The sequence below is a fragment of the Rattus norvegicus genome, chromosome 18 (genome assembly GCF_036323735.1).
Source record: "Rattus norvegicus strain BN/NHsdMcwi chromosome 18, GRCr8, whole genome shotgun sequence".
Taxonomy (NCBI): Eukaryota; Metazoa; Chordata; class Mammalia; order Rodentia; family Muridae; genus Rattus; species Rattus norvegicus.
In genome coordinates, this window is record NC_086036.1 from 45491220 (window position 1) to 45635398 (window position 144179).

General features: G+C 41.8%; 1 protein-coding gene and 1 long non-coding RNA gene across 3 annotated transcripts; one reads left to right on the forward strand and one right to left on the reverse strand.

Annotated features, from left to right (window-relative positions):
• The first annotated feature begins 24207 nt into the window (after window positions 1–24207).
• Window positions 24208–113248, forward strand: Hsd17b4 (hydroxysteroid (17-beta) dehydrogenase 4). Its single transcript, NM_024392.2, has 24 exons — window positions 24208–24314; window positions 26113–26166; window positions 36971–37078; window positions 46352–46411; window positions 48332–48353; window positions 48457–48503; window positions 50314–50398; window positions 51901–52088; window positions 60242–60333; window positions 63426–63450; window positions 65200–65328; window positions 67040–67140; window positions 69033–69269; window positions 71370–71421; window positions 82493–82564; window positions 83786–83889; window positions 85179–85244; window positions 88527–88596; window positions 89665–89771; window positions 90907–90993; window positions 93709–93795; window positions 94993–95131; window positions 106618–106745; window positions 112832–113248. The coding sequence occupies exons 1-24, from the start codon at window positions 24257–24259 to the stop codon at window positions 112919–112921; spliced, it is 2208 nt and encodes a 735-aa protein (NP_077368.2). The 5' UTR covers window positions 24208–24256; the 3' UTR covers window positions 112922–113248.
• LOC120098292 (uncharacterized) lies at window positions 95571–97068 on the reverse strand. Of its 2 annotated transcripts, none has more exons than XR_005496465.2 (3): window positions 96989–97068; window positions 96013–96096; window positions 95571–95887 (listed from the first exon to the last, which is right to left on the reverse strand). It is a non-coding gene; the product is annotated as an uncharacterized LOC120098292 (long non-coding RNA). The 2 variants fall into 2 exon arrangements; XR_005496466.2 differs by having other exon boundaries at window positions 96816–97056.
• Window positions 113249–144179: the final 30931 nt, after the last annotated feature.

A 144179-nucleotide genomic window follows, 5' to 3' on the forward strand; every position in this document is an offset into this window, starting at 1 on the left:
CTAATGCTTGACCCTTTGACACAGTTCCTCATATTGTGGTGACCCCCAGCCATAAAATTATTTTCGTTGCTACTCCATAACCGAAATTTTGCTACTGTTATGAATTGTAAATATCTGATATGCAGGATACCTGATATGTGACCCCCCCCAAGGGGGTCACGATGCAAAATTGAGAACCACTGAGCTAAATGCACTTGTAGCCAAGCCTGAAGGCCTGTGTTTGGACCCTGGAAGCTACATGATAAAAGGAGGAACTGACTCTCACAAGTTGTTCTCTGACCCCCAGAAAATACGTGCACACGAACAATTTTTTTTAGTTTAATATCTGATTTTTTAGGTGTTTTGATTCACAAAGACAACTAAGACAATAAATTTCTCTGGACTTTGACTCTTCCATTTAAAAGCTTTCGGACAGCTAGGTCTGCCGATGACAGCTAAGTCATCTAAGCCTGTGGCACCTGAACGTGAGGCAGGGAAGTAAGGGGGAAATGTCTTTATTGTCACATCACAGGGATAATTGATAGTTTACAAGACGTGCTACTCTGATTATCTAGAAACAGGCTTTTTATCCACTCAGTCGGCACTGCCACTTCTCTATGCTGAAGGGCAGCCTCCTTGCCTGCTGCTGTCTTCTAAGACCACTTGTTTTCTGAAGGATAAATTCTCTCAGATCCCTGGGTAGAAATCACTGCCTCACTGCATTTACCTAACCGGGGACCCCACTTTCACAACCAGGCAGTGACACCTTTACCTCGCTAAAACATTTGCTGAAGAACAGACCCTGAAACTCAAGGGTAGACACAGCCATGGTGTTTTCAAAGAGTGTGTCAGGACTTCGGCATCTCTTCCTCCCGGGAAGGCACTGGAGGGCGACCAGGTAGAACCTGTCAGGGAACAGAGCGCATACGCTGAGGCCAACAGCAAACATTTCCTGCTCCTGGCGTGCCAGGGAGCTTTCTCCCTATGCCTCTAGAGCTCGTATAGACTCAACTATTTCATATTTTCATTTGGAAGATAAAATCAAACACAGAGGGCTCTGAGAGCAGAGAACTGTTCCTTTGTGGGAGCTGTAGAGCTGTTGGCCTCCTGCCATTTCCCAAGAAGCAGTGCGAATAAGCCTGAACCTAAAGGGAATTCAGCTACAGGCTTCAACAGATCCAGAGAACCCCATCCAATTCAGGGCCCCCCTTTAAAAATTGGCTTTTGCTTTCAATTTAGGAAAATTGTTTTCAGTTGAGTTGTGAAAAATCCTGCCTGGTTGTTATTTGAGAATGACCTCTTAACCATTACATTCTACATTTCTGTAAATTGCTTGATCATTTCTGCCGGCATTAGTCACTTATTGCTATATCTCAGGCAATAGATCGTGTGTTTGTGTGTGTGTGTGTGTGTGTGTGTGTGTGTGTGTGTGTGTGTTTAACCAAAAACATTTAGCTGTCTCTCATGATTCCTAGAGTTACGTAGGCTCAACCAGACCGTCCCCTGTTTAGATTTGGGACTGGGAATTGACCTCAGGACCTCATGCATGTTCATGCTGAGTACATGCTACATACCCTGTACTTTTGGCATTTCTCTTCCCTCATGGCTCAATATGACTATAATGAGACAGAAGATTAGCCTGGGACTCTGGGGTGACTGGACCTCTTGATCTCCTCCAGCACTTTCTACCTCCGTCTCCTTAGAGTACCACAAACCCAAAAGCAGAAGTTTGCAGGTCTTTGAATACCTCACACTAAGACCCAACATCACTTCTCCTCCCTGTATCTGTCAAAGTACAGTACACCAAGACTCTTCTGAGAGTCCTCAATTGTACCCTTGGGGTTGATGGTTCTCTAGGAGAGGTTGAGGGACTCCAGGAAAGAGTTATACTCAGAGTAATGGTTCATTACACCCCAAGGATACAGTCAGCAGAGGAAAAAGAGACCAATTTGAATGTTTCCAGGGGGCCTCCTCCAGTAGAATTTTACAGACCACTTAATTTTTCCAGACGCAATGTGAGACAGCATATGCAAAATATTACGAACCACCAAGAAAGTTCCTCTGACTCATGGGATCCATGGTGTTCACTGAGGCATGCAGCTTCCACTCGGCTGATTCTTATCCCTGAGACTCCAGCTCCTCCAATAGCAAAGGAGCACAAACTGACTCGGGAGCCCCCGGGTGAGTTTTATAATAGATATCCAGTACCAACGACATCGTCAGCACAAACTGTTTGGCAAGGTTTCTGGTTCCTGGGTACATGAACAAATTTTGGTCAAGCAAGGTACTCCAAAGCATAGATATGATCTTCTGGAGTGTGGTGAGGGTCTGTGTTTTCTTTGGAATGTGCACACACGTGCAACCTGGAGGAACTATGTCAGAGCATGAACTCTAGAATGAGTAGTTCTTTGAAGTTGTCTTTACAAAGACAGTACTATGTCATTATTTTTCTTTTCTCTCCTGGCTCCAGTAAAGACACCAACACTTTGGGGAACTAGAGTTCCTGGGGGAAATGTTTTCAACTGGAAACAAATAGAAGAAATAATGGTAGACTAACCTGTTCTTAGTTACATCCTTGTCCATGTGAAAGGTGAGTCCCCAGCCGTGCCTGACAGATTAATTTAACTATGGACTATGCAAGAACACCTGGGTGCTATTCCTAGAGTTTACTGACCGATGCACAGCCATCAGTTAATCTAGTTCTAACTTTGGCTTCCCAGAATGCTGAGGACATACTTCCTGATGTGAAGATTTTCCTACCAGTTTGGGGTTAAAACTGACAGTTTTAAAGCAATAGACTCAAAGCAGTGGCAGATTCCTTTAAAATATCAAATGTATGTGAGCGTCTGTGTATGTGGATGAGCATGCTTGCCTGTGTACGTTCACGCCTGTATGAGGGACAGTACACATGGAAGAAGCATAACACGCATATGGGTCTTTTGTTTTTATTCAAACCAAAAGTAGTTACAGATGAGTCCATGACAAGATGTGGATTACAAACTCTGGTAAGTGAAAGAATGAATTTGGAAACAAGGAACAGTTTCAGCAAGAGTTAACGTTTAACTCATATTTAAAGTTTCACAAATATCTGGGTGATAGCAACAAAGGGGAACTTGTTTGACTTGGTTTTTGGAAAAAGGATCTCAGTTACAGCCCAGGCTGACATAGTACTCACAACCTTCCCGTCATCCATTCCCTTCCTGAGTACTGGATAATGTGATACCTACTTTAAAACCTTCTGTTTCACATCATTAACTTGAAGAGTAGACTTCTTCACACCTCATGAAGCTAGACAAATTCTGAGTTGACAGCCTGTGATCATGTGCCCCCTAAGCCCTGGGGTGGAGACCCAGGAGTGTACATCAGCATGGATCTGAAGAGAGTTGCTTCTCTTGCAGCCATATTTGTGGACTATTTTGCCATTGACCCAGGAGTCGATGAATTTTCCCCAGCATTTGCCCACACATCACTAGCACTGTCCTGAGGAAAAGCACTAACAAAATGTCCTGTTCTCTTATCAGCAGAGGATTAGAGAGCAAACTTAGGACAGACCCCTGAGCATTGAGCCCAAGGTGGGAGTTAGACTGTCACTGAGATTCAGCCCCAGTGGCTAGAAAAGACAGGGCCCTTCTTCACCCTGAGTTCCATCTAGAGAGCTGTTCCAGATCCCTTATAGACAAATCACAACATATTTCCTGACTCAGGAAAGAAATTTTTATTTTTCATAATTATAAAAAGATGTGGTTTAACTTATTTTTAAAATATGGAACTGGAAAGATGGTTTAGTTGATAGAGAACTTATCATGCAAGCATGAGGACCAAGTTCAGATCTTTGGCACCCTTATCAAACAAACAAACAAATAAAAAGAGTATGGGCGGGCTGGAGAGATGGCTCAGAGGTTAAGAGCACTGACTGCTCTTCCAGAGGTTCTGAGTTCAATTCCCAGCAACCAAATGATGGCTCACAACCATCTGTAATGGGATCTGGTGCCCTCTTCTGGCCTGCAGGTGTACATGTAAGCAATAATAAATAAATCTAAAAAAAAAAAAAAAAAAAAAAGCACTGACTGCTCTTCCAGAGGTCCTGAATTCAATTCCAAGCAACCACATGGTAGCTTACAACCATCTGTAATGGGATCTGATGTCTTCTGCTGGTGTGTCTGAAGACAGATACAGTGTACTCATAAAATAAATAAGTAAATAAAGATATATTTTTAAAAATAGAGAGAGAGAGTATGGGGAATGGGAAAGTGGAGACAGGAGGATTCCTCTGCTGTCTGACCAGCTACCTAACCAAATCTAAGCTCTAATATAGTGAAAGAACATGTCTCAAAAAATAAGTGAAGAAATAAGGGACACACACAGACAGACAGGCAGACAGACACGCATGTCACAGGCACAAACATACCACACAAGGACATATACGAACTTCGATCTATCTCTTAATCATGCCCTCTCATCTGAGAATGACAATGTAAAGATATACATTGCTTATAAACCCCAGTCGACTTAGTTTTCCACAGCAGGCCAAGAAAGACATCTCTCTAATGTCTTACAGGTGGCCTTTGTCATACTTCCCTCCTCAACCCCAGGCTTTTAAAGGAAACAAGACATGGCTCACCACTTCCTTCAGCTTAAGGGAAGGGAAAAATCACCATTTTTAAAAATCTACTGTATGTTGTGTGTGTGTGGTTAGAGATGGTTATAAGCTACTGTGCAGGTTCTGGGACCAAACTGTGTAAGAACAGTGCTCTCTATGTGAGTGTTCTTAATGCTGAAACTTCACTCCAGGTCCATGAAAGTCACCATCTTGTGACTTCCTGGCTGCTGTCATTGTGAACTGAATTTGGAATGTAAAACAAACTAAGTCTTTCAGTAATCAATTTCAACACAAGAGGGGTTCCCTAGATAGTGTACCTCCAAGTCCTCAGCTTACTTTTCGTAATAGACAAGAAAATCTCCCTGCACACAATGAAGGCTCCAGTTCTTGGAAGCCAGCTCTGAGTTGATGTGATACTCCTCATGCAGACTATCACACGCTCAAGGAGAAAGACAGATGAGGCTGGACGTCTTAGAAGCACAGGGCATTTGCTCCTTCCTTACCAAGGGCAAGTACTCTCTGTAGATGCCCTTGCATAGTAAGCAGGATGTTCTCAGCCCTAAGCATTAGACCCAAATGGAGAGGAGCTCTGGGTTTCCGGCCCTGTTTGAGGGAACAGCATTTGCGGATATGGACAGAACTAGTTGAACCTAGACAGACCTAAAGATACTTTTCTCTCCAGTGCTAGGAAGAGAGATGCAGGACCCTACACCAGGCCTTTTCACATGGGTCCTGAGGATCAGAGCTCGGGTCTCCAGGCTCGTACAGCAAGTGCTTTGTCAACTGCACCTCTCCCCAGTGACTTTAAATTATGCTACTACACATCCTCTCGGGTACTACTTATTGGCCTGTTTTCTTTCTTTATAGATATTGCTTTCAATTTTTGTGTGTTTCCTTTAAAAAACTATTCTATTTCTTTTCTTTTTATTAAAAGAAAAAGTATTATTTTATGTTTATGGGTGTTTGGCCTACATGTATGACTGTGCACCACCTGCATGCCTGGGTACCTGGAGAGATCAGAAGAGGGTATTGGATGCCCTGGAACTGAAGTTACAGACAGTTGTGAGCAACCATGTAGCTGCTGGGACTAGAACCTGGGTCCAATGAAAAAGCAGCCAGTGTTCTTAACTGCTGAGCCGTCTTTCCAGCCTTTCTGTTTCCTCTCTTGTTCTCCTTATCTCCCTCCTTCCCTTCCTCTCTTTATCGTCTCTCCTCTTATAAACATACTAAAGTATAACAGGCATATTGAGAAGTACAGCTCTACAGAACTGAAAGGCGTACTAACCAACCAACACCACCCCAGGACAGCTGAACCCTCTGTACCACACGTACTCGGGGTAACCAATTTATTTCTTATAGAACTGGAGATTAGTTTTGCTTGGTTTTTGACTTGCTATAAATATAGTCATTCAGCACGTACTCTTTTGTAATGGGTTTCTTTTAATCATGAGGTTCCTCAGACATTCCTGAGTTACCTCCAGGCACGATGACTGTCAACTTCATGCAGCAAATTCCATAAGGATATCAACAATCATGATGATGTCAACTGTGAAAGCATCCACAGTCCTGAGGTCCGAGACACCTCATTAGCCAAATAGTATTTGGAGGTGATAACATGTTGATGGTGCGTACCTGAACTGCTCTGTGAAGGATGACCTAACAGCAAGGCAGCTTCTAGGTTGTCCAGGTGACTGTCGAGATGGGACAAGCATGATGCCATCATATTTCTTGGAATCTGGGGACCCATAGACATCACCCCCCCCCACCAAATGGCATTTCTGAGAGCATCTGGGTAAGGATAGAGGTGAATGCCTAGGTTGGCCTGCTCCGTCCTCCCTAAGCAGTAGCTGGCTGCTGCTACTCTAAAATCTGTGTACAAATGAGAGTGAACCCAGGGGAAATCTGATCCAAATTCTCATAGACGATAAAATTATTTGTTCCAGAACAGAGGAAGCAAGGCATCTTGGGTAGTCAAGATTAGTTCTTACAGAGATAAAATGGGTTTTGATCCTTTCCTGTTTTCTTTTAAGTTCTGTCCCCTTTCAGACACTTCTCACATGTTGGTTATCTCTGAATTCAGACTCTTCTACTCTGAGCACGATGCTGTCATAAGAAAATGTTCTCTGTTTGCCAACATGGAGGTGCTCCATGGTCTTTGCCATCCTCCCCCACCAGGACTTATACAGCATCATGCTCTTTTACAGAAGAAGAACTGGCTCCTGGAAGATAACACATCTTCTAGCTCAGTGGTTCTTAACCTTCCTAATGTGTCCATCCTATAATACAGGTCCCCATGTTGTGGTGACCCCCAACCATAAAATTATTTTATTGCTAGTTCATAACTGACATTTTGATGCTGTTATGAATTGCAATATAAATATCTGTGCTTTCCAGTGGTCAGAGGCAACCCTTGTGAAAAGGTTGGTCATCCCCAAAGAATGACCGACCCCAAATGAACTCCAAAGGGACCACTATTCTAGCTAATACAGCTAGTAAGTAGCTTAGCTGACTAGGGTTTGAATCTGCAACCAGTATTAAGGACCCTGTCCTTTGCCACTCACCCTTTGCTCATGCATGGGTGGGTGACTGACATGTGTCTCTGTTCCCAGATATGCATTTGTGCAAGGCTCTGTGGCTTAACGGAAGATGCTGTCAGAACGTACTTCAATCACCTTTGCTCTGTGTTTTCTTCCGTGATGTTTGCTCATGAATATGAAAATCAGAATGCTAACAGTCATTAGATGCAGCAACCAGCTTGCTGCTGAACGTGTGACGACTGAGGTCTCTTCTGTTGTGTCCACAGCTCCGGTGATTATAAAGCTTATGGATGAGGAACCGCTGAGTGGCTGTGATGGCACCCATCACAGTAAGATAGGGCTACTCACTTCTGTTGAACAGAATTGATTGTAGCTGTAACACATAAAGCACATAAGGCATTTGAGTAAAACAACAATAAAAACAAACAAAACAACAACAACAAAACAAAACAGTACCTCACATATTGAAAGTGCTCTACTACTGTTCGTTTTCACCACCTCTACTGACATTGTCACCACTGACACTACCACCACTGACACTATCACCATTGATATTACCATCACTGACATTACCACCACAGACACTATCATCATAGACACTGTCACCACTGACACCATCACCACTAACACTATCATCGCTGACACTACCACCACTGATATTACCATCACTGACACTATCACCATGACACTATCACCATGGCACTATCATCACTGACACTATCACCACGACACTATCATCGCCATCACTGACACTATCACCATGACACTGTCACTGCTGACACTGCCACCACTGACAGGACACGACCATCACTACTTCTAGCTTCACCTGCAGTACCACTGCTGTCACCTACAAGAGGTGGGTGGGATGCGAAGGGGATGACGACTTGCTGAGTGCAGACTGAAGCCAGTATGTGGGTCAAGATTCATCCATAGTAAACAGTTTCTTCTTCTAAAAGAATTCTAGTTGCTAAATTTCAGATTCACACTACACTTCATCTGTCATCCTCGCTGGTTTGTGAAGAGGGGATCTGGTATTGAGTGTATTCAGGAGGCTTGCTTCATTCTGGGAGCTTTTTTAGATTATGGGTTGAATGGCCCTCATGCAAAAGTCTTGGGACCAGAAGTAGTTCAGATTTTGGATGCGGAGTTTTTTTTTAAAATAATAACAACAACAACAATAATAATAATCATAATAATAAACCAAAACCCCAAACACTTGAAAATGTTTCAAAATTCTAACAACCTTTAAAATGTAGCAGTTTATATGTAAGGAAGATTCAGGTTTACAATAAGATGCTAACCTTTATTTTAGGAAATGTATGGTACCTATCACTTTACATTGTGATTTTTACCTTTACAATATAATAACACATTTAACCACCAGTGCCAGTGCTGTGCTCACTGCCATCCAACCAAAACCAAATTCTGACTGTGATCAAGTCTGCTTGTCCCTCTAACAGTGACCCCTCTCAGTCCTCAGTGCTTGGCTGACATCAGGTTCTTGGTACATTCTCACTCCTAGAAAGGTGATCGCTCAGTTTTCTATAAGTCACTCTTGCTCCCGGCCCTGGCTTTAACATGGATTCCATGTGTATAAATGCAATCCGTATGTGTGTCATCTGAAGAGAACCTGCTGTGTCTATGAACTCTTTAAGACACACAAAAACATTCTGTTTGTCCCTCTTGGCTTTCTAAGGTGGCCCTATTATTTAAACTCCTGGAATTTCCAAGGTCCTGACCGACTGGTGTAAGGGGAAGGGGAGGGTTGACTCATGTTATAGTACTCTGCCTTTGTAGGTATTGACCCTGGTTTACAACTATTGGGCTGGAAGTGCTTTCAATTAACTGACTAAATCTACTCTTCCCTAGAACATAGACCTCTTGCCCACATTACAACACAGGTGATCTGGCCTGGATTTTATGACTTGCCTTGGTTTCTGGTGTTGTATTTTACTGCCATTCAGTATGCTGGACATTAATTAAGGATATATGTGCTCAGGCATGTTTTGGGAGTTGATAACCATGGCTGAAGTCCATTCCTTGTTACACTGGAACTTTCCCCTGTTTTTCCTTTAGAAGAATCACCCTGTCTCCAGTTCTCTTCCCCTCTGTGTATCAGCTACACCAGAGAGATGGCTCCACAATTAAAAGCACTTGCTTTGATTTCCTGACAAACCTGGAGGCCACGTAGAAGAAACGAGAGAAAACAGGAGCCGCCTCCGCGAAGTTGTCTTCTGACTGGCATGCCCTCTGTAGCGGGCACACTCAGACTCACGTGCACATACGCGCATGCACACACATCCACACACGCTTGCTCACACAATAGTAATGAAGGTAAAGTTGATAAAACAAACAAAATTCAGTTGGGCATATGATCTTTTCTGGCCCGTCAGAATATTCCATTCCTGTCCAATAATGATTGGTTCAGAACTAAATACATTAATACAGTGATACAATCAACACCGACTTAGCTGTAGGGGTTGGGGGTGCAGTACCCTGGGTCAACACGAACTAGAATGCACAAGTCCCTTACATTTGGAATACTTCCCTGGGGCACAGTGTTGGTGTTCTCTCTAAGCTCCACCCCCACAGCTACCTGGGAACAGCCAGGCATGCTCCGCCCCACAGTTGCCTAGCAACAGCCAGTTGTGGCTGACTAGAAAGGGGGCTGCTTGCGCCATCCTCTCTCTCTTGCTCTGTTCTGGGTTCCTAAACTCCTAAAATAGGCCATAGATCTTCCTAGTAGTTTTTATTTATTTACCTTTTGCTGGTGTTGGGCAGTGAATCCAATGTCTTGAGCTAGGTGAGCACCCTGGGCGATTTGTGCTCCTTCTCTCTTTCTACTTTTGAGACGGGGTCTCACTAGATTGACCAGGCTGGCTTGAAATTACAAAATAGCCCAAGTAAGCTTTGAGCTTCCAATCCTCCTACCTCAGCCTCCTGAGTGCTGCAGTTATAGGCCAGTGATTAAATCTAGTACCAACAGGCTCAGCTCCCTCCAGGATCCCTGCCTGAGATACAGGAGGAAACCATGACAAGAGGCTTCTTGTGGCTTCACATGTGGCTGTGAGTCTGGAGCTTCCTTGAGGAAAAACCCTGAGGAAAAACCAAATCTGTAATGCAAAGCCAACAAAGAAGGAAAAAGCAAACCACTCATGCCATGACCTCGGGCCTAGCTGACATCATCAGCCTGCTTGGGAATTCTGCCAGTTCAAAGCCAATACACCGCAATCACCACCATCATCGCGTTCATCTTAGTCACTGTTCTATGGCCATGAAGAGACACTGCCCTGGCTAGTTTTATGTCAACTTGACACAAGCTAGAGTCATCAGAGAGGAGGGAACCTCACTGAGATAATGCCTCTATAAGATCGGGCTGTACATGAGCCTGGGGGGCATTTTCTTAATTAGTGGTTCACGTGGTTGGACTCAGCCCACGGGCAGCGTGGGGCCACTCCTGGGCTGACAGTCCTGGGTTCCATGGGGAACAAGGCAGTAAGCAGCGAGGTCTGTGGCCTCTGCATCAACTTCTGCTTCCTTCATTTGAGTTCCTGTCCTTACTTCCTTCAATGATCAACAAAGACATGGAAATGTAAGCCAAATAAAAAACTCTTTTCTCTCCAACTTGCTTGGATTCCGGTGTTTTGGCACAGCAATAGTAACCCCAATGGCCCAGGCAACTTTTATAAAGGAGAGGATTTGGTTGAGGGCTTGCTAACAGTTTTAGAGGTGTAGTCGGTGAGCATCATGACGGGAGCATTGGAGCAGTAGCTGAGAGCTACATCCTGATCCATAGGACGGGGCTTGGCCTTTAGAAACGTCAAAGTCTGCCCCCAATCACACACCTCCTCCAACAAAGTCGAATTTCTAGTCCTTTTCATCCTATTGCTTGACAAGTTGCCTTTTCAGATTGACCTGTAGAAAGCCTGTGGGGCAGCGTTCTCAGTCATGCTTGATATGGGAGGGCCCAGCCACTGTGCACAGTACTGTCCCTGGCTGCTCATCCTGGACTGTATAAGCAAGCAAACTGAGCAAGCCATGAAAGCAAGCCCATAAGTATCACCCCTCCATGGCCTCCACTTCAGTTCCTGCCTCTAGGTCTGTGTCCTGATTTGAGTCCCAGCCTTGCCCTCCTTCAGCGATGGCCTTTAAGCTGTCATATGAAATAAACCTTTTCTTCTCCAAGTCACTTTTTACTCACAGTGTTTATCACAGACAGCAAACTAGGACACTGAGTATCAATGAAGAATTGGATATTTGTATTCTTAAGGCTGAAATACATTATCAATGGCAGTCCTCCTGATGGACAAGTTTAGGCTAAACTTTTTCCAGTGGACATTTGGAAAACAAAACAAAATAACTATCACCACCACCACCACCACCACCACCACCACCACCACCACCACCACCACCACCACCACCACCACCACCACCACAAGAAAACCAATCCAACACTAATCAAAAGGCCTAACCCCAGTTCTATGGCTGGCAGTAAAAATGAAAACTTCCTATGTCTGATCTTGTTTCTTTCACAACACCAGGAGGTAGACGCACCATTTCAAAGGTGGGAAAATTTAGAAGAAAGACATTATTGAAGGATTCCCTGTTGCTAAGCTATAAAGGCAGAGTTATAACCCAGGCTGTGTGGGTTCAGAGCTCTTTGTTCAAACTCTGATGCAAACTGCTCACGACCCTCCTCCAGCCCGTGCACATCCAGTCTGGCAGGATTTGCCTCTGTTCTCCAGGTCCTGTGTGTTCTATATCAGGTCTCAGTTCAACAGGAGACTTAGATTCCAGGACTCAGGACACCCTGGGTCATCCACAAGGCTCACTGTGGGTTTTTCCAGTGGCAATTATGGACAATGGGGACAGAAGCCAATCCTTTTGAGGAAGTGGGATGTCTTTCCTGAGAAGAATTGTTATATTCTGTCTGCCTGTCTCTTTATATATTTGAAGAGGTCTTGTTGTGGGAGAACAACCAACCTTTCCTAATGAATCACTTGCAATTCTATTTCATTGCACATAGTTTTACTGCAATGAACTGGATGGCAATGAAAGGTAATAACTTTTATTATTTTATTTTATTGATAATGTTCTAATGGGAAGTAGAGATGACTTGAAACTTTTGATATTTATTCTATGTGAATTTCTTATCGATAACACATTTTTGCTTCACAATGAATTAAGAACAGAACCGGTTCTTCTATGCTCTAGCATCTTCACATTTCCCATGCCGCCTGAAGATTACAATATGCATTCTGTGCTGTTTTCCAATTCTTACCATTGTCTTGGCTTGGACCCCTGGAGATTGTGTGTGTATGTAGGTGACTTGGTGACAACAGAGACCAGTGAAAGCCACAGGCAGAGACTGAAGCAGCACCAGGCAATAGGATAGGAGTGAGGCTCCTGTTTGCCATTCACACCATATGGCTGCTGAGTCAAGGCTGTCACATTGTACTGCACCAAAGGAGAGGACTTGTTTGCACTGCATTTAAAACTCTAGATAGGCTGTAGTGGGTGACGTCTATGGTTTGGATGAGTGTTCCACGAAGTTCCTTATGTTAAAGATTTCTTTTCCATCATGGTAATGTGGATGTGCTGTGGATCCATAGGGGGTAGGACTTAGGATGTTCTTAGATTTTGGAAACATGCCCAGAGTTATTGTGGCACACTTACTCCTCCTCCCTGCTTCCTTTCTAACTTGAGATGGGAACACTTGTACTCATTTGACCATTTATATCCACCGTGAAATGGGACCCTCATCAAAGGCTTAAACAAATCGGCCTATCTAATCGTGGACTTTAACCTTCAGTCAAAATAAGTCTCAACATTACAAGTAGCTTATGAAGTGTGTCATTAGAGTTACATGAGGCTCACTGATACAGAGGGATGAGACTGGTGAGAGACTGAGGGGGCTCGAGTCAATTCTTGACTGATTAGCATTCATTTGCTTTATTTGTGTAGCTTCTGACATTCCAGACAGTCTTTTCTTGTATAGATTGTTCCAGTGAAGCCGATTTCTAGTCTTGATGTAGCTTAAGAACAAGTTTGACCAAATCCCTGTATACCTGGTTTGATTCAGAGCTGGGAAATGACAAGGAACTAGGACTCTACCCTCTTTGCTGAAGCATTTAAGCTAGATCTTGACCTAGAACCTTCTTAGTGCAATTACAAGGCTAGCCTGTGTCTTCCTGAGCCCCACTGTAAGCAGCGTTGGCTTTAGCAGGTCTGGAGCTAGGAAACAGAACTGATAAAAATGTCAGGGATGTAACCTTATGGTGAACTGGAGTCACGTAACCAAGTATTGTGAAAGAGAGACAGCATTAGCAGCAAAAGATCTAAGGATGAGGAGTTCATGACTGCACCAAGAGACTTTCCAAATCTGAAATCTGCTGGAGGAGCCAGAGATTTTGGGTGTGGCAGGTGGGGGAGCAGTAAGCTCTGGAACAATAAGTACAGGGCCTTAGTAACTCGTTCCTTCCTTTAGCCCTCCATATATTCTCTCTCTCTCTCTCTCTCTCTCTCTCTCTCTCTCTCTCTCTCTCTCTTCTTCTTCTTCTTCTTCTTCTCACTTTTCTTTCTCCATTCCTTTCTTTCTTCCTTCTTTTTGTCTTTCTTTCTTTCCTTAAAAAGATTAATTTATTTATTTTCTGTATGTGAGTACACTGTCAAACACACCGGAAGAGGGCACTGGATCCCATTACAGATGGCTGTGAGCCACCGTGGTTGCTGGGAATTGAACTCAGGACCTTTGGAAGAGCAGTCAGTGCTCTTAATTAAGAGCTGTCTATCCAGCCCACTCAGGATATAAGACCTCTTGATTTCAATTTGCTTCTGCTCCTGCCCTTCTCCTCCACTAGGCCTAGGTGGCTTTTTGCCTCCATCAGTGTTCAAATGAAATTCATATTTCCATTCAGCCTGAAGACATGTTCTAGATGAAATCTAGTGGAGGGGAGTGGGGGGAGAAGGGACTGTGTGTTCAGTTATAGGCCTTTAATTCCAAGCATTTAGGATGCTGAGGCAGGAGGATGGTGTATTTGAAGCCAATAAGGTAAGACACTGTCTCACAAAACAAAACAAAAACAGAAAACGAAGTCCCAGGCATTTGATAATAGTATTAGGTTGTATCAGCCAGGACCTAAGGAATCACAGTGGTCAAAGGGACACAGTCACTGTTAATGCACCAGTGTGTTACTCCACCTTCTGTTTTTTGACTGTGATTTCTGCCTGCAGCATTTGACTAATTCTGCAGAGGAGAACCATCCCTTTACTAGGCTACACTGTAATGAAAAACCAAATCCCTAAGCCCCTGTGTGGTGCTGGGGTGGGGGAGGCAATGTTTTACCATTTATTGTAGCTGTTTGTAGGACAACCCTGGGAGCAAAGGACTCAAGACTCACAGGGCACTGTAGTTGAAGATAAGTCCTTACACTGTTCAAGAAAGGGTTCCCTTAGCTCTAAACCTGACCATTTTCTACCTATGGCTTGCTGTTGGCCTTTGAAGGTTATTGCTGGTCTGTATGTTGTCATTTAATTGCTTGACAGGAAACTCAAACTGTTAAACCAGTGATCTGGGTCTGAGAACAGAGACCAGTCCTGAAGGGTGCCTTAGGCTTGGAGACAGGAACCCCCTGCTGTGGAAATTGGAATCAGCTGCATTCCTTTGTAGAGCCCTTCTGGGAACACAGTCACAGATGCCTCTCCACTCTCCTTACCTCTTCTCTGCAGCAGGATTCACAGGTATTGGCTCTATCTTGTGTCAGCTTCTGGATTATTAGGAGAAAGAGGCTAAGAGGAGTTGGAACAGAAGTCAGTATTCTTCAGCATAATGGAGCCTAGCTTGAACACCACTTACTGGCCTGATGTGGTGACTCGTGTCTCTAATCCCAGTGCTGAGAAAGGATGATTGTCATGAGTTCAAAGCCACCTTGAGCTACAGAGTGTGATATACAGATGAGTAAATAAACCAACGCACACAAGTCAATCCACATGCAGTACCAGCTGTTACTGTGGCTCTTTACTCCCTCTGGTGGTGGTGTGTTGCCACTGTCCTCTATAACACACAAACTTGTATATTAGGCTAAATCGCCTTAGTTACCCAACAGCAGAATATAACTGGGGTGGTTATAACAGTCTGATGGGGCAGAAAGAAGAAAGTCTATGCTAAATGTGGATACATTTTTCAGACGGTTCAGGAATTCAGCTCTGGGAAGTTTATAGAAGCATGTAGTATATCGTGTTCTACAAACTTCTTTTTTGGATGGGGATGTGGCTTGATGGTAAAACACCCTCCCAGCTCCTACAAGGTTCTATCCCCAGCACTGCAAGAAAACAAAACAAATCAACACAAACATTTTCTCTACCAAATGCTTGATCAACATGAGGGGTTTAAGAAATCAGCCAAAACAAAAATGCCAAATTTCACCACTCTTTTCCCAGCAGAGGGAAACAGTATAACACAAATGAAATGTGACGTCTTAATTCATATTCATATTCAGTGTCCCCTGTTGCACACAGAGAGGACCAGAAATAATGACACAACTTGAGATGTCCCTCTTTGAAATCCTGAGTGGAATTAACATATCTCAAGAACATATATCAGGAAGAGACTGTTTGCAAAGGAAGACAGACAAACTGGTAGCATGGTTTATATGGTCTATGTTTCTTTAGGGATCTTCCCAACGGGTGGGGTCAAGAACATTTGTTAAGATGAGACCATTTCAGGCCGAGGGTCTATAAGGGCCTTCTTTAATGGTCCTGATGCTGCCATGAGGTCAAGGTGCCTGCTGCATTTGTCTTATCCTTCATGCTGGGAAAATGTAAGTGTCTTCCCCAAGATCCTTCCCTCACACCATTCAGGTCCTGTGTCATTGCAGATGAACCTGATTTACTTTCAGTTCCCAGAATATCACAATAGTAACGGCTATCATTTACAAAAGCTGGCTATGACATGACCATAGTTTGCCAACATTTGGAAGCAACAAATATTCTTCCATTCTGTAGCACATTGAGATACTGGAGTGTTATCCAGCTACCAAAACAGCTGTCAAACACACACACACACACACACACACACACACACACACACACAGAGAGAGAGAGAGAGAGAGAGAGAGAGAGAGCGAGAGAGAGCGCATAAATGCATGCTAAGTGAAAGAGACCCATTTGACTGGGTTATGAGGGTCAGATTCCAGATGACAGGACAGTTGGGAAAAGGCAAACTATGGAGACTGCAATGAGACCTGTAGTTGCAAAGGGGTAGGGGAAGGTGCATGTGAGCAGGGGGCAGGGGATAGGTATGTGCAGTAAAATAAATTTGACATGATAGATACATACCATTGTCCATTTATAAAAATCCAAAAATTAGGGATTTGGATGTGAGGATGTGTGAATATGGGTTCATCCACTGAAGAGATATACCATTCTAGTGGAAGGTGTTGAGTGTGTGTGTGTGTGCGTGCGTGTGTAAGAGAAAGAGAAGGGGAGAAGCATAAAGAATGCTCCATCTCAACTATGATTTTTAAGCTACCTGGGTTTGGGAACAATTTGTTAACTATCAACAGGCAATCAGTATATCTGTTAAGCCAAATGTTCTATCTAAATGTTGACGAGATTATTTATGTATTATGCTGGGGACTGAACTCAGGGTCTACACACATTCTAGGCAAGTGCTTCATCACTGAGTTTCTTTTTGTTTTATTGAGGGTTTCTATTGCTGTGATGAAACATGACCAAGGCAATTTGGGGAGAAGAGAGTTTAGTTTGCTTATGGTTCCATTTCAAAGTTCATCATCCAAACCAGTGAGAACAGGAACTCACATAGAGCAGGAAGTTGAAGGCAGGAACTGATGCAGAGACCATGGAGGAATGCTGCTTACTGGCTTGCTATTCATGCTTGCTTAGCCTGATTTCTTATAGAATCCAGGACCATCAGCCCAGAGGCGGCACCACCCAGAATAGGCTTGGTCCTCCACCATCAATCACTAACTAAGAAAATACCTTACAGGCATGCCTGGTGTTTTCTTAATTGAGGTTCTCTCCTCTCAGGTGACTTCAGCCTGTCACAAATTGATATAAAACTTGCTAACACACTTCCCCAGAACCACAGTTCTTTAAACTGACAATTTATGTGAGTTATTAAACCCATAGTTTACACTATGAACACTATACACAATTAAACATAAATGCAACCAATCACATAGAATGTAAAAATGTACTTATTGTGTTGTTCCATAGTGAACTGTTGATCCCTCTTCATATAGAAAATTACCCTCTACTGAGGAATTAACCAGGAACGTCTTTTAGAAAGAGATTAAAGACTTTCTTCCTAAATCTATATAGTTAAAAAGAGAGGAGGTGCGATTCCACCCTAGGCAGGTAAAAATACCTTTTATTTGTCTTCCAGAATGTTTTCTCACATTCGAATGATTCTGTCCTCTCCTTGTTAGATAACTAGGTCTCCTACCATCAAGGTTAGGTGGGCCATGCCCTTAAGTTTGAGATGTTACAATGATTTTAGTGTTCTCATTTTGTATTGTTTATGAAAATGGTGGTCTATTCCTTTTGAGGAATTCACTATATTTCGGGACTACCTATTTTAGGTCTTGCCCTAAAGCATTAGATCTTGACACCGAATAAGCTCAACAGGAACCTGTTCAACAGCCATTATTTTCTAGTAAAATAATGATCAGAAACAGTTGCCAGATGTTTGAAATCTTGCTAAGCTTCCCATGGTTTTCAGGATGGTGTGGGTATCGTCTAAGTCCTTACTTTCTGTAGAACAGAGAATCAGAGGAGGGCTGCATAAGGCAAAACAATACATAAAATAAAAATGAAATGGAAAGAACAGGATATTGAGAAATAAATCCATGAACAGGAGGATATTTTAGGTATCTCAGAAACTAGGGAACAAGCAGGAAAGATACCAGTGAGACTTTAGACACAGGGAATAATATGAGTCACCAACCTGATCTAATGGCCATGTGTTGAGCTCAGGCCCAAGCAACAGAGCACACATTCTTGTCAAATACATGTGGAATCCTTATTAGTGCTGGCAAGAAGAGTCAGAAGGCCAACCTGATGTACTTCAGAAGATTGAAACCAGCATGTCGTCTTTGATATGAATGTATTCAGTTCCAAATCATCAGCAAGATTATTAGAAAATCCTCCTGTTTGATAGTCAATAAATCTGTAAAAGCTAACATGGGTATGGAGGTGAGGGACTCCAATCTCAGTGCTTGGAAGGCTCAGGTAGACGAACTTCTGTTAAAGCTTAACTTTTATACGTTGGTCAGCACTGAGCGCCATCACTCTATCTTGTGCTTTGAAGCAAGAATTGATGTGATCTCCTCGAACTTCTAAAACAAGATTCACACTCAGCTGCAGTTCTCTCAGGAATCTTATTTTGGCCAAAGGTACATAGTTCACGCCACACTGCAGCTACAGCTGCCTGCTGGCCATATTTAGAAAACACCCGCAGACATTTTTGAAAGTACAAACCACATTGCCAGATTGTTGTACAATGGAGACCTGTGTAGCAGTTGCCAGCGTGGTGATTTAAGACTGTCTAGGGATACAGAAAAGAGAAAAGTTTCCTGTTTGGGCTTTGTTGGATTTCCAGTCTGCTGCTGCTAGCTGACCAGAGTTGGTGAGCCTAAACTCCACTGGGAAATATTTTTATAAGCATATTAGTTCTGCTTCTGTGTGCTGCTTCTGATATCCCACAGGAACCTGAAGCTTTATTGCAGCCGCGTTACAGCTACTGTTTCTACCAGTACAGGTAGTTCAAGGGCATAGGCCATGAACTTTGCTACTCCAAAGGATGCATACGTTTCTTTCCTACAAATAAGTTCCTTTTTCCTCCCGTTCCTCCTCTTATGCATCTACCCGATGCCATCGAGAGCTCAGCTGCTCTCAAAACTCCTTTGTAGCTAAAACTTACAATCCTCCTGTCTCAGAATCTCTTGTACTGAGGTAATGGGCTTTTTACACACATCTTTCTGAAAAAATTTCTTCCTGTAGCTGAATAAGAATATTATTTTTTATGCAAATGAAATAAGATGAAGGAGAAAAACATTTAATCTCAGCACTTGGGAGGTAGATACAGGAGGATCTAGGAGTTCCAGGTCATCCTCAGCTACATAGCAAATTTGAAGCCAACCTGGGCTACCCTGGGCTACATGAGACCCTATCTCAAAACAAACAATCAAACAAATAGACAAACTAAATGAAAAACAAATAACTCCAAACCAAACCCACAATGCTGGCTGGGTATAGTGATGCACACCTTTTATCTCAGGATCTGAGAGCAGAGGCAGTGGATCTCTAAGAGTTTGAAGTCAGCATGGTCTACGTAGCAAGTTCTAGGCGAGCAAGGACTCTATAGTGAGACTCATCAACAAAACAAAACAAAGAACTCAAGAAAACAACATCACTGCAAAAAACAAAACAAAACAAAACAAAACAAAAAAACCAACCAACAAAACAAACAAAGAAACAAACAAAAAGTTATGTTATGTTCATGTTACCAGCTGAGTGTGAGAAGAAAGCAGATCTGAACTTTAGTAAGATACAGCTGCCTGCTGACTGCTGCGTCCCCTAGAGGATTTCTTGTGACCCTCTAAGAATAACATTTCCATTTCTATCCATGACTGAGCATGATTTATGCAGTGTAATTCTTAGCTTGTATTTACCCCAAATGAATCCATTTTTTTTAACTTACCTCTTACCTCAGTAGAGGTCTAGATGGGAGGTGGCCATGTAAAAGCTGTACTGTAGGCAAACCCCGCTGCTACTCAATGAGAATATTGCAACTAGCCAAGAAACACAGTTTTCACCTTGCTTCTTCATATTTTTATTCCAAGAAGGTAGTTTTTATGTGTTACCACATTTGACACCAGTATTTTCAAGGGTTCAGCATGGTTCTCTATTTCACACACCAAGTTCTTCAACTGGAGACGAAACTATGAAGATCCCAGGAAACAGTCATATAGGTGGGGGAAAAAGGACTAAGGTCATCTTACTGCCCAGTGTCAAGTAGATCTAGGCTGCCCCTTCATGGCTTAAGTGATAATCTGGACCAAGCTGTTAAACTAGAAAAAAGGGATGGCTGAGCCTTTGACCAGCTGAGAAACAGTCTTGGCAACCAGTCCACATGTTGCCAGGAAGGAAGAAGCCCTCTGGAGAGATGTAGTGAGTGAGAAAGAAACGGCAGGCCCTTGTTACTGCATTCCCTTCACGATTCTCACCTGTTAGTAAACGTGGCTCATTCAGTGAACATCTAGGCTCTCTTCAATCAGATTGACCCTTCCTCTCTGAGGAGGAATACAAAGTATGTTGGTCTATCAGAGGGTTGAGACATGTCCTCAGTTTACTGTGACCAAGGCCAGAATATGGCTTAGAGCTTACAAGCACTCTACCACTGAGCTAAATCCCCAACCCATATTGTATATTATTGTATATGTATTTTTTGTTAAAATTCTATTTTAAGGGGTTGGGGATTTTAACTCAGTGGCAGAGTACATCTACCTTGTGCAAGACAACTCTAGGCTTTATCCTTTCTACTTTAAAAATAATTTTTATTATAAGAATTTGACTCACGTAGACATTGCTAAAGTAGTACAAAGACTGAGATACATTATAGTACGTTTGAAGACACTGCTGTAAATATGATTTAGATTTGAGCTGGGGCCAAGGGCACGTGGGTTGAGAACCACTGAGGGAGTAAACCAGAAGTTCTATTTGTGGTGGACTGTATCATCCTAGCCTTAAGGAATAGCTCTATCCTACCAAGTTTGTCCTTTATGCTAATGTACGGTTAGAGCAGAAGACAAAAGGAGGAAGAATCTCAAAGTTCATTTATTTGCTCTAAATACACCAGGGTGACTTTTTTTCTTTTCCAGAGTCTGGTCTGACTATGCAGACCTATCTGGCCTGGATCTCTCTGTGTATACCAGACTGGCTTTGAACTCAGAAAGATCTACCTGGCTTTGCCTTCACAGAGCTGGGATTAAAGGCATGTACCACATGACTGGACCAATATGCTTTTAATTAGCAAGAATAAGTCTCTCTCTTTTTTTTTCCTTGTCCAAGTAAGAACAGGACTCCAGGGCAAGACAATTCTATACACGTAGGAATAGATAAAGCCATACTTATGTAGTGAAACTCTTTTGCATATTAAATCAGACAACTCATTCTACTTTGACGGTTGTAATTGCTAAATATGTAGCCATTCATATTCTGAACATATTTGTAGACTTACTTTGTTTGTCACCTGCATTTTCTTATTTCTGTTGGTCGTGGTCAAGGACAAGCTAGAAGTAGCCAGATCTGGTTTTTGAGATTGAGATTGGCAAGTGGAATACCAAAGCTCCCATCCCTGCTCTACCCCGACTCTATAACGGTTCAGTTCTAACAGGTGTGATCCAGATTGTCCCTCTTCACAAGTTCCGTCTGAGTTGATTTTGCATTTCAATTTCTAAAAGCAGGGATAACGCGGTCAGACTCGTTCTTAAAAAAACAGAGAGACAGTTATTGGATAAATCAAGAAAGATTACAAGACGAGGTCAAAACAGATACTTCAATGGTGACTTTGGAACCTGAACTGCTCCAAACACTAATTCATGTAATCACTCCTTTTTTGAGCTAGCTTGAGGAAGTTTGACTCCTCATTGTTGCCACAGTTGTAGAGGCTCCCCGCCCCCCACCCCCCACCCCTCCAGTCTTAAGGGCACAAACCCCACACTGTTACTGAGTGGTCACCGTGGTCACCTTGCTTTTACCGGAGTCAAGTTCCGGATTCCCCACAGCTAGGCTCACTTCTACATTTCAGTTTAAGCTCCTGTTTAAAAATGCTCGCACACTGGGCCGTGTGTGGACAATAAGGAATGCAGAGAACCCAGATAGGAGCCGGCCGATTTACCCTGGGGTCCGTGGTCTGGAGTAGGCTCCACGGGTGAGGTTGGAAGCCATTGCATCAGAGAAAAGGTGCCAAGGTCCTGAGCTGGACAAGCCCTTGGCGTATTGTACCTCCTCCCTGTTTCTCTCGGCAATCACTTTCTGTAGGTGCTGGGCATAAAGCAGAGTCGGGAGCAGAATAGGCAAGTGCTCCTAGCTCCATCCTCAGCCCCACTCCTCCTTTCTTCACTGACTTTGCTTTTTCTATTGGAGAATTGTCATTAAAATAGTGGGTTCACAGTTCCAGTGAAGGAAGTTGGTTTTACCAACAGAGGTTAAGAGAAAAAGAGAAAGACTCGAAAAAAGCAGAGTGGATTGGTAGTTTCAAAATTCTTTTCCTTGAAACAAAAATTATAGGAGTGAGAACGATGGACAAATACCAGGCTAATTGGCATCGTGTTACTTTGTTTTCTGTAGAGTAAGCTGGAGAGAACCCTATTGTCTTTGCAATTGGAAATTTGTTGGAAAATTTGGCTGGTATATGGCTACTTTTTAAAGGGCTTTAATCTTTTGTTTTTAGAATTGTTTTTAAATGTTGAACCCAGGATGTCACTCACCCACCTTTTTTTATCTTGAGTCCTATGTGCTCTCTGAACTCATCTGCCTGGATTTCAGTGAACATGGGAATTCAAGGGTCAAATGTGATAAGCAAATGTGGACGATGGCTTTGAGAACAAAGTGCTGGCTTAGCTTTGAGCTGCCAGTGAAAGGACTTGAACTGTGAAGTTGAAGGTCTGGGTTAGGCAGCAACTCTGCTCCCGCTGGTGTGTCAAACCACATTGGCAGTTCCCAAGACTGAAGTTGTCGGCTAGGTAATTACCCCAGAATCTTCCCTCCCTTGCCCCCTACACAAGTGCCTAAAACTGATGCCATATTCTTGTTCAGGTATAGTTTTTCCAACTCTTTGTTTTGATGAATGACCCACCATAACATTGATTATCAAGTCAGAGTATGCCTTTCTGATGCATGTCCCTCACATCTGACGACCCACAGAGACCTATTCACTCCATTCAAGTTATACTCCAGATTTTCCTCTTCAAGATTTCTTCCTCTGTCCTCTTTGAGCTCTTCCCAGGTCTTTTATATCTTCTCGCCTATCTCTACTCAAAACTCCTTAAAAAAAAAAAAAAAAAACCCAAAGTGTTCTTTCCAGTCAGTAGATGTATTCTAACCATCTTTCGGACTAATCCTGCTCAGAACCATTTTCTGCGCTGAAATATGATCTAGTTAGCTCCGTTTTGCAGCTCCATTCTTTTACTGCCCCAGCCTAGCTAGTATTTCCCCTCCCTTCCCTTATTTCCAGTTGCCCTCTAACTTGCCCAGTCATTACTCAAGCAGCTCTGCTTCACTTCCTTGGGAAAGCCTTTCTTTTTTCCATCTTCTCTCCATGGGTGCATAGTGTTCCTTTCCTTTGCCACCTTCTGTTGGCACACCTGCACACTTTTCTCACAAGCCTTGTCAGGCAGCAATGCTATTGAAAGTTTAAGTGTCACATTATTAATAGCTTCGATAGCCTTTTTGCTCTGGCTGCTCAATATTTGTTGAATAAATGACTGACACTGTATGGGTGTTCCCAACACGTAAATACTACACTCAATTAGCAACACTTTTATTTTGTTTGTTTGTTCAGTTTTGTTTTTATTTTTTGTCCACTGTGTCTAGAGAAGGCAGTCGTAGGGATGCAGGTCCAGGATTCTGCATTTTGACAGTTTCACTGTGACTTTCATATAGTAGATCCAGGGGATACACTCTGAGAAGTCTTGATTGCTGTGAGAGATAACTTTCTTTTTTAGAAGCTTTGTCAAAATGAATGGGAGCCAAGTGCTATTCATCAGTGGCTGAAATCAGAACACGCTGAGTGAATGATGAAGCTGTAGTGGAATATATGAAAGTAGAGTAATAAGTCACTTAGCCACATGGGCCTTGGCAGTGTTCTCTTCTGAAAGAATTTCCGAGGCAATTCTCTTGGACAGATATTTCTCCGCTAAGGAGAATTGTTCTGGACTACATTTCCCATGAGGCCAAGCCAGACCCACGCAGGCGCACTTGGAATCACCAGCGCCAGTTTCCCGAAACCACCAGGTCACTTGTTTGTGTCCCGCCCCTCCTCTCCCCGCCCTCCGTGCCCGTTTCACAGAGCAGTACCCCGGCCACTGCCAGTGTGTGCGTGGTGCAGGATAGACTCATGGCTTCGCCTCTGAGGTTCGACGGGCGTGTGGTCCTGGTCACCGGCGCCGGGGGAGGTGAGTCTGGTGCTGGGCCCATGATCTGGATAGAGGGACTGTGTCGTGCAGCTGCCCGGGTGCTGAGCTGGTGCTGGATCAGGAGGGACCGCGGCGTGGGCCAGGCACGGAGGGGTACTGGGTCAGCAGGTGCTCCGGGTTCCAAGCACGGTGGGAGCTTCTAAGGCCCACGTTTTTCCCAGGGGAGAAGTCAGCAGGGTTGCAGAGTGTACAGCTGAGTAAAGTTCGTCCTCTCTCTAGTCTGTCTATGGACTGTGACTTTTGCTGCCTTTGGACGCTTAGGCCTCTGTTAAGTCACACATGGGTTTAAAAGAATTTCTTGGGCCTGGCATCCCACCCGAGGAGGAGTTGACATGCTAACCCCTTTGAGTGTCGTTGAGTGTTTGTTTTCCTCTGACTCATGATTCAAGTTTTTTGAGAAGTACACACACCAAAGTTCACCAGAATTGTGGCAAAGGTCACAAACTTTTTTTGTGTGTGTGTGAAAGGGCAAGAGATGATACAGGGATAGATAAGATAGGAAGAGAGGAGAACTTGAGAGCAAGGGCATTTCTGAAGCGAGCCACCCAGTGGGAAAACTGCCTGTCTTTTATTTCTGCATGCCTTTTATTTCGAAAGAGGTAATTGTGATTCAAGCAATACTAAGTTTAAAGGACAGGTAGATGTTTCGCAGTGAAATGTCTTCATTAGTTCCACGCCAGTGAGTAACTTCTAACCTCAGTGTGCAGGGTATTGACTTAATCAACCTTTGGTCTCTCACCTTTGTACTTAAAAGGGCTCTCAGTTACCAACTGTTATTACTGAGACAGGGTCTCATCTAGCCGAAGCTGGCTTCAACGCCTGATCTTCCTCCGTCCATTTGTATATTTACTTGTATAAGTGTTAATTTATCTTTTTTTTTTTTTTCCGGAGCTGGGGATGGAACCCAGGGCCTTGTGCTTGCTAGGCAAGCGCTCTACCACTGAGCTAAATCCCCAACCCAAGTGTTAATTTATCTTAAATATAAGATAAATAAGTTTTCTATTAAGCCTCCCCATTTAGCAATGAAATGCATTAACTAAAAATCGAAAAAAAAAGTTAAGAAAAGTTTAAGCCAGAGAAAAATCTTCTGGAAGCTCTGGCTGTTAACTTTACAGGTCAGTTCCCCAAGATTATTATTATTTGCCAGTCTCATATATTCAGAGTTAAAGTGATTTGTAGTTGACAGTTGCATATTCCAGGTTCAGTACGGGTTATAGAAATCAGACATTTTAGAATAAGAAAGAATTTGGGTTTCAGGCGGGGTTTTGGAAGTCATACCTTTGAGCTGCCATTGGATCTCTGTCATAGTCCAAGAACCATAGATCACTAGGGTCCTGAAGTGAGGGGACTGCCACTTATGGGTTAGGAGACCAGGTTAAGAAGTTGCCTCTTCAGGCACTGTTTTTTAAATATGGAGGGTGTTTGAAGAGAAGCAACTGCTTAAGCAGCAAGTGCCAGAGCCCAGGGAAGGTGGCACCTGTCCCATTTCTGCTTCTTAATTCCCGTAATTGCACCTAGTGGTGGACTCCAGCTCACAGGCAGTGTTCTAGCAGCCAGGGAGAATGCTAGGAAATGGGTGGGAAAACATGGCTTTACCTTGTCTAACTTCTGCAGTCAGGAGAGGGTCTTAGTGGAGAGAATGAAGAGTGTTCCATCCGAGGCACCATCTTCGACTGTGGTAAGGAACTGTTGAGGTATTACTTTAAAATGGAGACCAAGTTTCATGGAATGAAATAACCATGCTAATGTCTTTCAACTTTCCTTTGTTTCTCCTTAGGGTTGGGCAGAGCTTATGCCCTGGCTTTTGCAGAAAGAGGAGCATTAGTTGTTGGTAAGATGTGTTTTTCTTTTAAACTAGTAGCCATTAGCAAAAAAAAAAAAAAAAAAAAATACAGTTTTCACAAGTGTCCTTTGTTCTTCTAGTGCAATTAAGATTTCATTTCATAATTTTTATTTCTGTCAGAGATTTTTTTTTGTTGTCGTTGGTTTTTTTTAGTTTAAGGCTAACTTTCCTTTATAAAGGTTGGCTTTTATTTATTTTTTTTAAGGCAGAATCTTATTTATTTAGCCCTGGGTTGTTGAGATTATAGGTATTCGCCACCATGCCTGGCTTAAGTCACTTTCTGAAGTAATCTAGTTTTATATAGACTTTTTTGTTTAAAAGAATTGATAAGGAGGTATAAATATTCATTGTATAGATGGAAATTCTTGGCTTTAGTTTTGTGGGTTGTTATTTTTTGAGGTATACACTCATCTGCCGACATGAGATATTAAATGAGAAGCCCCTGATAAGTACCTTAGCATCCTGTGTTTGGGAATTGGTGTGGGTACAGGAACCACTTTGTCCACAGTTGGGAATGAATGGGAGGCAGAGCAGGGATGTATGCAGGGCAGATGCTCAGGCCTGATGATAGTTTATAGTATATTCTGAGGTTAAAACTGTTGGCTCACAGTGGCCTCCTAAGGGTTGACCCTATAATATTTAGCAAGGCTGCATATTACTTATTGTCAGGTCTACTTGAAGAAACTTCGTGTGCAGGTCTGAAGACACACACCATTACTGTTTTCTCTTTCTTCATGTGCTATTAAGTTCTTAGTATTTCACCCTTAGCCCCTTTGTAATGTAAATTCTACTCTCTTTTTGAGTCTTCACAGAACTTGTTCAATCTTTCCTAACTCCTAAAGGACTCTAGAATATTTCCTTTTGCAAAGAGGGCATTTTGTTCATTGCTGACATGTTCTTGTTGCTGTTGCTTTTTGGTTTTTGTTTGTTTTTTTGGAGGAAGGGCTGTACGATATTTTTTTCTTTTCTTTTAAACTAAGACATGAACATAGTGTATAAACTTATTTTAAGCCAGGGGTCATGGGGATTTTTGTAATCCTAGCACTTAGGACACAGAGACAGGAGGATCAAAAGTTCAAGGCCAGCCTTGGCCATACCCAGTGAGTTCAGAGCAAGCCTAAGCTACAGGAGAATGTCACTTAAAAACCAAACCAAAGCAAACAAGCGAACAGTCCCTCCACCACCTCCTGGAACCAAACAAAACCTCCAGAACAACAAACCAACCAAACAGCCTTGCGTAGACACCTCCCACCCACCTCCAGTCTCAACTCTTTCTTCATAAATGATTTCAGAGCAGGGAAGCGTGAACTCTTCCTCGGAGTACAAAAGACAAAGCACTACAGTGACATACACGCGTCTGCTCATGCTACTGTTCCACTTCTCATTGGCCCAGCAAAGGCAGCCGTTCCTGGGATTGAGCAGGGGTTATGGGAGACCCATTTATTCACAGTTTATTCTGTTTTTAGGTGTGTGTGAGGCGTAAGAATATATATGAGGATTTAACTATCCAAAGTTTATCTCAAAATGGGAAAGGTGCATTGTGTAAGCCTTGTGGGCACTGGTGGGAAGTGATTGAGGCCATTGTCTCAGTGTCTTTGCTTACTCAGACTTTCCGGCAACCTTGGCAGTTTCTACTGGTGGCCCAGTAGAGAGTTGTTTCTTTTTCATACCCATTAGCCCACAGATTCCCCACATGTACTCTAACATGAAGAAGCAGCCCAGTGCTTGCATTTAAAGCATTTATCTTGTATTAATACTTAAAGAAAAAGGCCCACTTTAGGTATCAGTATTCTCTGCAAGTGTAAGCAAATGGTAATCAAGAATGAGCAGTGACGGAGTGAGCGAGTGAAGCTAAGAGAACACGAGGAGAAGGACTAAATCCTGTGTGGATTCCAGCGTATAAGGAACAACTGCATTCGCATTGCTGTCTCCTCTCTAGATGTTTCCATGAGCATCACCCACACAGTTAGGTGAGAAAACCACTGTTACAATGAGTTTCTTACCAGTTAAAAAGCCCAGTTAAAAAAAAATCCTACAAAAGGTAATAAACTTAGCCTCAGGTGGAGCAGTTGTTTACTCTGCAGGTATTTATTGAGTGTCAGTTGTAAAGCACATACACCTCATACAATGCTGGATGGGGCGTCCCAGCAGCATGTGCATAGTACTTAGGCTCCCCACTTTGTCTCTTATTTTTGCTGTGTAGCTCAGGTTGGTCTTGAACTTGCGATCCTGCTGCCTTAGTGTCACTCCTGCTGGGAGTGTAGGCATGTGCGGCGGCTATGCCCTGTGGCTCCTACTGTAGGAAGCTTAGGTTGTAGTGAGAAGGCAGTAGACACACAGTAACAAAAATATAATACATAAAGCTAGATGGTAGAGTGGAAAAACTTAGGGAGATTGGGATAGAAGATGCTAAGCTAAGACTCTTGAGGAGGAACCATCCAGGAGTGGAGTTTGAAGGACTGAGTTTCTGCCAGAGATGTCCTTTGGAGCTGAGGCCCTGAGATGGGGGCAGGTCTGGTGTGTTTTAAAGTTAGTGTGGGGTCAGTGCGTCTGGACTGGTGGAGGTCACTGAAGGGAGTTGAAGCTAGAGATGAGAGCATAGAGTTAGCAGGAGGCTAGAGCACATAGAACGATCAGCTTTGACCTGGTTCAGAGGGTGAAATACTGCAGACTGGGTGGAGGAGCAGCATGGCCTGGTGTAGGGGATTACTGTTTTATTCTGGGTGCTGCCTGAGGCTGTATGCCACAGGTTAGGAGTGGAAAGGAAAGGAAGGAAGGTCAGGAAGCCTGCGGACACAGGTTGGTTGTTTTTGAATATACTTTGTAATCTTTAAAAGTGAAAACAAACAAGAAGGAAAGAGGCCAGCCAGAACCTTTTGTAGTCCTGGGATTTGGTTGTCCTCCATGACTTCATGTGGTAAAATTTAGTGCACACATGCACGCCCGGAAGATGGTGAAGCCTAGTCAGATAGTGGTGTTTTGAGTTGGCACCTCTGGGGGAGATTAGGTTTCAGTCCCCTGTGGCCCCACCCTCACCTCTTAGTTGGATCCTGGTGACTTTAAAGAGAAGAGTCAGGGAGAGGGAGGAACACTGGTTTCACCTCCTGTAGTTCCATGGTGTGCTCTCTCTGCTCTGTCTTTGTCTCTTATCTCGGTCTTTCTCTGTGTGCACATGTCAGAGGCTAACTTCTGGTACCATTTATCAGGAGCTGTCTACACTGTTTTTGAGGCAGGCTTTATTGGCCTAGCGCTCACCAGGCTGGCCAGGCTGGCTAGCAGGCTCCTGTCCTGCTTCCTCAGTCGAGTGTGCTGCTGTTCTCGATGCTCCAATTTGTGTTCTGGGAATCAAGCTCAGGTCTTTCATGCTTTCAAGCCCTTTGCTCTTTCTGCCTCTCTGTTACTGTCACATATAGCCTGGGCTGGCCTAGAATTCAGTCTATGGTCAAGGACAGCCCTCAACCCATTCCTCCTCTGAGTGATCAGTCTCCATTATCTATCTACTCTTGGTCTCTGACAGTTTAGTTCTCAAACAGGACAAGAGGTCTGAGGATCAGTCTTTTGTTTTTTAAGATTTATTTACTTATTTCTTATATGTATAAGTACACTGTTTAGCTGTCTTCACACACACCAGAAGAGGTCTTCGTTACAGATGGTTATGAGCCACCATGTGGTTGCTGGGATTTAAACTCAGGACCTCTGGAAAAGCAGTCAGTGCTCTTAACCACCGAGCCACCTCTCCAGCCCTGAGTCTTAGTCTTTAATTACTTGTTTTCTTCTCCTTTAAGGACATGTTTGCCTCCTTCCTGGTGAGGAAAAGAAAATCAGTTAGATAAGGCTTGGCCGACACTGACTCCCAGCCCTGCCAGGTGTGGCTGTGGAAGAGGATCAAGTCAGAAGGCTCCACCCTCCCCAAGGGGAGCACTATCTAAAGGGGTTAGGGTTGAAGGAGCTTCCCCTCCCTCCACTCCGCGCAGCTACAGGACACCATTACTGAAAGAGAGACCAGTCTTCATCGTGTCATAGTTTTGGGGTCTGGGCATTCTCAACACTAGAGCAGTAAAAGCTAAGTTCTGTTTAGTAATCTCCCAGTCTTAGCCGCACAAGAGGTCAAGACAGACGCTAGTGAGGGCTTTGCTTTCTGAGTGGCTCTTCCCTGAGCCTTTACACATTTAGATACATTTGTAGCCATTCTAGAAAAGATCTTTCTGTACCAAGGCGATTGCTTTGACCAAATGCACTGTGATAGCCAGTCCAGTGTTTCCTTCCTTTCTTAGCAGTCGGGCTGTGTTGCTTAAGAGGAAGCCCCGCAAGGTCCCCCGCTTCCCCGCAAGGCCCTCAGTAACTATTGGCTATGCCCTGTATAAGCTTGTCTTTCTCTAATGTAAGAAAAAAAAATATATATCTATCACACACCTGGTTAATTTTCCTTTTCTCTCTCTTTGGAAACAGGTATTATTGTCAGATAACTTAGCCTGCCTTTGTACCCTGGATCCTCTTGCCTTCACTCCCAAGTTCTGGGATTACAGATATTTTTACATTTAAGTTAAAAAAGAAAAAAAAACAAAACCAAAAACCAAAAACCAAAACAAAACAAAACAAAACCAACCAACCAACCAAACAAACAAAAAACCCAAAATGCTTTGGAGGTCAGTGAGGTCGCTCAGCAGGCTCAGGAGCCTGATGCCCTGCTTTCCTCCCCCAGAAATATGTGGTGGAAGCAGAGAACTGACTCCTTCCTTCTCATTTCCCTTCAGGCCCCATGTGAGCCCACAGCACCCGTGTGGGCCCCAAGTACACACATCTAAAGGTTGTCTTTGGTAGTCATCAGGGAACAAGCATAAACGAGTTAAAACTCCACTGGGACCAAGCTACTGTAAAGTTAGTTAAATGCTTTTTTGGGGTGTGGGAGGTGCTAGGGATGACCATTTTCCTTTTCTGGGAATTGAACTTAGAATTTTATGCATGCTGGGAAAGTGCTTTCTCATTGAGCTATATCCATAGCCCTAAAGTAATTCTTGTAAAAAATATCAGATTACATTTATAATAATAATAATAATAATAATAATAATAATAATAATAATAAATTGTTTGTGGTGTGTGTGTGTGTGTGTGTGTGTGTGTGTGTGTGTGTATAGAGTGGGGTGTGCATGCTATAATGTACCCGTAGAGTTCAAAGGGCAACTTGTAAAAGTTAGATCTTTCCTTCCCCAATGTGAGTCCTGACCCTATGCTGTCAGGCTTGGTAGTAAGTTCCTTTACTGGCTGAGTCACCTCATAGGCTTTCATCTCGACTGTCAATGGAACTGACTATGACTTGGTGACAAATACTTTGAATGCTAAGAACCTGATGTTAAGAATGTGTGTATGTCATGCAGTACTCTTAGTGGGTGGGTGGGGAGTTGGAAGAACTGCTGTATAAGGGATAGTGGAAGAGTGGCCTATGGCTAGCAAAAGCACTGAAGTGAGCCTGCACTATGTGGCACCTTCAGATTGGCCAGTGGATAACAGGAAACCCACTGCAGATCTGAGCAAGGCACCGTGACACCTAACAGTTACTTGGGTACCTGCCTAGGGCAGTGTTGAGGTGTTAGAATCAATGAGGGCAAACGCCCAGGGGGCAGCTGCAGCTATCCAGGCTCAAGTGATACAAAAGGAAGAAAAGGAGAATTGTCCGAAAGTCTGGTGCCTCCCACTGCAGACCTGAAGCTCAGAGCATGAACTGCCTGGCAGGGACGGTAACCGGGAGCTCAGTAAACAGTTGAAGAATTCTCATGAAATTGAAGACAAAAATGAATGATGCGTGGCCTGTGCTTTTCAGAAATGGGAGACGGGCAAGAGTTATGCAGATTAAAAGTGAGCTGGTACTGGACAGATGGCAAAGGTGGTAGAAATGTTGGCTGTGTAAGCAGGAGGGGCTGACTTAGAAGCCACGCAGGGTGTAGCGGCTCAGGCGACTGCAAGGCCAGGACTTGGAAGCGTAGACAAGCGGATGCCTGGGTCTATGGCCAGTTAGCCTAATCGAGTCAGTGAGCTCCAGGCTCAGCAGAGATCCTGTCTCAACCAAGGAAGGTGGATCTTGAGGAACCACATCTGAGGATCATGTCTTACCTCCACACATCTGTGCAGAGTTCACCTGGACACATGTAAATCATGTGCAAAACCATACACAACACAGAAGTGAGCTGTATTTTCATTGTTTCAGCTCTGGCTTAGCATCCAGCCTAGAGAGCAAGACACCAACAGATATTCCCTTCCGCTTCTCCCCTGCTCTCTCTTCCCTTCTCTTCTGTCTGTCCGTCTTTTGAGACAAAATCTTATAGTCCAAGGTGCCCTCATCCTCATCATTGTAGCCCAGGCTGGCCCTGATCTTAGATCTCCTTGTCTCAGCTTTCCGAGTGCTGTGATTACAGATGTCCATTGTCATATACTTACTATTATTAACTGCCTCCAAAGAACCATAAAATGCTAGGGCAAAGGACAGAGAGAAAGAACGAGAAAACCCATTTCCAAGAATCATGGCTTCTACAGCACATAGATTTCTGATTTCCCTCCAAGGTGTACACAAAACACTGAAAAGCAGTGCTATGACCCTCATGAAGCAAATATGCACTCAGGTCGGACCTTTCCCGCTCAACATTTTAATGAAGGGATTTATGATTTGTAATACATATGAAAACGAATTAAAGGCTTTTAAAAATAAAAGTCACTTGAAAATATAACAGAGAAGAGCCGGGCATCGTGGCACACACTTTTAATCCAGCAGAGGCAGGTAGACAGGTGGATGGATCTCGGAGTTTGAGGCCAGCCTGGGCTACAGAGTTCCAGGACAGCCAGAGAAACCAAAAAACCAAACCAAACCATCCCCAACAACAAAACAGCAATAAAAACAACCAACCAAAAATAAATCAAAAAAGGATACCAGAGACACATATGCCAAATGGATAGAGATGACTAATGAGAGTTAAGTGTTAATTCATTAGAGCTCAAAGAAGTGTGCGTTCAAGCAGTGGGCTAAATGTACGCCCAATCTTCAGATTGACAGACAACACTGAGAAAGTGGGGATTCTCTGACAGTGGCTCTGTCTTTAAGATAACTGCAACTGGATAAACTGGATAGCTTGGTTCTCTCTCTCTCTCTCTCTCTCTCTCTCTCTCTCTCTCTCTCTCTCTCTCTCTGTGTGTGTGTGTGTGTGTCTGTGTGAGAGAGAGAGAGAGAGAGAGAGAGAGACAGACAGACAGACAGACAGAGATAGGGTTTCAAGTGCAGTTTAGAATTCTGTGGATCTATGAGTTCCTAAAACAGCTGTTATTTAATGAAACCCTAAGAGTAGATTTTTAGGAGAACTGTTCCCCAACCCAACAAAGAAAACAAAACCTCTACAGCCCTTAATAGACTTCGCAGCCAGCTCACTGATGTATTAAAGTGACAAGAAAAGAGGGAAAAATAACTTGCTTAAGAAACAAACAAAAACCTTCCAGGATGTGAACTGATTTTTTTTTTTTTGAAAGAGGATCTGATGTAGCCCAGGTTGGCCTAGAATTCTCTGTGTCCCTAAGGATGACTTTGAAACTCTCGTTCCTCTTTTCTCTATCCCCACGTGTCAAGATTGCAAGCATGTACCAGGACAACTGTCTTTGAAAAGGACTTGAATGGAGAATTTACAAGTACATCCATCTACATTAGGATTTGTGAGGATCCTGCTGAGAGAACTATGCTTACCATCATGATCTTCCCACAGAGGTCAATCTTCCCACAAATGTCCTTAACCCAAGAGGAGTGCCTGCTTCATCTTTCCTCTGGATCTTCCTCAAGCAAACATGTTTCATTTATTTTTAGTAGAAATGATTGTCCTTTTTTAAGGCTGAGTGCTTGAGTGTGACAGGAACAAAGTGTTCCTAAACTAAAATTTGCAGTTAACATAGTCTGGGCTAAGGTATAAACTGTGTTTTTATCCAGTAGTCATTTCAAAGTCTTAAAAAACTGTGGGTATTAAGCACACCAGTGTATAATTGTTAAAAGCTGGGAACCATACATCAATACAAGCTGTTTGGTTTGTTACGTTTGCGTCTCCAACTTCACCGTGGTGTGTTGGAGTGGTGGCCGTGCTGCATAGTGTGGGTATCTGTGTGTTTTTGAACACAGATAAACTTTTAAATTATTGCTTTTCAAGCCATTCAGTGCTTGAACAGGTGTTTCTAGCCTCATGATTGAAGGAATTTGTTAGTTTACTTCTGTTTAATGATGCATCCTTTCAGCATTAGCAACCTTCAGTGTTTGTGTGTTTTGCTGCATTTTCTAACTTCTCCACTTGGGGGCAGTGTTTCATTACACAGTGAAACCATTCTCTCCACTTAAATGCTCTGGTTTTTTTGGTCTTGGAAGTTCTTGTGTTATTTTACTTTATTTTTGTAAAGAAGGAGGAAAGGGAAGAGAGGAGTGATGTAATTACATTTTAATTTAAATGTAAAATTAATTTAAAAAGAGCCATCAAAACTTTTTTGTGTTAAAATTTTGATAATTTTTAACTAGGTTTTTTTTTTGTCATTTAAATAATTGCATGGGGATGAATAGTTGATAGAATTCGGATTTTGAAGAATCATCTTCCTTCCCATGCCCTGAGGGGTAATGTAAGGCTGTTCATTATTTGTGTCTCCACAGAGTGTTTTAATTTTCAGTGAGACTGGTAATGTTACTTGGTTAGGAAAACATTCCTGCACACATTTAGGAAAATTCATTTATTTAAAAAATAATAAAAGAAAACGACAGGAACTCATCTCTTGTGACTGTTTCTACATGTGGCCAGGTGTGGGTGTTTTCTGCCTGTCATCCCTTTACCCCACAGTCATACACTACACACTGAGCCCTCACTTTGAGGTAAAGGAATGGTTTTCTAAAGAAAAAACCCTAATAACCAATCATCAATATTAATTGTAGTCTGTAACCTGTCACCATTTGTAATTAGTAATTTTTAAGATTATACTCCTCAAAATCAATGACCCATTCACAGTACAAGTCTTTGCCCCAAGTATTTTGCCACATTCTGTTTCTCTAAGTTATATGGCACTGATCTGCAGGTGTCCTTAGTGTCTGCATGCTGTGTCATAAAGCTTGCCCTGCACTGCTGTGCCACTTGAGTTTGTCATCTGTCCCTAGTGTTTGGTGACTTTGGCTTTGCTGTGTACATCTCGTGAACGCCTGACATCACTCACTAACGTTCAGTGAGTTAGAACTGAGGTGGGCGCCCTTCCCATGCGCTGACTCACACTGGAGAGTTCTCTGAGGACAGTCGGTGTATAGTCGGTGCTAGCAGTCGTATAATTGAGTGTATGAGGGTTTCGTGTGTTTACTTGTTAAAAACAATGAAGTCATGCTATAAGCTAGTGACCGAAACATACTAGCTTCATGTGATCTCTTTTAATAGATATTTTCCTGAATTCTAGATAATGACATTGTGTTTTGGGACAAACTACTGTAGTAAGGACACAATGTGTGTGTTAACTTCCATTCTGAGTTTACAGTACACTATTAGGTACTATGTTACACAGTAGGCCTAGGTAAGTATTCATTTTGCATAATTGAAACTTTAGGCCTATTAAAATTCCCCAGGTCCACTTTCTCCCAGTGTGTGGCACCCATCTTTCTCTTCTGTAAGTCTATGACTCTGACTATCCCAAAAAACACATATTAGGGGAACCACCTAGTATTTGCCCTATTCTGGTAGGGTTACTTTCCCTGGCATAGCGTATTAGGATTTACCCTCTGCCCATTGCTGCCCGTGGACGTTGGGGGTTTACCCTCTGCCCATTGCTGCCCGTGGACGTTGGGGGTTTACCCTCTGCCCATTGCTGTCTGTGGACGTTGGGGGTTTACCCTCTGCCCATTGCTGTCTGTGGACATTGGGGGTTTACCCTCTGCCCATTGCTGTCCGTGGACATTGGGGGTTTACCCTCTGCCCATTGCTGTCTGTGGATGGTGGGGGTTTACCCTCTGCCCATTGCTGCCCATGGACATTGGGCTGCTTCTGTTCCTTAGCTGCACTGCTAGCGGCTCCCCAGTATTTGAAGAGAGCTTCTATTGTTTTTTCTTTTGATTTTAGTTCTTTTGGCTAAATGATTTCAAATGGATTTCTGGTAATTTCCTTTTGGTTTTTGATTTTGTTGACTCATTTTAATTGCACATGTTCATGAAGCTCCCCGTGCTCCTTCACGTGTGCACACAGTACGCATCCATCAGTCTGATCTCCATCTTTCTTCACACCTGCTCCCCACCTCCCTTCTCTATCCCTAGGTCATTAGGGCATTTCAAAGCCCACTTCTCTGTTTATTTGTTTTAAAGTTTCCAGAAACCCCTGGATAGTTTTCCTGTATATTTATTCTTGAAGTGAGGTTTCTCACACCTTCACCCCACTCACCCCCTCCTTTTATTTCTCTTACAGAGGCTTAAGTCATCTCCTTTCCCATTCCAAAAGAGGAAAAGCATAGTTCAAAGTAAAAAAATTCATGACTGACCCTTAAGTGTTTTTGCTGTTTGTATCTGTGTTGAAAACTTTATTTTCTCGATGCTGAGATAAATCTGGGCTTGTACGTGTGAGGCACGCGCTCTATAGCAGAACTGCGTCCCAGCAGAGGGACCTGTTTTGATAACAGGTATTTTGCCTTGTGTTTGGTAAGATTGGTAGTAATGTAGGTAGGAAGTGGGCAGGCGATTGAAGAACTACATCAATAATTTGAAGTTTTTATCTAACATACTTGGAAGGTGGGAAAGATTAATTGCTTGTTCTTTTCATTGCAGTGAATGACTTAGGAGGGGACTTCAAAGGCGTTGGGAAAGGCTCTTCTGCCGCAGACAAGGTCGTGGAAGAAATAAGAAGGAGAGGCGGGAAAGCGGTGGCCAATTACGGTACTTGATAACAGACTGGTTACTTCCCTCTGCTAATAAAGCTGCTCGCTTTAGCAATCCTCCAGAAATAACTCGGCACTACACCGAGCCTAACTGAATCTTACTATGAAATTAGATTTTATTCAAGTCTACCAAGCCGTTTGAGGACGTACTTTACATCATATGTGAGAAATTGCTAAGCTTTTGATGTAGATGATTTCACAAACCGTTCCAGATGTGGCTGAGTTCTTCACAGGCATGTTCAAAGTCAAGATCTCACACACCTCCATAGCATCTACTTTAATTCTTCCGTGTTCCGGAAGATTCTCACAGTATGCTGTGCTAAGTGATGAATGGCCCTTTCTGGTGTTGGCTGCCATGTTCTATTGCAGTTGCTACTGTATATCACCTTAACTTTGCAAAAACTTAAGGGTCAAATTAGATGTTAAGTGCATTGTGAGAAAACCCGCAGATACAGAACCTGCAAATACAGCTTTCACGGTTTGGTCTGTTGTGCTAGTGACGTTGGAATAGGTTCCTTGAATAGGTTCACACTTCAAGCTTGTGGCTGCTTACTTTCCCTGGAAGTAGGCTGTGGTAGCTAGGTTTCATTTTGGCAGCTTATAGGGAGGAACTAGGATATGACCCTTGGGGTTTGAGGGAGTGTTAAGATGCTAATGAGATGTTTGCTATCTTCCCCCCATATTGGTGATTTAGAAAAAAGTGTTTCAATTTTTTTCTTTAAACTCTAGAGCAGTGAGTCTCAACCTGTGGGTTACAACCCCTTTGGGGTTCAAATGACCTTTTCACAGGGGTTGCATGTCAGATATCCTGCATATCAGATATTTACATTGTGATTCATAACAGCTTTGAAGAAGCAATTCTTCACAGTTATGAAGAAGCAGGGATAATAATTTTATGGTTGGGAGTCACTACAACATGAATGAGTAACTGTATTAAAAGGTCGAAGCATCAGGAAGGTTGAGAACTACTGTCCTAGAGTCTTAAAAATTTACAAGAATAAAAATCTCAGGCTCCTCGCCTTTGCAGCTCCATTTGCATAGTCTGTCAATCATTAGGGCAACAGGCCCTCCAGGTTTTCCAAGTGATAATGCTTCTCAGGGTTGGACTCTCAGCAGCCATTGGAAGGGCCTGGGCAGGTCAGGCTCAGAAAGCTACCAGAGGCTACTGGAGCTGCTATAGCCCTCATGCGCTCCTGTGTACGGAGCTCACAGCCTTACTCAGGAAGTCTGCATTTTCAGCCATCCAGCACTGATGGTCAGGAAATCTGAAATTCAAGTGCTCCACAGCCTAGAGCTTGTTGAGTGCTGTGTCAGCTATGTGGACATTTCACAGCTGACCTCACCTGACAGTATTCAGTTGCGCAGGCGCAGGTGCACACGAAATTACCTTCAGGTGTGTGTGTAAGGCATCCAGGGCATGTGAAGAAATATTTTGCATAGAGTTGGGGTACAGCTACAAAATAGATCATTATATGTAGGCATATACTCCAAAACTTGTGAAAAAAATGATCAGAAATACTAATGGTTCCAGCATTTTGGAAAATGGCTAAAACACACACACACACACACACACACACACACACACACACACACACAGAGCCAAAACAAGCAACCATCCAAACAAACAAAACAAAACAAAACCCAGGGTTTTGTTGTTCAGTTCAGGCTGGCCTGAGAATCTGAGATACCCTCCTCTCACTCTAACAAACTCTGATCACAGAGGTGTGCTATAGCAACTGGCCAAGGGCAGGATGGATCCCATGGGTCCTGGGATAGATGTGGGTCCTGGGTCTCAGAAGAGCTGACATTTCCTGGGCCCGGGGGAAGGGACTGATGGTGTTTCCTGAGTCCTTTCTTGTGAAGGAGGAGCTTATAGCAGAGGCAGTGGTAATGGACGGCTGCAGGCAGAGCCCACTTTGAGCTTACTAGCTAAACATAAGAAGCCACATCGTTTGCTTTACTTCTTGTAGTTAATAGTGCAGAACTAGCTGCCGCTGCAGAGAGCCCCTGGGCAGCACCCCACGAGCGAACCTGAGCCTCGGGACCACAGGTAAGACCAAATTTTCTGCTGCAAGAAAGCTGCCTGGTGAGCTTGGGACACACGGAAGCAGAATTTCTCTAGGACCGGGCACGTTCTGTGTTTACCGGAAGTCCCTCACCCGCGGATCCCGGCCCGCAGCAGCTCTCTGCTCCCAGACCCGGTGAGAGAGAGACCCAACCGCCTGGTCAGGTGGGCACTCCTGAGGCTGCAGAGCGGAAGAGACCACCAACACTGCTCACCCCTGCCCACATCCCTGGCCCAAGAGGAAACTGTATAAGGCCTCTGGGCTCCCGTGGGGGAGGGCCCAGGAGCGGCAGGACACCTGCCTGAGACACCGCCGGTACCTGAAAGAAACAGACCGGATAAACAGTTCTCTGCACCCAAATCCCGTGGGAGGGAGAGCTAAACCTTCAGAGAGGCAGACAAGCCTGGGAAACCAGAAGAGACTGCTCCCTGCACACACATCTCGGACGCCAGAGGAAAAAGCCAAAGACCATCTGGAACCCTGGTGCACTGAAGCTCCCAGAAGGGGCGGCACAGGTCTTCCTGGTTGCTGCCGCTGCAGAGAGCCCCTGGGCAGCACCCCACGAGCTAACTTGAGCCTCAGGACCACAGGTAAGACCAAATTTTCTGCTGCAAGAAAGCTGCCTGGTGAACTCAAGACACAGGCCCACAGGAACAGCTGAAGACCTGTAGAGAGGAAAAACTACACGCCCGAAAGCAGAACACTCTGTCCCCATAACTGACTGAAAGAGAGGAAAACAGGTCTACAGCACTCCTGACACACAGGCTTATAGGACAGTCTAGCCACTGTCAGAAATAGCAGAACAAAGTAACACTAGAGATAATCTGATGGCCAGAGGCAAGCGCAGGAACCCAAGCAACAGAAACCAAGACTACATGCCATCATCAGAGCCCAATTCTCCCACCAAAACAAACATAGAATATCCAAACACACCAGAAAAGCAAGATCTAGTTTCAAAATCATATTTGATCATGATGCTGGAGGACTTCAAGAAAGACATGAACACACTTAGGGAAACACAGGAAAACATAAATAAACAAGTAGAAGCCTACAGAGAGGAATCGCAAAAATCCCTGAAAGAATTCCAGGAAAACACAATCAAACAGTTGAAGGAATTAAAAATGGAAATAGAAGCAATCAAGAAAGAACACATGGAAACAACCCTGGATATAGAAAACCAAAAGAAGAGACAAGGAGCTGTAGATACAAGCTTCACCAACAGAATACAAGAGATGGAAGAGAGAATCTCAGGAGCAGAAGATTCCATAGAAATCATTGACTCAACTGTCAAAGATAATGTAAAGCGGAAAAAGCTACTGGTCCAAAACATACAGGAAATCCAGGACTCAATGAGAAGATCAAACCTAAGGATAATAGGTATAGAAGAGAGTGAAGACTCCCAGCTCAAAGGACCAGTAAATATCTTCAACAAAATCATAGAAGAAAACTTCCCTAACCTAAAAAAAGAGATACCCATAGACATACAAGAAGCCTACAGAACTCCAAATAGATTGGACCAGAAAAGAAACACCTCCCGTCACATAATTGTCAAAACACCAAACGCACAAAATAAAGAAAGAATATTAAAAGCAGTAAGGGAAAAAGGTCAAGTAACATATAAAGGGAGACCTATCAGAATCACACCAGACTTCTCGCCAGAAACTATGAAGGCCAGAAGATCCTGGACTGATGTCATACAGACCCTAAGAGAACACAAATGCCAGCCCAGGTTACTGTATCCAGCAAAACTCTCAATTAACATTGATGGAGAAACCAAGATATTCCATGACAAAACCAAATTTACACAATATCTTTCTACAAATCCAGCACTACAAAGGATAATAAATGGTAAAGCCCAACATAAGGAGGCAAGCTATACCCTAGAAGAAACAAGAAACTAATCGTCTTGGCAACAAAACAAAGAGAATGAAAGCACACAAACATAACCTCACATCCAAATATGAATATAAAGGGAAACAATAATCACTATTCCTTAATATCTCTCAATATCAATGGCCTCAACTCCCCAATAAAAAGACATAGATTAACAAACTGGATACGCAACGAGGACCCTGCATTCTGCTGCCTACAGGAAACACACCTCAGAGACAAAGACAGACACTACCTCAGAGTGAAAGGCTGGAAAACAACTTTCCAAGCAAATGGTCAGAAGAAGCAAGCTGGAGTAGCCATTCTAATATCAAATAAAATCAATTTCCAACTAAAAGTCATCAAAAAAGATAAGGAAGGACACTTCATATTCATCAAAGAAAAAATCCACCAAGATGAACTCTCAATCCTAAATATCTATGCCCCAAATACAAGGGCACCTACATACGTAAAAGAAACCTTACTAAAGCTCAAAACACACATTGCACCTCACACAATAATAGTGGGAGATTTCAACACCCCACTCTCATCAATGGACAGATCATGGAAACAGAAATTAAACAGTGATGTCGACAGACTAAGAGAAGTCATGAGCCAAATGGACTTAACGGATATTTATAGAACATTCTATCCTAAAGCAAAAGGATATACCTTCTTCTCAGGTCCTCATGGTACTTTCTCCAAAATTGACCATATAATTGGTCAAAAAACGGGCCTCAACAGGTACAGAAAGATAGAAAGAATCCCATGCGTGCTATCGGACCACCACGGCCTAAAACTGGTCTTCAATAACAATAAGGGAAGAATGCCCACATATACGTGGAAATTGAACAATGCTCTACTCAATAATAACCTGGTCAAGGAAGAAATAAAGAAAGAAATTAAAAACTTTTTAGAATTTAATGAAAATGAAGGTACAACATACCCAAACTTATGGGACACAATGAAAGCTGTGCTAAGAGGAAAACTCATAGCGCTGAGTGCCTGCAGAAAGAAACAGGAAAGAGCATATGTCAGCAGCTTGACAGCACACCTAAAAGCTCTAGAACAAAAAGAAGCAAATACACCCAGGAGGAGTAGAAGGCAGGAAATAATCAAACTCAGAGCTGAAATCAAGCAAGTAGAAACAAAAAGGACCATAGAAAGAATCAACAGAACCAAAAGTTGGTTCTTTGAGAAAATCAACAAGATAGATAAACCCTTAGCCAGACTAACGAGAGGACACAGAGAGTGCGTCCAAATTAACAAAATCAGAAATGAAAAGGGAGACATAACTACAGATTCAGAGGAAATTCAAAAAATCATCAGATCTTACTATAAAAACCTATATTCAACAAAATTTGAAAATCTTCAGGAAATGGACAATTTCCTAGACAGATACCAGGTATCGATGTTAAATCAGGAACAGATAAACCAGTTAAACAACCCCATAACTCCTAAGGAAATAGAAGCAGTCATTAAAAGTCTCCCAACCAAAAAGAGTCCAGGTCCAGACGGGTTTAGTGCAGAATTCTATCAAACCTTCATAGAAGACCTCATACCAATATTATCCAAACTATTCCACAAAATTGAAACAGATGGAGCCCTACCGAATTCCTTCTACGAAGCCACAATTACTCTTATACCTAAACCACACAAAGACACAACAAAGAAAGAGAACTTCAGACCAATTTCCCTTATGAATATCGACGCAAAAATACTCAATAAAATTCTGGCAAACCGAATTCAAGAGCACATCAAAACAATCATCCACCATGATCAAGTAGGCTTCATCCCAGGCATGCAGGGGTGGTTTAATATACGGAAAACCATCAACGTGATCCATTATATAAACAAACTGAAAGAACAGAACCACATGATCATTTCATTAGATGCTGAGAGAGCATTTGACAAAATTCAACACCCCTTCATGATAAAAGTCCTGGAAAGAATAGGAATTCAAGGCCCATACCTAAACATAGTAAAAGCCATATACAGCAAATCAGTTGCTAACATTAAGCTAAATGGAGAGAAACTTGAAGCAATCCCACTAAAATCAGGGACTAGACAAGGCTGCCCACTCTCTCCCTACTTATTCAATATAGTTCTTGAAGTTCTAGCCAGAGCAATCAGACAACAAAAGGAGATCAAAGGGATACAGATCGGAAAAGAAGAGGTCAAAATATCACTATTTGCAGATGACATGATAGTATATTTAAGTGATCCCAAAAGTTCCACCAGAGAACTACTAAAGCTGGTAAACAACTTCAGCAAAGTGGCTGGGTATAAAATTAACTCAAATAAATCAGTTGCCTTCCTCTATACAAAAGAGAAACAAGCCGAGAAAGAAATTAGGGAAACGACACCCTTCATAATAGACCCAAATAATATAAAGTACCTCGGTGTGACTTTAACCAAGCAAGTAAAAGATCTGTACAATAAGAACTTCAAGACACTGAGGAAAGAAATTGAAGAAGACCTCAGAAGATGGAAAGATCTCCCATGCTCATGGATTGGCAGGATTAATATAGTAAAAATGGCCATTTTACCAAAAGCAATCTACAGATTCAATGCAATCTCCATCAAAATAGCAATCCAATTCTTCAAAGAGTTAGACAGAACAATTTGCAAATTCATCTGGAATAACAAAAAACCCAGGATAGCTAAAGCTATCCTCAACAATAAAAGGACTTCAGGGGGAATCACTATCCCTGAACTCAAGCAGTATTACAGAGCAATAGTGATAAAAACTGCATGGTATTGGTACAGAGACAGACAGATAGACCAATGGAATAGAATTGAAGACCCAGAAATGAACCCACACACCTATGGTCACTTGATTTTTGACAAAGGAGCCAAAACCATCCAATGGAAAAAAGATAGCATTTTCAGCAAATGGTGCTGGTTCAACTGGAGGGCAACATGTAGAAGAATGCAGATCGATCCATGCTTATCACCCTGTACAAAGCTTAAGTCCAAGTGGATCAAGGACCTCCACATCAAACCAGACACACTCAAACTAATAGAAGAAAAACTAGGGAAGCATCTGGAACACATGGGCACTGGAAAAAATTTCCTGAACAAAACACCAATGGCTTATGCTCCAAGATCAAGAATCGACAAATGGGATCTCATAAAACTGCAAAGCTTCTGTAAGGCAAAGGACACTGTGGTTAGGACAAAACTGCAACCAACAGATTGGGAAAAGATCTTTACCAATCCTACAACAGATAGAGGCCTCATATCCAAAATATACAAAGAACTCAAGAAGTTAGACCGCAGGGAAACAAATAACCCTATTAAAAAATGGGGTTCAGAGCTAAACAAAGAATTCACAGCTGAGGAATGCCGAATGGCTGAGAAACACCTAAAGAAATGTTCAACATCTTTAGTCATAAGGGAAATGCAAATCAAAACAACCCTGAGATTTCACCTCACACCAGTGAGAATGGCTAAGATCAAAAACTCAAGTGACAGCAGATGCTGGCGAGGATGCGGAGAAAGAGGAACACTCCTCCATTGTTGGTGGGATTGCAGACTGGTAAAACCATTCTGGAAATCAGTCTGGAGGTTCCTCAGAAAATTGGACATTGAACTGCCTGAGGATCCAGCTATACCTCTCTTGGGCATATACCCAAAAGATGCCTCAACATATAAAAGAGACACGTGCTCCACTATGTTCATCGCAGCCTTATTTATAATAGCCAGAAAATGGAAAGAACCCAGATGCCCTTCAACAGAGGAATGGATACAGAAAATGTGGTACATCTACACAATGGAATATTACTCAGCTATCAAAAACAACGAGTTTATGAAATTCGTAGGCAAATGGTTGGAACTGGAAAGTATCATCCTGAGTGAGCTAACCCAATCACAGAAAGACATACATGGTATGCACTAATTGATAAGTGGCTATTAGCCCAAATGCTTGAATTACCCTAGATCCCTAGAACAAACGAAACTCAAGACGGATGATCAAAATGTGAATGCTTCACTCCTTCTTTAAATGAGGAAAAAGAATACCCTTGGCAGGGAAGGGAGAGGCAAAGATTAAAACAGAGACTGAAGGAACACCCATTCAGAGCCTGCCCCACATGTGGCCCATACATATACAGCCACCCAATTAGACAAGATGGATGAAGCAAAGAAGTGCAGACCGACAGGAGCCGGATGTAGATCGCTCCTGAGAGACACAGCCAGAATACAGCAAATATAGAGGCGAATGCCAGCAGCAAACCACTGAACTGAGAATAGGTCCCCTATTGAAGGAATCAGAGAAAGAACTGGAAGAGCTTGAAGGGGCTCGAGACCCCAAAAGTACAACAATGCCAAGCAACCAGAGCTTCCAGGGACTAAGCCACTACCTAAAGACTATACATGGACTGACCCTGGACTCTGACCCTATAGGTAGCAATGAATATCCTAGTAAGAGCACCAGTGGAAGGGGAAGCCCTGGGTCCTGCTAAGACTGAACCCCCAGTGAACTAGTCTGTGGGGGGAGGGCGGCAATGGGGGGAGGGTTGGGAGGGGAACACCCATAAGGAAGGGGAGGGGGGAGGGGGATGTTTGCCCGGAAACCGGGAAAGGGAATAACACTCGAAATGTATATAAGAAATACTCAAGTTAATAAAAAAAAAATAGTGCAGAATTAGGCGGCTATATAATGCATATGCTTATATAGACTAAACGTGTACCTCCGTCTCTCCCATCCTCTCAGTTTGCCACTAAGGAACAATGTTTGTGTAGTTGTGTAAAATTAAATAGATTAAATTAAACTTAGTATTTGCTTGCTATGCTGGCCACTCTGTTGAACAGCCTGTACCCACATATTATTATTCGTTTCTATTTGTACAATGGTGGAAACCATTAAACTTCATAGGAAGTTTAAGAGTTTAATTAAGATGTAGTTATTTCACACCCTTCCCTTTCCCATAAGCAGTTTCATTGGGCAGCACTCCTCTAGCTAGTCTTTGTCAGAACTTTTTGTTGTTTTTTTATTTTGAGACAGAGACTCTCTGTGTAGCCCTGGGTGTCCTGAAACTCGATCTGTAGACCAGGCTGGACTTGAACACACAGAGTTCCTTCTGCTTCTGCCTCCCAAGTGCTGGGATTAAAGTCTTTTCTCAGCATTTCTTATTCATTCTATTCTATCCTTATTTTGCTGGTTAATGAATTGTCTGGCATAAAAGTTTCTTTGGGGATACTACACTTTGTTGATTGCTGTGTGCCTCTTTTGAGTTTATTCTGTTGGGTGGTAATATCACTCCTGTGCTCTGAGCCACAGAAGGTGACTGTGAGGAAGGTTATTGACATTGTGTCCTTGTTGCTCTTCTCAGATTCAGTCGAAGCAGGCGAGAAGCTTGTGAAGACAGCACTGGACACATTCGGCAGAATAGGTGATGTTTTCCTGAATTTATAGTGTCTTTAAGTTCCATTTCTGTCTCTGTGATAAAATAACCCCAGGAAAAAACAAGTTAGGGAGAAGGGGATTTCTTTTGGCTTGCAAATCTAGGATACAGTCTGTTATTGTGGGGAAGTTATGACAGGACTTCAGACACCAGTTACATTGTGAAATCAGCAGGACAGAAGTGCATGGGACTTGCTTGTACTCAGCTCCCTTTCTCTGTTCTTACAGTTTAGGGAACCCTGCCCAGGGAATGGTGCCGTCCACAGTGGGCCAGGTCTGCCACATCAGTTTACTTAAGGTAGTCCTCCACAGACGTGCCCATGGGCGAGCTCACTGTAGACAGTCCTCCAGTGAGCCTTTCCTCCCAGCCGAGTGCAGGTTAGCTCAGGTTCACAATGAAAACTATTACATGATACTAACCAGGCGCTTGCTAGATTTCTCATGTAATATTTTTGAGTTGACATTCGTTTAACAAACAAATCTCTTTTTCTAATTAGATTTGTGGTTTTGTTTCATGATTCAAATATTTTATTTAACTGATTTTATTTCATGATGGAATTGAATTGGTGATTTTATTACCATATACATACTTAGGTAATTTTTAAGTTTTTTGCATCTTAAGTGATTAAAAAATTTTGTGAGCATAAGCTCTTTGCCCTTTTAAATGATAATTCATTTAAATCTCAAATACATTTCTGAGATAAATCAGTATTTTGGCAATAACCGACCCAGTGTATATGATCTTTTAAATGATGCTTTGGTGTCTTACAGATTTAGAGAAAATATGTGTGCTAAGTGTCTTAGTTAGGGTTTCTATTGCTATAGTGAAACACCATGACCAAAAAGCAACGTGTGGAGAAAAGGGTTTATTTGGCTTATACTTCCGTAACACTGCTTATCACTGAAGGAAGTCAGGACAGAAACACACAGGGCAGGAACCTGGAGGCAGGAGCTGAGGCAGAGGCCATGGGTGCTGCTTACTGACTTGCTCCTCATGGCTTGCTCAGCCTGCTTTCTTATAGAACCCAGGACCACCAGCCCAGGAAAGGTACCACTCACCATGGGCTGGGCCCTCCCCATCCATCACTAATTAAGAAAATGCCCTACTGTCTTGACTACCACTTGAATGTATGGAAGCCTTTTCTTAATTGAGGTTCTCTCCTCTCAGATGACTTTAGCTTATGTCAGGTTCACATAAAACTATCCAGCACAATAAGACTCTTCATTTTAGAGATGTACTCTTAGTCCTTCCTCTCCAACTCCCTGGTTTAGTCTGAGATGCTGTCATTAAAATTAATGGATTGCAAGAGGGAAACAAGACTGTGTTTCCAGTCTGGACAGCACTACTGTGTGTCAGTTGAGTGTATCCCTTCTTTGTTTAGTCCAGCATACTTGTTCTAGTTTGGTTAGGTTGATTCCTAAGAGCCATGGTCACCGGCCATTAGACAGGGACAGAAACCACAGAGTGTGATGCAGAGGATGGGGATGGCACAGGATTCCAGGGGCTGAATCTTTAAAAACCTCACTTTCTTTGCATGGTGAGATTACAAAGACATATCAAATAGAATATTGGTTTCTGACTTCAGTGGGTTTGTTTTGAATTCCTGGTTTATTTTATTTTATTTTATTTATTTTATTTTTGAGACACGGCTCATGTAGTACAGGTTATCCCACACTTTCTTTCTGTGTAGTTGAGGCTGGCTCTCATCTCCCTCCTCCTGCCCTCCCTTCTCAAGTGACAGGATTGCAGGTCTGAATCCCCATGCTTACTTTAGTGCCTCCTGAATTTGTGATCTTTTTACTGTTGGGGAACAAGGAGAGAACTTTTAACTTTCTGAGTGGATTTTGGCTTATAGTTGATTAATATGCTTACCTTCATTATGTAACTTGGATCTCTTTCATATCGTAGATGTTGTGGTGAACAATGCTGGGTGAGTTTTTCTGTACTTTGATTTGTAGTAGCGTACACACCATTGCGTTTACTGCTGTGCATTTTCCTTTCACTCTGATCATTCTGTATTATCAATATTTTAGGATCCTGAGGGACCGTTCCTTCTCTAGGATAAGTGATGAAGACTGGGGTAAGATGCTTTTCTTGCTTCTTTGGAATGTAACTATTATTTCGTCTTTTAGTATTTAATGAATTTATTACTATTAAGGAAATGCTTTGTACTTGCTACTGTTAATATAAATGAGTTTATTGAAAATGATTTATATATAGTTAGAAGTGTCCTATTTCTTAAACATTTGTTAAAAAATAAGTCATTTGCGGAATTTCCTGAAAACAATTTTGTTTCTTAGTATTAACTTTTTCTAGTAGCCTTTACTCTGTTTTATCTAGATATCTGTGTGTGTGTGTGTGTGTGTGTGTGTGTGTGTGTGTGTGTTTTCCCCATGAGAAGAGCAGGATGCAGAAGAGCCCAGGGAACTACAAATTAAAATCAAAGGTCTTGAGGAGAGGAGAGGAGAGGGCAAAACATGGATGCTAACCTGAAGCTTTCAATAAATAGGAAATATTTTTCATTTTCCTAACCTGTGTTGCAAAGGTTGAGCTTATACAACAGTGAAAGCCCATTTGCATTTATTTTTCTTTTGTTCCTGTTTATGGTCATCAAAAGTCAACAGACCAGTGGCAGAAGGGGTGGCAGGCATAGCCACTGAGGTGGGATAATTACATCATTGCTGAGATGAAGTTCAGCTTCTGTGCCTAGACCTTTTAGAAGAGGCACCATGTCCTGGTGACTGAGAATCAAGCAGCGGAAAGCTTTTCATTCTTCCCTTGGGGAAGCTGGGGTAGGAAGCTGAGAGAGAAGGTCTAAGCGCTGAGACTCCATCCTACCCCATCCTCATGCCTCATCACCCCTTTGTCCTGCCTTAGTTTTGCATTTACTCTGGACTTTCATCTAGCATTTCTATGGAAACTTCTGGCTTTGTTTGTTTTGAATTCCAGAATGAAACCAAATGGGTAAGAATGTTCAGAAATGGGACAGCTCCCAATCCAGGGTTGTTTTGTAAAGTGTTCTTCAGGTGGTCCACTCATTGCACTGCAGTCTTTAAAAGCAGACTGCTTAATTCATTTGAAAATATTGCCAAAAATGGAGATAATAGTATTTTATAGATATTCTCTGATGATGAGCTGTGTGGTCTAACTATGATCTGTTATTCTGAGTATAAGTTCTATATGTCAACTTCATGACTATTCACTTAGAAATTTGCTTTTAATGCGTGTATATCAGTTCATGTGTGTGTGGGATGTGTATGCATATACGTTTACATGCCAGAGACAATTTAGGTCATTGTCCTGAGGAATGCCACCCACCTCCTCTGAGATGGGGCCTCGTCCTGGTCAGGAGCTCAGTAGTAGGGATAGACTTGTTGGGTAACAAAGTCCCAACTAGCTGACCTTGCCTCACCAGCACTGGGATTACACACATTGGCTTCCATGCCTAACGTTTTCACATGGCTTCTGGGTCTCTAACTCAGTTCTTCTGCTTGTGTGGCAAGCACTTTGCTGGGGAAGCTAAATCCCCGTAGATACTTACTTAAGTGGGGGTTGCCAGGTACACATGCAAGTCGAGATGTAAAAAGACTGCATTGTCTCCCTCTTGGGTTCTATCAGCACATTTTTATTTTGAGTAGCATTAATTAAATACAATCATGTTTAGATTAGTGTAAGGGTTAAGAATAATTTTATAAATTATAAGAAAGCTCGTTGGTATGGGTATGACTTGTTGATCGGTAGCATAATTGTAACAAAAACAAAAGTGGCTACCTAAGTGTGACAGTAGATGGTTACGGATGCCCCATATAAAATGAACATGTTTGTGTAAGTTTATTCTAAGACACACCTAACTTGTGACAAACATGTAATGGAAACAATTTCTTTTTCAGATATAATTCAAAGAGTTCATTTGCGGGGCTCCTTCCAAGTGACCCGGGCAGCATGGGATCATATGAAGAAGCAGAATTATGGAAGGTACGGTTGCCTGCAGTCAGCAGAGAGGATGTTTGCATGAAGTGCTCCTCCTGGGGGTGTGGTGCTGGGGCAAGTGCTCCCACACCTGTGCGGGCTTCAGGGTGCACACACTCACCAACTTTGTTCTTTCCTTTCCCCACATGCTTTCCATTATCAATGCATTTCCACGAACCTTTATCACGCTTTTTGTGTGACACTGTTCTTGGGGAGACAAGATGTGAATTGATATCTATTCATCCCAGATGGGGAACCAACAACAAACAACAGTACAAACACCACCAGAGTTCAGCTTAGCAAAACAAAGTAATGAGCTTTCTTGTCATTCGTTATAGGAATGTGGGTGAGGGGCTACTAAAAAGAGCAGCAATGACTCAAAGACAGCTGCATCACCAAAATTAACCCTCAGCATGGATGACAGTGCACAAAAACAACACTGGGAGCTCACTGCACAGCCTACAGGAAGCTCAACTCATTAGAGAGCGTCTTCTTAGGTGTCTCAGTGAATCTGAGCCTTTTCCAGACAACTGGGCTTGACTGAGACTGTCTTTTAGCAGCTGCCCCTACTACTTTTGTACCCTTTGGGAGGGAGATCTAGTGAGTCCTGTCGGTTTTGGGGACTTTCTGAAGTCTTTGAGTAATTTCCTTACTGAGCTTAATGAGCTCCCTCACAGCACATCCCTCTAATCATCCCGTGGCTTTATAACTTCCTCCCAAGATACAAGATTTTAGTTTTATAGAAAGCTGCTACACAGCAACTTTAGAAAGGGGTGTAAGCACTAAGGATTGTTATTTGTCACGCCCAGCAAGCAGGTGGACAGAGAGATGATGGCCATTTCTTCTCATGCTAGCCCACTATGGGCTAGTCTTTGCAGAGTGTTTGGGATCAGTTCTCTACTGCTGCACAAGTGTAATTCATTTACTCGTACATTTGTCCTGTCCTCTGTATGTCAGGTCAGCCCTGCAGTTGGGGCTTCAGACAGTTGTAGAAGCAAATTGTCAGTGATGCTTACTGTTTTGAGACTCCTGTTTTATCTTGAACTTGACAGTTTTGAAAGTAAACAATTTATTGTGTTTTAAGTGGAGTAAGATCGTGTCAGGTTATATGATGGTGTTTAGTATTATCCAGGAATGGAGCAGTGAAGTGATGACCACTGAAGAATTACAACTGCTTGACCTAATATTTCTTGCTAAAATATTAATTTACATGTTGCAGGTTTGTGTTTATAAATATTGTTGTTTTTGGTAGCTAGTACATAAACATTGTTATATTTAAATCTCCGTGGGTCTAACCAGACATTCTTTTATGTACTTAAATCCTATAGTTGAATTTGAAACATCACTGCTCTGTCAACCTTGTTAGATTCACAGCTATGAGAGGTGAAGCAGGCGTAAGACTGGCTTTGGCTCCACAGCATCAGAATAGTCAGGGCTGCAGTGTGGACAGCACAGGGAGAGATGATGTCGGTGTTGTGTTTTTAGAGTCCTTATGACTTCCCTTTTAGAATCATTATGACGGCCTCAGCTTCTGGAATATACGGCAACTTTGGCCAGGCAAATTATAGTGCTGCAAAGCTGGGCCTTCTGGGTCTCGCCAATACTCTCGTGATTGAAGGCAGGAAGAACAACATTCATTGTAACACCATTGCCCCAAACGCTGGGTCACGGATGACAGAGACGGTGATGCCAGAAGGTGAGTGTGCTGGGGTCTGCCACACTGTGTGGAAGGAGCTTCGTAAAAGGATTTGATTTTCTGAATACTTAGAAAATTTCTTTCCAATTTCAAAAGCATTTTCTGTAATTTTTTTTTCTTTTCTTTCTTTCTTTTTTTTTTTCTCGGAGCTGGGGACCGAACCCAGGGCCTTGCGGTTGCTAGGCAAGCGCTCTACCACTGAGCCAAATTCCCAGCCCCGCATTTTGTGTAATTTATGGCTGTTGTTGAAAAACTTAAAAAATACAGTGGAAGCTATAGAAAGTGACCATTAATTTTCCCTCTTGGAAGTAAACTTTAATCCTTTTCCTCTGCATAGCTAGGTATACACACATATATCTGTAGACAGGGTAATAACATTCTTACTGTTTTGTAATAAGTCAACACAGTTACTTATAATAATAGACTACTTATATAGATCATATAAAAACACGAAATGCATAGCATAAACATGGCATGTGACATATGTCATTTCTGGAGCAGTTCTGCTTTATAGGAAAATTGGTCCTAGTGTACAGTTCTCGTGTGTGCCCCTTTCCTGGGTTCCTGTTACCATCTGCTGTCTTGTTATAACTCGTGGACTGATGCTGACCTCTCGTTGCTAACCGAGGCTTGCAGTTGCATCAGGACTCACTCTGTCCTGTACAACTGTGAGACTCCTTACAAGTGCACACCTCATGTCCACTCTTAGAGAATCTCACAGAGCTCACCAGTGCTGCACTCACTCCTTCCTCTCCCTCTGGACGGGTAACGCGTGTGTTGTTGGATGTGGCCCATGGTGTGGGGGATCCATGGTGTGGGGCACCGCTGTTTGCGTATTGACTTACCTATGAGGGCATCTTAGGTGCTGCTTCTTTGTTTGTTTGTTTTATTGTTGTAATAAAGCTATGTACTAGCGAGTTTTTCTGTTAATTTGCACAGGCTAGAGTCATTTGGGAAGAGAAACTCAATTGAGGAAATGCCCCCACCACATTGGCTTGCAGGGCATTTCTTAATTAACGATTGGATTGGTGCTGGTGGGCACATGGCGTGGTGCTGTTCCTGGGCAGGGCGTTCTGGATGGTCTAGGAGAGCATGGTGAACAAGCCACGAGAAACAAGCCAGCAAGCAGTGCTCCTCCGTGGCCTCTCAGCCCCTGCTTCAAGGTTTCTGTCATGTGTTCCTGCCCTGCATATCCTAGAGGATGAAATAAACCCTTTTCTCCCCAAGTCTCTTTTGGTCATGGTACTTCTAGTTCTTGAGAAAATACTAAGAAATGTGATTACTAGATGATTGCAAGACTACTCTATCTGTGTAGGAACCACGGAGTGCAAGACTACTCTATCTGTGTAGGAACCATGGAGTGCAAGACTACTCTATCTGTGTAGGAAACACAGAGTGCAAGACTACTCTATCTGTGTAGGAACCATGAAGTGCAAGACTACTCTATCTGTGTAGGAACCACGGAGTGCAAGACTACTCTATCTGTGTAGGAACCACGGAGTGCAAGACTACTCTATCTGTGTAGGAAACATGGAGTGCAAGACTACTCTATCTGTGTAGGAAACACAGAGTGCAAGACTACTCTATCTGTGTAGGAACCATGAAGTGCAAGACTACTCTATCTGTGTAGGAACCATGGAGTGCAAGACTACTCTATCTGAGTAGGAGCCATGGAGTGCAAGACTACTCTATCTGTGTAGGAAACACAGAGTGCAAGACTACTCTATCTGTGTAGGAAACATGGAGTGCAAGACTACTCTATCTGTGTAGGAACCATGAAGTGCAAGACTACTCTATCTGTGTAGGAACCATGGAGTGCAAGACTACTCTATCTGTGTAGGAAACACGGAGTGCAAGACTACTCTATCTGTGTAGGAACCATGGAGTGCAAGACTACTCTATCTGTGTAGGAAACACAAAGTACAAGTCTACTCTATCTGTGTAGGAGCCATGGGGTGCAAGACTACTCTATATGTGTAGGAACCATGGAGTGCAAGACTACTTTATCTGTGTAGGAAACATGGAGTGGACTTTCACTGTGTCTTTGTCACTTGCATCTCCACCAGTGCTGACCTAGAATATTCCTGTGCCACATCTTACCAGCATTGGGCAAATCAAAATAGAATTTTAGTGTTTTTAATAGTTACCTAGGGGTATGACATTACTATTTTAATTTGAGATCCCTTGATGACACATGATGCTGGGCACTTCGCTATGCTGTTGGACTTATTTCCTTCGCTGAGTTTTTATTGGTTTACTATTTATTTTTATTCTGGGTGTGCCCATGGTGTTTGCATATGGATACATGCTGTGCGATGCATGTGGAGGTCAGAGGTTAACTGTGACATTGGTTTTCTTTTCTTTTTTTCTTTTTTTTTGACATGGTTTTCTTATTCCACCCTTGTCTGGTTCTGTTGATTAAACTAAAGTCACCAGATAGGATCTTGCTTGTAGCCTAAACTGGATTCCCATTTACCATCTTGCCTCCACCTCCTGAATGTCTGCGCCTTCATTCTTGGCCTGAGTTAGTTTCCTTTTTGAGTTTTAAGTGTTTGTGTATTTTGGAAACATCTTTTGCAAATATATTTCCCACTATGTGTGGCTTGCTGCCTACTCTTTTTTTCTTTTTCCTTTTTTTCTTTTTATTTAATCTTCTCTCATACACTACAGTCCAACCATAGTTTTCTCTCACTGCACTTCTCTCAGCTCCCTTTCCCAGCTCTACTGCTCCTCCATTTCCCTTCAGAAAAGATTAGGCCATTCAGTCATATCAACAGAACGTTGTATAACAAGTTTCAGTAACATTAGGCACCAACCCTCATGCCAAGGCTGGATGAGGCAACCCGGTAGGAGGAAAAGAGTCCCAAGAGCAGGCAAGAGTCAGATGCCCCCACTTCTACTGTTAGGTGTCCCACAGAAATCCCAAGCTACACAACCATAAACACAGAGGACATGGGGCAGACCCATGCAGGCTCCATGATTGCTGCTTCAGGCTCTGTGAGCCTCCATGACCCCTGCTTAGTTAATTCTTTAGACCTTGTTCTGGTATCCTCCTCCCTCTGGCTCCTATAATATTTTCTTCCCCTTTCACACAGGTTTCCCTGAGTTGCAGCTAATGTTTAGCTGTGGGTTTCTGCATCTATTTAATCCCATCAGCTGATGACAATTGGTTTAGGCACGGATCTATGAATATACCAGAATATATTTAGGAATCATTCCATTGACTTTTTTTCCCTGGCTGCTTGTGTTTTGGTTCCACTCTAGGTCTCTGAACCATCCAGCTGCTGGTTCCTGCCATCCGGGTAGTGCTGGGGATGGGTTCCCTCTTGTGGAATGGCCTCAAGTTAGACCAGCATTGGTTGGCCATTCCCACAAGTTCTGAGACATTATTTCCCCAGCACATCTTGAACGCAGGACAGGTTATAGATTGAAGGTTGTGTGACTGGGTTGGTTTCCCAGTCCCACCATTGGAAACCTTGCCTGGTTGCAGAAGATGGCCCATTCAGGCTCTGTATCCTCTGTCACCTTCATGGATTCCAGCAAGTTACAACTGCACTAGGTTCCCTTCCCCAAGTCCAGTTGTCCTCATCTCTCCTCATGCTCTATCCCCCATCCCTTTGCCACCTGATCCCTCCTTTTTCCACCCGTCACCACCTGGCCCTATTCACCTGCAGAATCTACTCTATTTCCCCTTCCCAGGGAGATCCATAGCCCCCTCCTGCAGAGCTCTCATGTTGCTTAGACTCTGGGTCTCTGGATTGTAGTGTGATTATCCTTTTCTTAACAGCTAATACTCACTTAAATGAGTACATACCATGTTTGTCTTTCTAGGTCTGGGTTACCTCACTCAGGATGATTTTTTTTCAAGTGCCATCAGTTTCCTACAAATTTCGTGATGTATTTTTTTTAACAGCTGAGTAATATTCCATTGTGTAATGTACCCCATTTTTTTCATCCATTCTTCAGCTGAGGGACATCTATGTTGCTTCCAGTTTCTGGCTATTATGAATAAAGCTGGTACGAACATTGTTGAGCAAGTGTCCTTGTGGTACGGTTGAGCATCCTTGGGTACATGCAGAGGAATGGTATAGTTTGGTATAGTTTCCAATTTCCTGGGAATCTCCATATTGATTTCCATACTGGGCTGTACAAGTTTGGAATTTCAGTCATTTTGATTTGTACTTCCATGATGGCTAAGGATGTTGGATATCTCTTTAAGTGTTTTTCACACACACACACACACACACACACACACACACACACACACACATATGCATATATTACACATATGTACACATACATATATACTACTATATTATACACACACATATATATTCTATGTTATATACACATACATATACACATACACAAATATACACATTTACATACATATATGGATTTATTAGAATGGTTTACAGTCAGTGATCCAGCTAGTTCAACAATGACTGTTTCCTCATGGAAAAGCCAAGGATTCAGAAGTTGTTTAACCCACAAGGCTGCATGTCTCAGCTGGTCTTCAATCTGTGTCATAGTTGTAAAGAAGTGGGTTCTCACGCCAAAGGAGTGCCTCACAGCAGGATAGATGAACTTGCCAGTGAGAGTGAGGTCAAGCAGGCCAAAAGTGAAAGCGTTCTTCTTCCTTGTCCTTTATGTGGGCTGCCAGCAGAAGGTGTGGCCCAGATCCAGGGCAGATCTTTCTGCCTCTGATGTTCCAGATTTAGGGCGGGTCTCCCTATCTCAAATGATCTACTCAAGAAAACCCAACTGCTTGGGTTTAGCTGATTCCAGAATAGTTAGGTTGACTACTGAGATTAACCATTACAAGTCTACCTCTTGTCAACTGGCCACAGTCACATCTCCATATGTCATACTTAATTTCCGGAGTATATATACATACATACACATACATATATATTGTTTGTTTTTCAAGACAGGGTTTCTCCATGTATCCCTAGCTGTCCTGGAACTCTCGAGTAGACCAGGCTGGCCTCAAACTGAGAGATCTGCCTGCCTCTACCTCCTTAGTGCTGGGATTAAGAGCATGTACCATCACCACCTGGCTATACTTAATTTCCAGATGAAAACAATAACAAAGTCATAATTTTGCCTAATAGGATACAACTCTCTAATGTACAACACATATTCATTATGAATTTTAGAATAGGTAGCAATGTCCTGTGACAAACAGTCTTTTAGTGTCTCATGCTTTAATATACCTACTGATGATATTTCACTTGATATTACATTACATGACAAAGAAATAGAGGAACACACTTATCTCTTGATGTATGTGCATATGCAAAAAACATATTCTTAACAAAATACGAAAGAGAGCGGGAAGGTAGGTCCAGGTTGGAGGGAGTAGGTTACTGGGGCATGTGCTTGAAGGGTGCATTTGCCTCTGCCACTTCCTGTCTTTCCTGTGCCTCCTAGCTGTGGTGAGTTGTACAGTTCTGCTCCACTATACGTCCCCAGCATGATGGACAGACACCTGGAAAACCCTGAGCTAGAGCAGTCTTTCTCTGACTAGGTCTCACACGTTTCCTGTTAATCCCTGGGTACCTGCTGTAGTTACTTCCAACACTGCATCACTCCTTTCCCTTACTCTGTTTCTGTCGTACAGGATACACATCTTTGAATTCTTCATAACTCTTACATGTTCTGCTCTGTTTTTTTTTCCCCTTTCTCTCCATTCTGCTTACTGAGACAGGTCTAGCTACAGTGTCTGCTGGCATGGAACTCGCTGTATGGGCCAGTCCAGCCTGGAACTCTCGATCCTACGGCCCCAGCCTCCTGAGTGCTTGTTTACAGGTGGCTTCCTTCCTGTCTTTGCCTTGCAGTTTCAGGAGTTTATGGCACCAGGTCCTCAACTATATCGATTCCTTACTTCCGTTAGAGTGATTTCGATTCCTAGCGTTTTCTTTCTTTGTTTTTCTCCACATATATTAATCATGTAAAACAATTGCTGCCATCACAGTTTCACACTTTACATACTGTACTTTGATTATGTTTACCCCATGGCCTCCTTTGTTAACCTCACGCTCTTGTTATGAACAGCCCCCTCCTTGCTTCATGGAGTTCTTCAGTCTGGATTCTCCATGTGTGAGAGAGAGCATGTGAGCGTCATTTCTTTGTCTGGCTTATTTTCTTTTGCTTCTACAGTTTGCACCTGTGCACCTGGTATCCGTCTGGTCTTATATATTGTTTCTCTTTTATTAGAGCCTGTAATGTACTACTTCGTTGTTCTAATCTCCCGGCTTGGTCTTCCCAGGTCTCTGCTGTGTTTGACCCTGGCTCCGGCTCTTTGTTAGCAGGACTTTGCATTTTTGCTGGATTCTGCTGCTTTGGCAGTAAAACAGGCCTGTTGGGCTTTGCCTGAGCATTTATTCTTATACCTTTGGTGCTGTGTTTATTCTTTGCTTTAGATGTGCGCAACCAGGTCTTCAGTTTCTTTTCAGCTTTTTGTGTTTTGTTGTGTTGTGTCTGTGTCTGTGGGTGTGGGTGTGCACACATGCGTTCTATGTCCTGTGAGGACCTGGGTTGAGTCTCCCTCTCTATCTTACCCATTGAGGCACTGACCCTCAGTCTAATCAAGAGCGTGTCAGTATGGCTAGTCTGCCAAGCTGAGCTGACTTGCTCTGGCGTCTCCTGTCACTGCCTCCTGAGGCTAGAACAGGCAGGGTGCCACACCCAACTGGCATTTGTGTGGGTTTTGGGGATCTAAACCTCACATTTGAGCAACAATGTGAGCCGAGCATTTAGTCCCATGTTCGTTATGGCTGTCTGTAGGTAATGTGTTGCTCTTCTGACGACTCTTGGTTTGAAGTTTACGCTCCCTGCTGTCATGTCAACACTGCCGTCTGTCTAGCTTCTGCTTGCTCGGTGGGTTGACACCCATCGTTTCCTCGTGTCTTTGCCAGTGAAGTGTATTTATTTCATAGAGACAACAAAGGAAGCATCTTGTTTTAAACCCAGTCCATGAAGCTGCGTATTTTAGTTGGAAAGTAAAGAGCATTTATGTTTTGGATTATTATTGAGAGAAGTTTTCTGATTTCTTTATCACTGTTTCTCTGTTTGCTTGGCTCTTGTTCATGTCTTCTCCACTTCTTGTTCTCACCCTCTGCGTCATCAGCAGGGGTTGCTGGTTTAGAGCCCTGGCACCATGGGCTCCTTCTTAGTCCTTAGTCCTCTGGTTTCTGCCATGCAGTTTCTTTCCTGTGCTCTCTTGGTGGAGAATTTCTTCCTTTTCTGTGCTTTGGATTCCTTTAACTGTCTTTTGTACCCTTGATGCTTGAGAAACAAAGTAACAGTTTTTCAGGAGAAAAATAGAATTGCCTAGGCAAAGATTGGTGAGCAAAACTTCATATAACATTCATTTAAATTTATATCAAAATTTTCATGAGAGTATAATTGTATTTGGTTATATCAATTAAACTTTGCATATACACTATCCTTTAGGTACAACTGGAAGGTATTATAAACAAATAAGGTACTGTAGTATATAGTCATCTCTCATTTGCACTTGGAATATCCAAGTACCATAGGTAGGGAAAGTACTTTAAATAATCAGCTTAAAGATCGAGCCATATACTCACATTGCAGTTTGCTGCCCAGCAGAGCCAGGTCTTTGCTTACCTTGAGTAGTTCTTTTCTGCACTAACACAGTGCTCACAGAGTGCAGTGGGAGAGCATTCTTAGTTTGTAATCTCCAGTACAGCAGAACGTTCCAGCCCAGCGATCTCTGCCATTATACTTGCCAAGGACGCTCCTAGTTTCCCAGGTTCTTATTAAACAGCGGGCAGAGAAAAATAACTTTGAGAACGAGTGCTACCTAAGACTGTCAAGTTTTATATTATTCACTCACCAGTCCTTCTCAGGCAGTGCTGGTAATTTTTTTTTTTCAGTGAGTATATGCTACCCATCATTAAAAGGCACACATGATGCCTGTAATTGCAGAAACTTGAGAATATGTTAGATTTTTCTTAGTTGGGATGAAAGTTCTAAACCCCTTTAAGCGTAGATTAGTTATATGTCATTTTGTTCACATTTGTTTTAAACGTCTTTGGTTACTTGTGTAAAATGTTCCACACAGTAGAATGACCCATGGAGCCCGTACGCACACTTGGTTACGTACTCTCTGGTCTTCGTTTCAGACCTCGTTGAAGCCCTGAAGCCAGAGTATGTGGCACCGCTGGTCCTTTGGCTTTGCCATGAGAGCTGTGAGGAAAATGGTGGCTTGTTTGAGGTAATTTGAAACCTTGTTGTTGTCCTAAAGCTTTGCTTTGCTAATTAAATTTAAACAGACTGCATCACTGTGTCCTAAATGCTTACATTTGGAAAGGTGTGTACGGTTGCATCACTTGACTTGTAAATGTTTTGTATATATTATTATGGAGCACGAGTTAAACCGGGGAAGGAGGCATACACTGTCATCCCAGCCCCTGCAGGCTGACAGGACAGAACAGGAGTTTGCTTCTTAGGCTTCAAAGCAGGACCATGTTTTAAACAAATGGAGATCCCTGTCCTTTTTTTTTTTTTTTGTAGAAAGTGACATCATTACAAACTTTTTTATTGGATATTTTTATTTACATTTCAAATGTTATTCCCTTTCCTGGTTTCCCCATCCGTAAGCCCCCATCCCCTCCCCCTCCCCTTCTTCTATGAGGGTGTTTCCCTCCCCCAACCACCCACCCTTTCCGGCCTCCCCTCCCTCACATTCCCCTACACTGGGGAGAGGGGTGGGGGGGTGGTCCAGGCTTGGCAGGACCAAGGGCTTCTCCTACAGACTCTTTTTATTGCTCTCCACTTTTAACATTTTCCCCTAATTACAATGTGGCTGATTTGATGTGTTTAGTAAACTACAGAAAGTCTTACTGATTTAATAAGCTGAGTGATAAAGCAGATGTTTACAGTTAACTGGGCCAGGATTTGAATGTGTGTGTGTGTGTGTGTGTGTGTGTGTGTGTGTGTCCCGTACTTGCTGTCTTGCAGGGTGACTGTGTAAATTAACGCCACCGAGCTTTAGTTTTCTTGGTATCTTTGTGACAACTGCAGATCATTTAAAACATGGGAGCCTGATGTTTCCTTCTTGTAACTTTTAACTATAAATACAGTAGGTATTATGTTAGTGTTTGACAGATTAATAAATAAAACTTTTTTATTTTAAACTCAGCAGTGTTTCTGTTTCTCCTTGTTAGAAGCTTTCAGTGTCTATTGTAAAACAAAAGCTACATACAGTTTTCAACCATTTGTTGGAAGTTTTGGTACACTAGGGATTGAATTTAAGGCCTTGTGCCACCATCTCAGCTAATTTACATATTTTAGTGTATCCATTTGTGTTTGATCTTTTTCTTTTAGCCTAAAGTATTGTATATTAGACTCTACCCCATTTTTGAAATTCTGTCAATAACAAACCTATTGTATGTATACTATAACATTCAAAGTATTCCTCAGTAGCAAAAAAACCCCTCTCTCAGCTTGAAGTAATGTATTATTAGCCAGTTTGATTTGAATTAAAAGCTAATGCATAAATAAAGGGAAAGAGTTCTCTCTATATATGAGCAAAGCTGTGTGCCTCTACTCAGGCCACTGAATGTGAATTATGGAAATCAGACTTAGAAAGAACTTTGCACCCTTAATTTTACAGAATAGAAAAAATGTAATAATATTGAGACACTTAGAGTTTGAAGTTTGGTCTAACCTCTTTTTACCCAGTTAGGAACCAAAATATTACTTATTTCTTTATAGTTATATTATTAACTGCACAAACAAATATATCATCTTTGTGGAAATCTTAAATACACAGGAATGTGGATAGGAGAACATACAACCACACATTACAATCCAGAGAACTCCTATTACTGTCTTTTTAAATGTCTCCTTGTAGCTTATTGTTAGATGTACGTTTCCATAGCTTCTTTCTTTAGATGGACATTTATATACATCCTCATCTCTACCTCCATACAGCTAAGGTCATGCATGCATATAAAGTCTTATGTTCTGTTTTCTTTTATTATCTGTGGACTTTTTTGTTTTTTAATTCAATGTATGAGTGTTCTGCTGCATACACATCCACAGGCCAGAAGAGGGCATCAGATTCCCTTATAGATGGTTGTGAAAATTGAACTCAGAACTTCTGGAAGAGCAGCCATAAGTATGCTGTGCAAAGTTCTGACGGATTTCTGGAGTTGCTGGTGGTTGCACATTAGTCCAGGGGGTGCAGTTGTTTTGGCCCTTGAGAAGAGTTTATAGTTTGTTACTTCACCCATGTGGTTCAAGTTGACGCTGTTAGCAGATTGTTGAAGGAACATCTTGGTCAGGTGATGTGGTCCAAGGTTGGAGATGCTGACCTTTGATCACCTTCCAGAGAACTAATGGGAAACCAGAGGAAAGGCTTGGAAAGATTTTACTGAGATGGAAGTCAGGAAATTAAATACACTTTGCTAGGATAGCAAGTCAGATCAGTTGGAACAAAGGACCAGCTGCTGTGAGAAAGGCCACTCATGGTGTTTGCTGAGGTGGGCAGGGAAACTGTTCTACTCACAATGAGCCTTGGGCAGGAAGAATGCACTGTCTCTTCCAGCTAGCAAAGGAAGAAATAACCGCATTGTATTATGTTGGCTTTGACTTTGTGGTCCCTAATATAGAATGCATGTCTTACTTCGGAGGAAACAGCTAGCCATACTTGCTGCTTAGGTGAGTCAGAGGGGAGGGGAGCCTGTGCTGGTTGGTTTTCACACAGACAGTGACAAGTTCGAGGATTGCTCATCGAAAGGCCAGTGTTAGAAAGTTTTCAGTTGCCTCTCTCCCCAGTCCCCCTTTACCCTTGTTTGTGGACACAACCCCAGCATATTTACCTACCCTAGTTGGATATTTTACAAAGGTGTGAGCACAGTAAAGGCATATGCTGATGAGAAGTCATAGTGTTGGCCTAGTGCCACTAGAGTGTCGGCTGTGGTAAGTTTCTTTTGTTATGCATGTGAAATTCCAATAAGGAATAAGTAGTGTGTAAAAAGGATGAGTCTTTTTAATCAGGTACTATCCTCTTTAAGTTTTGCTTGAGTGATTTCTACAATATCATAGAAATAAAACACACTATCTTTTCCTGTGAACACGAGAATGTGGTTCTTTGCCTTGTTTCAGCCTCATCCCCATGGCTTTGCCTGCTGCAGACCCCTGCTTTCATGCCACCAGCATCGGAAAGGCGTGGAGCTGGGGGTGTGCGTGGAGCTCTAATGCCTCATTTGTGTCAGCTAGTGTCCTAGTACTCCTCATAACTAAGACGTTCTTTTAATGATTTACCTTAGATGATCTGTTTTTTTTCCTTCCCTTTGTTAGGTTGGAGCAGGATGGATTGGAAAATGTAAGTCCCTGTTGGGTTTCGTATTGTATTGGACTTTTTCATTTTATAGCCTGTCTAGCCATAAGAGATGGATAAGGGTCTTGTCAAATGCCTAATCACTAGTGTATACTTATGCAGACTTGAATACTTGGTCCAACAAAAGGTACTACAGCATGGGAATTACTCTGCGGGTTTCTTGGACTTTTAAGGACCTGTGCCATCCCTATAGTTTGCACTTGGTTTATCTTCCTCTCTTCAGATACTGTGTTTTCTGTTTCGTTGACATCCTCCATTGGCTCTGGCTTCCCACGTGCTTCTTCCTCTTCCTCAGAACAGTGAGAGAGAACTGCCTGAAAGATGGGAGGAGCTTGTTCAAGATGGACAAGCAGCTTCTCCAATTCTCTCATGTAGTTCTCTTTTTAGACTGTAAGATTCAGGAGAGAGGGAGAGAGGGGGAGAGGGAGAGAGGGAGAGGGAGACACACACACACACACACACACACAGAGAGAGAGAGAGAGAGAGAGAGAGAGAGAGAGAGAGAGAGAGAGAGAGAGAGATACAGAGAGAGAGAGATACAGAGAGACAGAGCCAGAGCCAGAACAGGGCTGCAGCTGAGCTGTGGGAATTGTTTCCCTCCAAAAGTGAATTCCTTTGGCTTCACTCCTTTGATGTTTCCTCTTTTAAACCTTCTGAACACCAAGTGTGTTAGTTGCTTTACAACATTAAAGAATGAAAAATTCAGGATCTCAGCTTGTTTTTAGCTCTCTGCTGGTATCACAATTAATCATAGAATTAATTGAATTGTTTAGAAGACCGATATCACTGGAGGACATTGGTACACACATTGTAAATATATATACGATATATGCATCAATGACTCCAGTCTAGTTAAATACAAAGCGACTTATATTTCTCAGTTTGAGTGTCTAATGATGCCCATTTAAAATATCAAGATAAGTGTTGCAGTAACAGCTACACATGGACACTTTTACAGTAGGAAAAATCTAGAAACTGGAATCTTTTTCATTTCTTTAAGATGTCTTAAACTACTGTTCTGCCATCATGCTTAAATGTTATTACTAGTTAGTTATTCCTATAGAATGCTTAAAAAAGAAAACAGGGTTAAATCTCTAAGAGAACTCAAGAGCAGCAGTACTTCCTGTGACCCTGTGTGGTTCTGGTGGGGCTGTGGGGATGGAGGGCGAGCCGCGAATGGTGGCCATGTAGTACAGGGTTTGTTGCAGAGGTTTGTAATCCCTGCTCGCCTTGCCGTTGCTTGCAGAGGTCTCAGCAGCAGAGCTTTGTCCTGCCAATCTCCGTCTATAAACAAGGAGGGGGAGCACCCCTGCTGATTGGTCTGTGGTTGGTGAGACTTTTGGCCACATTGCCTTCAGTAAGAGACTCTGCTGTTAGTTCCTGGCAGAGTTAGAGAAATTTTCTCTTCAGTTTCACGTATATTTGTTTAAGTTCATATTAAAATCTGATTTAATTCTGTGGTATTTAACTTGGTGCAGGTTGCTTAACCTAGGGAGTGGTGGGGTCACAACAGCATCTTTGTCCGTTTGTGTTTTTGTGCTGTGCTCCTGTTGATTTCTCTCTGCCTTCACCTGGGATCTTTCTCTATAAGCTGACATTTCTGCTAATGGGTACTTTAGAGAAAAATGGATTCCTTTCCCTATGACTTCCCCTTATCTGAAGACAGGCTCTTAAGCATCTCATGTTCTGTCTTTAAGGTATGTGTTGAATCTCATGTTTTCTTTCCATAACTAGTGCGCTGGGAGAGGACCCTGGGAGCCATTGTCAGGAAGCGGAATCAGCCCATGACTCCCGAGGCAGTGAGGGACAACTGGGTGAAGATCTGTGACTTCAGCAATGCCAGCAAGCCGAAGAGCATTCAAGGTAGAGTCCCAAGCCGTTGATCCCAGTCAGGGAGCAGAGGTGACAAGCTGTCTTCCTCACGTGGGGTTTCCTCTGTTCACACTGTGGTGACGCCTACACATGGTGTTGGGAACAGTTTCTGTTGTAGTAATTATTCTTAGTCAGGGGTTTCTACCCCACCTGTGATTATTCAGTTCCCCGATAAAAGACGCACAACTTTGATATTTACAATAAGTCTTCAGATATCTACCCTCTAAGCTTACTATAACCTGTCGTGTTTGATCTGGGCAGCTCTGAACTCCAGTTGGTCAGCTCTCATGGCCATATTTTCAAGACTCATCTACTCCATGGCGTCTTCTCCCTCTGCCTTCTCTCCTTTCTCTTCGTGGTCCTCCTCAGACCCTAAAGTCCTGGAGGCGAAACCCCACCTACCTCTCTTCTGCCCATCTCTAGGCTGTCAGCATCTTTACTCAAACAATAGTTTTAAATCAAGAAGCAGGGTTACACAGTATTACTTTTTATAGGAGAGAGGATTCTCTCATCCCTGAGGGCAACCAGGGCCCGTGTTTAGCATCACAATGCATAGCAACAGACCAAACCTCTACAGCTAGCATTCTTCAGACCAAGGACAGAGTTGTTCCTCAGCCAGTTTGTTCAGTTTCTCAATCCCATGTGTTTGGTCGGTGTGTGGTGGATGGATGGCTGTGGGGTGTGTACGTGCACCATCTCCCTGAAAGCTGGCTGGTTGTAGAATCTTACATTTTCTAGCCATATGCTCTTTTATTGTTACATTTACTTTTAAGTGTGTGTGTGTGTGTGTGTGTGTGTGTGTGTGTGTGTGTGTTTATGTGTGGGTATGTACATGTGAGTGCCAGAGCCTGTGGAGTTCAGAAGAGGACATCAGGTTTCATGGTGCTGGAGTTATAGGTTGTGAACACTCCAGGGTGGGTGCTGGGGACTGAACTCAGGCCCTTTGTAAGAGCAGTGTGCACTCTTCACCTCGGAGCTGTCTCTCCAGTCTCTACCCACATGCCCTAAAAGTGCCTCCTTCTCTGGTGTAGTTAAAGATGTGCATTGATTCAGCACGTTGTTTTTGCTGTTCTCTCTTCCGTCTTCTTTTGTCACCTCCTCATTATTTTAGGACTTCTGTAGAAAAATTCAGACCCCAAATGTTCAGCAAGATATTCCCAGAAATTCTGGGCTGTGTTGCATTTCTGCTAGCTGAACTCCTACCATGTGAACACAAGGTGGTAACTGCTTCTTACTGCTCGTTTCAAATGTACAGCTTATTAATTGAATGTTAACTTCTTCTGATGCAGAGATTCTCTTATGTGTATTTGTTTTTGTGATGCTGAGGACTCAGGAGCATAGCATGCTGGGAAAGCTCTGTACCACCCAGTACAGTCCAGGTCCTGTGGACTTTTAAAATCCAGTATCTTCACTCTCTGGAAATGTTGTATACGTATATGATGTATTGTGAGCATAGTCACTGCACTCCTTCCTCTAACTGCTCCCAGGTCCACCTTCTCTTTCCCTTCCTCAGTCTCAACTTCATGTCTCTTGTTTGTCTTTAAATAACCCTCGTAGGTTAATCAGCAGGGCTGTGAGGCTGCCCACTGGAGGGGGAGGGTTGGGTCAGAAGTGTGTTGTAGCCTTTCTCTAGCTTATTGCAGTTCTCCTAACTCAGGTTTTATAGTAAAACTCGTGTCTTTTCTCCTCTTCTTAATTGTAGAGTCCACAGGTGGTATAATCGAAGTTTTACATAAAATAGATTCAGAAGGAATCTCACAAAATCACACCGGTCAAGTGGCATCTGCAGATGCATCAGGATTTGTAAGTAGAAGTGCCTGAGGCTCAGCTTTCCCGTTGCCTTCCTTTTGGAGGCAGTCACTCTAGTTCTTCATGGAGAAGATGAGTGGTGTGTGTTCAGTCTGTCATGCTTGTCTTTGCCATAGGCTCAGTTGACATACACGGAAGTCATGGTGCTCACGTGGGCATGTAGCTCCCAAGTCAGCCCGCAGCTGTCCAGATGACTGTTCATCTCTTCAGCCTTTCCTCTGAGGTTTCTTTGGACAGGAGCATGTGTTTTGCTTTGTTGGAGGACTGTCGTAGTGTGCGGGAGCAGAAGGCACCAGCTCAGCTCAGCTCCTTCTCTTGGTGCTGGTGATAGGCACAGAAGCTGAAAGCTTTTCTCTGTTTTTAAGGGTATAGTTTTGCATGTGAGTTATGAGAGTCTTTTTTGGGGGTTACGATGAATCAAGGTAGTTACTAGGTTGATGTGTTGGCTAGCCCACACCCTCCTTGCTATTTGAAAAGTAACCCAGGGAGATACTGGGTGGGAGAGGGAGAAGAAAGCTGTTTCTTCTGCTGCTGAGCAGGACCTGATGAAGTGTCTGGTGCTTCTGGGTGCTGCCTGTCAGTTATGGCAGTCCGTGCCACTCTGAGGTGGCTGGTGTTTCTGTGTGCTGTCTGTCAGTCTGCCTCCACCTACAGCCCCCATTTCGCTCGTTCACCTTCTCTATGTCCTCATGGTTCACTTTAAATGCTTTTGAAATAGATTTGAACTTTTTGGCAAACTTTGGTGGGGGGATGGCACCGATGGCTGGTGGGCAGTCTGTGCTATAGGTCGTGCTCCCCTTCCTTCTGCCAACCACAAAGCATGGCCTCTATGCTAAGCTGCCTGAGTCAAGAACATTTAGCAATCTAAACAATTCCAACACCTTTTAGCAAAATTATTCTTAACCTATTAATTAAAAAAAAACAAATGGGTGATTTATTGTGAACTGTATAGATAGGATGTAGATAGACTCAACACACAGAAGCTGGACACTGAAGTATAACTTTCTTTTTTATTGTTTTTCTTCAGTTTGACAAGTGTCTTCTTTGCCACCAGTAACCTTCCTTCAGTAATGGTTTGTCCAAGTTTTTGGTAAAGGTGTTTATTTTAGTGGTTCTTTTCCTTTATTCCTTTTTGCCCACCAGCTCTTTTGAGGGAAATCATTGATAAACCGTCTTAGAAAATGCTGGTGTGGTGGCCAGTCTGATGCTCGCCACTGCATGAGCAGCATAACAGGAGGGCTCTTGCTCTGTGACACGTGTCAGTGTCACCTCAGGACACGCTGATCTATGTCTATCTTTGTTTTAATAATATACATACATACACGTATCTTTATTCTATAATATCTAAGTATGCATTTATGTGTATGTTTCTCTCTCTTTAGCCTACAGTACTTTGCATATATATTATGGTTTCCGGTTTAGTGTTTTTATGGGATTCTTGAGTATGTGAACAAGTGGTTCTCAGTGTCTATATCTGTTTCTTGGGACTATTCCTTTTGTCTGTTTGTACTGTTCTATTCTGATCTATCAGTTTGTTTTATTTTTATTAAATTATATATGTATGGCATATATATAAAATGATATATATTACATACATACTTTGTTATTCCTTAGAAACCTCTTTGTTTTCTAATGAGAGACAAGAAGGGTGTGGAGCCAGATGGGAGGGAGGTAGGGAGGACCTGGGACAGGAAACTGTAATCAAACCAAGTGTAGTTAGTAGACAAGTAAGAAATACTTTGTCACCCCTCCCCGGTGTTTTGTGACCCAGGAAGCTGTGCTGTTAGAAGTCTGGTTTTAGACCTGAGACTATTGTAAGTTTGTGATTGCGACCTGAAGGGGATGCCGCTGTGCAGAGTGATAGAGCCTTCCTGCTTCTCTCACAGGCTGGCGTCGTTGGCCACAAACTTCCTTCATTTTCTTCTTCATATACGGAACTGCAGTGCATTATGTATGCCCTCGGAGTAGGAGCTTCAGTCAAAAATCCAAAGGACTTGAAGTTTGTTTATGAAGGGAGTGCTGACTTCTCCTGTTTGCCTACATTTGGAGTCATTGTCGCTCAGAAGTCCTTGATGAGTGGAGGCTTAGCAGAGGTTCCTGGGCTGTCAATCAACTTTGCAAAGGTACACCTACCAAGAATATTGTTTTTTTCCTCTTTATTTAAATGTTGTTGATAAATGTCTCATCCTACATTATTATGCACAAGTACATATACATATATACATACAATTTCTACATAATATGAATATACATTGACTGTGATGGTTAGCTTAGAAATAATGATTTAGTATGTTTTTTGATTTTTCTTTTCATGAATCAAAGGGGGGGTGTGTGTTGGTTTCAAATTCCATGAAGAATATACTCACCTATAGTCCTGCAATCTTGGAGTAATGTTGTTAATCCTCTCTCTGCCATTTACTTGTTACTGTAATTGTAAGTAAGTAGGTTTGGGCTCCTGCACACAGGAAGACTGAGTCAGAGCGTGAATATGTTTTGTTTACATCATTCCTCAGTTTAAAGGGCTACAAACGGCCCGGGCCCATCAGGAGATCAGCTGTACTACCCCTAGTCATGGAGCTATTGGCAACTGTTAGCTGCTGGAGAAGGAGAGGAAGTTTTCTCTTGAGTGTAGCCTGGTAAATTAACCAGGCTTCAGTTGAAGACTACACATCCAAGTATGCGGACAGCATAAACCGGTCTTGTTGGGCTTAAAATAAAAAGACATGGGGTTGGCTGGGTAGGGAGCGAGAGGAGAATATGGAGGGGTTGGCGAGGAGGAATGGACATGATCAAAACTCATTGTATGAAACACTTAAAAACTAAAGAAGGAGAAGAAATCTTATGGGGCAGAAAAGAGTATAAGCGGAATCCTTGTAATTCCATAGGGCTTCCTTCTCATAGCAGCCACAAACAGATGACTGACCAGAGCTATGGGCAGATTTCTGTCTAGTTGAACTGATCTGCCCACTGCCAGTGCCTTTCCTATTGCAGTAGATGGGGACTCACTTTCTTAGATTATTTGATATCATTGGAAGAAGGGCCAGAAACCTGGGCTGGATTTTCCTAATCTCTCCCATGCTATGTGCTCTATAAGATGTTCACATTCTGTGACCAGGAGTCTCAGGATTCTTTGCTGTGAAGAGACACCACAGCGACTCTTATATAAAGTAGCTTTATAAACTCTTACGAACTGGCTCACAGGTTCAGAGGTTTAGTCCACTGTCGTGGCAGGAAGCATGGCAGCATGCAGGCAGACATAGTGCTGGAGGAGCTGAGAGTTCTGCATTTTGATCGTAAGGCAGCAGGGAGAGACTGTGCCACACTGGGCAGAGCTTGAGCATACAAGGCCTCACAGCCTGTCCCCACAGTGACAACATCTCCTCCAACAAAGCCACTCCTCCAGCAGTGTGTGCCATTTCCTGTGGGCTACACATTCAGACACATGAAGTACATGGGCATTCCTGTCACCCCGCCACAGGAAGTGACTGCCATCTGGAGACCTGTTTCTCAGTTGCCCTGGCTTAGGATGTCAAGGCAGCTGGTACCATGTGGAAGGCTCTCCTTCATTTGGCTCCCATCACCCTTGTTCCCCTCTTTCCTTCCTTCTGGGTCTGCAGGGAGACTGAGAGCTGCCCTACTGTAGTAGGGTGGTGGGCTTGGACTGGTTATGCCCAGGTTTGCCTGCGTGTGCTGGTCTGCCACACTGAACTGAGGTCGCTTTTTCCTTACAGTGGGCACGGTTTCTATGCTTTGAGACGTGCATGAAGGGAATGCTGACATTAATGTTTATGGATTGTGAAATTAATGGATATGTCACAGGCATACCCATCACTTTGGTTGTGTTTGTAGAGTTTATCTTTGTTTTAGTTGAGTCACCTCTACTCGGTTTGTGTGTCTTGAGGTTAGCAGCCCAGGCCCCTTGGCTCATTTGTACTGAGCAGACAGACAGACTGCTCAGTATGTTCTCGGCCTTACTATAAGCACGTGCAACAGAGCCTGACTGAGAGATCGGGGAAGGATCCCTGGATCTTCTTTCCTCCAAACGATCTGTTTGTCTTTATGCCGGTGTGCTAATTATGTCTATATTGCATGAGTAAACAAAACCTCTACTGATAGATCACACAGGAAGTGTAGAGAGGAAAATGTCATCTGTGCCGAGCAGTACCCACGTAGAAACTGGTACAAGAAAGTTTGCTAATGAAATTACATCTGTTATAACATAGGTTCTTCATGGGGAGCAGTACTTGGAGTTGTATAAGCCACTTCCCCGATCAGGTGAGTTTGTGTGAATTGCCTAAAACTGTGCTTTACTTTTCTGGTTAACCTTTCAAACCAGCTCACTGTGTTAAACTGATATAGACAACCCAACACGAGTGTTCTAGTGTTCTAGAAGCTTCCACCTGCAGCCGTCCAGTAGATGATGTTAACTAGTAACTGTTAGATCTATTGTTCTTCTATCAACAGTGAAACTTTTGGTTTAATACTATCAGTTTATCTGTACTAACATATGTGCCATTCTGATTATATATCGGATGTGGTTCCTGTGACTGTTCTTGATTTGCATAAAGCAAACAATGCTGAAAGATAAATTTGTCACTTTTTCCCCTATTCACTTTGAAGAAAGAAAACAAACCTACCTAAGATTTTTTCTTTCTCAGGAATAATTTGTTAACCAAAGTTTATCCTATCTTTTTTCTCTCTCTGCATCTATCCATCCATCCATCCATCCATCCATCCATCCATCCATCCATTTATACTTTTTGAGATAATATCTCTTGTAGCCCAGGGTGGCCTTGAACTTTTTCCCTAGTGCGGATGATCTTGAATTTCTGACCCTCCTCCTCCTCCTCCTCCTTTCTAATAAGTGGGATTAAGGCTTGAGCACTGGGGATGGAGCCAGGGGGCTTTCCATGGTGTGCAGCACCCTGCCGACTGAACTCTATCCCTAGCTTCATGTGTTTCTTTTAAAATATGAATTTAATTCCCCCTTTCATTACTCCAGTCCAGCATAAGCTACCTGCCTTTTGTACCCCACTCTCAAGTTGGTAGCCTTTTTTCTTTGCTTATTGTTCTGTATACACACATGCACGTGCACACACACACACACACACACACACACACACACACACACACACACCTCACTGAGTTAGGTTTTTTGTTTGTTTGTATATGGTTTCAGGGCTGACCACTCTTATTGGACAACCAATAAGGGGACTCATTCTCTGGAGAGGATAATCCTCCTCCTTCACAGTCAGTAGTTGCTTATAGTTCGTTGTCTTGGTGGTGGGACTCTGAACTTCCCCGTTTTCTGGTTAACATGTCCGTTGACAGTGTTGTTGCGCTGTCCTTCGCATTCATCCTCTGGAGGAGAGACTGTTTCTTAGGCGACTTCCTGAAATCTGTCTCTTTCATCTTCCTTTTCCCCCTTCATGTGTCCCCTGAGCCACAGGTGCCGGAGCTGGGATCTTTTGATGTAGATGTATTTGTTGGGGCTGGGATCCCCACCATTCACTGATTTGTTCATTGTTCCAGTTGTGGTTTTCTGTAATGATCTCCCTTCACTGTGAAGACAGGCTTCTTTGGTGAAGGATAAAAGCTATGCTTGCCTGTCGCTATAAGGAACAGACTTAGAACACAGGAAGACATTATGCTGCTCTAGCGAATGGCAGCAGTAATTCTCTAATGCCCATGTCCTCACTGGCTCCTGGCAGCTGCTTAGCTTTCCAGTACCAGGCATGGTTTCCCTCATGTTGCGTGCTCCTTAGTTTAATTAGGCAGCTGTTGGTTGCCTCTCAGCCTGTGAGTGCCCTCATTACACCTTGAAGCATGTCTTGCCGTGCTGCCTGTTGCCATGGTTTATAGGTGTTGCGTCTGGGTAGAACTGTGTAATTGCTTCCCTAGTTTGCATAGTCACAGAAGCTAGGATACAGAATTTCAGGTTAGATTGATGTAAAGTCATCCGAATCCTGGGTCCTAAGTGTGGTGCTTTTAGTGATAGGGGTCCACCTTTAGCCCCCGAGGGTAACCAAGGACTTCATCTGCAATCCATATTGATTTGGGAGCCTCTTAAACTACCCTGACCAACCATTCAAAAGGAGGTTTCTCATGCCTGGTACTGGGGTTTTTGCTAGTTTATGGTTCTTATGGGAAGCACTGTCAGCCTGAGTAACTTCCTTAAAATAGAGTGTGTGAATGTATCTCTTCATATAAGATGGTTAAAGGCAAAGGAGGATTTGGTATCTTGTCACATAATGTAATGTAGAGATCAGCAAGTAGCTAGGCTCCTACCTTAGTTTTTTCTTTTTTCTTTTAATTTTTTATTAGATATATTTCTTTACTTACATTTCAAACGTTATTCCCCTTCCCAGTTTCCTGTCCATAAGCCCTCATTCCCTCCTCTTCCCCTGCCCATCCCCCATATGAGTATTCCCCCATCCATCCCCCTTATTGCCTCCCCATTTTCCCCTGCACTGGGGATCCAACCTTTGCAGGACCAAGGGCTTCCCTTTCCACTGGTGCCCCAACAAGGCTATTCTCTGCTACATATGCAATTGGAGCCCTGGGTCAGTCCATGTATAGTCTTTCAGTAGTGGTTTAGTCCCTGGAAGCTCATTTTTGTTTTTATGGGGTTGCAAGCTCCTTCACCTCTTTTAATACTTCCGCTAATTCCCCATACTCAGTTTGGTGGTTTGCTGTTAGCATTGACCTCTGTATTGGACATGCTCTGGATGTGTCTCTCAGGAGAGATCTATATCCGGTCCCTTTCAACATGCATTTTTTAGCTTCATCAAACTATCTAGTTTTGGTGGCTGTATATATATGGGCCACATGTGGGTCAGGATCTGAATGGTCATTCCTTGAGTCACTGCTCTAAACTTTGCTTCCATATCCCCTCCTATGGATATTTTTTATCCCCTTTTAAGAAGGAGTGGAAGCTTCTGTGTTTTCATCCTTCTTCTTGAGCTTCCTGTGGTCTGTGGATTGCATCTTCAGTAATTCAAGCTTTTGGGCTAATATCCACTTATCAATGAGTGCATACCAAGTGTGTTTTTCTGTGATTGTATAACCTCACTCAGGATGATATTTTCCAGTTCCATCCATTTGTCTATGAATTTCATGAAGTCATTGTCTTTGATAGCTGAGTAGTACTCCATTGTGTAAATGTACCACATTTTCTGTATCCATTCCTCTGTTGAAGGGCATCTGGGTTCTTTCCAGCTTCTGGCTATTATAAATAAGGCTGCTATGAACATAGTGGAGCATGTGTCTTTGTTATATGTTGGAGCATCTTTTGGGTATATGTCCAAGAGAGGTATAGCTGGGTCCTCAGGTAGTGAAATGTCCACTTTTCTGAGGAACCTTCAGACTGATTTCCAGAGAGGTTGTACCAGCTTGCAATCCCACCAGCAATGGAGGAGTGTTCCTCTTTTCTCCACATCCTCGACAGCATCTGTCGTCACCTGGGTTTTTTATCTTAGCCATTCTGACTGGTGTGATTTGCATTTCCCTGATGACTAAGGATGTTGAACATTTTTTTTAGGTGCTTTTGGCTATTTGATAATCCTCAGTTGAGAATGTTTTGTTTAGCTCTGTACCCCATTTCTTAATAGGATTATTTGGCTCTCTGGAGTCTAACTTCTTGAGTTCTTCGTATATTTTGGATATTAGCCCTCTATTTGTTGTAGGATTGGTAAAGATCTTTTCCCAATCTGTTGGTTGCCGTTTTGTCCTAATGACAGTGTCTTTTGCTTTACAAAAGCTTTGCAGTTTTATGAGGTCCCATTTGTTGATTCTTGATCTTAGAGCATAAGCCATTGGTGTTTTGTTCAGGAAATTTCCCCAGTGCCCTTGTGTTTGAGACTCTTCCCCACTTTTTCTTCTATTAGTTTGAGTGTATCTGGTTTGATGTGGAGGTCCTTGATCCACTTGGACTTAAGCTTTGTACATGGTGATAGGAATGGATTGATCTGCATTCTTCTACATGCTGACCTCCAGTTGAACCAACACCATTTGCTGAAAATGCTATCTTTCTTCCATTGGATGGTTTTAGCTCCTTTGTCAAGTGACTCTAGGTGTGTGGGTTCATTTCTGGGTCTTCAATTCTGTTCCACTGATCTATCTGCCTGTCTCTGTACCAATACCATACAGTTTTTTTGACTATTGCTCTGTAATACTGCTTGAAGTCAGGGATGGTGATTCCCCCAGAAGTTCTTTTATTGTTGAGTATAATTTTCGCTATCCTGGGTTTTTTGTTATTTCAAATGAATTTGCAAATTGCTCTTTCTATCTCTATAAAGAACTGAGTAGGAATTTTGATGGGGATTACATTGAATCTGTAGAATGCTTTTGGCAAAATGGCCATCTTTACTATATTAATCCTGCCAATCCATGAGCATGGGAGATCTTTCCATCTTCTGAGATCTTTCTCAATTTCTTTCTTCAGAGACTTGAAATTCTTGTCATACAGACCTTTCACTTGCTTGGTTAAAGTCACACCAAGATATTTTATATTATTTGGGACTATTGTGAAGGATGTCATTTTCTTAATTTCTTTCTCAGCCTGTTTATTCTTTGAGTAGAGGAAGGCTACTGATTTGTTTAAGTTAATTTTATACCTCGACACGTTGCTGAAGTTGTTTGTCAGGTTAAGTAGTTCTCTGGTGGAACTTTTGGGGTCGCTTAAGTACACTATCATATCATCTGCAAATAGTGATATTTTTATTTCTTCCCTTCCAATTTGTATCCCTTTGACCTCCTTTCGCTGTCTGATTGCTCTGGCTAGGACTTGGAGTACTATATTGAATAAGTAGGGAGAGAGTGGGCAGCCTTGTCTAGTCCCTGATTTTAGTGGGATTGCTTCAAATTTCTCTCCATTTAGTTTGATGTTAGCTACTGGTTTGCTGTATATTGCTTTTACTATGTTTAGATATGGGCCTTGTATTCCTGATCTTTCCAGGACTTTTATCATGAAGGGGTGTTGAATTTTGTCAAATGCTTTCTCAGTATCTAATGAAATGACCATGTGGTTCTTACCTTTGAGTTTGTTTATATAGTGGATCACATTGATGGATTTTCGTTTATTAAACCATTCCTGCATCCCCGGGATGAAGCCTACTTGATCACAGTGGATGAATGTTTTGATGTGCTCTTGAATTTGGTTTGCAAGAATTTTATTGAGTATTTTTGCATCGGTATTCATACAGGAAATTGGTGTGAAGTTCTCTTTCTTTGTTGTGTCTTTGTGTGGTTTCAATATAAGAGTAATTGTGGCTTCATAGAAGGAATTTGGTAGTGCTCTGTCTGTTTCAATTTTGTGGAATAGTTTGGATAGTATTGGTATGAGGTCTTCTATGAAGGTCCGATAGAATTCTGCACTGAACCCATCTGGACCTGGGCTCTTTTAGGTTGGGAGACTTTTTTTTTTTTTTTTTTTTTGGTTCTTTTTTTCGGAGCTGGGGACCGAACCCAGGGCCTTGCGCTTCCTAGACAAGCGCTCTACCACTGAGCTAAATCCCCAACCCCTGGTTGGGAGACTTTTAATAACTGCTTCTATTTCTTTAGGAGTTATGGGGTTGTTTAGATGGTTTATTTGTTCCTGGTTTAACTTTGGTACCTAGTATCTGTCTAGAAAATTGTCCATTTCCTCCAGATTTTCCAGTTTTGTTGAATATAGGCTTTTGTAGTAGGATCTGATGATTTTTTGAGTTTCTTCAGATTCTGTAGTTATGTCTCCCTTTTCATTTCTGATTTTGTTAATTTGGACACACTCTCTGTGTCCTCCCGTTAGTCTGGCTAAGGGTTTATCTATCTTGTTGATTTTCTCAAAGAATCAGCTCCTGGTTTTGTTGATTCTTTGTATAGTCCTTTTTGTTTCTATTTGGTTGATTCAGCTCTGAATTTGATTATTTCCTGCCTTCTACTCCTCTTGGGTTTATTTATTTGTTTTTGTTCTAGAGCTTTTAGGTGTGCTGTCAAGCTGCTGATGTATGCTCTCTCCTGTTTCTTTTTGCAGGGACTCAGAGCTATGAGTTTTCTTCTTCTTCTTCTTCTTTTTTTTTTAATAAGTTTATTTTTCTTGGATATTTTGTGTATTTACATTTCTTTTTTTTATTTTTTTATTATTTTTTTTTATTAACTTGAGTATTTCTTATATACATTTCGAGTGTTATTCCCTTTCCCGGTATCCGGGCAAACATCCCCCTCCCCCCTCCCCTTCCTTATGGGTGTTCCCTCCCAACCCTCCCCCCATTGCCGCCCTACCCCCACCAGTCTAGTTCACTGGGGGTTCAGTCTTAGCAGGACCCAGGGCTTCCCCTTCCACTGGTGCTCTTACTAGGATATTCATTGCTACCTATGAGGTCAGAGTCCAGGGTCAGTCCATGTATAGTCTTTAGGTAGTGGCTTAGTCCCTGGAAGCTCTGGTTGCTTGGCATTGTTGTACATATGGGGTCTCGAGCCCCTTCAAGCTCTTCGAGTTCTTTCTCTGATTCCTTCAACTGGGGTCCTATTCTCAGTTCAGTGGTTTGCTGCTGGCATTCGCCTCTGTATTTGCTGTATTCTGGCTGTGTCTCTCAGGAGCGATCTACATCCGGCTCCTGTCGGTCTGCCCTTCTTTGCTTCATCCACCTTGTCTAATTGGGTGTCTGTATATGTATGGGCCACATGTGGGGCAGGCTCTGAATGGGTGTTCCTTCAGTCTCTGTTTTAATCTTTGCCTCTCTCTTCCCTGCCAAGGGTATTCTTGTTCCCCTTTTAAAGAATGAGTGAAGCATTCACATTTTGATCATCCGTCTTGAGTTTCATTTGTTCTAGGCATCTAGGGTAATTCAAGCATTTGGGCTAATAGCCACTTATCAATGAGTGCATACCATGTATGTCTTTCTGTGATTGGGTTAGCTCACTCAGGATGATATTTTCCAGTTCCAACCATTTGCCTATGAATTTCATAAAGTCATTGTTTTTGATAGCTGAGTAATATTCCATTGTGTAGTAGTACCACATTTTCTGTATCCATTCCTCTGTTGAAGGGCATCTGGGTTCTTTCCAGCTTCTGGCTATTATAAATAAGGCTGCTATGAAGTTTTCTTCTTAGTACTGCTTTCATTGTGTCCCATAAGTTTGGTAATGTTGTATCTTCATGTTCATTAAATTCTAAGAAGTCTTTAATTTCTTTATTTCTTCCTTGACCAAGTTGTCATCGAGTAGAGCATAGTTCAACTTCCATGTATATTTGGGCTTTCTGTCTTTATTATTATTGAAGACCAGTCAGATCACCAGTGCATGGTGATCTGATAGGATGCATGGAATTATTTCTATCTTCCTGTATTTGTGAGGCTTGTTTTGTTGCCGATTATATGATCAATTTTGGAGAAGGTTCCATGAGGTGCTGAGAAGAAAGTATATCCTTTTGTTTTAGGATGGAATGCTCTATAAATATCTGTTAAATCCATTTGGCTCATGACTTATCTTAGTAGGTCTATGTTTCTGTTTAATTTGTTTCCATGATCTGTCCAGTGATGAGAGTGGGATGTTGAAATCTCCTACTATTATTGTGTGAGGTCCGATGTGTGCTTTGAGCTTTAGTAAGGTTTCTTTTATGAGTGTAGGTGCCCTTGCATTTGGAGCATAGATATTTAGGAGTGAGAGTTCATCTTGGTGGATTTTTCCTTTGATGACTATCAAGTGTCCTTTTTTATCATTTTTAATGACTTTTGGTTGAAAGTCAATTTTATTTGATATTAGAATGACAACTCCAGCTTATTTCTTCTGGCCATTTGCTTGGAAAATTGTTTTCCAGCCATTTTCTCTGAGGTAGTGTCTGTCTTTATCTCTGAGGTGTGTTTCCTGCATGCAGCAAAATGCTGGGTCCTCTTTATGTATCCAGTCTGTCAGTCTATGTCTTTTTATTGGGGAATTGAGTGTGTTGATATTGAGAGATATTAAGGAATAGTGATTGTTACTTCCTGTTATTTTCATTGTTAGAGGTGGAATTATGTTTGTTTGTCTCTCTTTTAGTTTTGTTGCAAGGAAATTATATTCTTGCTTTCTCTACATTGTAATTTCTTTCCTTTTGTTGGAGTTTTCCATCTATTATCCTTTGTAGGGCTGGATTTGTAGAAAGATATTGCATAAATTTGGTTTTGTCATGGAATATCTTGGTTTCTCCATCTATTTTAATTGAGAGTTTTGCTGGATACAATAACTTGGGCTGGCATTTTTGTTATCTTAGGGTCTGTATGACATCTGTCCAGGATCTTCTGGCTTTCATAGTCTCTGGTGAGAAGTCTGGTGTAATTCTTATAGGTCTGCCTTCATATGTCTCTTGGCCTTTTTCCCTTACTGCTTTTAATATTCTTTCTTTGTTTTGTGCATTTGGTGTTTTAACTATTATGTGATGGGAGGAATTTCTCTTCTGGTCCACTCTATTTGGAGTTCTGTAGGCTTCTTATATGTTTATGGGCATCTCTTTCTTTAGGTTAGGGAAGTTTTCTTCTATACTTTTGTTGAATATATTTACTGGCCCTTTAAGTTGTGAGTCTTCACTTTCTTCTACATCTTTTATCCTTAGGTTTGATCTTCTCATTGTGTCCTGGATTTCCTGTTTTTGGGCTTGGCGCTTTTTGCATTTTATATTATCTTTGACAGTTGTGTCGATGTTTTCTATGGTATCTTCTGCCCCTGAGATTCTCTCTTTTATCTCCTGTATTCTGTTGGTGATGCTTGTATCTACGGCTCCTTGTTTCTTCCTTTGGTTTTCTATATCCAGGGTTGTCTCCCTTTGTGCTTTCTTTATTGTTTCTATTTCCATTTTCAATTTGTTCACCTGTTTGGTTGTATTTTCCTGTGATTCTTTCAGGGATTTTTGTGTTTCCTCTCTTAGGACTTCTACTTGTTTACTTGTGTTTTCCTGCATTTCTCTAAGGGAGTTCTTTATGTCTTTCTTCAAGTCCTCCATCATTATCAAAAAATGTGATTTTAAATCTAAGTGTGGCTTTTCTGGTGTGTTTGGATATCCAATATTTTCTTTGGTGGGAGAACTGGGCTCTGATGATGCCAAGTCGTCTTGGTTTCTATTGCTTAGGTTCCTGCGCTTGCCTCTAGCCATTGGGTTGTCTCTGGTGTTTGCTTGTCTTGCTGTTTCTGGGAGTGACTTGACCCTGCTGTAGGCCTCTGTGTCAGCACTCCTGCAGAACTGTTTTTCTGTTTTCTTTCAGCCTTTCCTGAGAACAGGTGCTCTGATTTCAGGTGTGTCAGCTCTCCTGAAGACTGTCTTCCAGCTCTAGGTGCTAGGCGCTGGCAGGAATCAAAGGGTCCTGCCCCTGATTGCTCATGTAGGACCTTGGACCCTGAGGGCATAGTTGGCACTATGTGATTCCCTCTTGTGTCTGGACCATGGGCAGAGCGTATTCTCCTCTGACTTCTCAGGAGTATCCACATCTCTCCCTTAGTTTTTTTCTTAAACCTTGATATTTTACTAAAATTTGGAGCTTTGTAACTGCTTTTAAGGTGTAGTAGATTTGTTTCAGTATATTGTATAATAAATTTCTAGTCTGTTTATTTAGTCAGAGACAATATCCAGTTTGTGGTGACTTTGGAATACTTACCATTTCTAAGGCATAGTATTAGGCATTAGATGCTTTTTTTCCTTTAACCTGGCTGTATGTTGGAATTATCTGAGCTATTATATTACCTGCTATTTTATTGAAATATAAATTCTGCACCCAAGCTCTCTAGATCCTGCGTGTGTGTGTGTGTGTGTGTGTGTGTGTGTGTGTGTGTGTGTGTAGAGGTTCTTCTTGCATGGTTCACCTGTACCCAGCGTAGTGTGTTCATTTGGGGAACCATCGTTAAAATAAGTATATGTGTCTTAAATATTGCCCGTAGGTACATACTCCCAATGATTACAGTTATACACTGATATGAATAATGGGTAATACTTTTCTTGATTTCTTTTATATCTTTAGTCTCAAGTTGTATTTCTTGTCAGTTCTTTGTCTTTAGTCATGTCTATGTAGTTTTAAAATTACTCTTAGGAAATATGGATACTGAAAATTTAAGTTGAGAGCCAGGCATGGTGGTGTACCACATTCATCCTCACACTCTGGAGGTAGAAGCTTTCAGGGAAACTGAAAACAGTTCTTCCTCCCTTAAGGACCAGTTGGGTAGTACAGCAAGATTTGAGAATACAGAGAGACAGAGACAAGAAGGGTTGCCACAGGGACTTGAAATTCAGGTAAAGAAGTTCAGACTCCATTCTGAAGGTAGCAGGGGTTTATAGAGGACTCAGAAACCATTGGTTTTGGAAAGCATCGCTCTTTGTAATACTGTTATAATTTCCCACCTCCCACCCTTAGATACTTAGGAAGTTATTTGTTTCTCTGTGAATCTGGAGTCTTCTCTTTCTGTTCATTGAATTCCCACTCTTGCCAGCTTTGTTTCTCCCTCATGTAGGTGTCCTCTGCCTCCGTTCCTGTTCTACTAGGAGCTTTCTCCTCTCTGTAGCCATAGTGCAGAAAATGTGTTTGCTGTTTTCCTGTTAAATTCCTAAATAGCTATCCTCAGACTTTGGGATTAACTTAAAAAGTACTATCTCAGTTGTTCAAGTATCAACAGGGATGTGCTATCTGTGAATCACAGCTGACGCTCATGTTGTGTGGCTTAGGGGCAGGGCGTTAATTCCAGTTGTGTAGAAAAAAAAAAAGAGAGAGAGAAAAGCAGGCTTTAAAAAAATTGGGGTTGGGGATTTAGCTCAGTGGTAGAGCGCTTGCCTAGGAAGCGCAAGGCCCTGGGTTCGGTCCCCAGCTCCGAAAAAAAGAACCAAAAAAAAAAAAAAATTAATGTTTTTCCTCGGCAGTTTCATACTTATATATAAATACTCTCCCTCTCTTCCCTTTCCTCCCTACTTACCCTTCCCAACTGCCTCTGTCCCACAAGGTTCCACCGCTGCTGTTTGCCATGGTGTCGGCTTTTGTTCTTCTCACCCACAGAGTTTACCCAGTTAAATGAGGAACAAAGAGTTCAGAAAAAGAATGCTTACAAAGTGTTTCACAGAAGCCATAGAGATTTGAGATTTGAGAAGGAATGGGGCAAAGGGGACTGGTGCTTACCCAGTATTTGGATGACAATTAGACCTTCCAAGAGGAGTTGCTATATTAATTTTCAAATTCTTATATCAGAAATATTCATGTTTCAAATGTAGCAATTTAAATGCTCTGTATATACAATTTCTTTTTTTAGTATTTAAGGGAAATATTTAAAACTATAATTTTTTTTAACTTTGCTGAATCAAGTGAAAAGCCTGGTAAATTCTGTGGTGTTTTAATTATTTATCTTACTTTAATTTTAGGGGAATTAAAATGTGAAGCAGTTATTGCTGACATCCTGGATAAAGGCTCTGGCATAGTGATTGTTATGGACGGTAACAGTTTTAATTCTTACAATAATGTCATTAGACTGATAGGCTTTTCATGTAATGTTTACCACAGAGATTGATTCAGAAGTTTGTATTCATTTTATAGTTTGTAAGAAAGCTAAGTAAGCAGTTTAAATTTTCATGGGTTTGCTAAGAAAAATAAGGGAGGAGGGCAGTAGATTGGGGCTGAGAGGCTAGGGCACGTGGGACGTGCCAGTGGGTGAGACAGCCTAACTTAGGCTCAGGTGGGAGACACGTGACCTAGCGCCAGTCACAGGAAGAGTTATCCTCCTGTGGTAGAGTGGTGTAGCTGGGCGGTGTTAATGAAGCTTTTCTCTTGTTAGCTATTTGGAACGTGATTATTCTACATTGTAGTTGGGTTTCTAGACTGTTGGACTCATCATATGGTTTGAACACTGGATCCACATTTTATCTGTGGGACAAAAGGGCTTATAGTAGTTTATAACAGTAGGAAAAAATTTATTGAGTTTTCAATAAGTGTTGAGTTAATAGAGTGCTGGTTACTAAACATAAAGACATAGTGCAAAAGCTTAAGCTTAAGAAAGTAGTAGAGGTGTAAAGTTTGCTACTGAGAGCAGTGGAAATGCCTGCTCTACCTGGTGGTGGTTCTGCGGTGAATACTGGAGACCATGCCAGTACTCCTGGACTTACCATGGGGCTGCATCAGTAAACACAGTGTAAGGTGAAATACCGTTGATACAAAAATGCATTAAAAGCCATGGATTGGTTGAACATGATAATGCTCTCTGCACTCGGAGGAACCTTTTTGTATTGGGAACTGTTCTTTCCAGGGATAGAGTGGGGAACAAAGGGAGCGGAATGGCCTTCTCTGGGCGGCTCGTCCCCCCAGGGGCTCTTCTGTCCCCATCCCTGCTCACTGGCTCTTTAGGTCCAGCTTGAGTGTGGTAGCTTAAATTTTCAAGAGGAATTGTTTGGAATATTTGTAGCAGATAAAAAATTGATATTGGTAGTAGTTAGAAGGTTTAAAAAAAACCCCATTGTTCACAGTAAAGGGATGGGGAGGCTCTTCTTGCCTTCAGAGACTGCAGCAGAACTGTGTAAACCCCTACAATCACTGTAGTGCGGGCTTAGCTCTGTCCGCATTTTATTTTTGAAACCATTAAAGGAATTGGCAAACAAGCCTATCTTCATTACCTAGGCAAATCTTCGTGTAATAATCGTTTTTCCCCTTTGCTTCTTTTGTAGTCTATTCTTATTCTGGCAAGGAACTTATATGCTATAATCAGTTCTCTGTCTTCGTTGTTGGCTCTGGAGGCTTTGGTGGAAAACGGACATCAGAAAAACTCAAAGTAAGACTTTTTTAAGGTTTTATATTTGTACATCTTTATGCATATTATAGCAGTTCAGTTTATGTGTTCAATGTGTAAGGCATAAGATCATTTGCATATCCTCAAACATCGATTGTTTTCTATGTACTGGGAATTTCATGCTCTTGATGTAGATTATTTGACTTGTACCTACTCTACTGACTTGGCCACACTAGCCGGTTCTTGATGGAGGATGATGACTTTGACCATCTCTTTCCTGTCTGATGACCACTGTCTACTTTCATTTCTTTAAGAGATTACTTGTAAATATGTATATGTATGTGTGGGTATGTGCATGTGTCCTTCTGTCATGGTGGTGCTGGAAACCAAGTGTTAGTCCCCTGCAAGAGCAGCATGTATGCTATCTGCTGAGCTGCCTCTCCAGCCCCACCTCTTTTGATTTTTTAAAGATTTAAGTCTAATTCTATAGAGCAGGTTGACTTCAGACTTGTAGCCATCTTCCTGCCTCAGCTTCTCCAGAGTGAGCCGCCACAACCAGCATTCTGCATTCTTCTACAAGACTGACTTCCTAGTTTATGCATGAGTTTTCTGTGGTGGCATTCCCTACTCCCCACCTACCCATTCTCCTCCCTACTTACTGAAGAAGTAGCTTCTTCCCTTGTGGCCTTTTAGGATTATGCTTTTTGGGGTTTGTGGGATAAAGTTGATAATGTCTTAGCTGGGCATTTCATAATGAAAAATTATCAACACTGTAATTAGAAAATCTGACTTTACTGTATAAAATTTATGTAATAGCGACAATATTTTATTCAATATAAAGAACTAAAACATTGACATAGCTGTTGGACTGTAATACAGTGTGACTCTGACTGCAGGGATCTGATGTCTGGGCCTCTATGTGTGCCTGCATTCCTGTGCCTCCTCCCTCATAATCAATAATACAAACTGAACTTTAAAAACGTGATAAACTGTATTACTTTGTTAACATGGCAAATTAAGATATATAAATTGTTTAATTCTCAGAGTTGTCAGCATCTTTTTATATAGGAAAAACTATCTTTGTCCTCTGTGGCCTGGAGAATGGTTCTGATAATGTTTCTTATAATGAAAAGAATAATTTCAGGGAAATTATAATTTATGAAAAGCTAGGAGTTATGAAATTTCAAATGTCATTTTCCTTAGAACATAAAACATAAAAAAAACCCCTCTATCCAGTTTGCATAGTTTATTGACACATGATCGCTTATTGGATGTCAGTTTTGCAAGAGAATCACATACATTTAAGTTGACACACAGTATCTTGATTTCAGGCAGCTGTAGCCGTACCAAGTCGGCCTCCAGATGCTGTACTGAGAGATACCACTTCACTGAATCAGGTGAGAGGAGCTAGTCCCCCTGGCTGATGATACTGCTCTGTTGCAGCTGGACATCCTATACTTTTGTGTGTCTTTAGTGGAGTAACTCAGGCATCTTATTCCAAGCAATGGAAAATTAAACACCAGGCTTTGATTTCTAGAATAAGTAAGTTCTCAGAGGAGGGTCATCCTTTGGAGTGATCTGAAGAAGGGCTTGCAGGTAATGATTGGCTTTGCAGAAAGGTGGTCTCTGGATGCTCCCTCCTCTGAGATGAAGGGCTGCAGTTTGTCAGGGAAGAGGCTGAGGGGTAATGAGAGCAGAGTGTAGGTGGAGAGAAGCATGGTGCATGAGAAATGAGGCCAGATTTATGCTGGCGAGTTATGGAGGACAGAGTGTGTGAGCAGACCTGTGCCGAAGGTGGAACTTGTGCATGAGCATCATGCCGGGTTTTATGTATCTAACTTTTTAGTCACAAGGAAACTGGCAACGGTGTAGTTTAGCCTACAAATGTCACTTCTCATAGGCTGTTTAAATGTTCACAGGAGAGTTTTCTCACTGCTTGACTATACAAGTAAAACAGATGTTTCCTGGAAAATAAAGATTTCTAGGCATTGATGCATGGAAAAGACCAACAGTAAACAGCTCTCAGTACCAGGCATTGTGTTTGAGAATGAGAAGCAAACTAGTTTCACCAGACACATGTCTAATGCTAATTATACTGTTAGGATTTCAGTTATTACTAAGTAGGTTGTACTTTTTGTTAAAATGTAATTGTTAATATTTTACAAAATGTTTCCATGCTAAATTGAAAGCAAGTATGACCCCAGAATCAGGTCTTCTCTTGGGGAACCCTTTCAGATTTAGGCCATCTCTTTTGGGGGCTAAAAAAAAATTAAAAATATCGCAGATACTTGGTAGGACTATCTAGGTTAGTTGCACAGCTCCCAGAAAATGCTAATTGTCAATAAGTAGCCCTGAGATAGATCCTGCTCAAATCTTGGGGTTTCAAGATGAAGAAAGTAATCTTGAGGGCTGAAAGACAATGATGAAGTAACTTTACACAGAAGATAATTAGACAGGCGTCGGATTCCTCCAGAGCAGAAAATGATGGGGCACCATTCTCAAGAAGTCAATGTCCTTGTAAAAGAACATTCCCCATGGAGGAGCTTTATCTAATAGAGGTGACTAAGAAACACTGATAAAAGTCTGGAAGTAGCCAAGTACAAACTGATGCCTAGGCTAGCGACTGGAAGAGCAGAAGTGACACATAGCGTTAGGAGCTCTGAGAAAGTACAAGCGAGGCATCCCTGTAGGAGCCATGAGAGGCCTGTGGATGGGAGGTGAAAGATATCAAGGAAAACTAAACACGAGTTAGGAATAGGTTGAGAAACTGAGGAAGAACAATGAAAAAGAAAATGCAGGGACCTGGAGAGGTGGCTTGGGTTAAGAGCACCAGCTGCTCTTCCAGAGGACCCAGGTTCAATTCCCAGCTCCTATAGATATGACAGCTCACAACTGTGTGTGACTCCAGTTCCAGGGGATCCAGTACACCTTCTGGCTTTTGTGGGCACAAGGCACGCATGTGATGCACAACATACAAGCAGCCAAAGTGCTCATAGGCATACAATAAAAACCAACATCTAAGAAAAAGAGTGAAAACAGGGGCCAGAGCTGAAAGGACAGGGATTGAGTATGGAGAAAAGACAGAAAACGATCCAGTCACTGGCTGGAGAGATCTGTATAGTTAGAACAGCAGCGAGCACAACACTGAGGACCCGTCGACCTCTGTGCACGCCGTCCATACGGCCTATGGCTTGCTTCAGGGATTACTACTTTGGAGCTGGAACATTCTTTCCCCATAGCAAAGGTGCATTGCTAACTCCTTAATGGAGGGTGTTTTAGGAGTACTGCAGGGAAGTGCTTTACTTTGAAAAGGATTTTTAGCTTTCTGTATCCTGCAGGACCTCAGATTCTCTTGTAGGATATTTTTGTTTGATCCTCTTCTCCAAAAGTGAGGAGCTTCTTGGGCTTCCATCCATCTGCAGTCATGTGGGTTTCCAGTGTTCATTTACATTGTTGCTAAAATCTTGTAAAATGCATTAGAGATTGCTAACGTTCATGAGGCAATACCATGAGTTGTATCTCCTTTGATTTCCCCAGTTGTTCTGTGAAAGTGAGCTCTCTTAGCCTCTTTTTTTTTTCTTTTTTTCAGAGCTGGGGACCGAACCCAGGGCCTTGCGCTTGCTAGGCAAGCGCTCTACCACTGAGCCAAATCCCCAACCCCTCTTAGCCTCTTTATTGTTGTTCCTCAATGAGAAACTCAAGGCTCTCCTTGGTGAAGAAACTTGTGCATCACCGATAGCTGGATGTGAACCCAGGCCCCATCATAGCCCATGATGTGGCTTATGTCTGACGACTTCCCTCTGTGGCCCGGGAATGTGTCTTTCTTTCATTGTATACATGATAGTGCATATTTTTCTAGTATACTGCTTTTGAAAAATAACCATTTAGTTTTCTAACACACGTAATCTTGTATTTAGAGAAACATAGTACAGGAAGGAACACTGAGCCACTGAGAAGTGAAAACTTCCTTCTCAGCATGAGACTTAAGGAGTTCCCGAGGCAGACCCCACACTGACTGGAACAGCACTTATAAAAACCATTATATACTCAGCTTCCCTCAGAAGTTCTGCTCCCAGCCCTGGAGAGCATGCTAGTTTGAAAACTTTACAGTTTAAATACCAGAAAGCATGAAGGCTTTCCCTGTTGTTACCTACACTTTTCTGCCAATCCCGCCTGACCTATGTCATTTAGTAGTGTGAAAATCTGAGCTTTGCATGTATGGAGTCACACTGGCAGGCGAGTTGGTTCCTTTTTGTGCATGGGCATATTCAGGATTTAGTGGTAGAGAGATGAAACTTTGTGAGAGGTCTTTGATGTTTATCTGCCAGTATTTTGTCAATAGACTTCAAATTTAAAAAACAAAATAAGAAAATTGGACCAGGTTTTGATTGGCTAAATGAGACTTTAAACCTTCACCTATCCACACCGTTTCCCTTTAGGCAGTGGTGTGTAATTCTTCCCTTTCCTTATTACCTTATCCCTCTCTCTGCTGATGTCAGCAAAGGACCTTATTGAAGCTTAGTTACAGGTAATCTTGGTTTTGTAAAAATTAGCTGTCTTTTAGATCCCAGCCTGGGTGTATGTGCATTATGCGTTTTAATCAGTAGCCGGTCATGCTTCCTGTCCACACTTAGTGCTTCCTCAGCAAACACTGAATACAGTGTACTTTTTCTCTGCAGGCCGCTCTGTACCGCCTCAGTGGAGACTCGAATCCTTTACACATTGACCCGAGCTTTGCGAGCATTGCCGGTGAGTTGTAAATGACGGGAGTCACTGAAAACATTAGCTCAGTTTACTAACTATCCATTTAAAGAAAGTACTACTCATGGCTGGTAATTTGAATAACATTTAAAAGATAGCTCTCATATTTATTCAAAGGGTTTAGAAAAGTAGGAAATATTCAGAAAATTCTGAGTGGTTCACTTGAAATTCAGATGGTGGAGCGAGGCTTCTACTGCTGGAGTTAGGGCTGCCACTTTGGGGACGGGTGTGAGCTCTCATGAAGAGGTCATTAGGGAAGAACAAAAGCCTGAGAGGCTAGATAGGTATATGCTGTCACCTACTTGGTTTATTTCAAACAAAATGAAATGAACAACAATGCCAACCAACCAGAGCTTCCAGGGACTAAACCACTACCGAAAGTCTATCCATGGACTGACCCTGGGCTCCAACTGCTCATGTAGCAGAGGATAGCCTTGTTGGGGCACCAGTGGAAGGGGAAGCCCTTAGTCCTGCCAAGGTTGGACCCCCAGTTCAGGGGAATGTTGGGGGGGCAGTAAGGGGGGTGGATGGAGAAACACCCGAATAAGGGAGGGGGAGGGGATGGGGAGCTTATGGACAGGAAACCGGGAAAGGGAATAACATTTGACATGTAAGTAAAAAAAAAAAAAAAAAAAAAAATATATATATATATATATATATATATATATATATATATATCTAATAATAAAAAAAGAAATAGATCTTTGTGTTCCTAGCCTTTGTATATTTATTTCATGTTTTTAAAAAATTTTTTTTTGCTGTTTTTAATTTTTTCTCAGGAAGTACTATTTACAGAACTTTTTACAGTCTCAATATGTAGCCCTGGCTAGCCTGAAACTTGGTATATAGGCCAGGCTGGCTTCGAACTTAGAGAGCTCCACCGACTTCTGTCGCCATTGCTGTGATAAAAGGTGGAGCCATCTTTCCTGGCTTGTTCTGTTTCTTAATACATAGCATAGTTCATATTGCACTTTAAAAGACATTAAAATACTGAATTAAATACATATATTTAGATTTACCACTTTTCGTCTATAAGAATTTTTTAAATTTTCTTAGGTTTTGAGAAACCCATATTACACGGATTATGTACTTTTGGGTTTTCTGCAAGGCATGTTTTACAGCAGTTTGCGGATAATGATGTGTCAAGATTCAAGGCCATTAAGGTATTTGTGTCTTGCGTATTCTTGAGGGGCGGGGGGTTGGGATGGGTTTCTCTATGTAGCACTGGCTGCCCTGGAATTTGTGCTGTAGATCAGGTTGGCCTCAAACTCAGAGATCCGCCTGGCTCTGTCTACTGAGATTAAAGGAAGGTGTGTCACCACCTCCTGGCCTCAGCATGTGTACATGTGTACGTTTGAAGCTCAACCCTTGCCTTAACAAAGATGTCAGGAAGCGGCTGCATCAGAACTCTCATAACAGCACTGGCTGGATTTAGTGTTTTCAGTTTGTGCTGCCGAGTCAATTTCAGGATTTCACCGTTTGCTCGTTTTGTTAGTAAAAAAGGAAAATGTCTCCACCTAACAATATTTTAGGTAAAAAGATATATGCGTGAAAGCCATGCAAAGTAGCTTAGTATATATTTATTAGTTTATGTACAGTGTAAGAGTGAAGATATATTTTCCCTTAATAACACTGTTTTCATGGGTTTCATTTAATCACAATTATTTTCTTTAACTCAGTAATCCATGTATAGATTCACACAGTAACCTAAGTAATCTGATCTAAACCTTTGTTCTGCGTATTCACTGGACCCTTCAGCCCTGATTAATTAGTCTTCTTTGGTTTTTAAATTGTTTGGGTGGCTGCCTGAGTTACTACCTCATAGGATTATGGTTTTGTCTTGAGCAAATGCTGTTTACTGATGCTGCTCTCTCCTTTTCTTTTTTCCAGTGATGAAAATTGAATTTAGGGCTCACATATGCTAGGCAAGCACTCTGCCAGGGAGCTATGTTCCCTGCCCTGATTCTCTTGTTTTGAGAGAAAAGAAATAGCTATGTGCGTGTGCACACGACTCTCAGTGTCTGTGCCTTATTTTCTGTATTTTGGTATCTTCTATAAGCTTAATATATTTAAATCTTTAATATTTTCCTTTTATGCTGACCTCAGAAATTTCCTTGACAAGTAGAGAGTTTCGTTTAAAAAACATCTTTAACGCAAAAACTCTTTTTTTTTTTTTTTTTTTTTGGTTCTTTTTTTCGGAGCTGGGGACCGAACCCAGGGCCTTGCGCTTCCTAGGTAAGCGCTCTACCACTGAGCTAAATCCCCAGCCCCAAAAACTCTTATTTTAATATTTTATAGGTTCGTTTTGCCAAACCAGTGTATCCAGGACAAACTCTACAAACTGAGATGTGGAAGGAAGGAAACAGAATTCATTTTCAAACCAAGGTATGAATCAGAGTTGGGCCTGCTTGCCACACACCACCAGTTTGGGCTAGCATTTTGGTGGTTAGTAATAGGAATCTTTGAGAGAGAAACTTGGGAGTGAGTACTTTTAAAGTTAATGCTGACTTTTAATTGAAGCAGATTCAACATATACCTTTTAAATTCTCTTTCTCTCACTAATGAAAGATTTCAAAGCTTTGCTCAAGAGAATCAGAACAGCAGTTTGTCTATCTAATAGGAAAGGTCTTCTAACCAAATTTTCGCAGAGTTGTAGGAACAGCTATTTGTGTGCTAGAGACCAGTGGAGTTGTAGCCTTTCGTTTTTTTTCCCTGTACAGAAACCATGTGCTCTTGGTAACACAAATATCTATAAACTAACATCTTGTATCCTGGAGCCTGGGCCTAATGAATGGCTGTGAAGACTTGTGTAGACCTAACTAGTGATGCTCAGCACTAAAGGGACGTCCGACATTGTCCGTTACCATCGGTGTAAAGAACAACTTTGTTGCCACAGCCAGCAGCTAATGGCCTTCTGTTGCTCCGCATTGTGTGCAGCGGGCTTGCGTACTCCAGCAGTGACATTAAGCTTTTGCTTATGCAGGTTCTGCAAACACTGTTGTCTTCAGAAGCAACTTCCAATAGCAACTCTATGCAACTGAAATATAAGAAAACCTAGTTTCCTTAGAAAATTTAGATGTTGGTAAAGACTTGTGGGGGGGGGGGGAGGGCACAGACAGCTTTTTAGCAGCCACACAAAGGCAGCCCCAGGTAGCTCTGCAGCCTCAGTCTCAGGGCTCCTTCTCTGCATTGTTTGCTCCTCTAGGAACTGGTAAGTTGTCGAGTTCTGCTCCAGCACTACTGCCTTCCTGCTGCTGGCAGTGTTTTCATGCATTAGGGACAGCATTTGTTTTATTTTGCAAATGTCTTCTGTGTTAAACCTGTGTAAGCGCTGCCTTATCCTCAGGGGCCAGGGCTCTGATTTTTTTTTTCTTTTTTTCTTTTTTAAATTTAAACAGAATCTCACTCTGTAGCCTAGGTTGCCCTGTTAGAACTTGTGATCCTCCTGCCTCTGCCTTTAAAGTGGTGGCATGGCACACATCGCCAACAAGCCCAGCTCGTGTAGTACCTTAAACTCTATCCTTTCCCACGGACGCACAGTCTGGCCTCCTCTGCAAACTTACCTCACTTGAAATCTTTGCTTCCTGCTCTTTACTCTCTCAAATGTTTGTGGTAGAGCCAGGGTACTCGGGATGGGTGTTAGGGACTGAACCCAGGGTTGCCCAGTTAGTTAACTACCGTGTACCCCAAGCCATGGAGTTGAGATGTTGTTTGAAAGTTAACACTCACAAATGGGCTGGAATGTAGCCCAGTGACACGGCATTCATCTGTTGTTCACTAGGCCCTGGGTTCAGCCTCTAGCACCATGAAGGAGGGAAGGCAGGCAGGCAAAAGAACGTGGACTCCAAAACTCCTGGACCGTGACACCATATGCTATGTTGAAGGTTTTTAGTTTCATGCAGTCCTGCACAGAACATGTGCAGTTTGTGCGAACTGAAAGAGCGGAGAAACAATGCCTACGTGTAACACAGTCTTTCCATTTTAGACAACTCTAAAATGCTTTCCGTCTTCAGAGTACTTGCTCCTTCTCTGGTAATTACAGGGATGGAGAAGACTCCTACCTTGACCCCCTCCTTCCCACTGTATTTTAGGAAACATTTTAAGCAATATTTCAGAACTGTATGCTCATGTGCCTACAAAGAGCAATTTTCTAAAGTGTATTTTGTTTTTTCCATTAATTGTGCCTGTGCTTTTCACTGTATTTAATTCTTTTTTTTTTTTTAAAGAAAAATTGTTGGAATGTATTTCCCCCTCCTTTCAAGTATGAAGGGAAGTAGTCAAGGGAGATTAGTTAAAATCAAAGTTGCTACCTTCACTTTTAGAAACTTATTATCTATATTGTGATTCCTTTCTTTCTTTTGAGACAGTGTGTTGTAGCACAGCATGTACAGAAATGCGCTCTTAGTTCAGGCTGTCCTTGAACTTGCAGGTCTCTTGCTTTGGCCGTTTGGGCAATAGGGTTACGAGCCTTGGCTTCCAGTATTATTCTTCTGTGAACAGTCATGGGGTGGTAGGAGGCACAGGACTCGGACTGAGAGCTTCTTTAATGGCAGACATAAAAGACTGTTTTTACTTCATCTTATGTGTGCTTCCGACTTGAAATAGCATCCAGAATCATGGTGTTACAAAGACTATGATCTTTCTTAGCCAGCTTTGGTCTAGTCTCTGTATGGGGCTATCATGGCATGCCTTCTACTATGGACAAGAGTGGACCCTTACTCTGACTTCCCCCAGAATATACTCGGGCTTGGGGAAAGAAAATGTTCTTAACCACAGAGCCCTCTCTCCAGCTCCTGTAGTTAGTGTTTTAGGAGATGGGATCTGCTTGTAGTTTTTCTTTTCTTTTTCTCCCTTCTTTAAAGACCATCAGTAGACCTCTATCCAGGTCTAATAACAATTGTATTAATTCAGAAAATATCCATGTCTGTTACTTTATCACACAGACCATTGACTTTTTGTCTCATCTGGCTTTCTGTTTTTTGTTTGCTTGTTTGTTTTTTCATTTCAAAGAGAAGTATGTTTCCTTGAAGTGACTCACGTTTCATAATGGGATGGTAAAGTCAGTGAACTGTGTTCTTTCCCTACTCCACTTCTCCCCAGGTCCAAGAGACTGGAGACATTGTCATTTCCAATGCATATGTGGATCTTGTTCCTACATCTGGAGTTTCCGCTCAGACACCTTCTGAGGTAGGCTGCTTAGGCTGGCACCCAGTGACTTCTGTGTGAGTCACGGTAATGTCACTTTAGGATTGTTCAGGTCACTTCTTTTAGCTATGAAAAGGCTCTTGAAGAAATGACACTAATTTAAAATTGATTGGAATGAAAAATATTCTCACAGCTTAGAGTTTTTAAAATCTTTGCAGAATATTGGAATATTTTAAAGTTGCCTCTTTCAATAAGAGTGAGTCACTCATTTTTAATGAGAAATCTTTACAAGTATTTGGAGAAAAAAAGGTGAAAACTTAAATAACCTATACTTTTTTATTGATGTAAAAGTTTGTATGCAGTGGGGTGGGATAAAAAAAAAAGTTTGTATGTAGATATGAAGATAACAGCATGTCTCATTTAGTAAAATATTTATATTTTAGTTAGGTTAAGGCTTTTGATAAAAATGTTTGTATTCTATGCCCAAAATATTAACTTAATAATGCTAAGACTTTCATACTCATCACCTTTTTTTCATAAACCATGTTATTTCATAAGTAAGAAGCAATTAACATAAGAATAATCTAAGATCAAAGCCTACGGCACCTTATAGTCAGAAAAGATTAAAGGCTTCATGGAATTTACTCCTGTTTTATAAACAAAGAATGATGACCATAACTTGATTACTTGTTCAGTGTTTCTGAGCAGTGACTTACACGTAGGTACACAGTTAGTCAGTTTGTGTGTGGGGTGGTTGGGTACACTGACCTGAGTAGGCACTCGTGTGACTTTGTCTTCCTCAGTTGCTTCTCCCCTTTATCTTTAGACAGGACCCATCACTGGGCCTGGGGATGACCATGTCAGCTGGACCAGCTTCCCAGAGCGCCCCTGAGCGCCTTGCTGTGCTGGGAAGCCAGTCTGATTCCCACTGCTGGCTTACGTCATGTATCGCCACACGGCATTTAACACCTGTTTGGGATTCAAATCAGGACCTTATGGTTACAGAAGAGGCTTTTTACCCCTGCACCAAAGTATTGTTTTAAAATTACGGTAAACATTTTCTGGTAGGGTAAACCAGTTCTGGGCAGTATACTATGAGGAAAGTGTGAAATAAGCCTGTGTGAAAAAAACAACAGTTCAGCTCTGGTATTTATGAGCAGGTTAAAAGTCACTTTTAGTGCATGTATCTGTAATAAGTTCTTTGTGAAGTTTTCAAATAAAATTTCCTCTCTTTGTCAGGGTGGAGCACTGCAGAGTGCTCTTGTATTTGGGGAAATAGGTCGACGCCTCAAGGATGTTGGACGTGAGGTGGTAAAGAAAGTAAATGCTGTATTTGAATGGCATATCACGAAAAATGGGAATGTTGCAGCCAAGTGGAGTAAGTGATATTCATGACTTTTTATTATTCTAAGGTGACTTTTGGTGGAGATAAAGTATGTTTTATAAGTAATAATAGCCTCTTTGAAAGCAGGTGAATCTGAGCTACATAGTTTTGTTTTTGTTTTCCATGTCTCAGGACATTCAAAGGCTTACTTTTTTTTCTTAAATTACATATGTCATCATTTGTCAATCTCTCTCTCTCTCTCTCTCTCTCTCTCTCTCTCTCTCACACACACACACACACACACACACACACACAGAGTGCACTCTACTTATTCATTTCCACCGCAGCTGTTAACCTCTCCTCCTCCCTGCCTGCACACCATGTTGGTAGAGTGCTGGTGCAGATTCCTTAATGAATATGTGTGTGTTCGGGTTTTTATTTGATAGCTATTGAGAGAGTGCGTTTAGTGCTGAAGATGTACTACATGGTAGTGTTGGCCTAATTGTTTTATTATTTTATTGCATTCTTATATCTTTACCCTCATTCCACCTTAATCCCATCCAAATCCCCAATGCTAGGTTGGAGAGGAAGAAGTCAGAGGAGAAAGGGGCGTAGACCTCTGTAGGCTGCAGATGGTAGGTTCATTGGCTTCCCTGGGGTGAGCACAGCCTTCATTGTCAGAACACCCAGCAGACCATCACGAGCAAATGCAACAGCAGTGGGCTCAGTGTAGCAGCAGCAGGCCCTCTTGGGCCTCTCCCGTTTTTACCCTTTCCAGACTCTCCAGAGCTGGCAAAAGATCCCGCACTCCTAGAACATGAGACAATTATAGTTGACAGCTGTGAACACTGAAGCAGCCCATATCCCACACCCGAGATTTAAACAAAAACGTGCTCATATTACAGAACTGGGTTTTAAAAGAAACCAAAACTCACTCTGTCCTGGAGTGCTTTATGCCATGTAGAAGTCCTTGGGTTTGATCTGTAGCACTGGAGAAAAAATGCTGTCTACATGGATACCTTGAAAAATCATACAGGTTTGTTACTCATTACAACTAAGCAATTGCCACACATACTTAGTCAAACCCAACACCTAAAGCCTGTCTAAATCATTTAGAACTTTCGGAAGCAATTTTCTATTTCTTCTTCTTTAAAACATATGTAAGTTTGTTTTAATATAACATTTGCTTTTTTTTTTTTTAGGCACCATATGTTAATTATATAAAACATGGTTTGTATTAGTGTAGAGAGGAAAGCAACAATGTATCTGTTAAAAAGTAACCACAGGGAATCTGCTGTATTTTTTCCTTGTGGGAAACATTTGCGCTTGAGGAAGGAGAAGGAAGGCTGAAATGTGAGATACAGGCATTCCCCAGATTCCAGCTAGCCTCATGATTTCTGAGCTAGCTCATAAGTCAGCAGAGAGCACAGCTTGCTTTCTGTTTTTCCTTCCATGTTTCTCCGGAGGAAATCAACTCTCCTCTTGAGGAGAAAGTGCATTAGCAGTTGAGTTATAGAGCATAGGCCTAGTAGTGCTCAAAGAGAGGGGTACGTGTTACAGAAACAATGAAGGGGCTAAGAGTAGGAGTGGTGAAGCTGGCAATATAAACTGTAGGAGTTCATGTTGAGGACAAGCGGCTGATCTAGGCAAGCAGGCCAGTTTCCCACAGTGTGATAAAAGTGGTTAATAACCAACTAAGCTTTATCTGCGAGACAGCGTGCTTACATTGGAAAGTTACCTGTTGTTAGCACAGTTGTCTCCACTCTATCTATTGCAGAAAGAGAGACGTTTGGAGTCTTGTTGATTGTTAATTGTTAATTGTTAATTGCTGCCTGTCATCAGTTCTTCCACCGTGGCCCAGCAAAGCAAGCTGTGACACTGCACTGAACCCCCGGGTCACAGAAGGCCCACCTTTGCCTGTGCTCCGATCGGCTTTATCTGTCAGCCTCATTTACTCTCAGCCGTGACACTGTTTTCAGTTCTGGTTCTTGTGTTTGCTCTAGTCTCTATGTCACTGAGCCATGTCATAGTATTTGGCTGCAGTGACAGCTCTTCTGGCCTATGGTGTGGTAGGAGGTGTCCCTTTTGGCAGCCTTTGTTGCATCGTGGTGGTTGTTGATACAGAATAGATATTTAAAGACTACCTTAGGGAATATCTTGCCTCTACTTCCCCAGCAGTTTTTATGATGTTGATGCAGAAGTACCAAGTATTACATGTTTTATATTGTTGTAAGTAGCCCAGCCATGCTCATATCATGGTACACCAGAAACAGGATACAGGGAATGGAGATGGGGGTACAGGCTGAGTGTGGTGTCACTATCTCTGAGCACATTCCAACCCAAGATCCCAGACCACGCTTGTCTTTTCCTTTCCCTCCCTGACAGAACCACAGCTCTGGGTAGAATGTGTGTATATTGGGGTAATCATTTAAGTCAATTTAAATCTAGTTCTAGAGAGAATGCTGACAATCAAATGAGACCCTGTTGGCATTGATTGTGGAGACAGAGTCATAGGTTTGCCACTTCTGAGGCCAGTCCCATATTTTTAGGTAGGAACAGGAGGGCTGTCTGAGTGAGGGCAGTGTTGTCCCTTTCTGGCAGGGCTGAGAGAGCTTAAAGGCCTTCCTCCTGCCAGTGAGAGGGGAGATCTAAAGCCTACAGTCGGTCGGAACAACAAGTCAGAGAGAGGGCCTTGGGAAGGGAGGCACTCTGCTCACGCCTTGGTCTTCATACCTGGTGCAGCATTTAGGAATAGCAATATTCATACTTGAGGCTTCCTTACGCTAGAGGCCGAGCTCTTACCTGTCTCCTTTTCAAGAAGTGACTGTTGTGTCATTTTATTTAGTAGATTGGAATAAATGGCTGTAACTGAATGAACATAAGCCATCATTCCCAAGGTTCTGTGCCATTGGTTATCTTACACTTTGAACAGAGGCCATCCTTGTCCCTTTACTTTCTAGGGATCTTTGACTGGGGTGAAAAGGTAAACATGGGTAAAATGTGGGTAAAGAAGTCTCTGAGTTCCCTTGGAATACACCCTTGCTCCTGATGCTCTTGTTGGACCTTGGTCATTTCTTGTTACGTGGCTCTTTTCCTCTGATGTGGGCTTAGCTCTGAGAAGGGCCTGTACCATGTCTGCTGGCAGTTAGGTCTGCAGCCCACTTCAGCGTGCACAGGCCCAGGCTACAAGTGCCAGAAGCCATAGAGGAGTCACAGTTTAGAGGGATGGGGTCATGTCCTTTAGAACCAAACAGATGCTTGTTTTCTGTTCAGTAACTTTACTCTGTCTTTTGTTTTAGGGGTGAAATCTACCATTGAAGCACTTTACTAGAAATGATCATATTGGTTTAATTTTTAAAGCTCATTTTCCTTATGTTTGCCAAAGTTCACTGAATTCATTATGGAAAAACTTTACAAACTAATATGAGATAGCTACTGTGGGTAAGCAGTTGATATAGATTATAATTACTGACATCCTAGTTTTCTCCAGCTTTTATTTTGAAGGAATTATATTTAAACATGAGACTTAAAAACTGGTACCATGAGTACCCATATGGGCTCTATAATTTTGCTATAATTTATAGACAAAAATCAAAATTTTAAATGTTTCATAAGATTTTGTCTCTTTACTTGCACCATTGAGAAGTTTCTGTGTTACACATTTCATCCCCCCACATCTTACCAGTAATGAGAAGGTCCAGATAACCATCAGCCAGCGTGCGCCATCAACTCATAAGGTTTTATGACTTATGGCCCATAAGTCTAATTCTCCCATGAATGTGGTTTTTAAATCTTTTATTGAATATTTTTTTATTTACGTTTCAAATGTTATCTCCTTTCCCAGTTTCCTCTCCAGAAATCCGCTATACCATCCTCCCTCCCCCAGCTTCTAAGAGGGTGCTCCCTCACCCACTCCCTTCCTCCTGCCCCTTTGCCTACAGACCTGGCATTCCCCTACACTAGGGCATTGAGCCTTGACAGGACCAAGGGCCTCTCATCCCACTGCTGCCCAACAAGGCCATCCTCTGCTACATATGCTGATGGAGCCATAGGTCTATCCCTGGGTACTCTTGGGACGGTGGTTTAGTCCCTGGGAGCTCTGGGGTGGCGGTGGGGTCTGGTTGGCTGATACTGTTGTTCTTATGGGGTTGTAAACCCCTTCAGCTCTTTCAATCCTTTCTCTAACTTCTCCATTGCGGACCCTGTTCTCAGTTCAGTGGTTGACTGTGAGCATCCGCTCTGTATTTCTCATGCTCTGGCAGAGCCTCTCAGGAGACAGCTGTATCAGGCTCCTGTCAGCATGCACTGCGTGGCATCCACAATATTGTCTGGGTTTGGTGACAGTATATGGAATGCATCCCCAGGTTGGGGCTGTCTCTGGATGACCTTTCCTTCAGTCTCTGCTCCACACTTTCTCTCTCTCTCTCTGTTTCTTCCTGTGAGTATTTTTATTCCCTCTTCTAAGAAGGAATGAAGCATCTGCTTTTTGGTCTTCCAGCATCTTGAGCTTCATGTGGTCTATAGGTTGTATCTTGGGTATTCTGAGCTTCTGGGCTAGTATCCACTTATCAGTGAGTGCATACCATGTGTGTTCTTTTGTGACAGGGTTACCTCACTCAGGACAATATTTTCTAGTTCTATCCATTTGCCTAGTAATTTCATGAAATCATTGTTTTTTTTTTTTTGTTCTTTTTTTTTCGGAGCTGGGGACCGAACCCAGGGCCTTGCGCTTCCTAGGTAAGCGCTCTACCACTGAGCTAAATCCCCAGCCCCGAAATCATTGTTTTTAATAGTGAGTAGTATTCCATTGTGTAGATGTACCACATTTTCTGTATCCATTCCTCTGTCGAAGGGCATCTGGGTTCTTCCCAGCTTCTGGCTATTATAAATAAGGCTGCTATGAACATAGTGGAGCATGTCTCCTTGTTAAATTTTGGAGCATCTTTTGGGTATATGCCCAGGAGTGGTATAGCTGGGTCCTCAGGTAGTACCATGTCCAATTTTCTGAGGAATCTCCAGACTGATTTCCAGAATGGTTGTACCAGTCTGCAATCCCACCAACAATGGAGGAGTGTTCCTCTTTCTCCACATCCTCGCCAGCATCTGTTGTCACCTGAGTTTTTGATCTTAGCCATTCTGACTGTTATGAGGTGGAATCTCAGGATTGTTTTGATTTGCATTTCCCTGATGACTAAGGATGTTGAACATTTCTTTAGGTTCTTCTGGGTCATTCAATATTCTTCAGTTGAGAATTTTGTTTAGCTCTGACCCCCATTTTTTGATAGGGTTATTTGATTCTCTGGAGTCTAAATTCATGAGTTCTTTGTATATATTGGATATTAGTCTTCTATTGGAGGTAGGGTTGGTAAGGATTGGTAAAGATCTTTTCCCAATATGTAGGTTGCTGTTTTGTTCTAGTGACAGTGTCCTTTGCCTTACAGAAGCTTTGCAATTGAATGAGGCCCTATTTGTCGATTCTTGATCTTAGAGCATAAGCCATTGGTGTTCTGTTCAGGAAATTTTCCCCTGTGCCCATGTGTTCAAGGCTCTTCCCTACTTTCTCTACTGTTAGTTTCAGTGTATCTGGTTTTATGTGGACTTCCTTGATCCACTTGGACTTGAGCTTTGTATAAGGTGATAAGAATGGATTGATTTGCATTCTTCTATATGATGACCGCCAGTTTAATCAGCATCATTTGTTGAAAAATTTGGTGTAATTCTGATAGATCTGCCTTTATATGTTATTTGACTTTTTTCCCTTACTGCTTTTAATATTCTTTCTTTGTTCAGTGCAGTTGGTGTTTTGACTATTATGTGATGGGAAGAATTTCTTTTCTGATCCAGTCTGTTTGGAGTTCTCTAGGCTTCATGTATGTTTATGATCATCTTTTTCTTTAGGTTAGGGAAGTTTTCTTCTATATTTGTTGACGAGATATTTACTAGCCCTTTAAGTTGGGAGTCTTCACTCTCTTCTATACCTATTATCCTTAGGTTTGATCTTCTCATTGAGTCCTGGATTTCCTGGATGTTTTGGTTTAGGAACTTTTTGTGTTTTACATTATCTTTGACCATTGTGTTGATGTTTTCTATGGTGTTTTCTGCCCCTGAGATTCTCTCTTCTATCTCTTGTATTCTGTTAGTGATGCTTGTGTCTATGACTCCTGATCTCTTTCCTAGGTTTTCTATCTCCAGGGTTGTCTCCTTTGTGATTTATTGTTTCTATTTCCATTTTTAAATCCTGTATGGTTTTGTTCAATTCCTTCACCTGTTTGGTTGTGTTTTCCTGTAATTCTTTAAGGGATTTTTGTGTTTCCTCTTTAAGGGCTTCTACTTGTTTACCTGTGTTGTCCTGTATTTCTTTAAGGGACTTCTTTATGTCCTTTTTAAGTCCTCTGACATTATCATGAGTTGTGGTTTTAAATCAGAATCTTGCTTTTCCGCTGTGTTGGGGTATCCAGGACTTGCTGTGGTGGGAGAACTGGGTTCTGATGATGCCAAGTGGCCTTGGTTGCTTAGGTTCTTGCCCTTGTCTCTTGCCATCTGGTTATCTCTGGTGTTAACTGTTTTTGCTGTGCTTGACAGTGGCTTGGCCTTCCTGTAAGCTTGTGTTTCAGCACTCCTGGGAGACCTGCTCTCTCTCGGCAGGGATTGTGGCACAGGGTCAGGTCCTGGTGTAGATGGAAGCAGGAAGGAACCTGTCCCAGAATGCTCCTAGGTTCCTGTGTCCTGAGGGCTCTGGGTGTGTCCTTCGGAGCAGTAGTGGTGCTCTCAGGTGTGTCAGCACTTTTTTGAATCCAGCTCTCTCCTGGCGGTATCTGAGTACCTATTTACTTATTTCTAAAACCATCCAAAAGTTGTCTAGTAAACCCTTTCCATTCCATTCTGCTGTCTAACGGTTGACTGAATTAGAGGCTTAGGGCTGGCATGCATGTTGTGTTTGAGGACCTGGGTTCTATTCCCAGCACCACACAACAAAGTGAGTAAGAGTGGGAGGCTCAGGTAGCCTACAGAATTGTTTGTGGCTGAAAGTTAAAGCAGTTACACTGATCTGACATTTGGAAGTAGAAGCATCTAAAGGTAGATAAGTTTTTCCCTTTAACTGAAGCTAAGAAAACCCAATCCCAGCTTATGTGTGGTGTTACTGTCTGTGTTTAACTCAGCTAGTGTCAATCAGAGTAGAGAAATGATATGTTTGTTTATATGGTGTTGCACCATAAGGGTCTTTTCTCACTCAGGGTTACTAAAGTCAGAACATTTCTGAATTCCAAAGACATCCAGGCTAAAAACTGATCGGATTATGGACTGCATGTGTGCATGTGGTATGAGCGGCTTGGAAAGATAAGCTTTTATCTTTAGAGAATGGGAAGACTGATTGATCCTGCGGATAGTTCAGTGTTCATGTGCCCATTGGGTTGGAAACTATGCGTATGAAAAGATTGGAAGAAAGGAAGACCTAAGTCAAGGTCATGATAAGGAAGGACAGGGAGAGAGGACCATTGTGAAACTATTGCTAAAATAGAACCAACCTCCTCAAGCGCTAGTTATGTCTGGATATCAGAAGACAGAAAGATGTCTGGGGCAAAACTCAGGTTTTGAACCTGTGTTCAAACCTGTGTTTGGTGACTCATCGCTGAAACTGCAGTGAAGAGGAAGGAGTTTGCAGAGAGCAGATGAGCTGTGATGGCAGAACTGTGGGCAGTCACGGTTTGGGCTGGACTGTGGGCTGTGTGCCTAGAGCCTGTGGCTGAGTGACAGCTGTGAGCAGAATGCTGGAAAGCACAGTTATAGTGAGTTAGCTTGCTTCCTTGATAATTCCTGCAGGAAGAAAGCAGAATAAAAAACTATGAAAGAAACCTAGGTTGTGGAAGATTGTCTGCCGTTCCTGTTCAGGTAGAATTTGGCTCACAAGCTTCAACTGTATGATCTCCTATCCAGTTGTTAGTCAAGGAATTTCCCAACAGTGACAGCCGCTGCTGTCCAGTGCACTTCCTGACTGTGTGCCCAGAGAATAACATTGTTCCAAAGGCCATCTGTCCCCTGTGTATATACCATGTGTTCTAACATCACTTACAAATTATTTTAACAATAAATTTTGGCCTAGAGATAAGACTGCAAGGATTGTAAAGAGAACAGTTATCTTTCATCTAGCACTTCAAATTGTTAAAATTTTATCTCATTTTGTAAAAGTATATGTACTTAAGGGTAACTTGGAGATGTAGTGTTGTAGGGGTGAATGCTACTCTGTTATTCCAAGAACAAAGACATTGGTTAATAAGGAGCAGTTATCAATGTCAGGAAGTTAACATTGATATAGTGTTATTATCTGCTCTAACACCTCATTAATGCTCCACCATTTGTCCCAATAGTGCCAGTTAAAGCTAAGGAATAATAACAGTAGCAGAAGCAACAGTAGCAATGGAGAGAGGAGGGGAGGAGTCCTCTGGGTCTGGCCTGGTCACACACTCCACACTCAGTTAAGTCTCTGGCTGTTGGAACCTGGATACACCTGTGTTTCATTTGTTACCTTGATGGATTGGGAGAATATTCATTAGTTTGTATTTATTTGATATTATTCATGGTTGGGTTTTTGAACTTTTGGCCAAAATAGTAGCAAAGTATTGTGTCCTTGCAGTATTCTTTTTTCTTGTTAAAAAAAAAAGGACCTTATATTTTAATGGGACTGGCGGTTCCCTTCTGTAATCCTAGCGTTTAGGAAGAAGATGTAGGAGGATAACCCACGAGTTTGAGGACAGCCTAGGCTACTGGGTGAATCAGTTTTTTCATTTGTTGCTGTTGTTTGGTGCATAAAGCAACTTCCTGTCACCCCTTTCACTCACCTAACAGTTACTAATATTTCTCGTCAGAGAAGTCTATGGCATCATGAGGTGGCGGATGGATTTGTGCTCACAAAGACCTTGCCATCCTAGGCAGCGCAGTTTTCCTTCCGTAGCTCTGCTGTGATTTTACCTTGCCTTGTCCCTGTGCAGGCGGTGAAGCAAAGCTGAAACATTTCTGAACTCGTTTAGAGACTCAGTGATCATAAATTTGATCTGTAATCAGTCATAAACACGGTAAACTCCGCCATTGACTGGAAGTGCACTTTTGAATTTCTGTAGTGAGGTTACTTGTAACCCTGCAGATATCTGAGTCTAGAGGATTACAGTGGAGAGTTCTCCCACATAAACCAAACCCAGTGAATTTGAACAGTTTGCTCCGTTACCCCAAACTTTTATATTCTTGCTAAGAACCATTTTTTTTTTTTTGTAGTGGAGTTAACTATTAGCTTTTCAGTTTCAAGTCTCCTGCCTGCTAATGGTGAGTACATAAGTCTGAGCGAGGGAAAGTGTGAACAACCACAGATGCTGCTGACCAGGAGATAGATTTTCTCCTTTACTTTAGGGTTAATGTGTGTGAAGTACATACAGTTTTATTACTGAGTGGAATGTTTATGTGCACTCCTCCTCCAAGTGGGCCTTGGGCAGAGTTGTACAGAATTAAAATTGCAGATGCTAAGTCTGTTGGCTGGCAGAGGTTTGCTTTCTTTTAAAGTTCTCATACCCTCTCTTTTCTGTCCCTTCCATTATCTTTCTGACTGTAGAGATAACATTTACTATGAAAGTGTGTTCACGGGAATCCCTGTAAGATCAGGCCTTTGCTCTGTGTTAGACTCCTACTGCCTCTGCCACCCCGTCTAACAGTCACACTGCAAACTGAAGGAAGAGTGAGGCAGCCTAAGCAGAAGGCCCTCCCTGCTCTCTGCCCTTCCTGTTTTCTTCTTCTTTTGTTGTTGTTTTGTTTTCTTTCCTTGGCAAAATTCTCTTCCGTGGAGACCTAGGGTGATTGGGTTCTATTTTCAGCAATTGCTAAGCAGAAAGGTACTTAAGTGCTCTGGGTGGTCTTATGCATTCTCAGTTCTCCTTATTAGAGTTGGGAGCTCTTTGCATCCTTTGGGAGGGTGGATACAGCTGCCCCAGAGATAGAAAGAGCACACACACGAGGCTCACACTGCATGTGCTGACTGGGTTTTCCTGTATGCACATCAGTCATAGGGGAGACAGCTTAGACATCCTACGTGTAGCTTCAGCAAAGCTCTGTAAATGTTATGCAGAAAGCAATGGAGTTAAACTCTTAAAAATGTTTTTTCAGTTTGTTTCTGGGACAGTTAACCTCTCTATAAAGAAGTTTAATGGAAGAGAAACTGGTTAAACAAACAAACGTACATTATAGCTTCCTCTTGCAGTAGATGGTAATTAGCACATGACTTACAAGTGGTCACTGCACTCAGAGTGAGTGACTCTGGAGCACTCAGTCCTAAAGGGATGACTGCATCAAACTCCTTCTCTCAAGGCTCAGGGATCTGGGCAGAGGAGGAGGCGGAAATGGATGGCTCCAAGGAAACGGCACACTTGTGCCACATATGAGAGCCCCAGACACACATGAACTCAGAGACCGTGGCAGCATGCACAAGGCCTGCACAGGTCTCAGCACTAAGAAGGAGAAGTGCACACAGTGCCCACCCTTACTTTTTATTGTTTTATTTTGTTCATTGAGATTTTGGAGTAGGGTCTTTCTACATAGACCTGTCCTGAAATTCACTATGTAGGCTGGCCTCGAACTCACAGAAATGCACCTGCCTCTGTTTTATAAATGCCGGTGTTAAAGGTGTGTGTGAACACGCACAGCCCAAGAAGCTATTTGCAATTGCAGTAGATTCATGCTGAGAAAGTTTGTTCCAGTGGACTGTGACTAGGTACATCAACCACACCCCAGGGCAGGTCCTGTGTCCAAGGTATTGGTCAGAACAAAATGAATTCTCGGCTGGTATGTGTGAGTTCATGTGCTTTTTGTTTTGTCTTTTATTTGTATTATTTTCTGTTTGATTTTTTTCTTTTTTTGAGAGAGAGAGAAAGACCATGGTATGGGTAAGGATGTGTGAGAGGAGTGGGAGAGAAAAAACAAATTGTATGAAAATAATTAGGAATAAAATTATCATACATTATGACTTATTTGTGAATAACTAGAGTGTTATTCAAATTTAGCTCTAAAATCTTGCTGCTCAGGGGCTAGAAAGTTTGGAGAACGTGATGAGCTCTGAGCAGCCCCACATGCTGCTACTGCACTAACCTTCTGTGCTGACTGACTTTAAAGTCCTTGGTTATACCCAGCCCAGCAGCTTCACTTCCCTTTAGTAGCTTGTTCTACATTTAACTCATATTGAGTATTTCTATCATGAAATTCTTCATTAAGGAAAAACTGCTAACGGCTTGACTGTTTTGAAGACCTTTCTAAAGAGTAGGACTTAGAAGCTCCACCTGAAGGAGCAGGAAGTCACTGTAGGAAGTGCTGTGAGTTGGGGCTCAATCTTGCTCACCGTGAGGTCCTGTCTCTAAATGAAGAGAGTACGTGTTCTAGAAGTACAAGGATAGAATACACAGACATTGCCTAACTTGGAAACTCTAGCGGTTTCCATTTTGTTTGGCTTTTGGAGGCTGTGATATTTTTGAGGAAAAAGTGACACACATTGCTTTCCTGTTTCCCAGCCATTGACCTGAAGAACGGCTCTGGAGAGGTTTACCAAGGCCCTGCCAAAGGCTCTGCTGACACGACCATCACAATTTCTGATGAGGATTTCATGGAAGTGGTCCTGGGCAAGCTTAACCCACAGAATGTAATGTTATTAAAGTTTTATTTACGAAGTCTATTCTTAATATTCTGATTAGCGATTCATTTTTAAAATTACTATTACTATTTCAGTTAATTATTTTTCAAAAGATTTTTTTAGGGGGTCTAATTCCTGTTTACTATTTACTAAAACAATATAAAACCTACACTAAGTGTTTTGAATATACAGTTTGTGGTTTAAAATTTGTGTGTGATTGGTATAAGATTTCAGTTACCAAAATTTTGGGATATTTGCACAGTTTTTACTGGCTTAGGATCCGTAATTCAAAAATTAGAAATCTAAAATGCTCCGAGATTAAACAAAAGAACAAAAAAAAAATGATTTGCACTTCTCAGGAAGTTTCAATTTTTGAAACATCTTGGAAGTCAGGGTTTTGTATTAGTGACATTTAGCTAGTATACAGCATTAATAACTCATTAAAAACCCAGAACTAGGGTATTTTACTAATATTCACTGGGTCACTGAAGTTGACGCATTCTAAGGAATGTCAGTACCTTCTGTGACTATTAATATTATCTGAGACTGTTACCTGTCTTTAAACACAATTGCAGTAGCTAGTAAAGGAATTGTATGGAGGAGAAAAACTTGTTATTTTTAGTTTGTGATTATGTTGCTTGAAGTTCCAATCTTGTTATCTGGTCCTTACAGTGGATGGGCTCTGACAAGTGTTTGAATGCACAAGTATTAAGAAACAACTTCCACATAGTAGCAAACTCATGAAATGAAAGAATTGAAGAAAACCTGATTAAAAGCTATTTACTTATTTATATGCTATGTAGAATACCTGTTTATAAAATATCTCAAAAGTGAGAAACTGTCTGAGAAACACATCTGTTACTCAGTCCCTGTGAGAACCACCACGGAGAGAATTGGGAACAACAACCAAACCAACCTAGGCTGTTGTTTCCTTTCCAGGGTGCACAGCTAAGGGGTTTTGGGTTTATACATCCACAACAGGAGAGCAGAAATATAGTTTCGGCCACACCCTGTGAGCCTCCTGCCTCAGCTGCTCTGCTGTCAGAGTGCAAGTGAATACGACCAAGCATCTCTCCTTGTGAAACACTTGGACTTGTACCAGTGTCAGTCAGGTGACACGTACTCAGGCCCCTTAGCACTATTACAGCAGCCAGTCCCAGAGAATTTTCCAAGTAACAAAGCCAGCGTTAACAGTTAATGCCCGTCCCTGATAGAGTCATTGCCCCATTATTACCATATAGTGTGCACCAGCTCTGCTGTCTAGACCACCTATCTGAATTGTTGGAGTCCCCAACTCTTGAACAGTAGGTCTGTGGTTTTAGGATGTTATACTGCCCAAACCCTAGTAGTGATGGTCAAAAGGATCTACAAGAACCTGTGGTGCCAAACTCAAGATTGCTTAACAAACCAATATCCCAAGAGACATTTTCAGGAGAAATTTGGTTTCTAAGAAGGCCATCCTCTGAAAGTAGTTGTGATGTCTACTCTGCCACGCAGAATAAATCTCCATGTAAGATCACTATGAGGCTCAAGCGCTGCCCTAGGGTACGTCCTGACTGTGGTAACTCTTTAGTAACAGGGTTAGAGAGATGAGTGGCTAAGAACACTCCACTCTTGGAGAGGATCCAAATTCAGTTTTGAGCACTGACATCAGGTGACTCATGGCTCTAGTGCCAAGAGCCCTCTGGCCTCTTTGAGCACCTGTACACATAAAGTCGTGCAGGTATATACACATATACACAGTAAATCAACCAATCAATCTTTTAAATAAAAGAGCTCAAAAGATCATGGCTGAATGAAATTAGGAAGACATGCAGGAAATAAATGAGATATTCTGCAAAGAGGAAGAAATCTTGGAAAACAAAGAAGTCAATAAGATACAAACTTTAGTCAAAAGTCCCAACCAGATCAAATAGAGAAAAGAATTTACCTTGAAGAGAGGTCTTTCAGAATGTCACAATCAGACATAGGGGATAAAATAATCAGGAGACTCAGTGTGTGTGAGATGCCATGAAAGCCTCAGACAGCTGTGTCAGTGCACACAGAGAGAGCTAAGGTTCCGGACATAGAAACTTCTCAATGCATTTGTGGTTGAAAACTTCCCTCATGTTGGGCAAGGCCTGGGCATCCAGACCAGGACTCAGGCTTCCCAAATGAATGTGATCAGGAGGAACACTCACTGCCACACAGTGGGACCGTCAGAGTACAGCTCAGAGGAGGACTCTTTACACCTGAGGAGCTGAGAACTCACAGGTGAGCCCTCAGCGGCCCCATCAGACGGACAGGAGAGTGCAGTGGAAGTGCTGCAGAGCAGGAGAGCATGGAAGGATGCGCCTCAAGGCCGGAAAAGAAGTAACTGCCAGTGAAGGTGATGCCTTCTGGTCAAGCTCTCCTCCAGATGCAAGCAGCAGGGAAAGATGGTGAAGACAGCAGCAGTGTGGAGGTGCCTCAGGGAGTATCCCACCTGAGAGTAGAGAGGAGGCACCCTCAGGAGTTAGGAAGTGTAATCCTTGCAGACTGGTACAACCATTCTGGAAATCAGTCTGGAGGTTCCTCAGAAAATTGGACATTGAACTGCCTGAGGATCCAGCTATACCTCTCTTGGGCATATACCCAAAAGATGCCCTAACATATAAAAAAGACATGTGCTCCACTATGTTCATAGAAGCCTTATTTATAATAGCCAGAAACTGGAAAGAACCCAGATGCCCTTCAACAGAGGAATGGATACAGAAAATGTGGTACATCTACACAATGGAGTACTACTCAGCTATCAAAAACAATGACTTTATGAAATTCGTAGGCAAATGGTTGGAACTGGAAAATATCATCCTGAGTGAGGTAACCCAATCACAGAAAAACACACATGGTATGCACTCATTGATAAGTGGCTATTAGCCCAAATGCTTGAATTACCCTAGATGCACAGAACACATGAAACTCAAGAAGGATGACCAAAATGTGAATGCTTCACTCCTTCTTTAAAAGGGGAACAAGAATACCCTTGGCAGGGAATAGAGAGGCAAAGATTAAAGCAGACACAGAAAGAACACCCATTCAGAGCCTGCCCCACATGTGGCCCATACATATACAGCCACCCAATTAGACAAGATGGATGAAGCAAAGAAGTGCAGACTGACAGGAGCCGGATGTAGATCTCTCCCGAGAGACACAGCCAGAATACAGCAAATACATAGGCGAATGCCAGCAGCAAACCACTGAACTGAGAATGGGACCCCCGTTGAAGGAATCAGAGAAAGAACTGGAAGAGCTTGAAGGAGCTCGAGACCCCATATGAACAACAATGCCAAGCAACCAGACCTTCCAGGGACTAAGCCCCTACCCAAAGACTATACATGGACTGACCCTGGACTCTGACCTCATAGGTAGCAATGCATATCCTAGTAAGAGCACCAGTGGAAGGGGAAGCCGTGGGTCCTGCTAAGACTGAACCCCCAGTGAACTAGATTTTTGGGGGGAGGGCGGCAATGGGGGGAGGATGGGGAGGGGAACACCGATAAGAAAGGGGAGGAGGGAGGGGGATGTTTGCCCGGAAACTGGGAAAGGGAATAACACTCCAAATGTATATAAGAAATACTCAAGTTAATAAAAAAAAAAAAAAAAAAAGGAAGTGTAACCCTACGGGAGCAGATGTATAAGAGAGTGACAACATGTCGGTGTGGTCAGCCACCAAACTCTAACCCAATGGAAAGGAAAAACAATGAGCAGAGAATTCAAAACTAGGAGAAAATCAGCATCTCACCAGCATAAGCATAGTAACCAAATGTAAATGGTTATACTTCAACTAAAGCACATGGACGTGTCGAATGAATTAAAAAACAAGGTTCAACAATGTTCTGTTACAAGAATCTCATTTTACTAAGTAAAATCCCACATGGACTGAAAGAAAATGGAAAGATGACATTGCAGACTAAATAGGAATGGTGAGTGGGACAGTGTGCGGCTGCATTTGTATCTGAAAAAGGAGACAGAGACAAAAACAGATGAAGTTCACTGTTCAGTGACCAAAAGTCAGTTCATCCAATTATAAAGGAGTGTGTATCTAATATTGGAGCACTGAGTTTTAAAAAACACTGTTAGATGAAAAGAAATGATAGGCTTCAGTACAGTAAATAATGGGAAAGCGCTGTGCCCCACACAACAGTGAATAGATGATCACTCAGTCAGAACAAGTGAGAGTTAACCCTACTGTAGAGCAGCTGTTTCACACACCAGATGACTCAACATTGCGGATCATCCAACCGGTACAGAATACGCATCCTCTTGTCAGCAAGTGGGACTTTCTCTAGAATAGACCACATATCGAGCTATCCTCAATAACACCCCTTAAAGTGAAAACACCAGGCCCAGATGGCCGAGTGTTCCCTGACTTTTCAACAAGAACTAACAGCAGTGCTTGCCAGGGCAGGAATCCTTCACACTCAGTCAGTGAGGAGAGCATTGCTTTGTTACTCAGAAGTGACAAGGACACACATGCGTCATAGGTAAACAGACTATTCTCTACAAAAATACTTGCAAGGCAAACTCTCAACATGTGTGTGTGTGTCTGAGGGAGCACGAAGACAGACACACAGACACACACACACAACCAAAGGAAGTCATTCACCATAGTCACATTTATTTTATCCCAGGCGTGCAAGGATGATTCAACATATGCTAATATGTCATCATATCAAGAGAACAAAGGGAAAAATCATATGACCATCTCCATAATGCATTAGAAAGTATTTAGTAAAATTCAACATACCCTTCCTGATATGAGTCCCAGCAAATTAGACAGAGAAGGAACAGACGAGCACAATAAAGGATGCATATGACAGACCACAGGTGATCTGACGGACTGGGGAAAGCTGGCGCATGTAAGACAGGGAGCAGTGCGGGAGGTTACTCTCCCCACTCCTAAGTGCTAGCCAGAAAGAAATAAAGACATGCCCTAAACAAGGTGTGACGGAGGAGACCAGCAGACATGGGAAAGGCTCATGGGCCTCGACCCTACACAGAGAACTACAGGCATCTAAGGGGTGCTGAGAGATGGAGACGTAATCTTACCCTGGGAAGAGCCCCAGGTTGATTATCCAATACCAAGTGATCAGCCTGAAAACACACATACAAGCAACATTAATTATATGGACTGTGCAGATTGCATTTATATATTTAAGAATAGACTCTATGTGTGGGTGTGGGGGTACTTGTAACACCAGTTAAAGAAATAGAGTTTGAGAGAGAGAGAGCGAGAGAGAGTGCACGAAAGGTGTGTATGGGAAGGGTAGAGGGATGAAAGGGAAGGGAAGAAATGATGTAATTATATTTTAATTTCAAAACCCTTTAAAAAAGACATACAGAGGACAGAAGAAAGCTAAAATATTCATTTTTGCAATAATGTTGCAATAATGTTTTTAAATGTAGAAAAACTATCAAGAGACTTAGAAATGTTAAAATGTGGAGGGTTTAAGAATTCATCTAATACACCAGCCTTCTGCTTGCACATTATTTAACTCACGTGACAAGGGTGTGTTACCGTCCTGAGTTTTCGGAGACATAGGGGCTGGAGCTTCAGGAGGTTCAGTGGTTTGCCCAGGTTCCCGTTGCCAGTAAGTGACAGGGCCTGGGCTCATCCAGTCTTCCTATGCTGTTACCTATCACCACAGTGTGGTACTGTTGTATTTTGTATTATCTGTGGCCACTGTGTGGTGCAGGTGTGATTAGCATCTTCAGTTTGCTTTTCAAATTTTGAGTAGAATAGTTGTATCAAGAAAGAATGCAATGCAGTCTTTTATTTAGGTAGCCTCAAATCCACATGTGATAATGAAGTGAGGTCAGAAGTACAGATTCAAACAGTATCACCAAGCCTGTCAAGTCAGATAACAGTCTGTGATTTCTCTAGATGTGCGGGGGTCTTTTGTTCTTAGCTAAAATTATGTGTGCAATCTATAACTGTTAAACTCTTATAGGTAGACTGAAGCTGCCTTCCTTGTCCAGTTACTAACTCACCTGCTGTCAGCCTGAACACCGTCCTTTTGAAAGAGATGAAGTGTAAGGCTAACTGTTGGCCTTCTTCCCCTCCCACTCTGCAGGCCTTCTTCAGTGGCAGACTGAAGGCCCGAGGAAACATCATGCTGAGCCAGAAGCTACAGATGATTCTGAAAGACTATGCCAAGCTCTGAAGGACCCACTGCGTGCTTTAATAAAACCAGAATCATTACGTTCTGTCTACGCAGTCATGCTCCAGCCTTCTTTGAAACGATCCACGGTAATGTGCAGCAGAAATTGCTTAACATTTTCAGATTCAGATAACTTTCAGATTTTCATTTTCTACTAATTTTTCACATATTATTTTTACAAGGAACTGTAATCTAGCTAGCAAATAATTGTTCTGTTCATAGATCTGTATCTTAATAAAAAAAAAATCAACCAATCTGGTTTCTCTAGACTTTGTAATAGTGTTAGCACTGAATGGAGAATTGAATGAATAAAAGCCACTTTACCTCGTCTCCCTCACTGCTTCTCTCTGCATTGATCCCCTGTATTTCATGAATTTCCCAGTAAATCCTCGTTTTCTACTGTTAGGATAGGCTGTTCCTCAGAACAAAGTCTTTGTGCTCTCAAATAATTCTTTGATCCCCACTGCTTGAAATTTTATATTTTCACCGTGCTTTTAAATCCACCAAAGATAGGACATGATTGCTTCACCGGTGGCCTGGGATCATTTAGTCTCTCTCTAGCAGGCAAGATCACACAGCTGGGCCCCTACATTTGCCTTGGTGCAGTGTTCCTGGCACTGTGCTTGTGCTTGGGTGGCTTGTCTGCAAAGGGAGGGCTGTGTGGATGCCAGGCCCGGGTGGAGGAACCTGCGGTTTGTGCACTCAGAATTCCCTCTGTGACTATGCAAATCAGGCTTTGCAATGCGCAGTTCCTAGGTACAAAGGTGACATGGGAGTGCTCTGCAGCTCTGCACCTACCAGGGCAAGTCTGGGTGCGAGGAAGTTACACAGCCTCAGTTTCTCTTAGAATGCAAGCAATGAGGCTGGGATATCCTTAAAAGGAATCCTGAGGCAACTAATAATTACTCTGTGCCTTGAAGCGGGCCATGACCTTGGACCAAACAGCAGGGGAATTCCTGGAGGAGGCCAGTGGTCTGTTGTCTTCCCTGCAGCTGAGGAAATGGGTCCCTCAGAATTAACCTGAGTGCAGAGTGATCCACTCTCTGTCAATTTAATTTTAATAAGACAAAGGCAGTCTTGCATTGTTGGTCTTTATTATACTAAATTCCTGCTCATGATGAGTTTGGGGAAGCCTGATGCCCAGTAATGTCCCAGTAGAAGTAACTTATCTATCCAAATGCCACTGTTCATTAATGAAAGTTGATTCTGTACCCTGGATGCTCAATCCTTGTCCTAAGGAAGTTGTGTTTTGGTTATCTATCTGTCAGTCTTAAAGGTCCGAGAACTACTAATAGCCAGATAAGGAAGCATGTTACTAGTCTTATGTTCCTTCTCATTTTGGAATTATTTAATATTGCAGAGTGTGCTATCCATCCTTATATTCTCCAATAAGTGATACGTAAACTTTCTAGCGAACCCATATGGCTTTTGTTTGTCTCTTATTAGTTTGGTGTAGATCAGAGTTGATCAGACATTTGGACTTCAGTGTTTTTACTGGGAAATGTTCATACATTCCTTCCTCGGCCGTCACAACTAAAGGGGACCAGGCTTCACTGCTGCTGTGTATAGTGGGGGACAGTCAGTGAGAGCATGGTGGGGACTGGTTACCTCAAAGCTCTTCGACAGCAGATGGGATAGGGGGTGAAGGATGCTTCTGTTAAGACTGCCTTCTCAATAGTGGCTGTGCTCACTCCACCACCATGTGAGGAGTGGTCCTGTCTGAGCAAGACAGCTTAAACGAAGCATCATTGTCTGCTCCACAGGCTGCATAGCACTGCTCAGTGAACATGAGTTTAGACCTTCATGATCAAACTCGTTCTGGAAACAACTTGACAGATACATGTGAAAGCGTCCTTCACTAATTTCTCTCAGTTCTGTTACATTGACAAGGTTAACCAGCATAATAGCCAACGTGACACCCTGAGAACAAGAAGGAAGCTAGCGGCGTGAGAATGCCCACGGCATCACATAGCTATAGAGTTTGAGTAACAGAACATCGTGACACACAGGCAAATGGAACTTAGAGAGAGCTCAGCAATGAATCCACATACATACAGCCAACCAACCTTTAACGAGATCTCCATGATCCTGTTGCAACTGAAAGTGGAGAAGGTTTTTTATTTGGGGAGGGTGGGCATATGGACTTCTGTGTACAGAAATATGCTTTCCTTACATTATACACAAAAATCAACTCAAACGGAGCAAAGCTCTAAACGTTAAAAACTAAGAAATGGAAAACTTCAGGCATTAATGTATGCAATCACCCTCTGGAGAGGCCTTAAGAGGCATGATCACCAAACAAAAACTAGACAAATGGGATTATATGCGATTCAGAAACATCTACACAGCAAATCAACAGTAAGACAACCTATAGAATGAAAGAAAAATCATTTTACATTTGTCATCTGATGAGATTTATCCAGAAGTAAAAGGAACTGAAAAACTGAACAACAGGATAAAAAAAAGGAGTTAAAATATGCTGGTGAACTGAATGGATAAAAACAACATGCAAATGGCTATCAAATAATAAGAAAATATACAGGTTTACTAACTGTCAGGGAATTGCAAATCAAAACCACAGCAAGTTAACATAGTAGCAAAAGTGACTACCATCAAGTAAACTCCAACAAATGCTGGTAAGGATGTAGAGGAGAACAAATAAATACACTTGGGGATCAACATAAGTACAGTCACTATGGACACTGGAGAGTCGCTTCAGAGCTAAATGTAGAACTGCTGTGGGATTCATCGTTTTACTGCTGGGTATCCAAATGGTATCCAAAGTCATCGAAATGAGAGCTGCACTCCCAGTTTATTACAGCGTTGCCCACAGGGGCTAACATATGAAATCAACTGGATGCCATCAGTGGATGAAGGATCACAAAAAATGTGATTCACACATATATTCACACATTCATATACATTCACATATATTTACATGCATATATATTCATATTCTGCTATTAAAAAGACAGACCGATAATCAGTTGTTTGCAGCAGCAAAACGGTCCAGCATTATGCCATGACGTTAAGTGGAATAAGACAGGCATAAGTAGATGCATTAGTACACTGGTCGTTAGAGTCAGAGGGGCAGAGGGAGAAGGACAGAAAGTCCGTAAGTAAGGGGCACCAAAAAGGAGAAGAGGAATGGCTTGCTTTTCTTGCTTCTCTACCAGAGTAGGGTTCTACTCTCGTTATTTCAAAATTACTGTGTGAGTCCCAAGTTTCTAAAACGCGTACACACACCATAGAACAGAGGAAATGGCACAATTGTTAAATTGCTGCATAAGAATGTGCATGAGAATTCTGATCCTCAGAACCTACTATGTAAACACTGGGTCAGTGGGGCAGCTGTCTGTAATTCCATTCTAGGGGTGGAGACAGATCCCCAGGGCAAGCTGACTTGCAAGACCAGCCATATGGTCAAACTCTGGGTTTGACTGGGAGACTTTTGCTTCATTCACTAAGGTGCTAGAACCAACAGAAACAATTCTTGACAACTTGGGGCCATCACACACACACACACACAGACACACACACACACACACACACACACATGCATACACACACATGCACAAACACAGATGCACACACACATGCACACTTTCACACACACATGCACAAACACAGATGCACACACACATGCACAAACACAGATGCACACACACATGCACAGACGCACACACACACATAGACACATGCACACACACACATAAACGGGCATACACACACATGCACGAGCACACATAAATGGGCACACATATACATAGTTGTATATATAAACATGGCAACATTGCTGTTTTTAAGAGAGAGATGTTCACTACCTTTATTCTATAGTACATGTAAGTACAAAGTTATTATAATGTACCCCATAAAACTCATATAAATATATCCCAACAAATCCCAAACAAAAATACCACAAGGTGATATCTCCTATCACCCGGTAGATGTTGTTACTGAAAGTGTGATTTAAGTGAGGAGGACACCTGGGCTGTAAAGTGGTCCCCAGCGTAGGAGTAAGACTGGGAGATTAGAGGGAGATCGGATACGTACTGTTCCTTTCTGGCTCAGTACACACTACACACCAGTCTCTGTCTCCCTCTCTGACTGTCAGTCTGTCCATCCTGTCACTCTCTCCTCTCCTGCTAAGACTACACCCGCCTACCTGGGTGGGTTAAACCAGGAGCAAAGCACGTTCCCTTACGCTCCGCGTCTCAACTTCGTGTGGGGCTCTTTGTTACTCTTTTTCTTTTTAGATTGTGCGTGTGCACGTGTGTGTGTGTGTGTGTGTGTGTGTGTGTGTGTGTGTGCGCGCGCGCGCATGTGTGCACTCATGAATGTGTCTGAGGAGACTACGGAGGCATGTTGGAACCCTGTGGAGATGGTGGTGGGTCCCCCACAAGAGCATCGGCCACGGAGTCACCTCTCTAGCCTCCTGTATTGTTTCCAAAACAGCAATTTTTAAGATCATGAATAGTTTGAATTGACTGGATATTTAATTAAACTAATGTATAGCAGAGACTTAGGTGTTAATAAGAAATGCATCATGCTTTAAATAGCTGATAACATTCAATGAATAAATCCAATTTTATTGTACTTCTTAATTTTTTTTTTTACTTCTTTTTATTGGTAGTTCTTAAACATCATTACCACCAGTAGAAAGTTAGTATCTTACAAATAAATTAGAAATTATTACTCTAAATCCTTAGTAGCTTGCCAGGTACTAATTGGTATTTCCACATGAAATACATATATATTTCCTCAGACATGAACTGTCTATTCTTAGATTTTTCTTTTTTGTTCTTAGAACTGACAGATTTTTAAAAAGAAAAGCCACATTTGCAAATGGTGTTTTAATTCTGAGAAGTGTCATGTTGTGGGTGTGCTGGGTAAGGTCTGAGAGACAGAGCAAGACAAGGTCACCCATTCACCCATTGGATTTGTTCTAAACATTTCAAGCAGTATTTCCAAGATGGCGTGCCATCTTGATATTGCCCTGGGCAGGTGTGTGTGTGTGTGTGTGTGTGTGTGTGTGTGTGTGTGTGTGTGTGTGTGTGAATCATAGGAAAACACAGACATTTATTTACATTACTAATCATAATAGTAGCAAAATTACAATTATGGAGTAAGAATAAAATGATTTTATGATTGGGGTCACAACATGAGGAACTGTATTAAAGGGTCCCAGCATTAGAAAGTTTGAGAAGCACTGGTCTAACTGAAAGGTGAAATGGGAAACCACTAGTGCCAGAGTGCGGCCACTCTGGCCAGAGAAGGTTCTTCATGTTTGACACTCTTAATTTCTGGCTTACCTTATAAGTTAAAAAAAAAATCTACACAGTTAATGCTTTCTCTATGTAGAAAGGCTTCATTAAGCCAACTTTTATGACACATCAGAGGTGCTCCTCTTCCAGATCTCCACCCTTCATCTCATTGCATACTCAAACCCGTATGTTTGTATTTAGTGATAAAAGTCTCGTAGCTGACAAGGAAAAGAAATCTCTCCTGGTTTTAATTAGGTTATCACTGCTGTACGTAAAGCAACAAGGAAACACCCCAGGGACAATCTGTTAGTCTCAAGTTCTAAGTGGAAGCTCATTTTCATCTTCTTTATCTATTTGACAATGATGTTACCAATACTGAACTGCTGTGACTTTATCACTTAGACATCAAAAAGTTCAGGTTCTGAAGATGAAGCAATGCTCTGAGGTTGCCAGCACTGTCTATTCCTCTATAGAGAAGCAGTGGTGTACAGCTGTGTTCTGTGGTGCATGGCTCTTGGAAAAATGCTGAAACTCAGTAAGAGAGGGAATCAAACTATGGTAAGCTCAGAAATCTGGACAACCACAAAGTAAGAGACACTTAATACCCTGGAACCCGCCATCCCAGGGCCAACATCTGTGAAAGTGAGTGTCCCTCTGCAGGGCCAAGGGTGAAAGAAAGAATGCAAGCAAACGGCATCAGTATGGGTATTAACCACTATAACTACTGGAAAATGTATGCAGTGTGTTGGCCTAATGTTGCTAATATTCTAATGCTAATTTGGAGTCCCCAAAACTGGTTGCCCCAGAGATGAGTTTATACATAGATGCTAGCTAAGTGAACCTCCCCCCAGTTGATTGTGATTGGTAATTAAAAATGCCAACAGCCAATAGCTGTGCAGAAGAGACATAGATGGGGTTCAGACCCCTTCCCCCATCTATAGGACAACGAGGAAGATGAACAGGCAGCGAGGAGAAGATACCATGGGTTAGCTGGCCATGAGTACATGGACCGTGTGGGCTAGCCAATTGGAGTTAAGGGCAGCCCACATGAAACATGGTAAATAGTAACTTAGAGTTACTGATAGGAAAGTAGATTCTAAAAACATGGAGGAGAGTCAGTTGCTCAGCTATTGTTCGGTTTAGGGCTTATTGTAAATATAAAGACTGAGTGTGTGTTTATCTGGTAACTCAACAACCAATGTGGGGTAGAAACCCCAGGCCTGGATTTTAAATATTTATTACTATAAATATAGGCTTTCTAAACTTATATTCTACTTAATAATTAACTAGAAAGTGGAATTTGGCATCATTCACAGTGAGCCCCCTGTAGTAAGGAACCACCATGAGAAGAAGAAAAGCTCAATTTGAATTATTCTACAGCATGCTAACACTGAACATTCTCATCTCCAGGAGCCCAGAGCTGTACAAAGACTCATGAGTAGCTTTTCCAGGAACCCTATTTGGTCAAGCAGAGTGACTGGGACCTAATGGGTGGCCTGCGCTATTGGAGATGCATTCTGCAATATGGCAGTGAATGTAGGGTACATACCACCACCAAGAACCAGATCAGTGTGTCTGTTAACTCCCTGAGACCAAATGTCATTATAGCTTTGTGCAGACTTATACTAGTGCCAGGAAGAAAATAAAAACCTGCACAGTTCCCCAAATGTCTCCCCACGAAGGCACACTCAGCTGCTTGCTTTTGAAGGTCAAGAAAGGAAAATCCATGGTTACTAGCCCTGACCCTCCCAAAGGAATGAGTGGAAGAGAAGGGAAACATCTCGGAGGCTCTGACTATTGTCCTACCCCCAGGCATGCATGAGTGAGGGAAGACTGCAACGTTGTCCCTCTAGCCACGCTCCTACTTTTGGTTATCCATTAAAGCTGAAGACGTCTGTGCATGAGTTTCCTGGCTACTGATCTAGGTGTGCATGACCATAGTCCACCCAGGAAAGAACTTTGCCCAAATCCAGTTAACGTCTCATTCCTGTGCTCGCTTGAACTACTGAAGCAACAAAGAGAAATACTGTATTTCCTGCTGCTGTTGTCTGCACAGGCGCATCTGCTGCCCTGTTCTCATGCCGTCTCAGTATGAACCAGCATCAGGAGTGGGTGTGAACACTGTAGAGGGATACACCACCTCTCCCTCTTTCTGTATAGCACCTGAGCTCATAGAACTGACTGGTCACCAGGGCATGTGTCAGGTCCTTACCTCTTCTGGTGTGGAGACTGGAGGCCCCTGCTAGTAGTAGAACTTGTGGAAACAGTTCTGAAGGAAACTTCCATTGCCTCATAGGGACATAATGCACATTTTATAAATAGCTACACAGTGAGCACAAAGCAATTGGGTAAGCAAACAAACAAGAAGGAAACATTCAAACTGTTTGGGACATCATGAATAGAACAAAACAAAAAGTCTTTGAGATACCTAAAGGTCAAGATGGGGAGGAAAATGAAGTTAAGAACAGAGAAAACAGGGTCAGGAGAGATGACTCAGTGGTTAAGTCATCTAGAGGACCTGGGTTTAATTCCCAGCACCCACATGGGAGCTCACAATGGTCTGTAACTCCTCTGACACCCCCTCACATAGATATAGCTGTAGTCAAATCATCAATGTACATAAAATAAAAAATTATTTAACCAAAAGAGCAATGGAGAAAATAGTCGGACATGGTGGCTCATGCCTTTAATCCCAGCACTCAAGAGGCCGAGATTGGCCGATCTCTGGTCTATAGATAGAGTTCCAGGACAGCCAGGACTACATAGAGAGATCCTGTCTTGAATCTCAAAAAACAAAAAACAAAAAATGCACAAGAAGAACAGAGAAAACAGTTTTGTACAGGAAGTTTGTGTTACATGAATAAGTATGACCAGATAAGACTGTCATGATGAGATTTTGTAGTTCAACTTTTAAAAGTAGAAGAGTACAAATCTCAATTTTTGGACTAGAAAGGGCAAAGCCACATTTAAGAGTATTCTCATAAGCACCTAGCCTCGCAGAGACTTGAAGTACCATGGAGAATACCCAGGAGGCCCCTAACCACTCAGAGGAGAAGGGGAGGAGGATGGGGGAAGGAGTGTGTGTGTGTGTGTGTGTGTGTGTGTGTGTGTGTGTGTGTTGGGGGGGCAATGAGCAGAATGTAAAATAATAAGTTAAAAAATTTAAATAATAAGAAAGAACATCCTCATTAGACCACCAGCAGATTTCTTAGAAGAAATCTCAGTCCTGAAACACATTATTATGCCTAAGAAAACTGCCCTTCATATATGAAGAAGAAATATAAACTTTTGAAAACATAAAAACTGAGTCAAATTTTGAGACTCAGATGAGCCTTATAAAAGATGCTGAAAGGAAAGTGCTAGCGAGATGGCTTGCTGGGTAAATTGCTCATAGGAAAAGCATGAGAGCCCGAGTGTGAGGTCCTAGTACCTATAGAAAAAACTGGGCTTGGTGTTATTCCATACTGGAAGTGATGTGGGCATGGGAAGGGAAGGGTGTGTGTGTGTGTGTGTGTGTGTGTGTGTGTGTGTGTGTGTGTGTGTATGTGTGTGTGTGTGTGTGTGTGTGTGAGAGAGAGAGAGAGACAGAGAGACAGAGAGACAGAATGTGTGTGGGTGTGTAGGGCTTGCCTGGCCAGCCAACCTAGGTGAATTAGAGTTGGTAAGTTCTCTATGTTCAGTGAGAGATGCTGTCTCAAAAAATAGTTATTCTGTATACATCAACCACAGCAGGACAAGTTGCTTGTGTTCAGAAGTAGTTGACCAAAATATAATTAGACTCTGTATTTAAAAAAAATTTCCTTTATGCATATATAAGTACATTGTAGTTGTCTTCAGACACACCAGAAGAGGGCATCTGATCCCATTACAGATGATTGTGAGCCACCATCTGGTTGCTGCGAATTGAACTCAGGCCAGTGCTCTTTTCTTTTTTCTTTTTTTTTTTCCGGAGCTGGGGACCGAACCCAGGGCCTTGTGCTCTCTAGGCAAGTGCTTTACCGCTGAGCTAAATCCCCAACCCCAGGCCAGTGCTCTTAACCACTGATATAGCCCACCAGCCCAACCCAACTTTTTTAAAAGTGTCTGTGGTGTATGTGTGTGTGTGTGTGTGTGTGTGTGTGTGTGTGTGTGTGTATGTATGTGTGTGTATGTGTGTATGTGTGTGTGTGTGTGTGTGTGTGTGTGTTTTATTTGGTTGCAGTTTGATGTTTTCTTTTTTGATGAGATTCTGTTTTCTTTGTTTAGGAGCTCTTATTTTTTTGTAAAAGAACTTAAGGTTGGGTGTATAGGAAGGGGGAGAGGATCTGGAAGAACTTGGGGGAGGGGAAGAATATTATCAAAATGTATTTAAGTATAAAATTGTTTTAAATAATAAAAATATAATGATAAAGGGGCTATAATGTAATAAGACAAATAAACTCACATAGGCAATACACAAAGAAATAATACAATAAAAAATAAAATAAGGTGGAGAGTGATAAAGATGACAACCTATAGAGTTTACCAGTGCATGCACAAGTGTTCATATCCCCACTAACATGTAAACACATATGCATACACCATATGCACACATGCAATACAGTGACAATTAAGATGCTCAGAGCTGTTCTACATCCAACATGAAAAACCATAATAACCAGCGTAAACTACGAATCTCATCAGACTGACAGCAGAAGAATTAAAAAAATGTGAACGTAAAGTATGTAAGTGTAGCTATATTATGTCTCACAGGGCAAGAGTTTAAGATGAAGCTGGGAAAAAGACAAAATGGTCATTAGATATAAATCAAGGGATCAATTCAAATCATAATAATTGTAGAACTATCCAATTAGTGTTGGAGTATCCAGTCCTAGAAAACAATGAATACTCATGGACCTATTCATTAAAATTTAAATATTAATTTATGTATTGTTATGATTACAATAGTCTAAAATGGAAAGTTTGTAGAGGAATTTTAATCCTGCAACATGGCTGCTCTGGCAAGAATCACATCTAAATATATGATCAAGCCACAATATAGACATGCCCTTAGTACACACCTTTCATCCTAACAGTGAAGGTAAGGTTAGTTGGTAGAAGAAAGCAGCCATATTGAGAGTGACATCTAATTGAGGGGGAGACAGTAACGAATCAGAGAAAGATCTGACAGAATGAGTCAGGAACAGGATATGCACACCTCACTGAGAATAGCAGAGGAAGAGAGACTACGTAAGAACCCCGAGAGAAAAAAAGGGTAGTGCCGAGTGTATGGCACTTTTACCCTGAGAGTTTTACAGAGGCAGGTTGCAGAAAGAACAAGCTGGACACAAGTGAAGACAGAATGATCCAGAGAATGAGAAGGGTTCGGAAGATTATAAGACATTGCCAAAGTTATTATGAGGCCAAGCAGAGCAATTCAGTCAGAAGCTGAGAAAAGCCAGATTGAATCAGTCAGGTTGGAAAATTAGATTGTTTGGAGGCTAGAAGCTTCCAGCACTAAACATAGGGATAGAACAGAAAAGGAAATGCTCTGGGCCCAGCCTGAGTCATTTATTTGACACTTGGGTGTGGCTCTCATCTCATCACTTCATCTGAAGAAATAAAAGAGACATTCTCAAAGATAAAAACAAAAGAAATTTTAGAATGTATAAAAGTACCTGGTTCCTGGCAGTGCATTTTTGGATGCTCAATAGATAATTAAGGAAATCAGGATGCAAATGAAATAATTTTTTTAAATATGAAATGGAAATTAATATCAAAACTAGAAGATACAAAAAGAAACTTTACAGCAAGAGTGATTATATATAAAATTGAAGAACTCAAGTGAATAATGCAATTATTATCATGGATAAATGAAACAGGGAATTAGTTGAAAATTCATGTTTAGTTGAAAATAGAAAAATCAGAAAAGAAATAAATGAAAGAGACTAAAAGAACTAAAAGACAAATAAAATAAATTGGCTCTATGAAAAGATAAAATTGGCAAATATTTAGCTAGACTGACAAGAAAACCATGACCCAAATAAATAATATTAAAATGAAAAATGAGACCTTATAATCAATATAGAAAAAAGCAGTTTATTATGGAAAATGATGTGATTTTACTTTGTAAAATTTCAAAGGAATGGAAGAGTTTTCTAAATACTGATTATCTGTTAAACTTGAATCATGATGATAGAAAGAATCTAAATATACCAATAACTAGTAATGAAATTGAATCAGGAATAAAAAGTCTCCCAACAAAGAAAAGTTCAGATTCACATGGTTCATGGCTGGCTTCTACCATACTTTAAGAATCAACGCTGTTTTTCTCAAAGTATTCAATAGGATTAAAAATGGGGGACCCTTCTAAACTTATTGTATAAAGCAAGCATTCTGTTACCCAAATTGGAGTGAACATAAGGAAAAGGAAACCGTAGGTCAACAAGTATGAGAGCAATAGATGTAAAAATTCTTTTATATTTTTGGTTGTGAGCCTAGCCTTTAACGGCTGAGCCATCTCTCCAGCCCAGATGTAAAAATTCTTAATGAAACATTAGCACACCGTGCTCAATAACACACAGACTGCTCATGACCAATGGCCAAATTACTTTCATCTCAGGGATACAAGGATGGTTTAATATATGAAAACCAATGTAAGTATGGTATTTTTTCAATAAAGTGAATTATAAAAAGGTGTATCATCATCTGAATGGATGCAGAAAATTGTTAAATTTCAATACTTCTTCCTGATAAAATCTTTTAAACAAATTACATATAGAAGGTTTCTTGTTCTCAAAAGAACAAGACTATATATGAAGACCCAGCCAGAGCACTATGCTGACTGAGGAAAAGCTGAAAGGTTTTGTGTAACGGCCAGAACAGAAGAGGGGTGTGTACTCTCATTAAGTATAGTAGAAGAGCTTTAAGTCATAGCAAGAGAAAGAAATAGAAGACAGGTAAATGAGATGGAAAAAACTCAAATTACCATCTGTACTTACTAAAAACTTCAACCAAAAACAAATTACAGGAATAAATGAACTTAGTAAAGTTTCGAGAAACAAAGCCAGTACACACATTATTAGCTTTTCTTTACACAGTCAGGAATTCATTGAAAAAGTGATCCTGAAAGCAGTCCCAGTTAAATAGCTACTAAGGATCCCAAGAAATAGCTTTAAGTTACTAAATGAAAGAGGTATAGCATGTAAATTATAACAGACTGAGGAAAGAAAGTGAAGACAATATAAAAAGATGGTCTTCAAAGTTTATGCATTGGAAGAAGATTAATGTCTGTACACACAGAAATTTAAAGACTCAATATATTCCCATTCCAGTAAAAATGACTTCTTCACAGAGTTAGAAAAATTGATCCCAGAATTCACAGGGATATAAAATGGACCATGAATAGACAAACTAATATTTATAAAAAGAACAAAATTGGAGGCATGACTGGAGCTATATAGCCATAAGCAATCGAAATGTTATGATACTGGCGTAAAAACAGATACGCAGACCAACGGAATATGGATCCCAGAAATAGAGACATGTATTTACAGCAGCAAATTCTCATCAAAGGTGGTAGGAACATGCACTGGAGATAGGGCAGCTTCTTCAATAAACAGAGCTGTGAAAAATTGTCATAAAAACATTGAAATCCGACCCCCTCTCTAGCTCCACACATAAGTCAACTCAGAGTGGACAAACCAGGAAACATGAGAAACTATGAGCAGAAAATTTAGGGGGAACACTTGACTATGTTGGGATAGGCAGTGATTGTTTGAATAAGATTCCCCCAAAATGGATACAGAAAATAAAGACAAAAGTTGACAAATGGCTTTATAAAAAGCTTCTCCACAGCAAACAAACAAAATGGTGAAGAGATGACCAATACTATGTAACAGTTCATTGGCCACATGTCTACTTTCCAGAATATGTACTATGAACATAAAACTTAATAAAGCCCAAGGAATTCAATATAAATTGGGCAGATGAAGCGATAAGAGAGAACACAAATGCCTAATAAGCGTGTAAACAAATGCTAAATGTCATTAGCTACCATGGAGATACAGTTTAAAACTACAGAGAACATCCCCCCAGTTAGAATGACTGTTACAAAGAGTACATGCTTACTAGAGTGTGGAACATGTAAACTAATCCATTTTCCACAACAGTATAAGTGTTCTTCAAAAAAAAAACCCAATAAATTTCACAAGCAGAATTTTTAATGATTCCATAAAAAATGTAAGATTCTATAGTACAAAAATGCAGAACTGATGTCTAAAGGGTGGTTGTTTTTCAGAACTTAGGCAGAAAAAGTATAAAAAATGAAAGACAATTCTTTTGTAAAGATCTTTTTGGGCAGGAAATATAGCTGGGATTAGTATCATTCTAGTTTGGGGATTCTAAAGGCACGAGTCAGTAGCATCAAATGCATGTGGTTCATTCAGTGAATTATTAACCCTTTGACAGCATACCTGACGCTTGGTTGTGCAACCTTTGCTTGCCTCCAGTGCAGGAGAGCTTCGTTGGTCCTGAGGCTGTGGAGACTACCGCCCTAGTACCGAGTGTGCTGTTCTTTAGGAAGCTCAGTAGTGTGCTTACATGGTACCTGGCACAATCTGTTGACTTTGGCCTTTACTTAATAAAACAGGGGAGAATAAAGCTCTCCTGTCTTAGAGACTTAGCTGAACTCCATTCCACAGAGGAGCATGGTCAATTAAGAATGACGAAGACTTGGCTGTCTGGACCACTTGTGAGATAGCTGGATGCACTCTCTACCTTGTTCCTGGGTTCCATCTTGTGGCATTAAGAGTCAGATGAGAATGAATATGGAGACCTGTAGACTGTTTCATGTTCTATGCTGCATGTTTCCTAAAGACAGAGCTGGACAGTGATCTGAAGGTAGGTAGATAAAGGTAGACTTCAGTGATTAAGATACTTTTGCTCCTTCAGATATGAATTGAAGGCCTGGACACTAGTTTGTCTCTGTGTGATGAAACTATGTTCTGTCAAAAGACCTAATGCCAGGAGAGAAAACACAGGTTACAGTATAGATGGCTCTGGTTCTTCTAGGTGGGATCTTCCCATCTTGAGGCTCTCTATCCTAGAGAATTCCTTATCCTAGGGCCCCTTCTGCAACCCCTTCCCTGCTTTGCCTAAGGTGCCTGGTCCTGACCTGATTCCAATAGGCAGATGATGTCAGTGGGATTCTTCTTAGCTCTGTCCCTCATTTCCAGGGAGAGACCTTAGCCCTTTCCTGGTCGTGTAGGTCCTTTCCCTGTGGGGAAGATTTTTGGGATTCAACCACCATTCACTTTATTTCTTGTCATCGGTAGCTTAGTTTTCTAGATGTGGTTTTTGGTTGGATTTGTCCAATAACCAACAACTTTCTAAAGAATACATCAGTTCCCCAAACTTCTGAGACTCTGTATTTTAGAGCAGTGGTTCTAAATAGAGTTCCTGAGCCAGCCCGACATCTCCTGGGAACTTGTTAGAAAGGAAAGGTTTCAGGCTTCACTCCAGACCTACTGAATCAGAAACTCTGGGGGTGAGGTCCAGAAATATACTTTAACAAGCCCTCCAGGGGACTGTGAGGCACAGTAATGTTTGAGAATTCTGTCTTTGACTTTTGCACTGTCCTTTGAGGACACAGGTTAGGCCACTTTATTTCCTCCTCCTCTCCGTCCTAGTAAGTGTTACTCTGCACTGTATCTCCCCAGCCTCCTGAAATTCAGCAAGCTGGTCACCACTGTGTTTATTGACCAGTGACTACCAGATCACAGTTACCAGAGACCACACAGTTACCAGTGAAGCCCCATAGCTCAATGCTGTGATTTAGAGATCACTTTTTCTTTTGTATTTATTTTTCTCTCATATATTCTACCCCAGTCACACCCTCCCCCCGAATCTTGCTACTTCCTCTTTCCTTTAGGATCCATCCATCTCCACTTCCTCTCAGAAAAGAGCAGGCCTCCCAGGGACATCAACCAAACACTGCATAACAAAGCTACAAACAGACTGGGCACATATTCTCACATCAAGACTGGACCAGGCAACTTATTAGGAGAATATGGTTCCAAAGGCAGGCAAAAGTGTCAGTGACCGCTCCCTTCCCCCTATCATCCTGCTCCCACTGTTAAGAATCCCACAAGAACACCTAGCTTCACAACTGTAACATGTGGAGGACCTAGATCATAGCCCTAGAGGCTTCCTGATCTCTGTGAGCCCATTTGAGACCTGGTCAGTTGATTCTGTGGGCTGTGTTCTTGACCCCTCTGGGTCCTCCTATGCTTCCTCCCCATCCCCCATAGAACTCCCTGAGCTCTGCCTAATCTTTGGCTGTGGGACTGTGCATCTGATCCCATCAGTTTCTAGATGATGCCTCTCTGATGATGACTATGCTAGGCTCTGGTCCCAGAATACTCTGCAGGCAGGGCAAACTGTAGGTTGGAGTTTTTGTGGCTGGGCTGGTACCCCAGTGCCTCCACTTGAGACCTAACCTGGTTAGAAAGGGATGGCTGGTTCAGGATTTGTAGACATCACGTCTTATTGGCATTAAATGGACCTATGCACTTCATGGTGACTAATATACAGTTCTTTCAGAAAAGGTGGGAGTAGTGGGTTGAAGACTCCAGGCATGGGAAGTCAGGAAGATGCCCCGTCTCACTCAGGATAATGGCCCCTTATTTTCCTTCCTCTCTTCTTTTCTCTTCTTGTTCTGGCTTTCTTCCTACAGGTGCAGGTGAGTAGTTTGACAACGTTATTAGCTAATGAATAGAAGGGAGCACGGTCTTATTTATAGACCTGGGTGTTAAGTGTGAGAACTAAGGCTACCCTTCATGGTTGCTACTTAATTTCCTCAGAAATAACTAGGGGGGAACTATAATACATCTTTGTTTAGAAGCCATGGTTTTCATTAAATTTAATTAAGTCTCCCACAAGCTTTAAATTTAAGATGACTTCAGAATGCAGGTGGCTTCTGTTAAGTATAATTATGTTCCCTTTATAGCCGTGGTTTGGGAAAGCTAGGGCGTCAGGCATCGACTCTATAAAGAGTGCCTGAGCTCTTGTAGGTGCGTCCATTCCTTAGCATGTCTTTTCTTTCCTCAGCCTCTCTTCCTACTCTTCTTCCCTTTGTCCCTCCCCCCTTTGCAGAAGTCCAAGGCTCTGTGAACTTAACAAGAGCTGTCAAGCTTTGTTAATTAACTGCTGACATTTCAAAAGTCCTCAGTATGAGTCTGGCTTTGGTTGATCACTGGGCTGGCATATGTATTTGATTTAAGATTGATTTTATTTTGTACAAGAAAGCCATAAGACTCAGGAACAGGCAAAAACAAAAACTGGGGCAAAAGTAAGTCCAGAGAGTACATGGAGCCTTGAGTTCATGAAGCACCCCCTGCCCTATGTGAGTCCTTTGTCTTCCAAACCAAGTTCATTGTTTTAGTTCCAATTTAGAAAGGGATTGGCACATGCTTCTTGTGTTCAGTGCAGGAGAACTGCAGAAAGCTTTCTTATGTAACCAGCAGTGTTTCCTAAATGACAATCTAAGTCATGGAAGTAATTTGCTCAAGGTCACACAGAAGAGACGCTTAGTGTTCTCAAACCTAACCTAGGTGCAGTCTTCTAAATTGAGGGTGTTTAAGAGAGTAGGAAGAGAAGGGTGTGTGTGCTGTTATTAAACAGCTAGGCTGTGCAAAATAGGTCCTTAGGGAATCCAACCTTTTCACATGAAAAGAATTCACTAAGAGATTCCAGAACTGTATTTTCTGCAGTCGCTCAAGTTTAGTATCAGCATTTTTCCTTACCTAAGAGTATAATCAACCATTGCAGGAGCAGTGAGGGAACGTTGTCAGTTTGATGTGCTCTTAGGTCCAATTGCACCTCCCTCAGCTTGGGTGCACATTATCCAGGTCAATTTAGTTTCTTTTGCAACAGACGTTTCCCTTTAAAGTTGCAGGCAGCATTTCTCATACCCACTTTACTTGATTCCAACCCCAATCTGGCACATATTGAATGATGTGAAAAACTGCCATTGTGACATCTGGCTGATAGGGACAAGTGTCAGGAAGTTGAATAAGATTAAGTTTTAGTGTGTTTTTTTAAAAAACACCGTTAAACAGAATGTGGGTTTTGATTTTCCTTGATTCTTTAGCATCCGTAGCATCTTCCTTACTATCAATTTTTTTTTCAGAGCTGAGGACGGAACCCAGGGCCTTGCACTTGCTAAATCTCCAACCCCCTATCATCAATTTTTAAATCAATTCTCATGATATTTATGCAAAATAAAAGATTATAATCCAAGACTGAATGTAGACTGGGTTTTAGTTGAATTAAATGATTTTTATCAAATGTCTAATGCTTCTGTAGGTCTTAAAAGGTCTATGTTATAGACTGTATGGTGACTTGTATAATACGATAGTCGAGTATATTGTTCTTCTGATTTCTTTATTTGAACATGTCATGAAAACAAGTTAGTCCCCAGGTAAGTGTGCACAGTCTGGGGTGATCTGCACAGAGACTCAGATCTGAAACCAGCCTGTATTAAAAATGGCTGTCTTCTCCGGCACACACAAGTGCTTTTTGGAAATGTTTGCCCATAGCCTCTGATATTCTTAATGCAAAGTCACATTCCCTCTAATAGTTCCTGGGCTTATAAGACATAGCTGCAAAATCTTTGGTAAAAAAAATTTAACACATAGGTTGTAGCAGATCTAAACTGTATTTTCGGTTCATTTATCTGAAGTCTGTCATCCAGGGATATCGGCAGACACTTTTGTGACCCAACAAAGGCTATCAGTAGAATAGCCTGCCACCCTCTGTGTAGCTGTAAAGGATGGAGGAGGAGGCTGTGGAAATAGTGCCCCCGAGTTCTTTTGACAACTGGATAACCCTCCCTCTAACCATGTCTAAATTGGTTCAGGACCTTGGCAATCTCTCTCACTGGATCCAAAGTGGGTGGGTGGGAAACAGAAGCCTCGTTGTCTTCATTCAGGCTGAAACCCTCAGAAGGCTTGGACCCTCATGCAATGGAAGGCAGGGATGTACTCTCTCAGGCTGTGTCTATGTAAGTCTATGTACGTCTGTATCTATGCCTGTGTCTATGCCTGTGTCTATGCCTGACTATGCCTGTCTATGCATGACTATGCATGACTATGCATGCCACTTCACTTTGCCTTCCTTAGATTTATCAAATGTCTTAACTGCTTTCCACAATATTTCCTCCCATCTACCAGGCAATGGCCAGCATGCTTATAAAGAGATGTCTTACCTGCAATAAAATACCTGATGGTAAACAACTTACTTACACGAAGCACTGGGCTTCTGGTGCCCCAAAGGACAGGCAAGTTGTAAATAGTGGTAGCAGAGATGCTCCCAGGGGATGGTGTGTAAATTCAGGGGAGCAGCTGCAGTTGCTCCTGACTCGGAGTATGGACCAACAAGGGTTTTCTCTTTTATGCTCCTCATGCCTCATGCATGAAATACCAGAGGAAACCTGTGCTTTTGAAGCCTGAAGCATCCTTTTTATATGTGGCTTAAGAAAACCCATCTTACCATTTTACAGTATGAGCTTTTCTTTCTTCAAATGCAATGGAGAAAGCCTTGGAACAGCAGAAAGCCTGAGTATAAAATTAGAGCCAGAGCACAGGAGAAAGGCAAGGAAGCTGATGTTCTCCCTGTCTTTTGGTGCTAAGATGGTCACTTCCTTTTGTGTTCATTTATTTGTTTTAATGAAGGAAGAATTTTTTTCTCTGAGTCTGCTGCACAGAGACTGAGGATGTACAACTGAAAACAGGAGGCTCACAATCCCTAACACAGCTGGTTTTTGTTGTTGTTGTTGTGGTTGTTATTGTTTTGTCTTGTGCCTTTAAGTCTCGTCTCTTCTCTAAATTACTTGTAGCTGTTAATGTACTTGGGATTGTGTGCAGTAGTTAGGAAGCTGGGAAAGAGAACGCAGAAATATTTAAAAGACTATTTCAGGAAAACTTACCAATGACTGTTGGCTGAACTATACATGTAGTAGTGGGTACAAGGTAATCAAATCAATACATGGTTTTGCTTGATGATGAAAATAGGGGCTGTGTTTGGGACTCATCTGTGCTAGGGACCTTAGCAGCGGTAAGATTCATATTAAGTACATTTGAAAATGGTTTGTAATAACGTCCACAATGGGCATGTAGGTTCCAACTCAGTGTCTCCTCCTCTGGCCTGTGAATCTCCATTGTGGTCACCTAGCTCACTGAGGACAACGGAAATCCCACTGACTTCTCACAAGCTTTAGAGTATTCACAGTGGTAGAAGCCAGCATAAGTATTTCTTCTCTCAGTGCATTTGGAGATGTTTAAAAATGTGTACGTGGGCTGACTCTATGCAGCAGTGGGTAAAGAGTGCTTGTCACACAAGCATGACAAACTTAGTTCAACCCTCTCAACCCACATTAAAAAAAATGGATACGGTGAGACACATCTGTAATCTCAGCACTTCTACCTTGAAGTGGTGGGCAGAGATAGGAGAAATCTCCCAGGAACACATAGGCTAGCTAGCCTACAGTAGATAGTATGACAGAGACAAGAGAGATTCTGTGTCAAAAAACAAGATGCGAGGAAAGAACTGACTTTTGGAAAGTTGTCTTAAGACCTCCATACACATATGTGCACACAGGCACACATATGTCCATATTCACCCACACAAACAGAAAGAGTGGGATGGAGGGAGAGAGAGAGGTGGGGGAGGGAGGTAAGGAAGGAAGGAGAGAGATGGGGTTTTCCTTCCCTTCTCTCTTGGATATGTTGTGGGCTAAGCTAAGGATCCTCTGCTGAGTATTGTTTTGACTGAATGGTATCTCTGTCATGAGTAGTTTGAAATAGTGAATATTCATATTCAAAATGTTGAGAAAGGAAAGTTAGAATCCTAGCATTCAGGAGGCAGAGGCAGGAGTCTCTCTGAATTCGAGGTTAGCACGACCTATGTAGCAAGCTCTAGGCTAGGCAGGACTGCATAGCAAAACCCCGTTGCAAAAAACCAAAACAAAAACTCAAGGCAAGACAAAACAAAGAAAAAACCCAACCAACCTCGAACTACCACCACCAATAAGAACAAACAAACAGCAGAGTTGGACACAGGCTAGAAAAAGTTTTATCAATTCTTCACATATCTACCCCATGACTTACTCCTTCCATTACATGTTCCAGAAATAACAAATCTGACTTCCACACGCTGTTTTATAAGCTGCAGTCTTCTAAATAAAATATGTGCTTTCTGCTCTTAGATGTCTAGGAAAAAATGAAGTAATATATCTTCTTTTGAGTTTAGTCAGGGTTCTTTTATGTTAATGTACTTTCTAACAGATGAAGCTTCAGGACTTCAGGATAAAAGTCCGTTTAGCAATATCTTCAGGAAATAAATGTGAAGCAACAAACCATAATCAGAAATGTATTAAGAAAAACATGATTAACTCTCAACAAACAGATGTGTTTCAAAATATTTTTACCCATAGGGGATGTAAGCTCACATATAAAATATCCTATTATAATAGCATTTTAAATATGCAGTTGTGTAATATACACACGGTTATACATTATATGTGGCTAACTATACATAAGCAGAAATAAACAGATACCTATAATAACATGCAAGGAAAACTGTCCCGATATCTACACAGTTGTATGGTTGGGTAAAGCTATTTCTTCCTATTGCAGGCAATTTATCCTTCAGAGTGAAGGAAGATACTGTACTTATCATAAATAGGATATTGGAAGGTAAGATGTAGAAAACAAGGGGTTATTGTCCAGAATATAAGGTATTTAAACAGCTTACCATAACACACACACACACACACACACACACACACACACACACACAGGTGGTAGTTGACATAGACATTGCTCAAGATAATAATGACCAATGAACTATGAAAAATACTTTCCATCACTAGTTAGCAGTGAAACATAAAGTGAAAAAGGGTATCACCTTGCCCAGTTAGAATAGCTAGTATCTCAAAGAGGAACATAGCAAATTCTGGGGAGGAGCCGCAGAAGGAGAAACATTCATTGTTCAATGTAAATTATTATAATTACTACAATAAGTACCAGGCAAGTCCCTTAAGAACAAAACAATCTTGTGGTCCAGCACTCCTATAACCACACATATACATTTCAAAGGAAATGAAATCAGTGTCTTAGGAGAAATATGGCCACTAGCACGCTCACTCCTCTAGTTTGTTCTCGGTTGCTGTGATAAACACTCTGAGGGAAAGCAACTTGGTCAGGAAAGAATTTATTTTGTCTTATATTTCCAGGTCACGATCCATTACTGAAGGTGTGAAATCAAGCAGACACTAAAGCAGACACCATGGAGGAAATTCTGTTTCTTGACTCAGTTTCCAGTTTACTCTCTGCTAGCTTTCTGATAGAGTCCAGGCCTACCTGGTTAGAGATGCTGGTACCCAAAGGGATCTGGGGCCTTCCACATCAATCTTCAGCCAAAACGATGTCCTCAAAGACATGCTAACAGGGCAATTGGATTGAAAGAAGTCTTCAATTGAGGTCATAATCTAGGAGACTCTAGATTGTGTACAATCAAAACCAATCAGCATGCTTATTACAGCATTTTTGACAATAGCCAAGCTATGGAAGCCACTGTTGTGTGTGTGTGTGTGTGTGTGTGTGTGTGTGTGTGTGTGTATGCCAAGATGAATAAAAGATCCCAAATAGCTAAAACTATAAGTCACTTAGAAATATCAACATAAACTAATGTATGAATGTGTCTCAGTGCCTGTGTTGAGTTTTTTCCTTTGGCTTTTTTCTTTTTTCTGTTTGCTTATTATGATTTGCCTGATTATTATTATTATTATTATTATTATTATTATTATTATTATTGTTATTGATGCCCACTTGTATTCTAATGAGAGGAAGAAAGGATGTAGATCTGGAAAGTTGGGGAGACTCTGGGAGGAGTTGGAGAGGGAAAGCAGTCAGTCATCAGAATATATTGTATGAAAACAATCTATTTTCAACAAAACAAACTGAAAAAGAACTCAGGCATGGTTTCTTAGATTTGACACATAAAATAAAAGTAATTAAAAAATAGATAATTAGACCTTTTTACTTTCAAGAGTTTTTTTCTTCCTTTTAATGTTTTATTTATTGTGCCTGGTGCCCTTTACTGCTGTCATGAGCCAACACTCTAGCTCCATGTAATTGGATTTTATAAAAGAAAAAAGGAGGAGCTTCAAGAACCATCATCACAAAACTAAAAATAAAATAGATCACACTGGAAAATACTTACAAATAATCAATGTGATAAAAGCCAAATATTTATAAAATATGAATAACTCAAAGATAATTCAGTTAAAATAGGTAAAGTGCTAACTCCGACTACAAATTAGAACAAAAGCAAAACAAAACAAAAAAGACCCAAGTCACTTCACACCCTCTAGGAAGTGGAAGTTTCATGTAATCATTGCATTTTTGTTGATGCAGATGTAAAATGAACCAATCTCTGTGGAAAACTTGGACAATTTCTCAAAAAAGTGAAACTCGGATTTATTCTGTGACTCAACCTTTGGACCCTTAAGAATGTATTCAAGAGAATGGAGATCACCAACATCATCGCTCATAATAATTTTTTTTATAAGAACAGCCATTGAAACTATTCATCACGTGATGGACAAGCAAGCCAGCGGTGGCATATCCATGCCCTGGGATATGTCCGCACCTGAGGGGAGCAGCATCGCTATATTCTACAACAGGCATGAAACCTGAGATGCTATTTTAAGTGAAAGGTGCCCGACTTTAAAGAGCACATACTGTATTACCTAATTTCTATGAACTAATACCTGGGATACAGTAAGAAGTATCCATTCAGACAGAAGGAAGGTTAGTGTTTGACAGAGGCTGTGAGAAAGGGAGAAATGGCAAGTGAGGGCTGATGGGAAGAGTCTTTTGCGGGTAAAGATGTTAAAATTAAGTGCTAAGAGTTACACAATATAACTGTGGCATAAAATAATCGACAAACTTGAAAGCTGCTAGATTAAGATCGACCAACTTGTAACAAAAGAGGGGAAATTTAGTAAACTTAAATGCAGTGCAGGAAGAGAATGGCCAAATAAATGCCGATGCATTAAGAATAATTTAAGAACCGCTGAATCAACAATGGGAATTTAATGGCTTGGGATTGATGCTCTCTTCTTCTCCTGTCCTCAAATGGTGGTGGGCTCAAGTTGATCTTTCTGGGAGAACAGCAGGTCGCCTCTATAGGCGTCTTAAAGGCAAAAGGCATTTCTTTAGCCTAAGCCTGCAGCATTAGATAACAGAGTGGGTGGTCACCACACTCAACTCTGTGGGTGAGCTGAGCTAGTCATAGCTAGATTCTGCAATAGTCAAACAAGAATAGACAGCTACCACTGGGTGGCAGCACAGTGTAGCTCTCCAGGATAAATCTGTGCTAAGCAACCGAAACTTCTGGGCATTTCATCAATTTCACAATCAAACAATCTCCCATTTATAGGCTCAATATTTTACTAGCAACAAATAAACAAACATTGACCAGAACTACAAATGTTGAATAAATTGAAATGCTGTTTAACAACTTCCCCTCTTCGGATGGTTTCTACTGAACTTTTAAGAAACAGTTGATTTCTGACTCAGATAAGCCAAGAAACAGAAAAGAAATGAGAACAATTCATAGATTTAGGGTGATGTACACGGTCCTCAGAGCACATGTAGGCAAAGTCTTCTAACATGGCGCACACAAGGCTTTTGTAGCACTGGCTGCTGTTTTCGACGCCTAGACAATACTCCCTGTGCCTAAACGTGTGCCTCAGGGTGCCAGGCTCCTCCCTTTACCCTATGTGACTGAGAAGGTTGAGTATGCTGTGTGTTCCTGCCTGAGGACCTACACTGCTGTCTTCACACATCTCAGGATGAGGGCACTAAATGATGAGATCACCCTAGCGCTTCCCGACTGCGGGAAACTGGGGCACAGAGAGGTATAGCTCTGAAGGTGAGGCTGTGTGATGAAACAAGGCACTCAGAGACTGGCAATCACCAAACGACATTGTATTGGTATCTAGACAGTAAAGATATCACTTCTCTCTGATCAGGCTGAGTGAATGTGCTTGCTGCAGTGACATCACAGGGATTTTGTAGCCATGCCCTAAGAGCTTCCTCAAACCTCTCTCCTTAGATCAATTGAAATCTGCTGCCTGCAGGCACGGGCCTGACAATAGATAACCCAAGGCCACCAAACGAGGAAACTGAGCATCAAGTGGCTAAGAAAAAACAGACATGTCAGATCTTAGGTGCTTTGGTGCTGGGTGGTCGGTTCTGGGAAGGGGCAAGATGCTGCAGACTTGGCCCTAAGGCAGTAGAGGACAGATAAAAGTTAGATCAAAACCTTGAGGACACAGGTGAGCCGGGCAGTCCAAGTAGCTGTTTTGTTTGGAGCTGATGTTGGGTGGCACATGGTGTTAAGATGTTAACGTGCTGTGTGCAAAGTCTTACACTAACCAGAGAGAGGCTTCTCTCAAACTGGCATCATTTCTGTATCCTTATCCAGAAAATCCTTCAAGACAGACTGAGCTTAACTCATCCAAGACTGCATGGCATCCTATGCGATACCAGTTCAAGCTGTAGCAAACAAGAATGGCAAAAAACTTACTAAATGGAGAGATGCTCCTTGCAAGACAATAAGGTAGGGGAGTGTGTGTGTGTGTGTGTGTGTGTGTGTGTGTGTGTAGGTGTATGTGTGAGAGAGAGAGAGAGATTCTAAGTTAATATATAATAACTTTAGTTTAATCTAAAAATTTTCACTTAGATTCTTTTTTTTTTTGGTGAACTTGATGTCTTTGTTTTTAAAATTCACTTAGAAAAAATGGAGGTTCACAAATAGTAAGCTAGCCATATTAAAAATTATCTATTTATCATCTATCATCTATCTATCTATCTATCTATCTATCTATCTATCTATCTATCTATCTATCTATCTATCTATCTAGTGATCTATCTATCTAGTGATCTATCTATCTATCTATCTATCTATCTATCTATCTATCTATCTATCTATCTATCTATCTACCTATCATCTTCTATTAGTCCATGAGGTATCTTTTTTTTTTTTTAAAACTTGAGTGTTTCTTATTTACATTTCGAGTGTTATTCCCTTTCCCGGTTTCTGGTCAAACATCCCCCTAATCCCTCCCCCTCCCCTTCTTTGTGGGTGTTCCCCTCCCCATCCTCCCCCCATTGAGGCCCTCCACCTAACAATCACGTTCACTGGGGGTTCAGTCTTAGTAGGACCAAGGGCTTCCCCTTCCACTGGTGCTCTTACTAGAATATTCATTGCTACCTATGAGGTCAGAGTCCAGGGTCAGTCCATGTATAGTCCTTAGGTAGTGGCTTAGTTCCTGGAAGCTCTGGTTGCTTGGCATTGTTGTTCATAAGGGGTCTGGAGCTCCTTCTAGCTCTTTGAGTTCTTTCTCTGATTCCTTCAACGGGGGTCCCGTTTTCAGTTCAGTGGTTTGCTGCTGGCATTCGCCTATGTATTTGCTGTATTCTGGCTGTGTCTCTCAGGAGCGATCTACATCCGGCTCCTGTCGGCCTGCACTTCTTTGCTTCATCCATCTTGTCTAATTGGATGGCTGTATATGTATGGGCCACATGTGGGGCAGGCTCTGAATGGGTGCTCCTACAGTCTCTGTTTTAATCTTTGCCTCTCTATTCCCTGCCAAGGGTATTCTTGTTCCCCTTTTAAAGAAGGAGTGAAGCATTCACATTTTGATCATCCGTCTTGAGTTTCATGTGTTCTAGGCATCTAGGGTAATTCAAGCATTTGGGCTAATAGCCACTTATCAATGAGTGCATACCATGTGTGTTTTTCTGTGATTGGGTTACCTCACTCAGGATGATATTTTCCAGTTCCAACCATTTGCCTATGAATTTCATAAAGTCATTGTTTTTGATAGCTGAGTAATATTCCATTGTGTAGATGTACCACATTTTCTGTATCCATTCCTCTGTTGAAGGGCATCTGGGTTCTTTCCGGCTTCTGGCTATTATAAATAAGGCTGCTATGAACATAGTGGAGCACGTGTCTTTTTTATATGTTGGGGCATCTTTTGAGTATATGCCCAAGAGAGGTATAGCTGGATCCTCAGGCAGTTCAATGTCCAATTTTCTGAGGAACCTCCAGACTGATTTCCAGAATGGTTTTACCAGTCTGCAATCCCACCAACAATGGAGGAGTGTTCCTCTTTCTCCGCATCCTCGCCAGCATTTGCTGTCACCTAAGTTTTTGATCTTAGCCATTCTCACTGGTGTGAGGTGAAATCTCAGGGTTGTTTTGATTTGCATTTCCCTTATGACTAAAGATGTTGAACATTTCTTTAGGTGTTTCTCAACCATTCGGCATTCCTCAGCTGTGAATTCTTTGTTTAGCTCTGAACCCCATTTTTTAATAGGGTTATTTGTCTCCCTGCAGTCTAACTTCTTGAGTTCTTGTATATTATGGATATAAGGCCTCTATCTGTTGTAGGATTGGTAAAGATCTTTTCCCAATCTGTTGTTTGCCGTTTTGTCCTAACCACAGTGTCCTTTGCCTTACAGAAGCTTTGCAGTTTTATGAGATCCCTTTTGTTGATTCTTGATCTTAGAGCATAAGCCATTGGTGTTTTGTTCAGGAAATTTTTTCCAGTGCCCATGTGTTCCAGATGCCTCCCTAGTTTTTCTTCTATTAGTTTGAGTGTATGTGGTTTGATGTGGAGGTCCTTTATCCACTTGGACTTAAGCTTTGTATAGGGTGGTAAGAATAGATTGATCTGCATTCTTCTACATGTTGCCCTCCAGTTGAACCAGCACCATTTGCTGAAAATGCTATCTTTTTTCCATTTGATGGTTTTGGCTCCTTTGTCAAAAATCAAGTGACCATAGGTGTTCATTTCTGGGTCTTCAATTCTGTTCCATTGGTCTATCTGTCTGTCTCTGTACCAATACCATGCAGTTTTTATCACTATTGTGCTGTAATACTGCTTGAGTTCAGGGATAGTGATTCCCCCTGAAGTCCTTTTATTGTTGAGGATAGTTTTAGCTATCCTGGGTTTTTTGTTATTCCCGATGAATTAGCAAATTGTTCTGTCTAACTCTTTGAAGAATTGGATTGGTATTTTGATGGGGATTGCATTGAATCTGTAGATTGCTTTTGGTAAAATGGCCATTTTTACTATATTAATCCTGCCAATCCATGAGCATGGGAGATCTTTCCATCTTCTGAGGTCTTCTTCAATTTCTTTCCTCAGTGTCTTGAAGTTCTTATTGTACAGATCTTTTACTTGCTTGGTTAAAGTCACACCGAGGTACTTCATATTATTTGGGTCTATTATGAAGGGTGTCGTTTCCCTAATTTCTTTCTCGGCTTGTTTCTCTTTTGTATAGAGGAAGGCAACTGATTTATTTGAGTTAATTTTATACCCAGCCACTTTGCTGAAGTTGTTTATCAGCTTTAGTAGTTCTCTGGTGGAACTTTTGGGATCACTTAAATATACTATCATGTCATCTGCAAATAGTGATATTTTGACCTCTTCTTTTCCAATCTGTATCCCCTTGATCTCCTTTTGTTGTCTGATTGCTCTGGCTAGAACTTCAAGAACTATATTGAATAAGTAGGGAGAGAGTGGGCAGCCTTGTCTAGTCCCTGATTTTAGTGGGATTGCTTCAAGTTTCTCTCCATTTAGCTTAATGTTAGCAACTGGTTTGCTGTATATGGCTTTTACTATGTTTAGGTATGGGCCTTGAATTCCTATTCTTTCCAGGACTTTTATCATGAAGGGGTGTTGAATTTTGTCAAATGCTTTCTCAGCATCTAATGAAATGATCATGTGGTTCTGTTCTTTCAGTTTGTTTATATAATGGATCACGTTGATGGTTTTCCGTATATTAAACCATCCCTGCATGCCTGGGATGAAGCCTACTTGATCATGGTGGATGATTGTTTTGATGTGCTATTGAATTCGGTTTGCCAGAATTTTATTGAGTATTTTTGCGTCGATATTCATAAGGGAAATTGGTCTGAAGTTCTCTTTCTTTGTTGTGTCTTTGTGTGGTTTAGGTATAAGAGTAATTGTGGCTTCATAGAAGGAATTTGGTAGTGCTCCATCTGTTTCAATTTTGTGGAATAGTTTGGATAATATTGGTATGAGGTCTTCTATGAAGGTTTGATAGAATTCTGCACTAAACCTGTCTGGACCTGGGCTCTTTTTGGTTGGGAGACCTTTAATGACTGCTTCTATTTCCTTAGGAGTTATGGGGTTGTTTAACTGGTTTATCTGTTCCTGATTTAACTTCGATACCTGGTATCTGTCTAGGAAATTGTCCATTTCCTGAAGATTTTCAAGTTTTGTTGAATATAGGCTTTTATAGTAAGATCTGATGATTTTTTGAATTTCCTCTGAATCTGTAGTCATGTCTCCCTTTTCATTTCTGATTTTGTTAATTTGGATACATTCTCTGTGTCCTCTCGTTAGTCTGGCTAAGGGTTTATCTATCTTGTTGATTTTCTCAAAGAACCAACTTTTGGTTCTGTTGATTCTTTCTATGGTCCTTTTTGTTTCTACTTGGTTGATTTCAGCTCTGAGTTTGATTATTTCCTGCCTTCTACTCCTCCTGGGTGTATTTGCTTCTTTTTGTTCTAGGGCTTTTAGGTGTGCTGTCAAGCTGCTGACATATGCTCTTTCCTGTTTCTTTCTGCAGGCACTCAGTGCTATGAGTTTTCCTCTTAGCACAGCTTTCATTGTGTCCCATAAGTTTGGGTATGTTGTACCTTCATTTTCATTAAATTCTAAAAAGTTTTTAATTTCTTTCTTATTTCTTCCTTGACCAGGTTATCATTGAGTAGAGCATTGTTCAATTTCCACGTATATGGGGGCATTCTTCCCTTATTGTTATTGAAGACCAGTTTTAGGCCGTGGTGGTCCGATAGCACGCATGGGATTATTTCTATCTTTCTGTACCTGTTGAGGCCCGTTTTTTGACCAATTATATGGTCAATTTTGGAGAAAGTACCATGAGGAGCTGAGAAGAAGGTATATCCTGTTGCTTTAGGATAGAATGTTCTATAAATATCCATTAAGTCCATTTGGCTCATGACTTCTCTTAGTCTGTCGACGTCACTGTTTAATTTCTGTTTCCATGATCTGTCCATTGATGAGAGTGGGGTGTTGAAATCTCCCACTATTATTGTGTGAGGTGCAATGTGTGTTTTGAGCTTTAGTAAGGTTTCTTTTACGTATGTAGGTGCCCTTGCATTTGGGGCATAGATATTTAGGATTGAGAGTTCATCTTGGTGGATTTTTCCTTTGATGAATATGAAGTGTCCTTCCTTATCTTTTTTGATGACTTTTAGTTGGAAATTGATTTTATTTGATATTAGAATGGCTACTCCAGCTTGCTTCTTCTGACAATTTGATTGGAAAGTTGTTTTCCAGCCTTTCACTCTGAGGTAGTGTCTGTCTTTGTCTCTGAGGTGTGTTTCCTGTAGGCAGCAGATTGCAGGGTCCTCGTTGCATATCCAGTTTGTTAATCTATGTCTTTTTATTGGGGAGTTGAGGCCATTGATATTGAGAGATATTAAGGAATAGTGATTATTGCTTCCCGTTATATTCATATTTGGATGTGAGGTTATGTTTGTGTGCTTTTCTTCTCTTTGTTTTGTTGCCAAGACGATTAGTTTCTTGCTTCTTCTAGGGTATAGCTTGCCTCCTTATGTTGGGCTTTACCATTAATTATCCTTTGTAGTGCTGGATTTGTAGAAAGATATTGTGTAAATTTGGTTTTGTCATGGAATATCTTGGTTTCTCCATCAATGTTAATTGAGAGTTTTGCTGGATACAGTAACCTGGGCTGGCATTTGTGTTCTCTTAGGGTCTGTATGACATCAGTCCAGGATCTTCTGGCCTTCATAGTTTCTGGCGAGAAGTCTGGTGTGATTCTGATAGGTCTGCCTTCATATGTTACTTGACCTTTTTCCCTTACTGCTTTTAATATTCTTTCTTTATTTTGTGCGTTTGGTGTTTTGACTATTATGTGATGGGAGGTATTTCTTTTCTGGTCCAATCTATTTGGAGTTCTGTAGGCTTCTTGTATGCCTATGGATATCTCTTTTTTTAGGTTAGGGAAGTTTTCTTCTATGATTTTGTTGAAGATATTTACTGGTCCTTTGAGCTGGGAGTCTTCACTCTCTTCTATACCTATTATCCTTAGGTTTGATCTTCTCATTGAGTCCTGGATTTCCTGTATGTTTTGGACCAGTAGCTTTTTCCGCTTTACATTATCTTTGATAGTTGAGTCAATGATTTCTATGGAATCTTCTGCTCCTGAGATTCTCTCTTCCATCTCTTGTATTCTGTTGGTGAAGCTTGCATCTACAGCTCCTTGTCTCTTCTTTTGGTTTTCTATATCCAGGGTTGTTTCCATGTGTTCTTTCTTGATTGCTTCTATTTCCATTTTTAATTCCTTCAACTGTTTGATTGTGTTTTCCTGGAATTCTTTCAGGGATTTTTGTGACTCTTCTCTATGGATTTCTACTTGTTTATTTATGTTTTCCTGGAATTCTTTTAGGGATTTTTGAGATTCCTCTCTGTAGGCTTCTACTTGTTCTCTAAGGGAGTTCTTCACGTCTTTCTTGAAGTCCTCCAGCATCATGATCAAATATGATTTTGAAACTAGATCTTGCTTTTCTGGTGTGTTTGGATATTCCGTATTTGCTTTGGTGGGAGAATTGGGCTCCGATGATGCCCTGTAGTCTTGGTTTCTGTTGCTTGGGTTCCTGCCCTTGCCTCTCGCCATCAGATTATCTCTAGTGTTACTTTGTTCTGCTCTTTCTGACAGTGGCTAGACTGTCCTATAAGCCTGTGTGTCAGGAGTGCTGTAGACCTGTTTTTCTGTTTTCTTTCAGCCAGTTATGGGGACAGAGTGTTCTGCTTTCGGGCGTGTAGTTTTTCCTATCTACAGGTCTTCAGCTGTTCCTGTGGGCCTGTGTCTTGAGTTCACCAG

What these genes read in the sequence shown, in the direction of transcription:
- Hsd17b4 (NM_024392.2), top strand. Translation starts at nt 24,257, where the DNA reads ATGGCTTCGCCTCTGAGGTTCGACGGGCGTGTGGTCCTGGTCACCGGC. An exon ending in CATAGTGATTGTTATGGACG is followed by an intron (nt 82,565 to 83,785) that starts GTAACAGTTTTA and finishes CTTCTTTTGTAG; the next exon opens with TCTATTCTTATTCTGGCAAG. An exon ending in GAGCTTTGCGAGCATTGCCG is followed by an intron (nt 88,597 to 89,664) that starts GTGAGTTGTAAA and finishes AAATTTTCTTAG; the next exon opens with GTTTTGAGAAACCCATATTA.